This window comes from Phyllostomus hastatus, unplaced genomic scaffold (genome assembly GCF_019186645.2).
Source record: "Phyllostomus hastatus isolate PE091 unplaced genomic scaffold, TTU_PhHast_1.1 phas_contig_283, whole genome shotgun sequence".
In the NCBI taxonomy this organism is placed as follows: Eukaryota; Metazoa; Chordata; class Mammalia; order Chiroptera; family Phyllostomidae; genus Phyllostomus; species Phyllostomus hastatus.
This window is the reverse complement of record NW_025333833.1, coordinates 3,132,568-3,255,290: the sequence shown is the minus strand read 5'-3', so window position 1 is coordinate 3,255,290 and position 122,723 is coordinate 3,132,568. Positions and strand designations below refer to the sequence as shown.

Below are 122,723 nucleotides of genomic sequence, written 5' to 3'. Positions count from 1 at the left end.
CTCGTCCAGCTGGCACGTCAGGGTCCGAGAGCCCACGGGGAGGCTCCTTCTCGGGGGCAAGGTGTGCATACGCTGAAAAGCACAGTCTCACGCTGGAGTCCTAAGGAATTACGGTCTTAGAAATTACATGACACTACATCTTTTTTAAATACAGGTTCATCAGACTCATAAAGAAAGAAAGAAAGATTCATAAGATAAAGTTCTCCAAAGGCTTTGGGTTTAACCTCCCCGAGGCTGAGCTTCCTGTTTCCTTGCCTATGACACGAGGAGGAAATATGCCTCGTTCGTCTCGCAGGGCATTTGTGACAGTCGAGTCAGGCATGAAACTGCTTTGTGAACTGAACCTCGATGCAGATTTCCCCCCGTTGCTGTCTCACCTTCCACGCTTTCTTGGTGTGGGGCTTGACTGGAAGCAGATCCGAGGCCTCTCCGAGGTTAGAACCCGAGGGCCCTTCTCGTATGTTCAAATGGGAGCCCAGTGCTCGGACCCTCACCAGAGGTCAGCCCCTCACCAGAGGTCAGCCCCGCTCCCGCTCCTGCTCCGCGCACTGGCTGTGGGGAGTGGGGGAGGCAGGAGCCCTGCCCGTGCCTCTGTGGCAGGACACTGCCGTCGCCATCCTCTCTGACTGTCAGATTCATTTATGAAATGGGGTGCCATTATGGGATGCCATTTGATCTGGAGGCCTCCAGATTAAATGACCCTGAACACCAGGCTTCGTGAAACTGACCGACGGGATCTAAGGGACACAGAACCACCTGTTTCTCTAGAAATGGTCACCAGATCTGTCCGGTGGATCTGGCTACATTATTTTAGTTCCCTGAATGTGGGTTTTATTCCATTAAGGTTCAGGATTCAGTTTTACGGCCCTGGCTCTGATAAGAAAAATCTGTCCCCCGAGGTGACATACTCCCCGTGAGTGACCCTAGTGTTCACCCTCGGCCTCCCTGAGACCATGCTCTGCGCTCTGACACACACTGCCGGAAACAGTCCCAGCTCCACAGTGATTTAATGAGAAATAGGTGAGTACTGCGGAAAATTAACGAAGTTATCTTCCAGGCATCTATGACTTCCCTCTCGGAGGTCCCACTCTCTGCCAGCTGACTCCTCCCCTCCTCTCAAGTCTCCTCCCACGTTCTCCTAAACCCCGCCCCCTCTGCACCGCAGGGGCGTGGCTCCTCCTCCTGCTCACGTGTCCCATCCCGGAAGGAAAAGCTGCCGCCACCAAAACAGCACACGGCCACGGCAAAGGACAAGGAAATCATCAGGAGAAGTAATGAGACTTGCACTTCCCCTCGGCCTTGGCAGTCCTGTCGAACCTGGTGGGCTCTCGGCCTCACCTGAGGAAGGAGCCTTCCCCGAGGGACCGCGAACAGCTCCACGGAGCGGAGCGCTCCTCGGCACCTGGGGGTGAAGCTTAGTCCAAGGAACAGATCTGGTGTTAGCGTCTGCGACTCTAAAGGCTCTGATGGCCGTAGCAGCCATCGGGACCGTAATAGCAGGGTAACAGACTTTTTTTAAGTTAATTACCTTAAACTCCTTTTTGTTGGCATCCAATGACCTTATTTGACACCCTAATCCAGATTGGGCGAAAACTGGCTTTTCTTGATAAGCCTCTCAGGCAGACGGCCAGACCCTCCAGACCAGTGTTGGCAGAGGCTTAAGGCCCAGTGACATGCACAATGTAACGAGGGTGATCTGTGCAAGAGAGTGCAGAGGATTTCGTTTTCTTCGCTCCCGTGAAGGCACGAGAAGGAAATGAGGAAGGTGACGGGGACAGAAGAGACGGGAAAAGTCGTGGGAACCAAGGACTCTGAGGGGCGGGCCCCGGCCTTTGAGGACTCATCCGGAGAGTGAATGTCGGGGGAATCGGTCCTGCTCGAACCCTCTGGGAGCTCTGCCACAGACGGACCGTGCTCAGGGGGCCTTGACGGGGAGGAGTTTAAGGTTAGAGGGGGTGCTTTCTCGGCCTGGGAAAACAGCGGAGATGGAAGATAACCACACAAAACAAGGTTGGAGCAGATATTTGGGAGAAACGAAATGGTTAGAAAAAAATCAATACCCATATAAACACGAAAATTAAGCTCTCTGTGAATTTTGAGAACTCGGAGAGAGAGGGTTTAGGGCTTCCGCTATTACCAACGTTTTTTAACCCATTGTGTCTGGATTTTAAGGGGCAGAGGGACCCTAATTGACCTCTGGCTTACATTCCTCGTAGCATTTAATCCTTGGCCACAGGCCTTATGCCCGTTTCAAATGTTATGCACGGGCTGGGAAACTGAGGCTCAGAGATACTAAAGATCTTGTTTAAGTCCACGTGACTAGCAAGAGTCCATTTAGTGGGTAAGGAAAGTACTATTAGAAAGAGCTGCGTGTCTTACGCTGAAGAGAGGAGGGAATAAACATTCATTCAAAGTGGATTTGATTTCTATCACTGATGCCGGACTGCTGGGCAGGCCGAAAGAAAGTGGCTGTTCCCCGTTACGTGAACGTCACCCTTGACAGTGACCCTGAGGGCACAGGCTGGGTCTCTTGACCTCAGCGTCCTTAGAACTCACCCCTAAACCTGGAGGACAGTAGCTGCTCGCCGTGGGTGTGGCGTGATGAAGGACCTAGAAGTGTTTAACCTGAGGAGAGGCGTAAGGCATGGGATGGTAGTTTTCAAGGGGCCAATGAACCGTCTGCCAAACCTTTGCCATGGCAAGAAAGGTTACCAGGGGCTGTGGACACATGGGGCAGAGTTCTGCCCCGCAGGACCCAGCAGTGGGGGTAGAAGGAGAAGGAGGCCCCTCCCACTGTGCGTCCAGGCAGTGTGCACTAGGGCATGCTGAGTGTGACGCCCGGAGGTGCCCCGGCCCAGCGGAGGGGAGGGAGCGCCGCTCGGCCGAGGGCTGCAGGATTGGTAGGAAAAACAGCGTGAGGGCTAACTTGCAACCAGAAGGTGAACTAAGTGTCTTAGACCGAGGTACTGAAGTCAGAGATGTCACATGGGTTTTACTGGCTTGGCAGGGGACCAGCAACAACAAGGGCAAAGGCACACAATAGCCCTCAAGCCCCGACGACAGCCTGAGAAGTTTATTCTGCAGTTTCTGGGAAAGCCAGAGGGAGGCAGGGACGTGATGACAGTGATATTCTGGGAAGATGAAAGGCCCAAGGGGTGAGGAGTAGGGAGAAACGGAAGCAGGGCACCTAGTCAGTAAACGTAATTAATCAGACATGATCATTAGGGTGGGGCCAGGAAGACTCCTCTGTGAAACACTGCCAACGCTTTGGTCTCCCACGGCTTGGGGTCAGGGGTCAGGGAGGGGAGCGGCAAAGGAGTGTAACAAAGCATTCAGAAAGGAAAAACACAAAACAAAGGTCTGGTTAAATATGGTTTATGCAAATGCTCTTTTTTTTTTTCAGAGATCTTATAGGAAAGTCCCTCTTTTGTTATATTTCCTCTGCATGCACCTATCTCCTTGATTCTTAATATAGGGTTGAGTCAAGGATATGGTAAACACGGCTTGGGATTCTCGAAGGCAAGTGGTGGAGACCGAGGATGGGAAGAGTCCCCAAACGAAGGACCCTCAAAAATGTGGGTTTGAATCAGTTCTGACCCTTTAAATGAAGGCGATCTGAGTTTAGTTTCAGAAATGCTATTTTGATGGACGCCCTGCTGCCGGCTGGTCATCCCTGCCTCAGCAGGCTGGGAAGCCTGGGGCAACGCCTGTCCGTGGGGCTCACCTTGGACAGTTTCACGTGGCCTTAGAATTCACCTGCAGAAGGCCCGTGTGATGGGTCACATGGCTGGCACCATTGTGCTAGTTCCTTCTGGAGCACCGCGTGAATGTCCCAGGTGAATCTCTAGCTCTTTAGAAAACGTACACCCACAGCAATGGTTTCCAAACTCTTCTGTTATGAGGAACGCTCATGAAAGTAAAAAAATACGCCTTGCCTGGAGTGAAGGTAAGGCCCAGAGATTAGAAAACACTGCTTTTCCTACACTCTGCAATATCTTGAAAGATCCCTACTTAACAGATGTTAGGATTTTCATCCTCGTCAGACAGTATAGCCACCAGTAATCCCCACGCAAACACACCCACGCTTGATGTCATGGACGTAAACATACAGAACACTTAGCAATCAGCCAGTTCTACTGCATGTGAAACACGTACAGTAGATAGGCTATGAAGCAGGTCAATGAATTTCAAAGAACTGGAATGATGGAGATCAAATTCTCTTCTACATGAGTTAATGATAAAAAATGAGCTTGAAAAATCCCAGTATGTCTAATCATTTTTAAAAATTTAAATAACTTGTAAGTAAAAAAACAAAGAATTTTGAATTTTTATAATTAAATGATATTTAAAATGCTATATATTAGCAATGGGGGAATGCAGCAAAGGAAATGTCTTGGAAGATTTTTCATTTTAGTGCTTACATTAGGGAAGCAAAAAAACCTAAAAATTACACACCCAACCTAAGAAGTTACAGAAGAAATGATAGAGTAAACCGAAACAGAGTAAAAAGAGAGAAATAAATTTAGGAGCAGAAATTAATATATAGAAACAAAGAGCAATAAAATATCAAACAGGATCAAAAACAGACAATGATTAAACAAAAAGAAAAGTGGTATAAAAATACAAAATTAGGAGTACAAAAAGCTTTATCTAAAAATATCACAGATGAGTTTTTTAAAATAAGAAAACATTAAGGACAGTTTAATGAAAATATATGTGGTAATAGTCAAAATCAACAAATTTGCTAAAATAAATTTACCTGTCAAATTTACTCCTGAAGAAATAGAAAGTGTGAATGGCTTCCTATAATCATTATAGAATTTGAATCTGCAGATAAAACTCTTTGCACAAGGAAAACACCAGGCTTAGATAGTTTTACAAATAAATTCTAACAATTTTCAAGAAAAAATAAATAAAAGCCCAGGTTTTGCCAAACATATTCAACATGTCACAGAACTATAACATGAAGCCCTATTCCCCAATGACTCTGTGAGGCCAAAATATTCTTCATTCAAAAACCAGATAAAGACTTTGAAAGAAAGAAAAATTATAGTTTGATCTCACTTATACGTGAAAAATCTTAAACATAGTATTAGTAAGCCAAATGTAGCAGAAAATACAAAATAAAACCTCATGCTCAGTTTAGGTTTATTTCTGGAATATAAGGGTAGAATTTATATTAGAAAAATCTGTAATTATAAATCACCATACCAACAGATTAGAGGAGAAAAACCATATAATCATCTCAATATTGCAAAAAAAAAAAAAAGACCACCTAATTTTTAAAAAGGAAAAAGCTTTAGCCAACCAGAAGAGTGCACTTCCTTAACCAAAAATGCCTAGTAAACAGTAACAAACCTCGTTTTGAATGTTGGGTTATCAGAAGTTGTGTCTCCGCAACCAGAAGTGGTTCGTGATGGTGACCCACGGGGGCAGCTAGGAACGTCACCACTCGGATCTCCCGCTCAGGGGGCAGCACTGACGGACCACCCTACCTGCCACCCCTCCAGACCCACCGCCACTTTCACACCGAGGCCACACGTCCCACAGGCTGCTCCAAGCCAATGACGGCATCGTGCGTGACGTAGCGTGAGTCCATCCTGTGTGCGGTGGGACTCCTCTAGTGGCTGACCTGGCCTCAGGGACTCTCCGCTGGCCTGAGGAAGACTCTCAGGGCTGTGCTACAGTCTGAAGTGCTTTTGCTCCTTCCTTCCTTTCTTCCTTCCTCCTTCCCCTCCCTCCTTCCTTCTTTCCTTCCTTCCTTCCCTCCCTGTTTTCCTTTTATGGGGGTAACCTTGCGCCCCCATTGGAAGGCTCTCCTTACCTACCTCTGTTTTGTTGCCCTTCGCGGAGTTTCTCCCACACAGCTCTTAGACGTCCGCCCACCCCGCACAGCACCTGTTTCTCGGGACCCCTGCTGCCACCCCGTCGCTGCCCCTGCTCACCACTGCCCTACGTTCCGGGGGTCTGGCCAGGGCAGCCTCTCACCCTTGACTTAGGTTTGAGAAACACGAGAGTCACTGATTTTCCTTGAAGTCACTCTGTGCTTTGCTGTTTCCAGATTTCTTCTCAAGCTGGTTCCCCCACCTGCTCCCATCTCCGATGACTGAAGCCAAGCCCGTCCTATGAGACCCAGCTCCCGGAAAGGGATTTCTCCCAAACCCCCCAAACTGGAGCAGTCTCTTCCTCTACTAAAGTTCAGCGGCACCCTGAGGGGTACCAGTACTGGTCACAGTGTCCCACGCAACTTACTTATGTGTATGATTCTCCTATCAGATTATTGGCTCCTGAAACGTTGGTCCTGGCCAGATAATTCACTCCTGAAAACTGCTCAGTAAATGTTAGAAAGAAAGCCGGAGCCAAACCTAGTCCATTTGTTTATGCCTTGTAAGTAAGAATACAAACATGCTAACACAAAGCATCCTCACTACTCCACCACACTTCCCTGCAGGGCCAACAGAGTAAGAGTCCGTGTGAATCCACCCTGGGGAGCGTGGTTCGCTGCGAGATCAGGTTAGCTGCCCTTCTTTGGGAAGGACCCTGCACAGTTCTCTGGGGAAAAAAAAAAAAAAAGGTCCCAACACAGACTAAACTAGTATTCACAAAGCTCTGCTTCACATCTAACTCAAATTCCTCTTGCTGCACCCTCAGTATATTTTCTCTTCTTGCGGGAATGGGTCGCAAAGTGAAAGCCAGTCCCTGGGATTGGTTAACCCAAGGTCACCGCTGTTGACCGACACCTGAGTGCTTTTAAAAACTAACAGAATCGGGGATGGTCCTGCACCCTCCCCCCTGGGCCAGGGTCTGCTTCTCCTGGTTAGGGCCCACACTTCTCCCCCAGGTCAGGCTGAGCCACCTCCCCTGAGCAGGAGAGACAATGGGGACAGGCATCTGGAGACATGCCCGGAGGTCACAGGTCACCACTTCCCTTTCCTGCAGTGTGGATATGCAAGGCCCTGGTTTCCCTGGCGCCTCCCTGGCCACGACCCCTCAGGCCCCAGCTTGGCCCTCTGTGTGCCAGCCTGTGAACATTCACCGTGCATGCTCAGGGGAGGCCCCCTAAGGAAATTCTGGGGAAAGCCAGGGGCTGAGGCCCTGATGAGAGCACCAGCAGTAGCAAAAACAGCAACGGCAAACAAACTAGACATTGGAGCAAGAGGGCACGCTGGCATCAGTGAAGGTAAATTTAGCTTTCAGCTGCGTAAGGCTGACGAGGAGCATGCCAAGAAACACACTTTTCCTCAGAAGCAACTTGTTTCTGCCAAAGAGCCTGTCCATCCGGTAAGAGCCCGCGGCTCACCTGGCGGCTGTGGAGACCAGCGGAACTGAGTCTGTGCTCGGACGCTGGGGAGGGGTGGGTGCAGAGCGGGCCAGAGGCGTGGGTGCACTGCTCCCACGCCTCTGGCCGATGCTGAATGAATGATGCATAAGCACACGCACAAACACCGACGCCACCGTGTTTATTCAGGAGCTGGCCTTGCCCTTTCTCCCTTGGTCGCCGTATTCATGGGGCTTCAGAGAACCATGAACTTAGGATTTTAAAGGTTTGAACTTAAACCCAGGCCCCGAGTTTACAGCCATGTCTCACTCTCCGTGGCTTTGGAGTGAGACTGTCACAGGCAGAAGGTCTCTGCAGCTCGCCGGAGACCTGGATTGCTCTGATGGACCCCAAACCACCCAGCACTGAGGGCCTCCGATAAAGGGTGACTCTGTGGTCTCTCTGGACTGCAAAGCATGCCGTGGGGACCACAGGGCTGCTACACTGCGCCGTCTCAGGGGACAGCGCTGGCACTGGACTTTGCAAAGCAGTGGCTCTGGGTACTATCAAATAATCCTTGTACAAAAAACACCTACTACTTATTGATAAACTAACACGATTCTCTCAAATCCATATTAGTACTTTGCAAGAAGGAATTATCTCTATCTTACAGATGGAAAAATAGAAGGCTCAGAAAAATTCAATAAACTGCCCCTCCAAAAAATAATGGCCAATAGCTTGAAGACAAGGAAATCAGGTTTTGAAATCTGTTTGCCTGATTCTAAAAGTTGGGCTATCCCCACTCCTCTGTCAATACCAAATATCTTAGTAGTAAATGGGTATTCCTTCACCCCTTCAACAGATACTTATTGAATACTGTTAATACTAGTAGCCGACAACTACTGGGCACACACCGTGTATCAGGCTGAGGGTACGCTGCGGAAGAAGACCAGCATCACCCCCGCATAGACGAAGGCTAGCGGAGAGCCAGACATTAAGACACGTAAGACCATAGCTAATGTATTTAGTCTTGATACGGGACAGACGTTGTTCTGTGTGCCCTGTATACATCCCTTTAACCCTCTCCCCTCCCCGGTGAGGCAGGTACCCTCGTGTCTCTGCATTACAGGCGAAGAAGCTGAGGAACCAGAGCCCCTTGCTCAGGATTACGCAGCTGGTCAGCGACGCGGTTCACCGGCGTAACTGCTGGTGACGCTGACAATGGCCAAGCCAGACATTCCGTCATGGCTGCCGCGTGGTGAACGCTGCAGGGTAAAGGCGTAGTCTTAGAGCCTGCAAAGTTGCGTTTATTTTTACCCAAAGGGCATTCAAGCCTACACAGCATTTCCACAGAGAACAGTCTGGGAATCCAGGGCGGGGCAAAAACAGCTTTCCGTCGCTCATGCAGAAAATAGTACACTAATGAATAAATAGTAAGCAAAGAGTGAACTGTGTTTCGTGTACTCACAGCTGCAAAGCTGCTTGTGCCCCACACTGTATGTGTCTGTGTTTGTATGTGCACGCATGTACTTATTTTATATCAAGTTCTCATCGCTGGGTGGTAGGATTTCAAGCAATTTTAAAGATTTTATTAGTTATGATGTTTTTCATATCTATGTTTTAAAAGCAAAAACAACATATTAATGTTACCATTCTAAAAATGATAAAGCCATTTTCATTATGGGGAAAATGCCTCGTATGCTATAAAAACTAGGTTTTGATTTAAAAATTATCTTTCAGTGGGGGTGAGGGGAGGAAAAAAGCTAGCGTCCAAAAGGAAAAAGGTTCATAATGAATCTTTCCATGACTTCCCTCTGTGGTAAAAATACATCAAAACTCAGGACTACAATCACTAAATTTCTCAATGAAACATTGAATGAGAGTTCTTTGGCTTTAGAAGCTCACACTCTGCTCAAAGTTTTGACCATGTAAAAGCAAGTCTCCAAAAAACATTTAATAAATACTTGTCTTAGGAAGAGCCCACTCTTCACGGGAAGCCTGCTGCAATGCGGAGAGAGCGAAGCCTTCCAAGTCCGTGAGGGCTGGGTCCAAATCCTGACCCTTCACGTCCTAGTGCAATGACTTTTCCCCACGTTTTAAGTTAGAGAAGCCTAAGGTGTGTGTGTGCGTGTGTGTGTGTACTGTGTGTGCATGTATGTACTCACCTATATATCCGATTCTTAAGTTCCATTACCTCTAGGTGGTAGGCTTTCAAGTGACTGAAGTGCATTCTTACTGAAATAAGTGGCTTTCGTTTGCCCTTGACTTGTCAGTGTTAAGGTGACCTCCACCTGCGCGGCTCGGAGGAGCCCTCCCCGGCCCTGGTCTGCCTCCTCCGGGCGGGCTCAGGGGGCGAGGGATGACTAAGCAGTGGCAGGTGGGACAGCCCAGGGGTGCAGGGGATGGCTCTTGAGAACTGAAAAGGGGAAGTGTGGGACTTCCATCGTAGACTATTTATTTACTGATTTTTCAGACTACCTTCCCCGGGCAAGTTTTAACTTCTTCCCCTGTACCTGGTAGGAAACAGAGGTCCTTCTGGGGCAGACACTTTGCCCCTGTCCCCCAGGGGTGGTTAAAGGCTCGGAGCAGGTGTTGGAGACAGCAGTTGTCTTCTTAGACGGAAACCACAAGTGCTCTGGCCCCTTAAGGGCTGGAATCGGGAAATTAGCCCACATTGCTGTAATACATGGAGAATAAACCCATAAACTTAATAAACCTCATGACCCAATAAACCTAAATTCTGAACTTTCGTTACCCCAATTTTCCTCCCAGATTTGCCCATCTTTAAAATGACGGATGGCTCCTTTTCTGGAAAGGTGAAATGATGATCAAGCCAGAACACTAATTACTGCTGGAGCCTCTCTGCAGCCGAACACGCCGTTTGAAAAAGGGTGCCTGTGCAGAGCACACGGCTCGGTGAGTCTTCAACAAGGAGGCGCGTCCACGTGATCGGCACCCCGGGGACCGCCCAGGCCAGTGCCCCCCGCCGCTCCAGAAGCTTCTTTCATCACCTCTCCCAGCCAGCAGCTGACCCTCCCTCAAGAGCAGCCCCTCTCCTGATTTCTAACAGCACAGATCGATCCCACTGTCTTTGGACTTTATCTACAGAACCTTCCAGCATGTTCTCTCTTGGGGGCTGGTTTCTCTCAGCACCGTATCTGTGAGACTCGTCCATCCTGCTGTACACAGACTGTTCTCCACCGCGGCCCCATCACAACTGATTGTGCATATAAACTTCTTTATCAGATATTAGTTTTCAACACATGAAGTTAAAAATATTTATGCACTGACGTTAAGGCATTCTTTTTCCAGTCTTGGAACTCCTCCAGATGGGTCTCTCTAAAAGTTCAGCAAGGAAAATTTTACAATAGAAAGAAAGGCGTTGAGAATTCCTGAGAATTCTGGTTTGTTTAGATTTTTCCACAGTGGGAGGTATGAATAGGGGAAGTGTAACGCTGCCCAGGAAAGGCCACCACTATTAATCTTCCAAGTTTGCTGGTCCACGAAACCGACTTCCTGTGTGGTTCCCTAGGTCCCAGAGGACAGGAAGAGATAAGAGTCACTGCTGTTTCATTGCCCCTGTCATGGTGCCCAGACCAAAGCCGGGGCCAGCCCCAGCTGTGACATAGTTTAAGTTGGTCTCTGGTGCCACCCTGTTCTCCTTACACCATCTGCCTCTCCAACGGTTCGTTAAAGAACGTGTGGTCACAGCAGCCCTCTTCGCCAGCAGGCACGCACCACTGGACAGCCATGTAACTCGGGGGTTTGCAGTGGTCTCTCCATCGCTTATCAACACAGTTGGGATCTCGGCGACGGTACGAAGAAGGCAATTTGCCTTGTAGGCCGTGACATGACCCTTCGATGTAATTCTGTCTTTATGTCGGAGATACGGGGAGATGAAGTATGCCCCCAGGAGAGCAGTGTGAGTTGCCTGACCTAGGAAGACACAGGGGACCCCGATGAGAATAGGAATTTTCTACAGGCAGCGGAAAGCAACGGGTACTTCCACGCCAAAGCCTGGGGCTGCTGGCACCGCCGGCATTCTTGGACAGAGCCGCGTGGCTGCCGTGGTGAGGCGGGTCGCGTGCGTGGGGATGGGAGGAGCCACGACCCTGCAGCTTCCCTCTGCGTCTCCCTGGACGAGGCGTTTTCGTGGTCACGTGGGGAAGCTCGGCTTTTCTCACTCTTCGGAGTAGTGGTCCGACCCCGTGTCTGAGGGATGGCTGTGCATCTGGGGGCCGAGGTGGGGCACCTTAGGGGAGGAAGCCAGGCTGCGGCCAAGCCTCACTCAGTGTGGTGGGGCAGGGCAGAGCTTCCGTGTCATTGTCATTGTGGTTAATTTAAAAAAAAAAAAAAAGAAGAAGAAGAAGTAAAAGTAATGGCACTGGAGATGAGGCGGTGGCTGATATTTTCACTTATTTGCCAACCTTCCTAGAAACCCCTCCGTCCGAGTCTCCAGCGATGGAATTTCGGGGACGGCCCAGAGGAGCAGCGTGCCCGGGAGCTCATCACAGCGGCCACCGGCTTTGCCCACACGCAGAACCCAGCGGCGCCGGCGACGCGACCACGCCGTTCGCGTCCCTGGGCGCCCAGGTTTCATACCCTCTGTGCGTGCTTCAGAAGCAGGCGTGGCCCCCCGGGGGTGCACAGAGGACCTCCCTCGGGGTGTGCCGTGGCTGAGCTGTTGGCCGAATGGGGTCTCGGAAACCTGTGCGGTGATGTGGGAAGAAGGTGGGCTTTGAACTCAGACTCGGTGGCCTTGGATTTAAGGAGCGGCTCTAGCACCAGCTTTGCAGTCCTGGCCGGGGCAACTACCTCGTTTCAGCTTTAATTTTAGCGCCTGTAAAATGTCACCCACACAGCCTTAATCAATGTTTTATATACTAGTAATTACTGATTTTAAGTCAGTTTCTTCCACCATGCTCGGGTGCGTAAGAATTGGGACCTCCTGTCCCGCTGGTTGCTGTGGCCTGCCATTCTTAGTATGGTGTTTGGCAAGCGCCCAATAAACATTCACTAAGTTAATAAGAAGCTCTTTAATTTAAAAAAAAAATCTACTGGGCCCTGCCTGGTTGGTGTGGCTCAGTGGATTGAGCACTGACCTTCGAACCAAAGACTTGCCGTCTCTGTTCCCAGTCGGGGCTCATGCCTGGGTTGTGGGCCAGGTCGGGTCTCCAGTAGGGGACGTGCAAGAGGCAATCACACATTGGTATTTCTCTCCCTCTTTCTCCCTCCCTTCCCCTTTGTGTAAAATAAATAAATAAAATCTGAAAATATAAAGATTTTTAAAAAATCTACTGGGATTTTTATTAAAATTGCATTAAATCTGCCAAATCAATTTTAGGAGTATTTGTATTTTAATAATTCATAAACATGTCCTTATGTTTCCTGTATTTTTGTCAATAAAATTTTATAATGTTTAGCTATAAAGGCATTGTACATTTTTTGTAAGATTCATCCCTAGGTGTCTGAAATTTTTGTAAAAACATCACATTTTCTAATCCTTTGTGTTGATGCTTACAACTGTGATATTCTGTAATATTTATTGAGTCACATTTTAAAGTTTTTAAAATTAGTCCTAATAATTTAGTCATAGATTCACTGAGGTTTCTATACCATCATATCACTTGCAAATAAATACCATTTTATTTATAACTCTCCAGTCCTTTTATCATTTATTTTTTTTCTTTTATTCCTTACTGCCTCGTCTAAGATGATGAGTACACAGAAGTAGAAACAGTGGGATTGTTTTGTTCCCAAACTGAACGAGAAAGCTTCTGGTGTTTCACCGTTAAGGAGGATGCTTATTACAAGTTTTCTTTGTAGATACCGTTTTTCACATTATAGAAGCTCCTCGTCATTCTAGCCTTTTATGAATGGATGTTGAATTTTATTGAGTGTGTGTGTGTGTGTGTGTGTGTGTGTGTGTGTGCATTGAGAACATTACGTTTTTCTTCTTTAATCCCCTTTCATTGCACAGCTGATATTCTAGTGTTAAGCCTGTTTTGCATTCCTAAGGTGAATTGGTCAGGGTACATTATGCAACCTCTTTATTGTTTATCTGGGTCACGGAGGGGAAAGTAAGCTCAGAGAAGTTGAGTCACTTGCCCAAGGCCACACAGCCCAAATATTTATAAAGGGCCAATTACTGAAACCTTGCAGTTCTGAATGACACAGTCTACAAGAAGGAGATTCAGCCTAGAAGGAGTGTAGATTTTGCCAGCAGACCACTGCACTCAGAGAGGGCCGCTCTGCCCCCTGGGCAACGGCACCCAGAACTGACCTTGCCTGGCGGCCCTGCTCTCTGGGACCCCAGGCCCCATTTAGGGCCATGCAGGGCCCCCATCACCTCTTAAGTAAGAGGAGGCTATTGAACTTCTGGATAAGACTGCTCCCTCTTATCAGAATCATAGAATTATTTGAGGGTTAACAAATTAAACTTCATTTGATGTCTTCCAGCTAAGTGACTTTATGTTGTTGTTGTTTTTCTGTTCTTTGCTGTTATAATCTGTTGTTTGGTTTCACAGTTGGCATATGCATGTTTTTCAGTCAATGACTCATTCTGATAACCAACATACGTGGATGCCAAATGTTGTTCCAAAGCACAGCTGGAGTTGTTTTATTATTCAGACCCCCCCATGTTTACTAGACTTCCCCTCCGTGAGTTTAGAGGGTTCTGTGCAGTGTGGTCTCCAGCACACGGAGTAATGAAACAAGCTGCTTTTCTAGAAATGAACCAACCGACCCTCCCCCCACTCCATGGGGAGCTGGCAGGCAGAGGCCTAACCGCTGCACAGCGGCCGCCCCAGGCCCCAGGGCCCGTCCCTGTCCAAGTCCTGAATTTCTCCCTTTGCGCTGGTTTTCCACCTTTGCTGGGCCTGCTGCCTCTAGTGCCTTGCTGCTAGTGACTGCACCCAAGTCCCCGAGCTTGCAGAGTGGCCAGAAGTGGCACCCACGGCGTCTTGAGGCTGGGTCCTCATTTTCTGTGTTACTTCTCAAGACATTGCATACTCGGTAAGCTCCACAGCAATCTAAGTCATAAAATTTAGAAAAATGAGATTTTTTGTTGGTGGTGTCTACCAACACGGCCAAGTCTCTTCAAATTGACAAAGCTGAGGGCTGGCGGAGGAATGGGGGATGGGCACTCTCAGGCACTGCCGAGGGGGAGTTCAAGTTTACAGGTCCGTCTGGAGGGCAGTGAAAGAGTGTCTGTGGACATTTTAAGTGCCCACACGCTTTGGTCCAGTAAATCCACTTCTGGCAATTTTCCAGAGAAACAATAGTGTGACAGGGTGCAGCCAAGATGGGGCCCCAAATAGGGGTTTGTAACAGGGTCCAGAAGGGCTTGGAGATGATTGATTGGCTGCACACCACAGGGCACACCTGCCCAGAACGCGGGCAGCTGCGGCCAATTGTGGGAGGAGCCGGAAATGGGGCTGCAGAGGGAGATCGGCGCTGGGATTTAAACCGAGACATGGAGCCATTAGGGGTCTTTCTGGGGACCACGAGGCTTGGGCATCTTGTTGGGACCATGCGGCTATGGCAGGAGTGGGGACCACGCGGCTTGGGCGAGGGTCAGGACCACGTGGCTTTGGAAGTGCTCCCCTTTTGCTGCGTGGAGGGTGCCGGGAGCCCGAATCACAGACTTCTACCCCAGACTGGGCAGAGGGAGAAGGAAGGGTTGGCTGTGTGCGTTTGTGGATATTCTAAAGAACTTTAGTCTGTATAACTTCTAAATAAATGATAATTCCTTCCTTCTCACCAGACTCTGGCATTGAGAGACATCTTTCCTCTGGCGGCAGGCAAAGCAAACCTAATACAGGGGAAGAACCCCCGGAAAAAAAGGGGGGTCCTTTTGGTCCTTTTGGTAATGGTATATCGTTCAGCACCCCCCGCCCCTGAGGTCTGTTCTGTAACAATAGGACAAATATAGGCAAAATTAAATGTCATAGGATGTTTCACAGTGTTATGACAGCAAAAAATTATGAGTGACGACAATTTTTATCACTATAGGGCATTTTAAATAAGCTGTGGTACATCACATAATGGAATATTATGTAGCATTTATAAAGGCTGATGTAGCCCTATATTGACAAACATCAAGATATCCTTAACATATGGTTTAGTTTTAAAAACTAAAATACAAAAATAAAACTTGAATCGATTTTGTTGAAAATTTAGTCATGGATATGTGAATTAAAACATTTCTGAAAGCCTACCAAGTTAACAGTGGGAGGGGCGATATAATGGATAATTTTTGCTTTTATCTGCCTTTTAGTATAGTATAAATCTTTCATAAGAGAATACATTACTTTCATCTTTCACTTTAGCAAAAAGCTATTTTCTTATGGAAATTTATCTTTATTAATTACATTGACAGGTAAACCACAGACTTTGAGTTTTATTGTAATAACTCTAGCTATAGAAGAAGATTACTCAGGAAGCACAGTTTAAGTACAAACCAGCCACCCGAGTTAAAATCTCAATGATTTTTTTTCTGTCCTTTATTGTCAGAAGGAAAGCAAACCCTCAGAGACCATTGTACCTCTGGGTAAGACAATGATGTCCTTTTATCAGGACCCAGGATCACAGAATTATTCATGGATTTTTTTTTAAAAGGGCTTGGTTTGATTACTTCCAGCTAAGTGATTTGTACAGCTGCTATTTTTTCCTATTTATTACATTACAGTCTATTGCTTAATGTCATTGCTGGAGTTGGTATGCATTTTAATAAATTACCCATTTTGATAACCAAAATATTTACAAGAAAGGGAAGGAACTTTTAAGTGTGCATGTCCATTTTTTAAACATAGTGTGAAACTACCTACCAGGGGAAGGTGCCAGGGAAGTCGCAAGCCCCCCTCTCCTTCCTTCTGGCTTTGGCATTGCCTGTGGCCTCAGGGGTCTGACTCTCAGGTCCTCCAACCTTCCCCTCCGACTCTTTCCTCCGTGGGCCTCCCTCCTTCGGTTCCCAGGGCCACACCCCTGAACTTAAACCTGACCCAGATCAGCCCCTTAACAGGGTTCACACCCTTCCTGCCAGTACAAAGCAAGGGGCAGGCTCCAAGGAGGTGACACCGTTTTTAGTCTGATTTTAGGAACCCATAACAGGGGCACATTTTTTTTAAAAAAGGAAACATTCCCATAGTCACCTGACTCATAAGAAGTTCATTATAATGAAAAATAATACTCTCCTTTTTTTTTTTAGTAAAAATGCATGTGCAAGGTGTGGGCGTGAATGAGGGGCTGAGAGAGAGTGCAGAAAGAGTGCACTTCTCCCCGGGACCCCTCTGCTGAGTCCGCTCGGACACAGAAGAGTTTGCCCCGAGGAGAGAGACCCGTGTCCAACGTGAACATGAGACGGAGTTGGGTTTTGTGGGACTCCGGATTCATCTTCAATGACCGGAGCTTTTGAGCGTAGAATAACCCCCCGGAAAACCGAGAGAAGGGTGTCAGGAGCCCATCTTCTTCCCTTTCCAGAAAGCACTTGGTAATGAATTTAACAGTAAAAACCCAACTTTTCGTGTCGTGCCATTTCAACTGGACTCGAATTTGAATTTTCCGTTGATCAGCTCTGTTATCTTGAGCAAGGCATGTAACCCTTCAAGCCTCAATTTCCTCTTCAACAAAATGCATGGAATAATACTCTCTAAGTAGATGGGTCCGCTGGGCCAAATGGAATCTGCCTCCTAAAGTCTGGGGAGGATTCGGTGAGATACAGCTTCTGAAATGCTTAGCATGGGCGCTGGCCCGAGAGTGAGTGCTCAGTACGGTTAGCTCGTAAACACAGTATCTCTGCTTCGCTTCCTCTGAGACCTTTAAATAGTCTCGGCACGGTTTTTATGTGTAAGCAGGTCGCCCATTCAGCAGTGTTTCTGGCACTCTGGTGTGGGTGATAACCCTTCTGTGGTTGTCACAGCTTGCTGGGAACCTAAAGGCCCCAGACACAATATGCGCTTGAAATAGTAAAGATACTTTTAATGAGAAAAACCACTTCCTAATTCATTGGTTGAGGGTAGAGTAGGTGCTGTGTGCTCTGTCCAGCCAATGAGCTTGCACGAAGAGTCTGGTTTGTTCCCCTCAGCTGAAGGCCCGGGTCCTCTGAGCACCCGCTCTGGCCGCCTCCCCGCCGTCCCTGCCAGCCTGAGTCTGCTGCCTGCCGCCGGCCTTGCACGGGGACAGGTGTGCCCCCCGGCCCTCTCCACGCCGCTCATCAGCTTCCTGTGCTCTCTCCACTGGTCTTCGAGCTCCTGCAGGACAGGGGCTGTGCCTTATTCGTCTCTGCATCTTCTGAGTGTCACTTAGATGACAGTGCAGTGCGGTCCTCACAAAAATGTGTAGGACGAGTAAATGCACCCCTGGGTGGGGTGAGGAGGGTGCAAACGCAGCAACGAGGAGTGTGTCCCAAGACTCTGATTCCTATTCAAGGTTCTGTGGGCAGGCAGCTGTGAAAGTGTGCATTTGCCATCTGAGACCTTTGCCAAGATGACTAAGTCCTTGGCCTTCCCTCCCCTTTCCAAACGTGGAGGGCAAAGATAGAGAGGAGAAACATGTGGTCCGAACACCACAGACCAGTTTAAACAGAGTTTCAGCACGGAGAGGTAGAAGTTCACGAACCTTATGTCAGCGGTCTTCCCCGAGCTGCGTGGGGAGAGCTGACGTCTTTGTCGGCGACAGGCTCGTCCATCTGGGGAGGGACAGACCCTTCAGGCCAGCAGGCCTAAAGGGCCCCCTCTGTCTGGGAAGTCATGACGAGCCCAGGTAAGCTGTGGCAAGGTTGAGTTCATCATTCATTCCTCACCTTCACGTTGTATCTACACCTACACTTATATCTGCTTACATGTCGGGGTTTATTTCAGTGGTAACTTGAGCATAAACACAGTTTAAAACATCAGAAAGGTTTATGACATATTATCAGCTGAAAAAAAAGCACTGTACTGCATACACAATTCCATCCCAATTCCATTGGTGACAGCATTATGGGTGATTTTTTCCACTTCCTCTGTATTTTTCTAAAATTTTCTAAAAACAAACATGCATTATATCAACAATAACGGGGGGAACTGTATATCTATTTCAAGTTCTAACTGGTCACCCCATAGCTTCGTGGGTAGAAAGTTTCCCGCCTCCTCCGAGAGGAGGCACCGGCCGTGTGGGTGAACCTCCCTGAGGAATTACCGGCCCTCTGTCTGACCCGACGACGGAGGGTGCCCGCGAGGACACCCCAGCACCGTCTGGGTGGCCCTACCTCTCCAGCCACTACGGCTGTCAGGAGGCCCCCAGGCTGCTCCCTTCAGTAGCTTAGAGTGTCCTCCCTGCCCAGGATGGGGACCCTTATTCAAATGAAGACCCCTGTTCTGACGTCACTGCTAGGGGGACCTTCTTAAGTCAAATTCCCATCATGCCCTTTCCTTGAGCACATTTTTTTCTTCCTGCATTTATTGGTGTCGTTTTTATTTAATATCTTGATGTCCCTCCACTTCCCCCGCCCCCCAAATCAAACAACTGTGAGCCCCACGACGGTTTTACCCATTTCTGAATCCTTAGGGGTCGCCCCCCGCCCAGAGCTTTGAAGGGACAGACTTCAGTATTTCTCATGTCTGTGCGTGCGCCAGTGTCCTGTGATGAACGGGATGCAAAGAGGAGGGCAGAGGGGGCACTGCCACGTGCCTCCCCAGGGCCGTCCCGCTCCTCAAGGGACCGCAAGAATTCGGCAGTGTCTGTTCTCTGTAGGCGCTGCAGGGGCAGCGAGACCCCCAGGGAGGGGTGTGCCCTCGGGGGATTTATGGTGCAGGATGAAGAGAGGGGGAAACGTGCGTGAAGCAGCTATCACCGCTGCTTGAGTTGCCCTGGAATCGCATTGTGTGTTTGATGGCCACGCGGTTGGAAGCAGCCCGACTTCTCGGCATAGACCATGACCGTGTGAGCACATGGGGCTCGGCCTGAACAGCTTCGACACAAAGTGAAACTGTCTTTTCCTCCCTTTTCTGTTCCTGGGGATCCTTTCCCACTGCCCCTAAGACCCCTAAAACTTAACATTATCCAACTGAAAACACATGATCAGGGAGAACACACAGTCTGCCCGGCACCTCTAGGAGAAGCGAGGAGGGAACCATGGCTGAAAAGAGGGGCAGGGGCCGAGAGCACGGGCAGAGGAAGCGGAGGCCCGTCCGTGCAAAGAACGGCTCACACCGTCCCGCTGCACTGCACTCAGGGTGCCAGCTATTGTTCGGGGCGCTTTCCGTGTAAATCCATGACTTTGCCCTAACACTTGTATTCGATGACTGTTGGTGACAGTCACCGTGTTTGTTAAGGTAGCTCGGGGAACTGAGTCACGGGAGGGTAGTGCCTCACCCAGGCCACCTGGCGTGGGGGTGGCGGAGCCGGGCAGTCTGGTTCCAGGGGCCGGGCTCCGACCTGCGTCACGCTGCCCCCAAGTCCCCCCACTCTCGCCTCTCTCTCGGCGTCCCCTGTCCCCCTTCCCTCCTTCCTTCACCAGCGCCTCCTCCACCAGGCTCTCTGTGTCTGCTATGCAACAACTCTTCCCTTCCTCCCGGACCCACATCCCCGGGTGCAAACGCAGCCCCGCGCTCCTCAAGTCACCGTCCTGTTCGGGCTTCCCTCCAGGTCTTGCCGTCCACCCTGTCTTTAATCCACCCGCGAGGTGCCCACTCAGAAGCTGTGACCGGCACGCAGTGAGCAGGGAATAACTCCCACGTCTGCACGGCCGGCCATCCCAGAGGACAAGCCTCGGTCCCGCGTTCTGACCCCACGCGAAATCTTTGACTCTTGCTTTTGGTGTCTGAGAGCAAACTGGAAAACTAATAATGGCAGCTTGCCTGGACTGGGTGCCAACTTGGGCAGCCGGGGCCGTGTTTAAGCACCCTCCACGGACTAGCTCGTGTCATCACGCAATGGCGGCAGCCTCGTAAGGAACGTTCTGTCATGTTCATTCTGTGTCTCGACTGAACAGACAGAGGCACAGGGAGTTTCAGTGGCCCGCCTCAGGGACAGCCACACTCAAGCTGGGGCGGGTCGCGGGCACCGGGGGCACAGCGCCCCCATCTTCACACTGCGCTGCCCGGCCCTTTACTCCCCCCGGGCGCCTAGACTCCCATTCTGCCGTCTTCGATGTAAGCAGCTGAAATCCCTTCCTAAAAATGACGTCTGTCTGTTTCATATTCCATTTCAAAACGGTTTCTGACATTTTCCCCGGGCACCCGTTGCCAGAAAACCCTCAAGGGTTTTTTCCTTTCCTACGAAATTATGCACGTTACTATTTCTGCACCCTCCCCTCAGAAGGCCGCCGGAACAGAAAACATGCCCTTGGAATTCACAGCGACCGGGAAATGTACGCGAAGACCTTATGGTGGAGACAAAGCACGCTTTCCAAATATGTGACCTTTTGTCGGGGCTCGTATAATCAAAAGGAACCTGACCCCTGGGGTGTGGGTACGTCCAGGCGTGAGTCACACTGGCCCTATCTCTAGTGCATCTCCGGGGGAAGCAGCCCCCACCCCCACCCCTTGCTAACAGCTCTTCCCCGCTGCCACATTGCTCTGGCCTTATCATCACTCTCACTTCGTGGGAAGGGCTGTGGCGAATGAATTTCTGGCAAGTGGGTAGGAAATTGCTCCTCTACACAGCCTGACACTGTGGGCAGGCAGCGAGACCGAGAGCATAAGAAGTCCGGGCTGGGCCGACGGCAGAACCCCGGTGCGCCGCGGAAGACATGGTAAGTCAGAGTCTCCCTCCTCTGGGACGCGGTTGGGGCTGCGTGGGGAAGGCACGGGTGCAGGAAACGAGGAAGCGCCGTGGTAGCTACAGGCTGTCGGCGGGACTAGCCCTGCAGAGCTGGCCGGCGTTTCTGCTGCCGTCCTGACCCTGCCACCGCCCTTGCAGCTGAGGTTATTTGCGTGTCGTAACGCAGCCAAGATGCTGTACGAGACTGCTGTGGCACCCGTGTTGGCACTGTCCGTCTTCGCGCTGTGTTTTGCTGGATTTCTGTCCCCTGGCTCCCACCAGGGCTCATGGGGACTCTCCTGGAGCAGATGTGGACACTTTGACCCCCTTCTCCAGGGATGCTCTTCTCTCTGGGTCGAATGCCAGGCTGAGCAAGCGCCTGGGGCAAGCCTACGGTGGATGGGTTTCTTCTCCCCGGCTCTCCTATTTCTTTCCCGAGCCCCAGGAGTCCGCTGGGACTGGTGTGGAGTGCCCACGTGGTTTGCACTTCTGCCCTAAGGCTCAGCCCTGTTTGTGACTCAGTCTCCTCGCCTGTACAGTTATGAAATGGCCTTCTTCTTCGCAGTGTCCTTGTGAGTGTGAGATGAGGCGGGCACTCCGTTACTGATTGGTAGATGTTGGCTATCATCCTTATGAGGAGGAGAAAATTCTTGGGTTTAGTGAGGTGTAGGGTCCAGAGAAGACCCACGGAAAAAGACATTCTTGAACTCGTTAACAAAATCCTAGGTAAGGGGCACTTTGGTTTTACCCCCAACTCACCAGGAGCACCTCCCACTCAGTCCCAGGCGTAAACCCTGTCGTCTGTGGCTGGGGAGGCCCCAGGCTGCCTCTGTCTCTGAGTCCCTTCCTATTGGATGCCACTTATACCTGATTTGCTCCCTCCCTCCCCCTCCATACTGTAGTATACTTTTCAAATCCTCATAGTGGGGATTTGTGGGTCAGGAGAAGCGGGTAAGAGGGTGATGAAGAGAGGAGGAAGGAGTTTCGGCTGGTCCTCAGTTGGCCCCTGAATGACATAAGCATGTGGATTACTTTTGTCTTATCCTTTGCATACTATACTTCTCTTGACCTGGTCAGCTTAAGTGAATGAGCAGTCATTCCTCTCTTCCTTCCCTCGCCTTTGGGATTCTCCTTTACCTCTGGGATGTTAACATATTGAATCTTGGAGTTCTCTGAGATTCCTTTTTTAAAATATTTGATTTCTTTATTTTTAGAGAAAGGGGAAGGGAAGGAGAAAGAGAGGGGAGAATCATTCATGTGTGGCTGCCTCTTGCATGGCCCCTACTGGGAACCTGGCCTGCAACCCAGGCATGTGCCTTGACTGGGAATCGAACCAGTGACTCTTTGGTTCGCAAGCCCACTGTCAATGTACTGAGCTACACCAGCCAGGGCAGAGTTCCTTGAGATTCTGATGAAAGAAATACTCTTTCCAGATAAAAAATGAAAATATCCACATAAACACCAAGCTTCATGGAAAATTGCAAGGGGTCCCCACCCTCCATGGGGGACTCAGGATTGGAGCCCCACCCTATCACCCTCTATGTTTTATACTCAGAAGCTCCTTGTGGCTTCCTCAGCAGAGACTGGAACTGCAGTGAAGTGCTAACCTCCCAGGTCCTGGAATTGGCATAAATATTCCAAAGACAAGACCTCTCCCTTTGCCCTTGAACACATTTAACTTTCAGGAAGCTCGAACCCTGTGTATAGTTTGGCTTCAAGTTCAGAGTGGTTTCCGTTGACCTCTAGGACCTGAGGAAAGAGGTCAAGGTTTATCAGTGGAGTGTTTGCACAGTCAGGTGAGCTCAGCGGGGCAGCTCTTGACTGAAAACTTACAGTAAAATGATGCCAAAATTAGTCAAGGTTTCAGGGGGCTGAGGAGCAGGTCTGAACTGTCTTCCATTCATACCTTCCACCAGCATAGGTCTGTGGCTTCTAGATCTTACTCTTCCTTCCGTTACTTGTGTTTCGCAAAGTGCAACTAGATGGTTCACCCTCTCCTGGGCTGGCCACTGGCTCTTAGAATGTCCAGCATCAGACTTCTATAAGTGGAAGCTTCTCAGTCAAACCCTCAGAGATCAGAGCGACTTACTATGTGAGCGGCGGCGCTGAGTAAAGACCCAGGACCTCACCCTAGAGAGTGGGCACGTGACAGTTTCATCCACGACACTTGCTCCATCGTCTTCTGGGTGTGTCTAACTTCTCTGACTGGAAAGCAAAATGGAATTTTATAACATCAAATACCAAACAAATCCTTCCTTCATATTTGTAGGGAGATAGCTCGGCCATTATGCAATGGACTTTTACAAAAATTTTTTAGGTAGGTTACTGTATAATTAATGCTAGTATTTCACCCTAAGCAATGGTGACCAGTTGTCTAATTTAAATATAGGCTTTGATTCTTAGTGTTGAGATCCTGGGTTTCCTCCTGTTCCTACTTCTGATTTACTGTTCAGCTTAGAGAACTCTTTTTTTTTTTCACCGTGTTTCATGTTCTGTTTTGAAGCTGGGGCCCCTAATATCTGTGCTACCCAGAAACTTAAGAGAAATAATGTATCAGCTGGGAAGCCTTGTAAAGTCAGGACGCTGCCACCAAGGTGTCCAGTTCTGCCTCCTCAATGACTAGCACATCTACCCCCCCCTTTGCACCCCCACGGGCCCCAGCCCAAACCACCGGGACTGTCACTGTAGCCGCCCCATTCTACAGCTCAGCCCCCTGCTTCTGATTCCTCGGAAACGCCATAGCTACATGCGTCCACTCAGGGTCTTCTCTGCCCAAAACCCCGGCATTTGGATTCCTTCTGCCACGGTCATTTCAGACTCACAAGATCTGGCCCCAGCCTACCTTTTCAGTTACCCTCTGGGACCTTCCAATGTCAACAGCCATCAGACCACGCCATTGCCTCTCTTAGCCCAGCTCCCCCACCTTCTTCCACCTCCTTCCACCTCCAGCTTCTCATTGCACCCAAAACAAGATCTCGTCCCCCTGTTTTGGTGCCCAGGGGGACATGCCACCAGCCTCATGTCACACCCTCCTTCCCCTTGTCCACTCCGTTCCAGACACCCTGTCTTTCTGTCCTCTCAACACTTCCCGTTTAGCTTCCATCTTGACGCCTTCGGACTTGCTTTTCCTTTTTTCTTCCTCCTGCTCCTCACTGGCTGGTTTCTGCGGGCCGGTCTGCTCTCAGCGTCAGGGCCCTGACCGCCTGTCTCATGTGACCGCCAGCCATTCTCCCACACTGTCCCGCCTTCACTCCCGACCTGGCATGCATAACCGTCTTCTCTTTTTCATGTTTACACGTTCACCGCCGTTGTATGCTTACGGGGTTTGTTTCATAGTCTGTCTTCCCCAGGAGACTGTGCACCCCACGGGGACGGGATGGGATCGAGAGAGTGAGTCCTGCTCCCCTGTCCTCTCACGGGGGACACGGGCCATCGTGTCCCATGTTCCTCTCACACTCAGATAGGATGAGGCAAAGCGCCGAGAACATAGTTTTTGGCACAGCCTTAAGCGCATCTACCTGATCATGATACACTTCTAAATTTGATACAATCCCTGCTTTAAACCAGAATGACCTTCGTTATGATTATCACACATTTTCCTAGTCGGTGTATACTACTATCTTGCTCTCAGTCATTCCTCTACCATTATCCTTCCTTCCTTCCTTCCTTCCTTCCTTCCTTCCTTCCTTCCTTCCTTCGTCCATCCCTAACATGTTCATTAAGCGTCAGGCACCTGCTCTCTGCTCTGGCTGGGGTTCAGACCCAAGTAAGTCCAAGTCCCGGCCCGTGAGGACCCTCTGCCAGCAGCCCTCTCCAGCCACCTTCTCAGATGTTTGCTTTGCCTTTGGAATGTGGGACTCATGCTTAGGAGGGGAGTCAGGGATGAAGATGCTGACAGGGGGCCGCTGGCAAACGACGACCCTAAGGAGGCCCCGGGAAAAGAGCCGAGTGATACGAGAACTGGGCCGTGGAGACAGGAGCCCAGAGGAATCCCTGTCTCTGCAAGTGAAGGTGGGGAGTTGAGGTAAATTCAGAAGAAGCTCAGAAACATCGCTTAAGCGGTCAGAGGAGAAGTAAAAGAAGAACCAAGGGAGGGTTGTAAGCAAAAGGAAGTCGTCAGTCGTATTTGCTGCTGCAGAACACTCAACGGAGATAAGGGTGGGCGTCTTCACTGGGCGTGGGCGTTTGGATGCCAGGGGTGAAGTTAGCAAGAGCAGTTCTGCTGGCTGCTGGGGCAGAGGCCAGGGAGCAGCTCGGAGGCAAGGAAGTTAAGAAAGCTGAGCTGTAGACAAGATAAGACATTGGGCAACAGCTGGACAGAAGACGAAGGGTCTTGGGAGGCACATCGCTCGATTCCGCTTCTAGAAGTGCAAAGCCGTGGTCTCTAGCGTAGATGGAATGGAGTCTCCTTGCGTGGCGGCATTTCCGTAAGGCGCCCAGACGCTGGCGACGGGGTTCCTGCTGGCCCCCGGCCCCTCTTTGTCCGCCAAGCGAGGCCCAGGGAAAATCACATGCTCCTCACACTTTCCCCCTGCACCCCCGCCCCCGCCCCGCCGTCGCTGTCAGTTCTTTGGAGAAGTAAGACTAAAGGTGACCCCAGAGCAAAGCAGCCTCAATGATGGTCACACGGGCACAGGATGTCATTCCAGGACCCGGTCTCAGACTCCTTCCCGATAATGTCCAGTTGGAAGTGGGTGGCCAGAGATCGTTGAAGTAGAAATTAGCAGAACCCACGGCCACTTTGCCTCGCGAGGATTTTCTCTTGTTGGACACTTGACTTGCTTCGTAGACCAAGGACAGAGTCTTGAGGTCTTCAGTAGCTGAGAGCCAGCAGCGTCCTGGGGATGATGCTGTGGACAGAGCAGGCGTGACGATGCCCGTCCACCCCAGGAAAGTTTCACAGGAAGTTATCACTCACAGGGAGACTTTTAAGCATCCTCCACCCTCTGCTCCCACACGCAAAACCCTTGCCGGTTGCCAATGAGCCAAGGTGCTGCCTTACGTTTAACACAGAGATTTGAACTTGGGGTCCATTAAACATGGATGGACTTAGTGGGCCCATGAACCCTCTGAAATCATCTTTAAAAATGTGAGTATTTTTTTAAAAGAATCCTAATGATGGCTTTTATCAGACTTCCAGAGAATTTCATGAACCCTCTGAGAATGAGAGTCACTGCGTTAGCCCAACATACAATACGTTCAGGTGAGCAAGCACGGACAAGGCGTCCGAAGCCACCGAGTCTCAGGGACGGGCAGAGGTGGCGGCTCCGCCCTGAGCATCCCTGGTCCAAAGACCTGCTGTGGAATTCAGGAGAAAGACCAAGTTGATTTCAAAGCGATCTCTGTGGTCTCTGGCAGCTCCCCTCTCAAATTGTCCCTGAGAGGTGACTCTCGGCATCGGGTGACTTTGAAAAATGGAGAAGTGTGGTCAGACCAAAACAGGGAGGCACAGTGACTTGCGCTTTCCTTTCCTGGAAGGCATGCCTTGGTCAGAAGCGCCTCCCAGTCCTCTGAAACCGTGAAACACTTAAAACCAGCTCTCTCCCTGCCGCTCCCCAACGGAAAAGGTTCAGTTTTCTGAAATCATATCTCCATGTGTGTGCAATTTTTCTTTTTGATTGTATCCGTGTGATGATTACTTTTAGTAAATAATTAAATAAAATAGCATAAACAGACTATACATTATGATGCATAACTTAAACTTTTATATTTAAAATGTGATGGAAGATGAATCTAAATGAGAAGAGGGGCTTTCCCTCTCTTTGTTCATGTGATGGCGCATGAATATTACTTGTCAATACAAGCAGACAAGTTCAACATCAACCCTACTCCAACATTTCATTTTTTTTTTTAGTTTTTTTTTAAGATTTTATTTATTTATTTTTAGAGAGGGAAAGGAAGGAGAAAGAGAGAGAGAGAGAAACATCAATGTGTGGTTGCTGGGGGCCGTGGCCTGCAACCCAGGCATGTGCCCTGACTGGGAATCGAACCTGCGACACTTTGGTTCTCAGCCTGCCCTCAATCCACTGAGCTATGCCAGCCAGGCCAACATTTCATTTTAGGGATTTAAACACTGAGAAACCTCATTCACATGAAGAAGTAAAGGGAAAGGGAGGTTTTATTATAGCAATGTCAGTTCTTTGAACTCCTTCCCAGCTACATGCCCAAAGTCACATAATGCTTCATCATCAACACCGAGTCTGTGCTTTGGCATCTGACAACTTGATTGGTCCTCCGTCCGAGTTGATGAAGGGAGAGAAATGGAAGCCCCTGGACTTGAAGAGGATTTGTCACAAGGTCATCTGAAGCACTCAAGGTCTCAGTACCTGTACCAATATTGTGGATGGTCTCTGTCTGGCACACCAATGTTTTTGTTTTATAGATGGGGGCTTGGTGGCAAGACCCCATAATAAGTAAGAGTCAGATGAGTAAAAGGTGAGATTTGTCTTGTTAAAGGGAAGCATGGCATGATCTTAGGCACACTGGTTTTAGGAAAGTACTTTTGGAAATTGGAAATCTGAACATGTATTTCTTAAATTCTTGCTTGTTTGCCCTTTGGGAAGTCAGCCTCATCCTGGCTTGAAGATGCATCCAGGTGCAGCACCTGGCGTGTACTTGGTGGGCACTGAATGGAAATGCGGTCCTAACACCAGCCGGTGATTCAACACAACCCAGAGAGCACCCGGTGGGATCAAGTCCCCAGCCAGGGGCTACCAGCACACTTCCTGTGCTGACAGCCAGCCAATGTTATGACCTTCCTCCCAGTGTTCGAGCATGGGTCCTCCTGAGGCCAGCCGACCAGTGCCCTTGCTCACAAGGACACAATATGCCTACTTGGCAACGCCAGTATTCGGGAACTCCTAGATGGAAAAGTACCAGGTTTCTCATACAGTGGTAACCCCACTATCTGGGAGGCTTGCGGTGATTTATGTCTGCCCACTCTCTCGTCAGGCTGTGGTCCACAGTGCGTGTACACCCTACCCCCCCACCCCACGCACCTTACATTACCCATCGCTGCAGCGTGGTCTCTGCAATTCAGGATTTCTCTGTCGGAGGGGGTTTAGGTAGCCGTCTGGATGGAGGAGCAAGAAAACTTCAGTTGCTAAGCCACACACTGCTTTTACGTTGGTGGCTTTACGTTGGGGGGTGGGGATTTGGAGGGGCACCCATGCAGCAGCCAGGCTTGGTCACAGCACAGGCTCTGTCATCCCCAACAGTGCAATATGGATTTGGGGGCCTGGAGGTTCATGAAGGTAAAGGAGTGAAGAGCCTTCTTGTTTCACAGTCAGGCTCTGCTGGGGCTGTTTTGAATGTGTTATCTTAGACTCTGCAGCCTTCGGTCTTTTCATGCTCGACACGAGGGAGCTGAGCGAGATAAACATTTCTAGAACTTATTTGTCTAAAAACAATTTTCAAAATGTTAATGGATTTGATGAGGTCCCAACAGAAGGGAGGTCATGAGAAACAACACGTGCCCTTGGTCCAAGGAGAACACCACGTGTATGAGTGAGTGGCACCTGGGGACACACGCACGTCTGCTCAACATCGGACAGCCCTGCAGACGCGTGATGACACGGTAGAGCCGGAAGACAAAACACGGGTCAAACGGGACCCAGCACAGCACAGCGAGCGAGGCTCGAGTCTCCACGTGACTGCCTACCATTCCTGGGGATGGCACACCCGTTCTCAAAGGGAGATTATTACACAGTAATAATGACAGTGTTTTTCCGACATGCACATTACAACACGTGTCACAAAAGAAGCGTATTAGAGGCATGAAGTACAGTCATTCCCCGGTACCTATTTGTAGGGTGAATGAAGCAACGGCGGCACTGGTCGGGTGTGCAGCGAGGGCAGAACTTAGAAGCAGAGCAGTGAGAAACAAGAAGCAGGCGGGACTGTACCTCCACGTGGCGCTTGTGGACTGGGAAGTTTGTGGTCCCGCTGACCGCACGTGGGCACTAGAAGGGAGTTTGCTTTTCTCGTTTCAGGCCAGCTGCCTAGGAGCCCATGGGAACTGGAGGCCTCGGGGAGTCTTCAGAGCCGCCCAGCTTCTCTGCCTCAGTGCCCTGATCTCCGGTAACCTTTATGCTCACCCTTCCTCCGGCCACGGGCGATGAGGGTCCCTTCTCCGGGGGCGGCGGGGGGGGGAACGAAGGCACGGGAAAGCTGCCCGAGCCTAGGCCCCTGGGAGGACAACGGGCACCCGACCCCAACCTGTTGCTAGAAAGGGCTTCGGGGAGACCCTGTGCGGATCCCTCCGGGGCTGCTTTAACCAAGGGGCCCAGGCCCACAGTACGGTGAGGGAGCCACAGTGATGTCTCGGTTTCTTGAACCCTGACTTCTGTCCAGGTCAAAGGAAACGTTTGTAGGATACAATGGTAATGTCGTCATCTTTATGCCGATGCAGGTGTAAGATATTGTTTTTAATAACCATTATGAAAGAAGGGGCCCATGAAGGCAAAATTACCCCGAGTCCATGAACATCATGACGCATCCCCGGCGACATCGGAGTAATAAAGTCTTAGACCAGAACAATAGCATAACAAGGGTGTCAGGGAGAGAGGGACGAGCAAGACCGACGCTCAGGCAGGCGGTGGGGGAGAGAGCCAGGTAGGAAAAGACTTTATAAACAGGAAAGGGAGCCACTTCCAGGTCTGATTGCCTGCGTCGTGCCCCGCTCCACGTGGGGGCCGGCCTCTTCTGCTCGGGCGGGCGCCCGCTGGCCGCGGAGACGGGGCCTGCATTCCCGTGCTCGCCCTGCACACATTTGGGGGGCTCATTCTTTACGTCACTGGGTAGCACCAGCGCTTCTTTAACAGGCCTGTGTAGGAGGACTTCGGCGCGTGAGTGCGCAGAGACAGGGGAAGTGGTTTATCAAAGAGGAACGGCCTAGAGCTGTGGACTGAGTGTCCCACGGCAAGTCAGCAGGTCTGATTTCTAACCCGCCTCTGCCACAGACCTGCCGTGTCCCACCCAACCGGCGCTCACCGAGTGCCCGTTAAGCACCACCAGGCTGTCTGCTCGGTGTCAGGAACCCAGAGCTGGGAAGGGACCAGGCCCGGCAGGTGTGGACCGCGCCGTGCGAACACGGAAACACGCTGCCACGCGGGAGGGCAGGAGGGAGGCGGAGGCAGAGCTGAGGTGCAGGGGAGCCCGGAGGGAGGAGCGCCAAGTGCGCCTGGGGTGCCAGGGAAAGCAGGAGGGAGAGCTTACCGGGCCCGGGTGGGGAGAGCAGCCAGGACGGCAGGAAGAACATGCGCAGAGGCGTGGGCATCGGCGTTCTGTCTTGCTAAGAATGTAAATGTGAGGGCGAAGAGGCGGGGCCAGCATGTGGGCTCCGGGTCACAGTGCACCTTAGTCTCCCCGGGAAGGGCTAGCACAGGTAGACAGGAGGCAGTCCTCGGGACGTCGTAGGTGTCATTTAGCTTGGACTTGGCCAATTACTTACCATGCCCTCCCCCCCCCATTTATAAAAGGAGAAGATGAGATGACTTCTAAAGTCCCTTCCCATTCTGGTACCTTAGGATTCCAAACCTTCAGTTCCAAGCATCCTCAGAACAGGTCATTTTCCCTATTACGATTTCATGTTCCCTTTTAAATGAAAGTTGGAAACCAGTCTTTTTCCTTAAAACAACTCGACTGGACACCAAAGAGTCACGTGTGGGGTACTCGCCTTCTGGCTGAAAACTCGCCGACTCCACGGAAGTGCACTTCCACTCGCAGCTGCCCCTGGCTGGACACGCTGACTCCCCTGTTCCCCGCCCCTTCCGCAGAGCTGACGGGCCAGTGCGGCGTGGCGGCGTGGACCTACAACTACAGCAGCAGCCCCTACTCGTGGAACTCCTCCCGCCTGTTCTGCCAGCGGTTCTTCACGGATCTGGTGGCCATCCAGAACAAAGACGAGATCGCCTACCTTAACGACGTCCTACCTTACTACAAGGACTACTACTGGATCGGGATCCGGAAGATCAACAATAACTGGACCTGGGTGGGGACCAAAAAGACCCTCACCAAGGAGGCCGAGAACTGGGCCGACGACGAGCCCAACAACAAGAAGAACAACCAGGACTGCGTGGAGATCTACATCAAGAGCGTGTCGGCCCCCGGCAAGTGGAACGACGAGCCGTGCGGGAAGAGGAAGCGGGCGCTCTGCTACACAGGTGGGGTCTCCTCTGCCCTGCAGTTTTCTGTTTGACACGGGAAGTGCCGCCCCTGGTTCACGAGCACAGTCCCTGAGTCAGTGACACGGAGGCACAAAGTCAGGGACGTGGACACAGGGTGAACTGTCCACCCAGCGGCGTTACTGAGCACCTTGAAGAATAGGGGGTCAGGCGTAGAGCCAACTGGGCTTCCGAAACCAGAAGGCCACTTTAATACCATCTACCGTGTCCTTCTCATTTTGTAGCTGATGGCACAGGGGGCTCAGGAAGTTTCAGTCTCCTAACAGGTATGTCCAGAGCCTTCTGGCACCACCGTGCCCTAGAATGAGAGAGAGTGTAAGCTGGGCGGGGACTCAGCCCGACCCCTAGGACACACAGCTGTAAGGGACACCCACAGGACATCAGTATGCCCCAGGCGTCGTCATCGGCTCAGGGGTCGTGAGACCGTTTTGCATCAGTGGCAGCTGGTCCTGTGGTAGGAGACCCTCCTCCATCACTCCTCCTACTACTCTCATTTTGCTGAAGGAGGAAAGTCTCAGAGCCTTGAAGGAATCTGCCCAAGGCTCTAAGCTCAGGATGATGGAGCCACTTTGACACTCGTGTTGATTGCAAAGCTGGTCTTGTTGAGCCAGGTAGACCACCACACTCCTCGCTCTACATTCTTACCAGACAATTTGAGAACATGATCGAGGATCACAAATGCTTCATGGGTTCCCTTCCATGACGACATATCTTCAGGTCCGTGGGACTTTGGCGGGGGTTGAGAGATGAGGGAGGGGATGAGAGAACTGAAGATGAGACCCTGTGAGTGTATTCGATTCTCAGCTCTCCCAGCCCCAGACTAAGCAGACATGCACGACAGCTCGGTCTCCCCAGGTCCATGCGCCCAGGGCCAGAACTGACTCCTTTTTCCCCATGTGGCTGCCCGGCCAGAGGAGCCCTTCTTGCCCTGCGTGGCACATGAGCGCTGGGGCTGGTGTCGCCAGTCCTGAGCTTCCCCCTTCATAAGTCCTCTTACAGATGTCACATTCTCCTGCGTATGTTCTAACTGCTTTAGACTATAAACTAACCCCCACACGGGTCCTCAGCAATAGGAACAGAATACACAGTCTAGAGTATTCCTTCCGCTTCCTCTTGCTCCTCACCCGAGCCTCCTAGCTGCGGGGAATCACATCCATAAATGCCTCGTCATGTAGTCAGGCTTCATTTTATAAATAACTTGTTATTAAAGCCATGAATGGCTGCTCTTCAAAGGCCAAGATGGACACCAGCAGGATATCGGTTCGTGCGCCAGCTACCCCAGGCACCCCCTGCTGGGTGCAGAGCTGACCCGGTCTGACGGGCTCGGCTGCCATGGCTCCCACTCCCCGGCCAGCCCCCGCGGTCCATACTGGCAAGATAGTCTTTTCCAATAAAAGGCGCAAAAGTTACAGGACTGAAAGGAGACTGAAAATGACTGGCGTGAGCGATGCCACCCATCTGAGCTGCAACATCAGCAGACACCACTGACTGGCACAGTTTTATACTCAGTACCGCTGGCTCCCCCCTCCACCAGCATGGGCTGGCGTTTGGCCATCCGAGTGGAGAAAGTGTAGAGACCCGTCAGCTCTTTGTAGGAGACAGAGGAGAATATATACACTGCAACAAGAAATGAAGTTGGGATAATTCCGTAAGTGTCGGGATTTGTAGTTAGGTCTCAGAATAGGCTTTCAAAAAAAAAAAAAAAAATATTTACTCATTGAATCATCATTAGTTTCTTTCCTGGAGATCCCAAAGAACAGACAAGTTACTAAGGGGACCGAAACCCTGTGAAGGAGTGGAGTACCGAACACGGGCTGTTCTGTTATTCCTAGGGCTCTGAGGTCCTGGGGAAGCCACAGTCCGAGCAAAGCCCGTGCGCCCTGAGAGCACAGGGCGGGCAGCGCTCCTGCAAGGCGCCGGGGGTCGGAGCGCGCAGGGTGCACCATGAGGCCCCAGCCTCTGTCTACCAGCGACCGCTGCCTCCTGCGTCGTCTCTGCTTGGGGCCTCTCCCAGCGCTTCAGTGCAGCTTCACCAAGCTCTCTGACGGCCATGGGAGCTTCTGCAGAGCCTTGCGGGGGTTGTAGAGGTTTACAGCACCTCAGAGTTGAGAGGAAACAGAGAGAGCATCGAGTAGAGTCCTCCTTGTGACCTAGGGACTTCCTCTTGTAATAGGAGCCAGAAGTGGGCCCAGTGCACGGCCAGGGCTCAGTGAACAGGAAACCCCCAGAAGACAGTCCAGCCACAGACCTGGCGCCCGCTATCAAAAATATCAATGAAAACGTTCTCAGCGCTCGGACAGCGTCAGTTCGAACACCCCCTCCCCCTACTGCACAGTGCACTCACCCGCGAAGAGTCTCCTGCTGGCCCATCTCCCTCTGCCTGTCGCCCAGTGGCACGGACTCAGTGAGGAGGGCCCGGCAGCTCGCTCAGGCTCTGCCCCACCCAAACCTGGCCTGTTTAGACCTTTGCAACATCTTCTCACAAAACCATGTGTCCTTTACCAAGAGCAGGTCTTCAAACTCTCGTTTGGTCCTCTGGTCCTCTGCCCTGTGGCACTGGGCACGGATTTGAAACAGACTAAAGGTATCTGGGCCCTGACAGTGCGCAGGTCGGGCTCCGTGCCGGACCTTGCTTGAGGTCATGGCAAGGTCACGAGTAGGCAGCAGAGCCAGGGTCGTGGTCGTGTGCGTGTGACCCCCAGCCTCCGCACCGTGACACCTGCCATAGGGTGGCTGGAATAATAACCGCTGTGCACAATCTCGGGTGAAAAGGCACAGCCTATTTGGTACCATGCAGAGGAGTTCCTGTCTACGCTTCTGCCGGTGGCTCTGCTTGTCCCTCTGTGTCCACACACAGGAGTCCCTCCTTAGGCAAGAGAAAAGCAGCTCGAATGGAGACCCGGCGATGCCCTTCACAGGGGCCAGGCCAGCTCTCCAAACGGCCCTGAGGTTTGGTGTCATTTCACCGGCTCAGCCTCAGCTGAGAGGGGCTGAGCCCGTGGCTCGGAGCAAGAACCCAGCTTCCCTCTGCACATGCTGGGCTGTCCAGCACTGACCCCTCCGCCCCCACGCAGCCTCCTGCCGGGATGCGGCCTGCAGCCGACAAGGGGACTGCATCGAGACCATCGGGAACTACACCTGCTCCTGCTACCCCGGCTTCTACGGACCGGACTGCGAATACGGTGAGGCCGCCGCTCCGCGGATCCCGCCGTGGCGCTGGGGCTGTGCTTTCTCCACCACCCGGCCTCTGCCCCACTCAGGTGCCCCTAGACACGCACTCTAAAACCACTCTATTCCTGGGGAGAACACTTGCCATCCCATCTCAGGAGGTAAAGGGGAGATGTAAGGCAGCAAAGCTAGGCGAATATTGTACCAGTGAAAGAACGGGTGTTTCCCCAGATGCAGCCCGTACAAAGGAACTAAAAGGACCCATGGGGTGAGGAGCGTGGAGGGACAGGGTTAGGAGGGTTAATCAAATTGTCGCAGCGTCCAGCAAAGCTGACCTTGCCTTTAAGCCTCCAGTGAAAAGATCCTTATCTCGCCCCCCCACAGTCAGGGAGTGCGGGGCCCTGGAGCTCCCCCAGCGCGTGCTCATGAACTGCAGCCACCCCCTGGGAGACTTCTCCTTCCACTCACAGTGCAGCTTCCACTGCGCCGACGGGTACACCCTGGACGGAGCCCGCGAGCTGGAATGCTTGGCTTCGGGAACCTGGTCCAACAAGCCCCCGAGCTGTGTGGGTACGTAGATCCTATGCCTTCCGCCCTCACCGACACCTTGAACTTCAGGGGGGAGAAGGGGCTTTCCGCACTGAGCACAATGGTAAACAATGAGGACCTACAGTCGGTGAGGAGTTCTGGTTACTGCTATTGCCCATCAGCCAGAGGAACCCTGGTCTTGATTTCCGTGGTGTTTTGTCCCTGTAGAGTGGGACAATCTGCTTGAGTCTTGGTTCTCAGGCAAAAACACTGCAAAGGGCCCTCTCTCCTTTGTTGACTGCAAATTGCACAGAGTGAGATAAGGAGGACTTGGGGGTGAATATCACTAACTTGATCATTTGGCCTTGCTGCTCTGAAAAAGTAAATGAAAAATCAGGGTGCTTGGATCTTTCCAAACAGCTAACACAAACACCACCTAAGCCGCCACCAAACCCATCGCCCTGCCTGTCCCTTTGGGAAGGCACCCCGCTGCTGCGGTGTCCTCCTCGGCTCCCCAGGTGCTCACAGCACGGCCTGTGCTTGTTTTCAGCCACCCCGTGCCCACCGCTGCGGCCCCCCGAGCGAGGCAGCATGCGCTGCCTGCACGCTGCGGGTGCGCCCCCCGGCCAGTCCAGCTGCAGCTTCAGCTGCGAAGAGGGATCCGTCCTGGTTGGGCCGGAGCTGGTGCAGTGCACAGCCTCGGGGGTGTGGACGGCCTCGCCCCCCGTGTGCAGAGGTGAGTCGCAGCAGGCGGGGCATGCACGACGTCCACCACACCCAGTGCTGGCCGGGAGTACGGGGGACCCTGGCCGGCTACGGAGAAGCGGGCCCGCTTGGCCACAGCCTGACTGTCCTTCCACCTCCCCCGCAGCACGTGGCTGCAGCTTGGCACAGGAACAGAGCGCTGGGCTCTAGAAAAGTAAGAGGCCGAGTTTACTAGAAGTATAACTTAAAAAAATCTTCCCTCCTCGCAAACTCACAGCCCTCAGGTAGGGTCAGAATGATCTCATTCACAGATTTCACGTGAGCAGGAACAGGTGGCATCCACACCTGTAGGTAGACACCAGAAGGCCTCCTGGGACAGGGGTGCAAAGGGAGAGAGAAGAGAGGACATTGGAGTCTGATTTTTAAGAGGTTGAGGTCGCCCTGCAGCTTGGTACTGTGTGTCTGGACCAACAGCGTTAGGCTCCCCTAAGCCTCACAGCTTCCTACCCCACCAGCCCTCCTTCGAGGTGCTTCTGTGCGGCTCTCCGGCTGTGGCATGGCCCTTCCCCCTCCTCAGGCCTCTCTCTGTCCTTGGGCATTCTCTCCAGCTGGGCCATGTCAGCTCTGGGAGGCCCCGACAAAGGAACCGAGCACTGTGCCCATGTCTGGGCTGCCTCTGCACGTGGTTCCAGCTGCAAATTCAAGTGGGACCTGGCTATCCAGAGAGGGGGGATGGCACACACTTTGCGGCCCCGGCCCCGCCCAGCGGACCGCACCCTTGCCAGCCTGCGAGGCTGCGATGTTCCTCCAGCAGCCCCCATGAACCCAGGAGGGAGGCACGGAGCAGTGGGAAGATCGCCTCCTCCAGGCTCTGACGCTGGGCAAGCTGCCCAAGCTCCGGGAGGCATGGCTTTCTCTTCTGCGAAAGGAGCTGAGAATTGCAAGGGGCTCTGGTGAGGGTGAAGCATACAAAACGCACGCAGTTAAATGGCATGTATAAAGTGCCATGCACAGAGCTGAGCCCCTTAGTCTCTGCCTCCTGTTCCCCCTCCCGCCCTGCTGGCATACACACGGGGCAATGTCCTACGTTTGACAGGGAGTCAGAGCAGTGGCTATTAGGACAAAATAAAGGAGATTACTCTTGGTAGCCTTTGAAGGTGGCCTGTGACAGAGGAAGAAGGGACACTGCACTGAAAGAGAGGCTGTGATGCAATGCCAGGCAGTGAACTAGCACCGCAGAGGCGAATTCTGTGCAAGCGCCCCACCCCCACCCGCCCCGTTGACAAGGCAGGAAGGAAGAACAGGGCTGCAGGAAATTAAAACCTGGCTGAGTGAATTCCTATGAGACCTCGGGTGCAAGCCACCTCTGCTAGTGTCTAGACAGGAGGCTCCAGGAAAGTTGCTGAAACTTGCTGAACCTCACTTTCCTTGTCTGTAACGTGAGAGAGAAACCCTACAGCGTCTCTGGTTCTTACACGTGAAAACCAGACGTCTAAGCCCAGGGTGTAAGGGTGGTTCTTTCTAGAAAAAAAAAAAAAAGACCAAACCAAAAACCAAGAACAGCCAGCCTAGAGATGAAATGCTTTATCAGGGAAGAGTGCGAGGAAACCAAACTTATCAGAACTAAGGTCCTTCGGGGCCTCGCTGTGCTCAGGAACTCACGTCGGGCCGCGCTCCCTTGGCAACCGAAGGCTGATGAGGATGACATCCTGTATTCCAGAGACAAAGCGCCTGGGGCGAGATAACACAGTGTGGGCAATAAGCTATGCTATTCCAGCTTTTCCCTAAAAGTCCAGCCTGTTCTATACCTACCCTTCCATAAATAACGCCAGCACATGCTTCAAGAGCACCTTGGCCGCACCGGGCGCTGCAAGGCTCTGAGTTACGATGGAGAATGACAGACTCCAGGCTTCAGGAGGCTGTGCTCCAAGGGCAGAATCACACTAGTGCGTGAACAGAATTACACTAGTGCATGAACAGAATTACACTAGTGCACAAACAGAATCACACTAGTGCATGAACGGGAACAGGGGCCGTGGGAGCACAGGGGTGGGGGTGTGGTTCCTACCCCTGAGTTGGGGTAGGCAGAGGAGGTTCTTAAAGAAAGTGAAGTCTAAGCTGAGACTAGATGTGGGGGGGGGGCTCTACCCGCAGGCCCCCCGCCCCCACCCCCAGCCACCAGGGAGGAGAATAAGTCTACCAGCACATGATCTGCTTGGGGAGGAAAGGTGGCTGATCTCCCAAAGGAGAAGGGCCAAGAGCCTTTTCCTCAGTGGGCTTTGATTGGGTTCAGTTTGCACAGGAATACGGATAAAGCTCATCAATCATTGTCAGGCAGTAAGGATCAAGCAATAGATAACATACAAAGAACTAGGAGGGCTTATTCTGAGTCAGGGTCTGTTAGCTGAAGGGCTACAAAACTTTGGGAAACAAACTCATTTCCTGCTCAGATCCTTATCAGAAAACTGAGAGCATTCTTAGTAAAGCAGGTTTCACAGGAGTTTATGCATTCTTTCTTAGGCCTGACCACCCAGGGGAACCTGCCCTTTCCAGCACAGGGCTGCACCCCCCTCTGTCATTGTTTCAGGCTTAAGTCAGGCGGGGGAAGTAAGGCAGCCAGGAGATTAGGAGACTTCTCGCAGACACAATGAGGACTCAGGCTATGTCAACGCTGAGGGGTGAAAATTCATTACCCCTTTTTGCTATAGCCCCCCAAGTCCTTCCCTGGGATCCCCATGATTGTGCCTGTTTAGGTCATCCCTCCCTTGAGGAATCTTACCCATCATTGGCTAACTGATCATGCATTGGGGGTCAGGCAGGGTGAAGTAAAAGGGACCGAGGCGGTGCCCCTGCCAGGGAGATAAGCTTTGTCTCCTTAGTGGCTTATGGTCCCAAGGTCACTCACTCAGCCTTAGCCACGGGGGGTTACAGTTCCTGAAACCAGGCAGGGCCGTTCCCAACACCTAAAAGAGCAGGTGAGTGACCTAGGCAAAGGGTGGCATGGGGCAGTGTTCTGGCAGTTTCCCTTTGGGAAAGTGGGTCTGGACATCCGGACCACGTGGATAGAAAGAGGCAGCCTCTCCCGGGGGCTCTCTGAGAAGGAACCGAGCCATCCGTTACCCCGTCTCAGCCCGTGACCTTCTCCTTTCAGCCGTTGCCTGCGAGCCCCTGGCGAGTCCCGCCCATGGGAGCGTGGCCTGCGCCCCGTCCTCGGGACCATTTCAGCACAACGCCAGCTGCAGCTTCCGCTGTGCGGGCGGCTTCGTGCTGAGCGGAGCCGACACGGTCCGGTGTGCCGGCACGGGGCAGTGGACGGCGCCAGCCCCAGTCTGCCAAGGTACGATGGCATCAGAACATTCCTCTGCGCCACTCAGCCTGGCAAAGGCATCCGCGTCTGCATTTGCTACAGTCGTTCATTTATTCATCACACACTCGCAAAGAGCCTACTGTGTGCCAGGCCCTTTGTGCTGAGCACCAGGGAGGACACGGGGAGCAAAGCCTGTCGTAGGCACAACGTGTTCATGACGCATGTTGATGGACACTTAGGGGGTGGGTTGGCGCCAAGGAGACAGGTAGGGAGGAAGGAGCGGGGCGAGAACAACAGCATGGGACGGCGGAGGAGTAACGGACAAGGCCTTTAGTCTAGTCCTGTCACGTCCTGGCAACACGCTTTGGTCTCCCGGAGGCTCCGGGTCTTCTGTGACCCGGGAGAGCCGTCACCTCCCTTCCTTGCCTGCCCACTAGTGCTTGTCCGTTACCGTGCGCAAACCCAGCTTAAAACCGCGATGAGCTTCACGGATGCCGGCACTGGGACCTCTGGGAAATCCACGTGAGTCCCTGAGTCCGATCGAAAAGTAAGGCAGCGGTCTGAAGCCAGTGTCCTGAAACGGGGTTAGCGCGCCTGTGTGCTCAGCACACCATCACGGTTGGACTGCGGACGCCGCCCAGGGCCCAGCAGCAGATGCGTGGGTCAACAACATGAGGCACAAACATGTGATGCAACAGTGTCCTGCCTTAACATGGAAAAGATTCGGACACACGCCACAACATGAATAAACTTCAAGAACGTTAGGCTAAGGGAAACACGCAAGTCACAGAAGGACAGATACTGTACGATTCCACTTATAGGAGGTACTTGGAGTCGTCGGGGTCATCGACAGAAGGCGGAAGGGTCTTTGCCAGGGGCTGGGGAAACAGTAGATGGGTAGTTACTGTGTGGCTGGTATGGCGTGCAGGTTAAGAGGATGGAAATGGTTCTGGAGCCGAATGGCAGCTATGGTCAGTAGGAATGCACTGCACACCACTGAACGGGTAGGTGGTGAAGGGTAAATTGCACCTTATGTGTATTTTACCACAAAGAAAGTTGGGGGAACAGAGGGGCGGCGGGGAAGCAGATGACCGTGCGCCACGGAGGTGGGGCCGGTGAGAGCAGGGAGACGTGCAGCAGACGCACCTCTGAAAGACTCAGACGCTTCGGAGGGCGGGCTCTTGAGGGCTCACGGGCGCCGCTCTTGTCCCCAGGCAGGCAGACCACCCAGGAGAGATGGCTGGATGTTCTTGCAGGCATCCACAGAGGTGGGCCCAAGAGCCCCCTTGACCAGCCTCCCCAGTGTTTCTATTCTGACAGCTGCCGTCTGCACCGGGTGCCCAGCTGCAGTGATATCCCTGCTGCCTGTCACCGCTGCTGCCGCCGCTGCTGTTGCTGCGACCCCTGATCACGGTCCCAGCAGATAGGACGTGCTGAGCATTTGAGTCTAACTCCCTGAGGGGGCTACGGTCCTCATTCCCAATGCAAACATAAGGCTTAACGCACCTAGAATCCAAGTGCTCTCTCCACGGCTGACCATCTGTTTTACATGACGGAGGAGGTGGTGGTGTATGAGGCCATACAATTTATGTTCTGCCCCCTCACTTAACACCACACCATAAGACGCTTTCCATAGCTTTTCAAGGTGAACAATGTCATTTTTAGGGGCCCTCAGTGTCCCTCTCATGGACCTACCATCATTTATTTTCAGCCTCTGCTCAGTGGCACTGACATTTGTTCTCAATATTTTGCTCTTATAAATCATGTCATAATTTTAAAAAATCAATGAATTGATTTTTCCCGTATGCATGTTGATTAATTATACTTAGCATAGATTCTTGGGTCCAACAGTATGATATTTTGAAATCATTCATACATATCGCCAAAATGTTGAACAATGGCATTTTCCTCATAAAATCCTTCACGCGCCATTGTGATTAAATGCCACTCTTCTCATCCTCCAGGTTAAACGCAACAGATTCGGAATCTCTGTTCTTGGCACCCGCTTGGGGGAAGGGGTGGGATCGGTGAGTGCTTGCATACCCCTGTGTCCTGCTCCCTCACTCCCTCCTATCCTCTCCCTCAGCTCTGCAGTGCCAGGGTCTGCGGGCTCCCGACAGGGCCCGGATGAACTGCACCCACCGCTTCGGTGCCTTTCAGTACCAGTCCACCTGCAGCTTCGCCTGTGACGAAGGCTCGGTCCTGGCGGGCGCCAGCGAGCTGCAGTGCCTGGCGACGGGGGCCTGGAGCGCGCACCTTCCAGAGTGCCGAGGTGAGCTACATTCTCCCCAGCTTCCGGGAAATGAACTGTAGGCTGTATCGAAAAGGCTCTGTTTTAGAAGTAGGGACTGTGTAGCACCCAGAGAGCTGAGATGGAGTGAAAACTGGATGCGCCCTTTTATCCCTAACCCAGTGATTCAGACCTTAGATGCCCCCAGGGGCTGGGCAGGCAGTGCAAGGGGTAGGACGCTGGGCAATGGGTGAAGGGAGTGGCCCCCGCCAACCAGCCATGCACCAGGGCCTGCAGCAGCCCATGAAACTGCCGTCATGAACCAGGTGAGCTGTGCTTGCTTGGCTAAAGCTAGTGCCTGGAAGGAAGGCCAGGGAACAAAAGTAGCCCAAGGAGGGCCGTCCCAAGGCTGACCTTCACCCCTAGGAAGTCTCGTGGTGGAACGGGGAGGGGCAAAACTTACAGGTGTCTGGCTGCAAACACCCTCCAAATCTGGCGTAAGTTTGCAGAAATATACTTAGGGTAAAGTGAAGAGACAAAGAAGAGGAAGAAATTAATCTATAAATGCAAGGTTATAAAATGTTAAGAATTTTAAAAGTGCGTATCCAGCATAAGCACATCCGTCTGTATTGCACTTGATATAAAACAAAGCCGACGTGTTCTGTCCATGTCGTACGCAATGCAGCTGGTTGTGATCATCTGTGTTGGGGAACGCAAGGACAGGTGTATGCGTTTATCGTCCCCCTTCCTTCTGCCACCTAACGTGCCCAATTTTTAGTTGTATTTAGGGCACACACTGCTTTTTAAAAAATCAATATTTACATTTACAAAAGCTACAGATAAGAAAATAGAGAAAATAAAAATCCCCTAAAACTATGCCCGCCTGAAAATAGACACTCTGGGCATTCTCATGAATCCCTCCAGTACTTTCCCTGTCCACTGTCCCCTCCAAGCAGTCAGTGTTGTCCTGATGCTCGCACAACTTTAAAACTGAAGTTGAACAAGAAGAACACCAGCCGGTCTGCACCAACACTGTTGGCCGCAGTTCCCCAGTGTTGGCCAACACTGTTCCCCTTCACTTTGCACGAGCTCTCAACAGCTGAGCGAGCGCAGGCAGACACATGTTTTTAATGGAGAGGAAACCACTTGCGCTTCAGGTCACACACCAGCATGCACACACACACACACACACACACACACTCTCTCTCTCTCTCTCTATCGTTAAGCTGGGGCAACGGCAAACAAGTGGGAGAACGAATGAGTGAATGAATGAATGAACGGACCCAGCAGCACCCGATGGCCTTCCCCACCCCACCCCCAGGCACAGGGAGCCCGCCAGCCGCTGGAGCTGGGGTGGGTGCACAGCCCCAGCTGGGTCTGGGGGGGCCAGGGTGAGGCGTGTGATCTTGCCCCCCACCTCTCCTGGCCACCGTGCAGCCTGGCCATGTGGTCACCAGGTCCCCACAGCTTTGGGGAGGAACTGGGAAGAACCCTGGAGAGGGTTCCGCAGTGATCAGAAGTCCTCCAGGCCGCCCTGGGCCGTGCGGGGCCGATTACCATTCATTGCCCCACACTGTCCTGCGTGGGGGCGTTTCACTGCCAGGAGGCTGACACGCACCGCGGCTTCCTGTGACCTGCCAGTTCCCTTCTGCTTTTGGTTCTTTGTTTACTCTGAACTTTCTCCTCTCGTTGCTGGGTGAGCATCCAGCGCAATACCCACATGTGGGCTGGGCAGGAAGGTACCAGGAGGCTTGCAATCTACTAGCTGTTGTAACACTTCTGAGACAGTGTTATCAATTTCCCTTTTCAGTGCCCCTCCCACCCCTGTGTGCCCGCCCCAGCTGTCGGGAGGCAAGGCCACAGCAGAGCTGGAGACCGGCTCCCTCTTTGTCCTTATGGATTATAGGCCGCTGACCTTTCTCCTGTCCTCCTCACCCTCCCCCCACACCTCCCCACCCAACACACACACGTGCCCTGAATGCACAGACTTTTCAAGAGTCAGGGAAAAGTGAGGTCTTTGGGCAAGCTGATCAGACTGGGGGGAGGGATGTAGTTAAACAGGGGAAGTGATGAAGGGAAGAGAAAGGTACAGAAAATGTTCTCAAAACCTCAAGTAGTTCGAGCCAGTGGTTGAAGGACGGTCTCAGATTCAGCCACACTGCCGCTGTCTCTGGTCTAACGCCACACACGGCTCACTCGGGTCAGACAGGGAAGAAGAAACACCCTAAACCGTGTGTTTCTTGGTCTTCATTTTTTGCCATCGACACGTCGTCGGCTATGAGCATTGGCATGTGGTGTCTTCACTTTGGGTCCCTGGGAAAACCCTGGGCCTATGGAATGCTATTCTCTGCATTTCAAAGGTAAAGGTATCAAGGCTCAGAGAGGTTAAGTCACTTGCCAAAACTCACAGAGCTTGGTCTCCAATCCCAGCCAGTCCCCTGGTACCTCAATCTCTATATGCATAAACTGTGACAAAGAAAAAAGTGAGATCTAATGTAACCTTTTTCCACAAGTAAACAGGTAGGGTCATTTGAGACTGGTCACTGCAGGATGAGGCCACTGGGGAGACACTGGCAGATGGTCATTTACATTAATGTCCGCTTTATGTCCACGATTTTTACATTCCATTTTAATATGTGATTTAAATTATTTCTTATTTTTATATAACTGAAGGTCCCTGCAAGGTGAGGACGACTACTTTTCCCATTTCGTAGGTGGGGAAACTGAGGCTCGGAGTGTGTGCCGTCCAGACACGGTGCTGGCGAGTGACGGGGGCGGGGTCTTTCTGCCCCTGGGGCGGGGCAAGGACAGTTGGAAGGAGAGGAAAGCACTTTACTCCACTTTCCAATCTCCAGGCGCTTGCCAGTGTTTTCTGGCAAGGTCAGAGTTCCGTTTCTGCAAAAAGTGCTAAGGAAGCAGCCACTTCCAGCCCTAACACGAGCCACTGGAGCAAGCTGCACCGCTGTCTTCACAGACAAAGCCCTGGGGTGTGGGTCAGCCGGCAGCCGCTGCTGCATTCCAGGACCTGTGACGGGAGATGCAGCCCTTTCTGGCCGAACGCTGCCCGCGTGTGTTGAGGCACGCACACGCACACACACACACACACACACACACACACAACTGTCGGGCTCCTGGGTTCTAAAACAGCCTCTTCTCTCCTCCTCTGCCACACCCCTTTAGCCGTTACCTGCACACCGCTGCCAAGCCCAAAGAATGGAACGGTGACCTGTGACCAGCCTCTGGGACATTCCACTTACAAGTCCACTTGTCACTTCACCTGTGATGAGGGATTCTCTCTCACGGGACTACAAAGTCTGGACTGCACTGCATCTGGACACTGGACAGGCCTCCCACCGACGTGTGAAGGTAGGATCACAGGTCTGTGTGTTCTTAGGGCTTCTCAGGCAACGCTATAGGACGGGGTTCGTGGAAAACTGTCTTAAGCTAAAGGACACGCACTCTCCCCGAGGCATGGCGGTCCAGGCCCAAAGGAGCTCCCCTCCCCCGCCTCTCTTTCTGTCCTTACACTAATAAGTTCAGCTGACAACTGCACAGCTTTTTAAAGTGTTCTCAGGTCTCAGTGGCATTGATGGTTACCACGGTTCGGAAACAACGGGGGCGGGCAGTGTCATCTCCGTTTTAGAGACGAGGAGACGGGGTCAGAGAGGGCAAGCAGCTGGTCAGCACTCACCCGTGGGAGAAGGCTGAGCGCAGCCACCACACGGGGCCTCTCCTTCCCTGCAAAGGCTTTGTCTACCGCGGGCTCCGCTCGCTCGCTCCTGCACGCGCCTCTCCCGGGCACAGCCCGGCGCCCGAGCCCTGGAGGGTCTCAGCCTGACTCCTGTGTGCTTCTCCCCTCCCTCCATGCCCATGAGGGGTGCAAACTCCGTGAGGGCAGGAGCTGCACCCTCTGCATCCTCGTGTCCACCGCAGCAACCAGACAGAGAAGGTGGCCGAGCGACAAATATCTGTCGAATCGGAGCTTATCCGATTTGCGGGTAAAAGGGACTCCAGCACAAGCCCTACGGACGGTGACATTAGTGAAATCATCAAAAGTGGGGGCTGGATCTCCTCAGTCTTTGGTTTCCCCCAAACATCTGGCGGTCGCAGTACCTAGTATATAGTGTACTCTAAAATGGGAATTTACTGAATTGATTAACCACAGGTCATGTTTACCTTCGGAAGGTACCATTGTACCAATTTATGGTTCAGTGTACTCACTGATAATGAGACCAGCAGTGACCTTCATTGCCTGTGTAGTAAGCACCGGCTATTTCACATGCATGACCACATGCAACCCATGCAAGAACCTTTACCACGGTTCTTCTTATCCCCATCTTAAAGATGAAGAAACTGAGGCCTTGAGAGAATAAATAGCAGGCGGAGGACACGCAGCTAGGAGGCATGGCGCCAGCCTCCCGAGCCAGGTCTAGTCCGCCGATAGAGCTGGTGTCCTCACCACTACCCTACACTGCCACCCAGTGGTGGGGTTTCTGCATCCTGGGGCAGTTGCTTATACGTGCATCCTTTTTCATCCTTATACTGTGCCCCAGGCTGCAGTTGTGGCTGCTGAAATGAACTTTGGAAACAGCGGTGCCTGGTGACCAGATGAGGGAATATGTTGATAGGAATGTGTCATTAGCATTCTATGAAATACAGCTAAGATATTGTTTATTCTTCCTTGTGGAACGAGCACAGATTGCTCTCCAAAGACCACTGTCATTCTCCCCCGAAGTCCTGTGCCATTTTAGAAAGTCTCGTCACACCCTCAGGGGGCAGTGTTCCTGATTCAGAAAGGAGAGGAGGGGACCACCTGATCCTTCTCTGGGGTCTCCCCCTGGCCAAGGGTGCTGCAGGTTAAAGGACATAAAATGCTGCCACCTGCTGTCAGAAGGACACACTACAAGCTGCCAGGGGCCCTGGAACGCTCTCGGGTGACAGTTAGGCCATCGCCATTCACTTACTTCTCACTCATTTATTTATTCCATCAACATTGATCTTGAACTCCGTTTTCCCATGTTCTGTTTTAAGGTCAAACAATACAAAAAACCAACCTGTGAGAACTATCTCACTGAAGTTTTAAATCATATACACAGCCAACGTGGTCGTTATATCTGGAACCTCTGAAGCCCCCGCACCCCCCCACACCCCCCTTCCCGCCCCCCTTTCTCCACAGGAAGAGGCTGCAGCCTCCCACCCTGCGGGCTGAGCCCCGCCCCTAGTCTGGCATCAGCCCTGGCCCTGGGCAGCCGCCCCAGCCAACCGGGGCACTCAGCATTGTCACCTGTGTCTGAGCCTGGCCTTGAGCTCTCTCTGGCCTTTATACCTGTGTTTCTATCTCGTTCTCCAAAGTCGTTCCAGAGATCTTCACAAACAGTTCTTCCTCTCCCGTTTGCCGGAGTCCAGGAGCACATAGCCCTCCGGCACCGGCCCAGAGCCCCGGCTTTCGCGTGGTGTTCCCCGCATCCTAGGGTGCACCAGAGGGACTCGGGGGCCACCGAGTGGGCAGAGGCAGAGTGACCAGGGGAGAAATGAGTCCCCTCAGACAGGGCAGCCTGCTTCCTTACACAATTCAAAGCTAAAGTCTTAAAGCTATTGAGAGGCCTTGGGTGGAACAAAGATAATTTTTCCATGAGAGGGTCCAGAGTCCTTCACAGATACGGGAGGGTGTATCTGAAACCTCGGCAGGAAGAGACTGACAAAGTCAAGACCAAAGCCACATCCCCAGGTAGACTGAAAACTGCAGTCATCCCCCCGTACGCCATGGGCCTCTTGTAAGACGGTAACTCCTCTTGCTCTGTTCAAACCGAGTAAGAAGCACTCATTAGAAGGCTCAGTACCGTGCGCTCAGAAACTTACTAGCTCACTTGGCAAGTAATTCTGGAGCCCCTGCTCTGTGCCAGCCCCGGTCCCTGGGGTACAGTAAGGAGACAAGCTGGTGGGGACCCTGCTCTCGGCACCTGGCACGCCATGCATTTTCTTGGGCTTAAATACGAAATCCTGGCGGATTCTGAAAGAGTTATCTGAAGGTGTTCACAGGTGATTTAACCTCTGTGACCAACACCAATAAATATACTAAGTAAATGCCTGGTAAGAGGGACTGATCGGCCAGACACGGATTTACCAGCTACCGGAAAACCCGAGGGCACTAAACTGAAATTCGGTGTGTGGCTGTGGCTAGTGCAGCGGATCCACACAGTGAGGACACACAGTTCTCCAGTGAAGGGCCTGTCACCGCAAAACAAGTGAGCAGGGACATAAAAGTCAAATGTATCATTTTTCCATGGAGTAGCACGTAGGACTTCAAGAGGTGTTTTGTTTGTTTGTTTGTTTGTTTGTTTAAGCAAGAAAGCTAAGCAAGCTGGGCCTTACATGAGCAAGCCATTTTTTTTTTCAGAATAGCCTTGAATGTAGAGAAAGAACAGTCACTCAGTTTGCCAATAACCCAGTATTTGTTGCTAAATAATAACCTTCTGTGAGAGAATTTAATGAGGAGAAAGACATAATGCTGAGAGAAATACGTAACTGCAATAATTCACAAAAGCAATTTTTGAGCCCTGGCCAGTGTGACGAAGTTGGGTGGGTGTCGTCCCACACCCGAAGGTCATGGGTTCAATTCCCGGTCAGGGCACGTGCCTAGGCTGTGGGTTCATTTCCCATTCCAGACGGCCACCAATCAATGTTTCTCTCTCACATGAATGTTTCTCTCTCTCTCTCTAAAAAAAAATCAGTAAAAAATGTCCTCAGGTGAGGCTTAAAAACAAAACCAATTTTTGTGGTAAATGATTAGTGAGCTTAAATTTCAGGTCTTCATACACTTGGCAAATCAAATGGCTGCCCACTTGAAACCCCGCCGTGTGAATTGCGGGGCATGCGAGGACTCGTGGCTCCTGGGTTTCGGGAGCTCTGTGTCTCGTGGAAGTGGGAAGACAGGACACGTGACGTGCATTCAAACCAAAAGCCATGTGCTCGGAGGGGACCTCAGGCCTCGGTGGTCAGCAGAGGCTCCGACCGCGCTGTGGTCAGCCGGACCCTGGAGGACCGGTGGGGTGCCAGCCAGCGGAGGCAGAAAGGCATGGGGGGCGGGGTCAGCCGGGAACCAGAGCCCGCAGCGCACGGGGCGTTCCGGGAACCCCCAGGGGCTGATGGAGCTTCAGCAGGAGGGTCCGAGCTCTCCTGGGCCGTGGAGCTGCGGTGGAAAGAAACCACCTGGGGAGGAAACCGCTTAGGACAGATGGTCCCGGAGTTTCAGATGTGTGGGACTTGCGGGACAGCAGGCTAAGAGGAAGCCCCCTCGGCAGGAGGGAAATCCTGGACTGCACCCACGCAGACGGGATCGGGGGAGCCGAGGGAGGCTCTCCGGCCTCTGGAGGAGAGGTCGTGCAGGGAGGAGAAGAAACTGAGTCCTTGAGCTCACTGCCCCGATCCTGGACTTCGTCATCATTGTGCCTTCTGCCCACACCCCTCTCTGCGAGCCCCCACCCCCTCCGCCTGCCCCGTGTGGTAGATGCCCTGTCCTCTCCGTCCTGGGATGCCTGCCGCTTAGCAAAACACCTGGCGTAGCAGGTGCTCGATAACTATGTGTCCAGTACCTGAATGAGCGACCTGGTGCACAGCAAAGCTTCCGAATGCACTGGGAGATTCTGATGTTCTCACTTTGCTTCTCCAGCCATCAGGTGCCCAGAACTACTCGCCCCAGAGCGGGGCAGGCTGAATTGTTCCGACACGCGCGGAGAATTCAACGTGGGCTCCACCTGCCGTTTCTCCTGCCAAGAGGGTTTTCGGCTGGAGGGGTCCGACAGCGTCACATGCGCAGCATCTGGGAGGTGGACGGCACCCCTGCCGACCTGCAAAGGTAACGTCGTAAGACACGTTCGCTGGGGCGGCCCTCCTGGCAGTTGCTTCCGCGGAGGTCGCAAACCCTGACAGAGCTCTCGCCCTGCGACGGGGACACCTCGTATTATGATTTTTATGAAAGCACCACTTCTTGTTCTGAAACAGGGTCTAGGGAACCCAGATTTCAGATCTAGAAACGCATAAGGGGTGGTGGGACCTTTTTATATTTGCGAATAAGAGACGCATTGATTCTGAAGCAGAGATTTTCTCTCGTGATTTCGGCCTCTCTCTCAAAGAGCTGTGTTGGGTGGATGGACTGGTCTCCATTGTCTCATTGTGGAGAGAGAGCACAGGGGCGGAGTCACTGACCCGGCTCCTCCGATCAAGAAATGGCGGTGCCGAGGCCTTCTTTCTCCCGCGTGTCGTGTCGATGGCGGAGCCAGTAGTGTCACTCACGCATCACATTTCATGCTGACCTTTGGCCAGAGGACACCACCCCCTCCCAACAAGGCAGGGGTGGGCGGGCCACTGGCCCACACCCATTTGGCTCCCTACTAAATTTCCTGTATCTCCACACCAACTCTCCTGCTTTCTTTGTTTTTTTTTAAACATCGGTGACATCACTCTTCCAGTTTCTTGTTCCAGCCTGGAGAACTCTCTCCAAGGACACTTGCAAATAGTCTTCCGTACCTCGTTTCCCATACCTGTGATGAGCAGTTTTCCTTAACTGCCTTAAGGAGCTATGGCTAGAGCTTCCTTCTGTATGAAGGAGGGGATGACGCTATTCCAGGACAGTCTAAGGCTATCGTAGGCTCTGCACATGGAGACGTTTTCTCACGGCAGGGGCAACGGCGGCTCCCATGCCAGCAGTGCGATGCCCGGCCCTCGTCACTCCGGAGCAGGGCACCGTGTCCTGCAGACACCGCCTGGCAGCCTTCGGGCCGGACACCACCTGTTCCTTCGGATGCCAAGCCGGGTTCACGCTCAGGGGAGAGAGGGAGCTCCGATGCAGGCCGTCGGGACAGTGGACAGCAGCGACGCCAGCCTGCGCAGGTACCGGGAGCTGGGCAGGCGGTTCCGATGCCGACTTCCAGCTGGCACTCGGCTAGGCACGGCGCCTGCCGGCTGAAATCCCATCCAGCCCCAGCGACCACTTCCAGTGTCAGCTCCTCCACGAAGCCCACCCCGGGCCCAGTTAGAAGTCACCTGTGGCAAGCACATCACTTCCCGCCTTCCTGTCGTCACAGGCTAACACCCTGGTACTCACGGACCTAAGGGAGGGAACATTTATAAATGTTCAAAGTGTGTCAGGACAATAAGCATGCTACACATAAACCGGGTACATGAATGACAACATACAAGCTGCAATTCTCGTGATTATGCGACCGGGTGAACATGCCATGTTTGCATGATGTGAACCTAAACAAAAAGACACACCATGCCTGGCACCTCCCAGAGGGCTGTCACCCCACACACGGAGAAGCACTACGTCATTCTGTATTTCTGCTCCCCACACAGCGCACGCAGGGCACGCAGCGCCGTGTCTTCTAAATGTCCCTAGTCTCACTGTTCATTTGAATTGCATTTAATTGCTTGAGCTTTAGCTTCCTACCCACAAATTAGGGTGCATACCTGGAGGTTCCCAGAAAAAAATAGTTTCAAGAGGGTGGTGGTGTCTACGTCTTTCAAACTTCCAGAGTCCAGCGGTTCTTGAACGCTTACTAAATATTTTAACAATATTTAATAACAGGTGCATACATGCCAGCTAATTGCCAACTGTACTAATAACAACATTTAGGACAATAGCATTTTTGAGAAGCAACACTTTATCGTGTTTTTGTAGGCAAGGTTGATCAGTCTGTTAGCAGGCGTGTGTTGGGTGCTGCTCTGTGCCCCCCCGGTTCTCTGGCTCTCGTCGTCCGGGTGGCAACCCTGGTGCCTGTGCGATGTCGGGGGCGCCAGCCTGCGTGTCAGGGGGGCCTCCTCCCCTCTCCGACCTTGCGCAGTCTGCCTCATGTGCCGCAGGGCCCGCCAGGTTGCAGATGAAACCAGAGTCTCTCCCGCCTTCATTGTGTGCACGTTTGTTTTTCCTGCATTCTTCTGTTATTCCCCCCTTTCCTGCAGCTGTCAAATGCCCTGAGCTGCCCGTTGCGGACCCGCTGCTGATGAACTGCTCGGACCCTTGGGGGCAGTTCAGCTATGGGTCAGCCTGCACCTTCCACTGTCCAGAGGGGCAACCGCTCACTGGCTCGGCGAGGACAGCGTGCCAACACACAGGCCAGTGGTCCGCGGCTGTGCCCACCTGCCAAGGTACGGCGGTGCTGCGGTGCAGGGAGCCACGCCTCCGTGGAAAAGAGCCAAATCAGTGTTTCTTCTCTGGGTCTCTGTGGGTCTCACTTTCTGTCACTGGGTTTTCCCTGCACTTAATGAATGTTTCGCAATGAATCAATGAGGCAAGAAATTGCCTTATACAGAGCAGAAGGGACTAAAATCAATGACCCTGTGCAGACAATTGCCACCCCTTCTTCACAGCTGAGATTTATGAAATGAGTCCTCTCATTTCTTCATCATCTGCGGGGAATACACCTTGAAGTTTCACGTTGGTCTACACTGTCTACGGCCTTGTCTTCCTGAAGCACCCGATCTCGTCTCAAATTGTTTCAAACTGAAGGTTATTTTATGCAGGTTCCTAGTTCATCTCGGGAGAACCTTATCACATACCTCTAAAACCTGAAAATACCACAGACCTTCCTTAATTAAGCTCCATCTGTTTGCAAGGTTTATGTCAAGATTCCACCCTTTTGTTTTTAATTTTTTTCTCTACAGCTTATCATGACTAATTTTTGTTCTATAGCTGTATTTTTTATTACAACAAAAGCTACCCACGGTTTATTTTATTTGCCCAAAACTCTATTCCTTGTGTCTACCATTTAATCATTTAATTCCTTTTATCACATCCTTACCCTGACTCCTTCGAAAATTGCATTTGAGCCCTGGCTGGCGTAGCTCAGTGGATTGAGCGCAGGCTTCGAACCAAAGCATCACAGGTTCGATTCCCAGTCAGAGCACATGCCTGGGTTGCAGGCCACGGCCCCCAGCAACTGCACATTGATGTTTCTCTCTGTCTCTTTTTCTCTCCCTTCCCTCTATAAAAATAAGTAAATAAAATCTTTAAAAAAAAAAAAAAAAAGAAAATTGCATTTGATATTTAAGTGTTAGGGATAAAAGGTGGTTTATGACTTCCAAAGTGACCCTTCTGGATCACACCTTTTAGCATTCGTGGGAACCCTTCTGGGAGGGTGGCCTTTTGCTCAGTGCACATCTAAGTCTTGCACACGCGTGTGTTTGCTTTGCAGCGGGGCCTCTGACTGTCCAGGAAGCTCTGACTTACTTTGGGGGCGCAGTGGCCTGTGCCACAGGCTTGGCAATCGGTGGGACCCTCCTGGCTCTGCTAAGAAGGCGCTGCAGGCAGAAAGGTAAATAGGAAAGAGTCTTCTTTCCTTCTTCTTTCACGTGACTGGGGGGTGGGGGTGGGGGTGGGGCCGAGAAAGCACACCCTCAGCAGTTCACAGTCGAAGACATTTGCATTAGAAGAAAACAAGGCCTAGAGAAGTGACCTTGAGAGCTGGCTGCCTGGGGGAATCCCCTTTTTAGAAATGAAGAACTTGACACAAATACAGATGCTCACACAGGGGACCTGAGAAGGAGCTCGGAAATCTGAATTTTCCGGCATTCCGCCCCCTCCAAAGGCACACCGGCATTCGGGGCCTCTGGTCCAGGGGAGGTCAGTCACAGCAAAGCGAGTTAAAACAGCTTCTCTCCTCCACTCCCCTCCCTGTTCCTTCACGCCCCAGTCATCCCTGATCTACTGTGTTCGGTGGCGGGACCCAGAACGATGGTCCCTGGTGACCCACCGGGGAGACACCCCAGGGGAATCTGTGCCGCTCCTGAAGGTAGCACTGTGCCGGGACAGGCCTGCAACCTGAGTGTTACTGGAACACGGAACAGAGGGGTCCCAACTGTAACCGGAAAAGACACCGGCGTCCGGGCTGTCTGTCACCACCAAATCCAATAAGCAATGACAGTGATTGAATCTTTTATAGGCGCTTGATTCAGATGGCCGGCGATCGAAGAAGATGGCGGGTTCATACCCTAACAAACCATCTTACTCTTTCTTCCCCAGCCAGATCTTTTATAAGGGGGTTGGGAGAGGGCAAACAAGGTGTCAGCGAAAGCCTTTGAAATTCAACAGTTGCCTCCAAGGGGGGAAGGGTAGTCACTTGCTTCTTCCTGGTACAGATGTCTCCGGGAGGTCAGCTGCTTATTCTCAGGCACCAGGATGGGCCTGATCTGTAGTTACTGAAACAAAAACTTAACATACACATGACTTGCTAGATTTATGACTATTTACCTTAAGCTAAATTTTCCCAAGTCTTAAGCCCCTATCACAACCAGACTGATAGTTCAGAAAGGCTCTTTTAAAGCTCAGCTTGGAAAAGTAAAGAAGGGTTTTGCCACGGGGGAGAGGAGGGCAGTAAAAACGGAGTCCCAGCGGAGGGGACGAGGCGTGAGAAGACTGAACAGGGTAAACCCGTCATGGTCACTGGGGAAGCGCCGTGTTCGGCAGTTTGCTGCCCCTGAGTCGTGGGGGAGGCGAGAGGGGGAGCTAGAGGTCGGAAGGGCCGCCGCCCCACTCACGCCTGGGGCCGAGAAGCCGAGAGGGAGTGTGTGCGCGTGGAAACCCGTGGAGTTGGTGCAGGGCCTGAGCAGGGAAGGGACCGACAGGGAGGAAGACCCTCCAAGGGAAACCGTGTTCATCAGACTCCTCTACAGAAACCAGCTCTGGCCTGGGCATGCACGAAGGGAACCATTTCTTCAGGGTCAGAACGGCCTTTGTCCGTCTGCCTCCGAGGCTCCGCCCGTCCCTGAGTTCAGAAATTTCCTTTGACCAGCCAGTGAGGCTCCTCACCCTTCCTCCTGGAAGGGAAGCGACCAGGGGCGTCGGAGGAGTCTGAACGCTCCACTCCGGGGTGGGGGCCGGCAGTGGCTCTGTCCAAAGCACATGCCGCGGTTCTCCGGAGCCGAGGAGTTCCCACTCCTAGTCTCAACTACTCTCACGCTCCCTCGGGCCACATGGCTGTCACCGTGTGGGGGATCATTGTCCGAAGGTCCCCCATGGACTCCCCGGTGCGTGGGTGGGTGGGACCGTAGACACAGAGCGACGCCGTGTGAAAACCAGAGACCCTCACCCGGTCCCTCTGTGCCGCATCCGGGCTTGCGCGGGCAAACCCAGCAGGCGGCCGGCCAGAGCTGTTCTCCATACCCACATGGAGACCAAACTCTCCCTGCCTTTCCCCCAAGTTCTTCCTCAAGTTTGGAGACATTCTAGGGAACCCTCTGAACTAAGGAGAGGGACCCACAGCCACCCATTCCCCAGTAATCTGTAATAAAAAATAGATTTATTTGTGAGAATTTTCCCTTGCCCTCTCCCAATTTGATTTTAAATTTTCTAGGATTCTGTGGTCAAAGAATAGGACGATGAGTCCTACTTTATCCTCTTGCAAGTTCAGAATGCACGTTCGTGATCACATTCAAGGCTCAAAAATGCTGTGGACTAAATATACTAATTCATCTTCACTTGGCCTAACATTTTAAAACTAACTAATGAGATGCTTCAACCGACAGGCCTGCTATGGAGACTTAAGCTTCCACAGTCAGAGTTCACGGTCAGGGTTAAGACAGGAGGCCCCTGACCACGTGTGTCACCAGGGAGGGGGAGACTGTCACTGCTGCAGTGACAAAGTGGGCTCGTTCATGTAATTAACTTGCCAACCGACGGCTGAGGGAGTGCGACACAGGATGAGCGAGAGGGGACCCACCGCGAGTGCCAAGGAGTCGGGTTTTGAGAGCCAGTGATCTCAGCAACCACCCACAAACAGTCAAGGGGCTGAAGGCAGGCAGGCCGCAGACGCGGGAGGGGAGGTCGTCACTGATGGGGACGAGGGGGAGGATGAGAGGGCCCTGGAGCTACTCAGGCAAATGTTTGGCTTGGCCTGTAATGGGCAGGTTCCCCCTCTGGGGAGAGACAGTTCCCACCCCGCCCCTTCTAACGAGTCCGTCTGAAAACCAGTGTGCCGCCGGCTCTCCCCAACAATTCCCACCACGGACGACCTTTCACCCTCACCTTGTTTTCGCCTTTGAAACCAATCATTGGTGTCCTCTTGCTTTTTTCAGATGATGGGAAAAGCCCCTTGAGCCCTCACAGGTAAGAAGGAAATGTTTTATGCCCGAGTTACATGTTCTAGTCTGACTTTCTGATTCACCGTAACACGTCAGAAAGATTATACACAATGCTCCCTCCTCGCGGCAAAGCTTTTGAATTCTGAATCAAAGCACACAGACAATATACCCTAAGTAGGCAAGCCTTTCAAAACCCATCGGCGCCAGAGCTATGGTATGAGGGAGAAACAGTAGGCGTAACTGCCAGGGCCGGGGTGCTGGCTCCCCCGAGGGTGCCGCGAGGTCACCGAGGCGCGCGCCTTCGGGTGGGATTACGGGGAGGCTCGGCCGCCGAGGACAGCAGACAGGCAGACCATAGGAGCGGCTCCAAAGTCTTCAGCGGGGTTGCCAGCCTGATTTTTTTTAAAGATTTTATTTATTTATTTTTTTAGAGAGGAAGGGAGGGGGAGATAGAGAGAGAGAAACATCCATGTGCGGTCGCTGGGGGTCATGGCCTGCAACCCAGGCATGTACCCTGACTGGGAATCGAACCTGCGACACTTTGGTGTCGCAGCCTGCGCTCAATCCACTGAGCTACACCAGCCAGGGTCCCAGCCTGATTTTTAAAATGACAAACAACCAGTAAAAAGTTGGAAAACTGGTTAAAATCTTCCCTCAAGTCACATGGCAGATGCATGTTAGAAGATAGCAAAAAAAAAAAAAAAACCAGCCAAAATGGTACTATTTCTACATAAAGCAGTGACGTTCTGGGCTCAGAGGTTTTCGCCCACATGAATACCGAGTACATAGTCTGAAGGTGGATGGGGTGTAGGGCAATCCTTTTGCCTCCTGTTGTGTGTCAGGACATCCAGGGTCCTGGTCCCTGCCCCAAAGTGTCAACAGGTCTCTAGATCATCGTGAAAAGTAAAAAACGCCTTGAGGAGGCACTACCCCCGCCCTTTGAACACCACTGCCAGGCGGTCTGGAATCAAGGCCGGACGTCTGGGAAGGGTTTCCTCTCACCCTAGGAACACGCAGCCCCGCGGGGGCATAGCTGGCACTCCGTACCCACGGCGTCAACGACACATTCACCCGGGGACGGGGTGCAATGCCCACTCCCCAGAGAGATTAAGTGGGGTCTAGAACATTCCCTTGGCATTTCTCCTTCCCCCTCGAGAGCAGAATCCCCGGGGGTGGGCGGTAATAACCCGCGGCCTGGAGAGACCAGGGGCCGGACCGCGGTCGGGGGCTAAGCACCAAATGGCCGGTCACTGATGTGTTTCCATTCTGCAGCCAGCTGGGCACCTACGGAGTTTTTTCAAATGCTGCGTTCGACCCGACCCCTTAAGGTAAGTCCCCGGTGGCGACATTTTTAAAGGGAACAGAACAGTAGGGGGGAGGGGAAGCCTTGAAGCTTGACTTTTCTTTATGTAATCGTGAGTTAAATTTCACGCATGCATTGCAATGTCAGGCCGTGAAGGAGACTGTGTTGGCACAGAGGGCAGGTAAGCCCCGGTCTAGCCTCACTCATGTCAGGATGCACGGTGCGCCCTTTCACGGCTCCTGGGTGGTGTGGGCACGGGGGCTTCATAGCCAGGCGTCTTGACCGCTGGGAGCGTTTTACAAACTTTCGGGGAGCCAGTGCCCTGAGTCGGCCCGCCGGGCGAGCGGAAACGGCCCGGCCCCTTCTCGCTCCCAAATGGCTGGGCAGGTAGCTGGGTTTCCCACGGAACGTGGCCTGGGCGGCAGAAAATCCGGAATCCAGAAAGATTACATGGGGCCTCGGGGGACAGAGATGATGAGAGCGTTCTTTCTTTCTTTCGTTTATTTTTTTTTTAAGGAAACGGAATGATTTTCATTTATCTTGGTTCGTTTTCAAGTACGTGTCCTTCTGCGGGTCCCTCGGCCTCAGAAGACTCCTGCCGTCGAACGCCGCCAGGCTTCCTGCAAGACTTGACAAACTGGAGCGTGTTTGCTGCGGTTTTCTGCAAATGTTTGTGCACGAAGGACATGGCATTTCCCTGAGATTAGCTCTGGACCAGGGCAGAGGGCCTGCGCCACGAGCCCGCGCACCCCACCCATCACCCTTCCGGCTCCGCCTCCCCGCCTCCTCCAGCACAAGCCTCCACGCGGGCGGGTGGGCGGGCCGCAGGGCCGCAGTCTGTGACGGGCTTCGCCCTGGCTGTCACCCGGAATACGAATTAGCCAAAGACTAGGGCATCTGAGTCACCAGAAGACTGCCCTGGGGAGACGTGAAAGGGCGTCTGTATTTTTGGGGTTGGAGGGAGGCATCCTGTACTTTTTCGGAGGGCGGGAAGGGTGTGTCTGGCCAGGGAACTGTCCGTAGGCCCTCGGGGTCTCTGGTGCGGCTGCTGGGGACGCCCCTTAGCCCTCTGCTGCTGAGGCATCCAGGGACACTGCAGAAGGCGGAGGATGAAGACAGGAAGGCGCAGGCCACTGTAGCTGGTCCCCCCACTTGTCACTCTCTCCCCCAAAGACCAATACTCAAATGTGTCATGAACAGGCCTCCCCCCAAATGCCATGTTCTATCATTTGGTGTTTTGTCCAATAAGGTCTGTGTCCATCGCTTTGTTTACATCCATGTGACTCAGAATTACCACCGTCCCCTTTACTGTCTGACCCGTCGGTGGGTCAGAGAGTATGTACCGTACCGCCTCCCCGCAAGGAGCAGGCCAGAGGCGCACCACGGGTCTTCATCACCTGAACGTCCTACAGGGAAGCACGGGCGTGTTGCACACACCCTGCAGATCACATTCCAATAAATAGGTTGTTGAAAGTCGCACGGCGGTCATCGGGAGCCAATCAGGTATCGAGAGGCCCACAAGGCAGCCCTCTGGTCTCTGTGACACGTGAGGCCGGGGACCTGTCACGCAGGCGGGATGACACGCAAGCAAATGTGCAAATAAAAATGGCAGAACAGTCTAAGTCAAGAGCACAGACTTTTACAAGAACTCTGGTAGTAAGCGTGGGATGGAGGGACGCCGTGCTCTCGTGTACTGTCGCCGGCATCTCCGACTGCCGGTCGCTAGGGTGGGGCTCACCGTAGGACTGTGGTTCTCGGCCCTGTCTCCAGGGTCTGAGTCACATTTTGCCAAAGCTCCCCGGGAACCTGATATCACAGGCACAGAAGGGTGCTCTGCTCCTGAATAGTGCACAGTCTCGCTGGGGAGATGACAGACACCCGCCCAAAGTATGAAAGGGTAATCAGCACGACCTGTGATTTGGATAGTGTTGTAGGAGCCACGAGAGGGAAAAGTCCACCTGGGCCCAGAATCAAGGAGACGGTAGGACTCTGAGTGGGCGTCAAGGAGTGGGCAGAACGGGCGCTCTGAGTGGGTAGAGTCACGTCAGCGAAGGGGCAAAGGCCGAAGGTGGCGTGTCGGGGGCGGGGCTGCTGAGGAGCCCAGCACCCTCGGGACCTCACACAAGGCGCCGGGTGACAATGTAACCCATCCACGGGGACAAACCTTAAGACAGAGGCTTCGGCGGCACAGATTCAGGAACCTGGGACAAGTCATCCTGACGCTTCAGACAGTACAGTTCTCTGCCCCTCTATCAGCAGCAAAACAAGGGCTTAAGGCAGTGGAAACAGATCGTCCGAGAAACAGAAGGGACCTGGCAGAGGCAGGAAACATATGATCCATGCCCTGGCTGGCGTAGCTCAGTGGATTGAGCTCGGGCTGCGAACCAAAGCATCGCAGGTTCGATTCCCAGCCAGGGCACATACTTGGGTTGCAGGCCACAGCCCCCAGCAACTGCACATGGATGTTTCTCTCTCTCTCTCTCTCCCCCTCCCTCCCTCCCCTCTCTAAAAAATAAATAAAATCTTTAAAAAAAAATACTATCCTAGTAACCAGCACGTGCTCAGTGCTTTCCAGCCGCCAGGAATTATGCGTTCTGCCGTATTTTCTTACCCACCCCCTACAACGCTATCCGGGGAAGCTGCTGTTGTCATCCCTGCAGTGTAGACGGTGAACCTGAGCTCCGAAGAGGCTGAGGGGCGTGTCCAAGAGGACATGCACAGCTAGCCAGGGGGCCTGGGGCCTGGGGCCTGGGGCCTGGTCTGCTGCCTCTCTCCGCCACACTTACACTCAGAGCCCCTGGCCCTGGGGCTCACACTCGGAGCCCCCACCCCCGGCCCTGGGGCCGCCTTGCTGGCCTGGCGGCAGGACCTTGTCAGGGCAGAGCTGTGTGCAGGCGGAAGTCAGTGGTGTGGCCCTGGCCACGGGTTCGACCCCTGGCTTCCCCACCACCTGGGGACACACGTCTGTGCGGGGCAACAGTGTGCAAGGCCCTTTCCTCAGAGCAGCGGAGTGCTGCGGTCCCAAGGCATGCATGCGGAGTTCCGGAGGGTGAGGCGAGTGTGAACTTTGCCCCTGGCGGTTTTTAGGGGGGGCGGGGTGAGGGGCTGCCGCTCTGCATCTGCATCTGCAAGCGCAGGGATACAGCTTTGCCCCTGGCCTGCGAATCCCTGGGCGCCGCCCCACCTGCCGGAGCCTCTGAGCCCCGCCCTTTCTTCACCTGTAGTAAAACAGTCACCAAACTGGGTGCCCTCCCTGTTACCTCTGGTCACCGGGGGCAGTGACCTAGCCGCATCCCCCCTCCCCCACCCCTTGCCTGGAAAGGCCCCGGGAGGCGGGGACAGACGGAGGCTGCCGCTGCGGAGCCTGCGGGGGAAGCTGCAGGGGAGGACACTGCCACCCACAGCCTCCGGGAGCTCACTGCAGCGCACACGCGGCGACTCGGTGGCGGCGGAGGAGAGCTCCGTCCGGGCCCTGGGGGTAGCCGAGGGCAGGAGCAGAAAAGGAACCATGTCCCCAGGCTGCCCACGCCTCTGGGTCCTGGTGGTCCTGGGCTCCAGCTGGGCGGGCGCGGGGCGCACGGGGGCTGAGGCCGCGCGGCTAAGGGAGTTCTATGTGGCGGCTCAGGGCATCCGCTGGAGCTACCACCCTGAGCCGGCAGAGCACAGGTAAGGCGGGCGCGGTGTCCCGGGGGCTCCTCCGGGGAGAGTGAGCTGTTTCCTTAGACGGCATTCCCTTCGCTCGTCCTGCCTCCAGGGACACAGTCTGTCCCTCTGAGGGTATGGAAAACACGCAGTTCGATTGGCTGGATGCTGCTTCCAAGAGTTTGCTGATCAGCAGTCTTGTTAGTACGATTGATTGCTGGTTCAGGATATTGATTGACTCAAAACCACCAGGCACCCACCCCCTCAGCAGCCTTCTGCAGCCTCCTGTGGTGGCATTTGAGAAGTCTGGTATCTGTATGGAACCTCTAGTCATATATTGTCTGTTCCATTCTCTGCATAGCTTCGTCTTCTAAACGTGAGGACGGGCATTCATTCACCCTGTACTTTGCTGTGAGCAGATTACTGTTATCATCCCATAACCATTGCCCTCATTTTGTTGTTTCTTGTTGTCCACTTTCAAAGCATTGCCGGTCCGTGAAAACGCAACATTTTTATTCTTGCACCCTGTTCTACTTCATCTGACCCTTCATTGTTCTCCCTCAAACACTCCCTGGTGTGCGGTCTGCCCTGAGGCTTGGGGTGGCCCCACTAAGAGTAGAGGTTTGAATAATAAAAGTCTATCTTTGAGTCGCAGACATTTTTTCCTAATTGAAAGGCTAAAAATAAGGCTTCCCAGAAATGAGACAAATTACAGGGCCCACTCAATATTTCCAGCTGGTTATATTTTTATTTGTTTTAATGGTAAGCCTCTTGGTGTGACTCAAATTTTTTTTAAACTAAACATCACACTCTGAATGATTGTGAAAGACGTGTTCCTCTTTTACAATTACAAAGCGGTCTACCGAGAGATATCGTAACATTTTTAGTCTTTTAGGTATAACCTTAACCCTTTAAAAATTTTCCGTGTAAGGGTGATTTTGGAGGGCCGTGCATATATATCTCTTGGTCTTGTAATAATAAGAAATCCCTCTTTTTAAAAAAAATCACCCTTCAGTATTGCGGTTCAAGGTGACACTCCAGGCCACCCCCGCAGGTAGGGAACTGCCATGAACCGCAGCCCCAAGGGACAGAGAGCCCGCCCAGCACCCACCTCCCCTGCTCCCGGGCAGGACGCTGCCTGGGTGGCTGGCCTGCCAGTGGCGGTGGAGCTCAGGCTGGGAGGTTTGGTCTTCCGCCCCCGGTCGGTGCCGACAATGGCAGGCACAGACCCGGAGGCAGAGCCAACTGGGCGACAGCCTGAGTCACATGGTGAACCAGAGGGAGCCGTCGCCTGGCACCCTGCCCTCTCACGCCCCGGCCGTGTCTCCAGAATTCTGGGACGAGTCACTCCTCTGGTGTCAATTATCAAGACCGCAGAATGCTAACCCAGACCAAGTCTCCGTGTGTTTGAGCCTCGAATCATGTTGTTCCTTCTCTAGCGCTTTCGTGTGAAAAAGTCTAACCTGTATGTCTGGCTGCTTGAACTACGAACGTGTTCTGAACGGTCCTCCCCCAGGAGCCCTGAATCCCCGGAGACACAAAGGACAGGGAGGGGAGGTTATCCCGGCACCGGCCCTGCCACCACCCTCCCCCTCCCCCTCCCCCACCCCCGCACTGACTTCGCCATGAATCCAATCGTTTCTCTTCTGCGCATCTTGGCTCTACCATTCACCGGCGGCTTCTCCTTGGTCAAGTTACTTAAGCTTTTCAAGAGTTCGTTTTTTTTCCACTCGTCTGTATGTCCCCAGAGTGAGTCCGAGGGATGTCACTCCGTGAGCCACATCCGGCTTCTCCAGCGGAAACAGGGCCCACCAGAGCGACAGGAGCTCCCCAGCGGCGTTCCACGGCGCTCCCCAGCGGCTTACCACTGTATCTGACCGACCGGCTGCAAACAGCCCACGTGTTTATTCATGAAAGATCTGGCCATACTTTTGATCATTTAACATTGCAGCTTAAAATTGGGGTTCACACTGGGATCTTGGAATCGTCTTTAGAAAATGGAGTCTGAGGGACAGGATTGGTCAGGGCAAACTTCATTCGTGGTAGAATGATCACCACAACAGAATATTCTTGAAGAGAGTGATAATTGTGTCTATCCACTTCGCTTATTCTTCATATTTAAAACTCTGTGGGTCTCCAAAACACGGTGGGAAACGCTGTTATTTCTGGTACGAGTCTGAGGACACGAGAGACCCCTTTCTTGCAGTGTGAGGAGGAGATCTCACATATACCTTCCAAAGTAATTCTTGTATTTTATTTCCAGTTTGAACCCTTCTGCAACCTCCTTCAAGAAGATTGTCTACAGAGAGTATGAAGCATATTTTGAGAAAGAAAAACCACGATCGAGAACTTCGGGTGAGCCGAGCAGGGGGCCCCGCGTAACCGCGCAGCTCACAGACCCCATGCCCATGGAAACAGCCGTTGTTAACCTTGATCAAAAAGCTGAGAAACCCCAGTTGTTTGAATTCTTCTCCACTTGTCTAACAAACTCTTACTGAGCTCGTGCCAAGGGCGGGGCGTTGGACTAGACGCCGTGGAGGCCGCAGAGACGAGACTCGCGTGCCCTGCCTCCGCGGGGCTCCGGGTCCAGTCTGACGCGTGCAGGCCAAGGGCAGCCCTCCGGCCCCCGGGCTCATTCGGAGGGACTGTGCGTGGCCAGTTCTCGTGCTCCTGTCTTCCCCTTCTCTTCTCCCGTGTCATTTAGTGTCATGTACACAGTAGCTCGTGTTTTCAAAGAAAAGCCCCTTCTTTCCTCCTCTCTTCTTCAGTCAAGGGTAGTAAGTCACTGGGTTTGGGCAGCTGACATAGGGCACCACGTTTTCACAGGCGCACAGGGCCGTCAAGAGAGGACGTCCTCCGGTGGGGTCCCCAGGTCAATAATTCACTCAGCCCCTCCCCCGCCCCCACCCCCCACCCCCGCCAGGGGGAGACCTGTGACCTGCCCCAGACTCACTCTTCCGCGCCCCCGATCCTTCCCATTCTTCCCCGACTCCTCTGATGCCCCTTTATCTTCACTCCTTCCTGGACGGGTGCCTTCCCTGCGGCCAAAGACCATTGGCAGCAACAGAAGGCACAACTCTGCTCAGGTTAAACTCCACCTAGAAAAGAACAGCCCCCTGGACTCTGCCTGCTTTTCCTTCCCCTCCCCTCTCTTCACCACCCATTTCCATGTGAGTTCTCCAGGGTATCATCTCCCCCCACCCCCGTGTCCCCTGCTCCACGGGGAGCAGCTCACTGAAACCTCTCTCAAAGGAGGGCGTCTGTGACTGCGTAGATGCCAGGGCCAGTGTTTTTTTTGCCAGGCCTTTTCTGACTGGACGTTTCTAGGACATTCGATGCTCCCCTTCCAGACATGCTCCCGGTGCCCCGTGTCCCCGGCGCTGCCTCCACCGGCGGGCGAGCAGCAGCAGAGCCGTAGGGGAGGGGCGATAAGGCAGCGGAAGCAGGAGGCTGTTGTAGATAACCCACTCCCGGGACGTGGCTCCCAGTGGGAGGAGAGATAGCAGAGCTCTGGAAGGGAATAAGAGGTTTAAGGATATTCTGGAGTTTTATAAAAGGAATGCAGTGACTTAAAATAGCTAAGGGTGCCCTGGCTGGTGCCAGCCTGCGAACGGAAGGGTCAACCAACTGATGTGTCTCTCACACATCCGTGTTTCTCTCCCTCTCTTGCTGCCTCCCTTCCCTTCTCTCTAAAAATAAAGATCTTTTAAAAATATTACCTAAGTTCTCTAGGGAAGAATCCAATAGGAAAGGAGAGGGTAAAGACACCTCCTGGAGGGAGCCAGGCTCAGAAGAAGCGGGGATAATGGGGTTGAGAATGGAGCCGCGCGAGTCCAAGGTAGACCAGATACCGCCTCCGCTAGGGGCTATGAGGTCGCTAATACAACTGGGTTTGTAACTGTGGGCAAGAAGTTTTCAAAAGGATCTCCTGTCCTCTGTCACAGTCTCCTCCTTTTCGTAGCTCTGGCTCCAACCTCAGCACACACAATCGATACTTAAGAGCCACTTAATTAACTTAAACTGTGGGCCGGTGAAGGGAAAACGGGCTGGGAAACAAACCCCGAAGGCCTGCGGCACGAGGCACCGGGCGGGCACCGAGAGCCCCACCTTCTGCGGCTCCTGCCGAGCTGGCCGAATTCGACCATCGGCGCTGGGTCAGCCATCGTGCTGACAGCCCTGTGAGTGGCAGGAAGGGCCGGTGCCAGGCTGGAGACCATGCTTTAAGCAGTACGAAGGCACTGGTAGTTTCTGAGGAGAGCGGTGTGATCAAACTCCTTTGAGATGATGCACTTTTGCAGCGACGTCCTGATGCACCCTCATTCTTTAGAAGCAGACCTTGACAGATGGCCCCTGCGGAAGCCCTGTGCGCTGAAAACGTCATCTTCCTGTCCACTCCATGTGTCTCCTGGACAGACTTGTTCTATACGAGCCCCGAGGCCTTGTAACATCCATTTCGTGCAGCCTCTTCCTAAACCCCAAAGGCGCTTACCTACCCGTGAACCCCTGGCGGCCAGGGGTGACCTCTCGCTCACTTTTGTGTGCCAGTAGGAGTTGACGCAAGGAGGCAAATCTGGTGCATAGACCAAGCCCCAGATGGTGCGTGAGAAGCGCTGGCTTTGCACACTGTCCTGACTCAGTGACTTCCCCGTGGCCAGCCCAGTTCTGTGTCCCTGGTGCTTTCCTTCCCCCGCTTCCCGCCCCACTCGGCTGGTGGGTGCGATTCCAGCCCAGCCCGAACAGGAGCAGTCGTGGGCACCCCCGTCTGCAGCAAGAGCCCAGACCTTACTGTAAGTTGCGGGGCGGAGGTGCTGGGCTGCAGCCCTGGAGGTCTGAAGACAGATGCCTGCCCTGGACAGGTGGCCGGGCGGGGCTCATTGTCAGGAATCCTGTCTTGGGCTTTAAAATGGCTGGCTTGAGTCTTTGCGTTTTTTCAAGGAAAATTGTGACACGTTTGTCCCCGACGGCTCCGAAAGCGCTGCAGCCATGGGCTGCCCTGTTTTCCGCAGTCCCTGCTTCACCTGAGTAGCGGGGGTCAGATTCGATGCCCGTTGTGCTGCCGTCCTGCGAGGCCAGGACGGGCCGCCCCTGCCCTCAGCCTGTCTATGGGCAGAGGAGAGGGTGGGAGCACTTCTCGGATGCCTGGCTGACGGAGGAGCTGAGCAGCGGCTCCGGAACATTCCGTGCTGTTTGCCTTCACGCATGAAGGTGTTGGGAACGCCTTTATGAAAACATTCTCTTCACGTCACCCCGGACAATGGAAAAGGCACATCTTTATCTGCGTGGCCAGAGGTCGTCTCTGAGGAATGACAGGGGCTCAGAAGGGGGTGGGCCTGGCCAGAGCGATCGCTCCTCGTCTCTCGGCTGACTCTGAGCCAGGCCGGGCGTCGCTACCTCCCTGTCCTTACCTGACTGCATGCAGTGCTGAGCTCGTGAGCAGGCAGAGCCGACCAGGTGGAAGGCAAGCGGGTCACCCTCAGAGCCTGGAGACGTGGCAGCCATCACTCACGGGGCTTTCTGCGTGGTGTCCGTGTGCGTGTGTGCACGCGTGTGTATGTGCTTAGCAGCTCTGTCTTTGGCGATCCTGATGTATGTGTCCTTGCTTCCGTAGGACTCCTTGGGCCTACTTTATATGCTGAAGTTGGAGACATCATGAGAGTGCACTTTAAAAACAAGGCAGACAAGCCCTTAAGCATCCACCCTCAAGGAATCAAGTACAGTAAATTCTCAGAAGGTAAGCGGAACTCCCTGTCCCCCCGACGAGAGAAAAGCGCACGGCTCTTTAACACCAGTGTCAAACATTTGAAACCGCCTCATCAGCCACGTGTCAGAGAACGCCCCTGCCGCTGGTGAGAGCGAAATGGTTGTCTCCTTAAGCTTCAGAGAGGGACATGAGGAAGTTCTGGCACCAACTAGACCCCAGCCGTGTTTTGCTAGGTGCTTGTTCTTCAGTCCTTCTATAATTCACAAATCTTTTTCTGCCGCGTGTCCCAACCATCACACCTTGGAAGAGAGTGACTGAGTGGGGGAGTGGTTTCCGGTGCGGGTTCGGCACTTAGACTGCCCGGCACAAATCCTGGTTCTGACACTAACTGTGTGTCCTTGGGGAAGTGACTCACCCTCTCTGTGCCTCACCTTTCTCGTCTGTGAAATGAAAATAACAATCATGCCTTCTTTACACAGGCTTGTCGTCAGGGAAGCTTAGAACAATGCCTAGCATATGAAAAGCACTTGATAGAATACTAGCTAGGATGGAAAAGGTGATTCTTGAGTCAAAATTTGTCCAAATGATGTCACATGTCAATTACATCACAATTACATTTTTTCTGATACTCAAACAGTTTGACATGTAGCTGATGATGCATGGACATACCTGCACTATTGTCTGTGCAAACTCGTCTCTGCTAAGGGATGCGTGGCTGGCAGGAGGGCGATGGCCTGCCCTCCCCGGGAACCTCCACGCCAGTGCTCGCTCTTTGGCTGGAGGGGAACCAATGAAGCGTCAGCCATGAAATTTCAGGCACCTTAAAGGGCCAGTTTGTCCAGACGCTGGGCGAGGCAGCGTGCGTGGGAGTCTGTCCCTTCTGTGTCCCTACGGTCATATGGTGACACGGAACACCCACGCAGCCCCCTTACGAGGCTCCCAGCTGACTGCCTCAGGAAGTCAGCGCTGTGTGGCCAGAGGAGAGGACCCCACCGTGCCCCATGCAGGTCTCATTCCCAACGTGGGGGAGGCAGTGCAGTGGACTTTGCGTTCCGAGCGGGGCTGTTTGCGCAGGAAGTGAACCTTGCAACCCTGTCCCTCTTCCCTCTCTGTTTATCTGCCCGTGCACGCACTCGCTCCCCCACCGCCAGCAATCACTGGTGAGCGGCGGCTTCAGATGCTCCCACCACCCCCCCCACCGGTCACCTGCAGACTGCCCCCGGCTGCGCGACTCTGGGGACAGTAAACACAGATGGGTGGGAAAGTCAAATTTTGTCTCAGGAATGAGATGCAAATCTAGTGAGTGGAGAAAGGGTACCCTTCACGGGAAAAGACCAGTCTCTACATCCTGTCGTGCCCTCTGTGTTAAGATAAAACATCTTCTTCATGCCTGACACTCGCCCTCCCCCCTAGCCTCCTGCTACGGTCTGCATTATTTTTCCAGGAGTGGAGAGAAGCTCCATGCTGGGCCAGCTACCTGAGAGCCCAGATTTCTTTATCTCAGAGGTAGATACTGAGCAGTGGGTGGTGGGAGGTCCAGACGAGTGACAGGTCGAGCGGACTGAGTCCTCGGCCCTGTGGCTGCCGGAGCTAACCAGAGGACTGAACAAGCTAGCCAGCAGCCCTCCTTGTACGGGAGTTAACCTCTGGGCCCCGCCAGGAGTCGGGACCCTACTCTCGTCAGCTGCAAGGAGAGAGAGCCACGGGAGAACGCTGGCTTCAGGGCCAGAGTGCCTGGACGTGAGCCCTCAGCAAACTTCAGCAATCTCCTTTACCACTGACCCTCGGTGTTGGATCTATAAAAGGGGATTAGCGACTCCTGTCCAGCTGAGGTTATTGGTCGCGATATCGGGAAACTGCTAGGCACGCAGTCGATGCACAGTGATGCTGGGTATTGCTGCGGTGGTCATGTCATGGCTGTGCATCGTGCAGGCATTCAATTTTGCTTCCAGAAGCTGAGCTCGAAGGAAGGCCTTGGCCTTGGATAGCGTCATCACACTCAAATGAGATAAAACTCTCCCACAGGATTCAGACACCAAAATGAACTCAATGGCACAAAAAAAAAAAATGTCAGTTATCCTGAGTGCACGAGGAGTAAGTCATTTTGAATAATTACATTGTCCAGATTAAGCGCCTAAGATATTTCCTCTTAATTACTCCGGGCATAAATCTTTCTAAATGGTATACTTCCTCAGTATAGCTTTTGAAACAGAGGATGAGAAGCAAAATTCTAATCCCTCCCTGAACCGCGACTTCCGGTCTACCGGGAGACTTCACAGGCACCCATAAACGTTGGGACTCTGTGCAGTCTAAGAGTGGACAGGTTCTAAATGAAATCCGGTGTTATTTTTCTCTGGTAGTACTCACACGTAAAGACCCTGAGCTTTCATTCACGGATTTTGTACATCGTTTTGCCTGGGGGCCTTGGTTCCCAGGCATTCTTTCCGTGGCTCCCTTTTGAGTGCGTGGCTATGCTTAAATTAGGCAATGGCTGGAAATCTGGGTTCTGGGCAGGAAAGGTGTCACTGCACTTGGTGTGGAAGTCTCACGCTGGCCCGTCGTCCGTGCACCGGCAGCATCTGACGTAAAGGCTGAGCTGTAGCTCGGTGTCCCTCGGCTTCGCCCAGGTGCACCCTCCCCAGGTGTGCCTGAGGGCGACCTCGGCAGTGTGCGGGGCAGGGATGACAGGATGCACAGATCCTGATTTATAAAAATGCTTACCAGGTCCTTTCCTTTAGAAATGTCTTTAACAGGAATGTGTTTCAAACTGCACTCACAACTGCACCTAATTGCTTTTCAACTTTCTGTCACTAAAAGAGTTTTGATTTGAAGCTAAAATTTCAGAAACTCGGTAACTAGCCTTTGGTGGCTGTTGGATTGTAATGCTGCTCCTTCCAGCAAATTTTGTTGTTCATTAAGATCTTTGAAGTTCTTTGCGTGATTACCTTTAAAAGTTTGTTTCAAAATGAATGTTATACTATTCTTTTATTTGATTTATTTTCTCATATTTTAAATATGAGTTACATTATAAGTACTATAGTGTAACATTCTATAATGTTCAGCTTTCTGCTGGTAAGCCAACTCTCTGAATAAAATATAAAAAAATAAAACTTCCACTGGAGATTGTTCTTTGCACCTCGGTGCTGCCACATTCTCTATGTGAAAACTTAGTCTTCTAGGTTTTCCCAAAGCATTCCAATGTTTGATTTAATATAGACAATTACATTTTTCACTTTTCATCTGAGTATTTTGGCCTAACACAGACACTTCTTTGAGTCGATGATAATAAGTACCTGAAACAAACTGTGAGAGCTGACATAATACTTCTCATGAATCTGTTCATGGGAATTAGTGTGAACTCCCCTCCAAAAGAGAGCTGCCTGCCTTGTGCAGTGGAGACAGGCCCCTTACAAAACCCCGGCATCCCAATTTTCCCATCGCCTCAATTAAAGCTTCTAACAGAATCCTCAGCATCGTTAAAGGCACACTGAAGCATTCACTAAGATTATTAAATGGAGAGGAAAAGAGCTGTTTAAAAAAAAAAAAGGACAAGTAACAAGGGAGGATTTCATGAAGGAACACCCAGATGGACGACCGAAGGGGCCCTTTATGTAACCTCACTTCCCCAAACTGGTCACACCGTTTTACGTTTGAAAAAAAAAAAGTACTGAGAGCCTTTCGGCAAATAATTAGTTCATCATGACGCAGGCAAACACATCACAAAGCCGACTGAGGACTAATCAGGAAGCGAACAGAACTGGGTAAATGTGAGATGAAGGTCCGCCCTCGTGCTGAGAATTTCGTCCGGCAAGAAGCTGAACAAGGACGTTTTGTGTTCTAGAACAATGGTCTTTCCTGCGCATTTCTCTCCTTCTCCACTGAGAGTTTTGCCTTATTCTGATTGCAGAGTCACAATTAGATTTGCCCCCCAAAAATGCTTTTCATAAAACTGCTGTTTCTGAATAGCTGTTTATATTCCACAGCTCCCATTACGTAGGTTGCAAATTCACAGATACAGGGTGCCTGTTTTATTGTAGATTAAAGGTTAAATAAAATGCTTTGAAGGGAAAAGAAAAAAAGCACTGATAAAACTATCCCCAAACTATCTCGTTAGTAATCCTTACTCAGTATAATTATAAGATCCACCTCCATGTCTAAATCTATATTGTTCACTATTTGTATCAAGATGCCCAAAATTCACCTTTTTAGTAATATAGCAAACTTAAAATCATTCATTCAGTTATTTGAAATTTATATATTTAACTAATATATGAATGTGAAATTCTCCATAATTTACTGTGGTCAACTAGATGAACATTTATAAACTACTGTGTGTTCAGTGAAACCTGGATATGAAACACTGACCATTTAAACATGAGTTCACTGTCAATGGAAAATCACTCCAGCTCCTAAGATGATAGCACAAGTTACAGCCTCTTTGGTGATTGATTCTTAGATACTTCTATCGATCAGTTCTCATTGCGGAAGAATAATGGATTCTAACTGTGGCATCTCCACGGAAGGGGCACTAGAAGGATTCTAGGGGTGACATTTATAGCAACTAGGGCGCCAGCAGGTACCCCACTGTTAACTGGGCTGTGAGCCCTTCAGGGTCTCAGGCTGTTTTCCTTACATTTGTGCCCTGGTGCCCGGAACAGAGCTGAGAACATAGATGATGATGATGGTGATGATGATGATGATGATGGTATGATGATAATGGTGGTGGTGGTGATGGTGGTGATGGTGATGATGGTGATGATGATGATGATATGACAATAGTGGTGGCGATGATGGTGATGATGATGAAGATGTTGACAATGATGATGATGGTCACAATGATGACTGAACTAGACTGAGGGACTGAAGACTGGCTTAGAAAGGAGAGGCTACGTTTATTTCCCCTTGCTCTGAAATGTATTAATTGTGCTGCTGACTGTGAGTAGTTACCTAATCTTATTACCAGCCTTTCCCAGCTTTAGAATAGATACGTCGCCACCGTCAGACTTTCTCGCATGTGTTAAGAGAACTCAAGAGTGCTGCAGACACATCTTCTTAGAAGTGAAATGCGAGGAAAGAGGCTGGGAAGCGGCCCCCACACTTCAGCGACGCCACGGCAGTGGTTGGGGTCAGGCGTGTCGCGTGTGCTTCCTGGTCTCCTGACCCAGCTAAGATAGAAATGTGCTTGCCCACATTTCCACAGTTAGCAAGTGGTACAGCCACCACAAGAAAACATCTCACCGTCTAGGAGAAGGGTCATGATCAGGTGACCTCACAAATATTTAACTGGATATCGATGAGTGCTGTTACAGAGATGTAGCATGTAATGCTGTTACATGTGCATATATTCATAGCATAAATGCAGATGCAAATACATCTGCATAAATGCAGATGCACAGCCATATATATCTTTATTATGAGATACGCGATCAGAGACCAGGGAATGAGTAAGCTGACATTTAAGCTGATATCTGGAGGACAAGCATGCATTTATCCAAAGAAAGAGAAAGTCCTCTCTCCCCCTACAAACATCGTGCCTCGTCCTTCCAAGAGTTTGCAAAGGCAACAGAGAACTCTGTCCTCCACTACGGGCTACCCTGGGCTGTTGTCACGGCTGGGACAGTGCAAGCGCCGTGTCCGGAACGTTCTGTTTCCCCTTCCCGAGGCCACAGAGCAGGAGGCACTGGCTAGGGGCTGGCAACTCGCTTCAAGACAGACCCGGTCACCCCGCCCCCCCTCCGCCCACGCGTGTCCCTGTCAAACAGACGAGGCCGGACCGAGAGCGCCGCAGTCCTTATCAGCCCTGTTTGTGCTTCGCTACAGAAGCTGTTTTGCAACTTTCCAGAGAAACCTTTCCTGTTTGTTATCAGAGAGTCTTCCTCATAAACGCTTTTTTCTTCTCGGATCGGACTTGAACAATACTACAGGAAGTTATTTAAGCTTTTGACGTTTGTCGGTTCCTGGTCTTTCAAACACTCAAATCCTCCTTATCAGCAGAGTGAAAGTGTGGTCTATAGTAAACACGGTTATCGATGGCAAACTACCTTTTAGGAAAAGGAAAACAACACAGCCCCGTGTTAGGCTTTCCACTAGCGCGAGGGTCACGAACTCAGACACTCATGGAGGCCGAGAGGGCGATTCAATGAAAAATAGTCCAGTAGGAACTGGCGATCAGAGAGCTGTGTCCTGTCTGAGGGGACAGTCAGGACCCATGTCCAGGCAAATTCTGTGCAGGAGTTCGGTCCCGGGACACCGGATCTTCAGGCTCTATTTTGTTTTTAAGAGAAACCAGCAAGCCAGACTCTTATACAATATTCCCATCCTGTTCATGTTGGCATTTCATTTGTTTGAACACGTGCAGCTCTAATAGAACACACGCACGAGCTATGACTTGAGGACCTTGGTTCTGGCCCGCAGGACCTGAAATCTTGAGAGTTCAGTGAACATTCACGGAGCCTCCTGCCCGTGCCGGGCACAGGGACGGGCCCGGGACTCGGAGACGAACACAGCCCAGCACCCGCCTTTGCGGAGCTCGCTCGGGTCCCACTGTGTGCGGCATGCAAACGACTCTTATCCAGGAGGATAAAATGAGGTTGATCATATAATGCCACACATCTGATCCTGCACTGGGATGAGGGCTGTGAAAGTGAAAGACGACAGCACAGCACGAGCCGGGGCAGCAATACGCTTCCACTTCGGCTGGCGTGTGAAGGGTGAGCACTCGTGTGTCCAAAAGAAGAAAGGGAGGAAGAGCACGCTGGGCCGAGGGGACAGCGTCTGCAAAGGCCCTGAGGCAGGAGGGAGTCGGCGCGTCCGGGGAACTCAGAGGGGCCTGCGTGACTGCTACACAGGTCCCTGGGGCAGGAGTCACACAGGAGCACAGTGGAGAGAGGAGTAGGGGCGGAGCACTCCTGGGCGGGTGGCCCGTGCGAAGGACGTTGGTTGGGAAACAAGGAACCATCGTCAGGGTTTAGAGCAGGAACGTGACTAAGATCTGGGGCTTTAAGGAACATTCTGTCTACGTGGTGCGCAACGAAGCAAGGCTAACGAGCCGATAGTGGAGATGAAAAGGAACAATAAAAAATAGTCCATCCAGAGAGAAAAAAAAGCCGGAAAGAAGAGGAGAAGTAACAAAGACCAGGTGGACAGATAGAAAATAACAGGAAGGCACATTTAAACCCAACCATCTCAGTAATTATATTAAAAGAGACAGATTGTACGGCTGGATAAAAACCCACACCCACTGTACGCTGAACTCAAGCAATCCACTTTAAATTAAAGACAAGTGAAAAACAAAGGATAAAAAACGATACACTGTACTCCCACTAACCGAGCACAGGGGGTGTCTAATGTGTTATTCCACTTTTACGCCATGATCAGAAAACACAATACAGTGACAGAAAGCAGAGCCCCAGCCGCCTGGGCCTGGGGGGCGGGGAAGGCATTGACGACGAACGGCAAGGGCGACGGAAGTTTTGGGGTGAGGGGGGCGTTCTGCGCCTTTGTTGTGACAGCAGCCATGGGACAGTGCCCATCTGTCAAAGCTCAGCAAATGTACTTAGAAGTGGTGGATTTCATTATGTGTGATTTATAACTCAATAAAGACAGCAAAACAGAGAAAGAGAAAGGAATAAGAAAACGAAACATGAAGCATTTTTGTTTTCAGAAAGTACAGTCCCTTCAGCAAGAATGGTTGCCACTGGCGCTTCGCCCTGCCGTGTAGAACATTTTAGCTATTTTTATAAAAACTCCTCCTTGTCTGCCCACATCCACACTCGGATGGCCTCACCCTCCACCTCGAGGAGTTTGTCAGGACCTTGTACCAAGCAGAGAGGCCTGCTTCCCCAAGAGAGACTCTGGCACCAGCCCAGGCCAGGGACACTGTCACCCAGTGGAAGGGGGATGTCACAGGCTGGGGGAGCTGCCCGTCCCCCGAGGCTGTGGACGGCAGGACCTCTCCCCTTCCTGACCGCACTTGCTCCATCTCCAGCCACATCTTCCTTGGGCTGTGGAAAGCATCCCCCGGCCTTCTGCAATCCTTTTATCTGCAGAATCTCAGTGGCGTCTCTGCAATAAGGGAGACCGATTTCTACCGTGCGTCCCGCCCTCTGTCACCGGCAGAGAAAGAGGAGTAGACGAAAGGGTTAATGGCGTGTCTGTGGGTGTATGAAGCAAGATGTCTAAGTTTCGGGGGGTGGACGCTTTTCCCACCCCGAGGACAACTCAGCTGAGTGTAGGAGCCAGACTCTGGGGAAGAGGCTGGGACGATCAGGCAGGCGCTGGAGCTGCGACGCAGCAGCGAAACGGGGCTGAAGGTGGCAGCGGCTGGAAAGGAGAAATGAAAACCGTGCACTGCGACACAGAACAATACGTAAATGGGCCTGAGGGCAGTTACACCCTGTGCCAACAGGCTGTTACCGATCAGATGTTGTATCAAGCACCACAGAGAAAATACAACCCATTTCCATATTCTGAGATGGTTCGCTGATGAGGGTGATTCAATTCTCTGATTACGTTTAAATAATAACTGCTTAGGGACCCTGGGAAGTGAATTTACTCAGCCTCCAACAATGTACTAGCAACACTTCTTAATCACTCCAGGTCCCCGTGGACTCAAGCCTTTGTAATCACGTAGGCATGGAAGTGGGTGTAATGGGGATCTTTCCGCGTGATGAAGGCTCCCCACAGAGAGGGTCAGGTATCTCTGCAGGGCGCTGCCGTTCCTTTGAATCTGAGAGTGACGACAAAGCGATCCTCACCGACTGTCCAGGTGTGTTCACGCCCTTTATTCCCCAGGTGCTTCCTACGAGGACCACACGTTTCCTGTGGAGAAGATGGACGACGCTGTAGCTCCGGGCCATGAGTACACCTATGAGTGGACCATCCGTGAGGACAGTGGGCCCACCCGCGATGACCCGCCGTGCCTCACGTACATCTACTACTCCTACGACAACCTGATACAGGACTTCAACTCCGGGCTGATCGGCCCTCTGCTTATCTGCAAGAAAGGTAACCAAGCAAAAGTCAAAGACACTGGGATGGTGAGGAGCACTGCGGTGGAATGAGGCTTGGGAGAGCCTTGGAACCTTTCAGTGAGCCGAGCAGAGGGCGCGGGTGTGGGGGCCAGAGCGCTGCGCACGCACGTAGGGGCCTGAGGGCTCGGAAGCCTCCTCTGTTCCTCCCAGTGCCTCCCGGGCAAAGCCCTGTCTGAGAATTCGCTCCGAGGCCATGCCCGCGTGGTCTGTAATGTTTACCTCAAAACCAAGTTCCCTTTTTCTTTTTTAAAGATTTATTTATTTTTAGAGAGGGGGGAGGGAGTGAGAAAGGGAGAGACGTCAGAAAGAAACATCGATCGGCTGCCTCTCGCATGCCCCCAACCAGGGACCTGGCCCAAACCCAGGCATGTGCCCTGACCGGGAATTGAACCAACAACCTTGCGGTCCGAGGGACAATGCCCAACCCACTGAGCCACACTGGTCATGGCAAAGCCAAGTCTTTTTGAAAGAGCACAGCAGCCTGTATTCTGCTGATCACACTTGGAAAGAACGTGAACATACGTGAGGTTTGGGTTGGTAATTTGGTCTACACACACACACAATTCCAGCTTTCTTTTTCCTCAAAGAGCCCAACACTCCGGTGGCAGGCCGCAAACACACTCGGTCCGCTTTACACGAGATGTCATTGGCTGGGCTTTTGAGCAGAAGCCTGCGTTTTCCTTGTACCCGAAAAGAATTCGGCTCATCTTTCAACAGAACGTGCAACCACCACACAAAACTGCACGGTGGGAAACAATGAGATGAGCTCACCCTCTGTCTGCACGCACACAGAGTCCCAACGCGTGTGCTCGCTGCACCAATGCATGTGTTCATTGCCTGGGATCTAGGGGACACTGGGGTGGCCCTACAAAAATCAACACTGAGAAACAGCCCTTCTTTCCTCCTACTTTCAGCTGCATCTTTCCCATGTGAGAGTGGATTCATGCTGAACTCTCAACCAACACCTGGTGCGCCGTCCCTTGCACTAGCAGGGTGGCTGGATTAAACTTGGAGGGCAATGACTTTACCCTCCGAGCTGTGGTGCCTTTGTGTTGGCCTGGCACGGGGAAGGGGCGGGGGGCATGGACACTTTCACTAAATCCTTGACAGTCACCAAACGTCCTCTCTGTGCCAGACCACATTTACCTTTAAAGCCCCATTCCTCAAGGCTATGAGGTGCCAGAGAAAACACAGGATTTTCACAAGCCCCCCATCGTCATGATTTGCTAAAGGTGCTGTTCTGGAGATAAGGTTTTCCTCGCGGTGACCTCACTGTGATGGGTTGCCTGCCTTAAACCCTTTGCTGTCTGGGAAGAAGACGTGGGGATCTCTTTCCGGGATGCGACCAACACGCCGTCTTTCCTTCCCAGGCACCCTAGGTGAGGGCGGCATTCAGAAGATGTTTGACAAGCAGCACGTGCTGATGTTCGCCGTGTTTGACGAAAGCAAGAGCTGGAGCCGGTCGCCGTCCGTCATGTACACGGTCAACGGCTATGTGAACGGGACCATGCCAGGTAACGAACGGGTGGGCTGTGCGCTGCCCAGCGGCGCCGGCACAGCCAGGGCCTTCAACTCTGCACGGTCTTCCTCGGGGCCCTAGGAAGCTGACCATCCTCACTCTGTTTCAGCTCTTACTCAGAAAGGCAATGTAGTCTAGCTCAGTGGGTCTCAGGACTGTGCCTTCTTTTTTCTTGACCATCAAGGACAACAGACAAAGTGGGAGCTGCCCAAGTGAAGGAGGGTGCAGCCTATTAGCTGCGGCGCTCCGAGCAGGCTCCCCCTGGGCCTGCGTCTGCTCCAGGATGCCAGCTCGCTGGTATCCAGGGTGTCCGTCTCCTTCAGAGGGTCCCGTGGCCCCCACCGCGTGGTGACCATGCGTTCGTTTGTCCACAGAGGAAGCCTTTCAGGACAGAAGGTCAAGGTCAGCCCCTGGCAGAAAGGGTCAGCAGGAAGAGTTCGGTGGAGATACTTGCACTAAAGATGAACAGGAGGTTAGGGCAAACGCCCACCACACTAAAGCACTCCTAGCATGTCCAAAGATGCTGGCTGAGGAACAGTGAAGGCACACAGAATGTCTTCTCTTCCATCTGCACGTGAGTCAGGGCAACTCTTAGAGAAAGACACTGACTCCCACCGGAACCACTTGTAGCTTCTGTCTGATAGAGGCGCCTCAGAGCCAAAGGTCCTGAAGAAGAAAGTGGAAAAGTGAAAATATTACTTTATTAATTAAAGCACCCAAAACCTAGGTTTCTCAGGGGTCATTCTCCGTACCTGAAAAATCACAAATGGCCTCACTACACACAAAACTTGGCAAGACTGGGGATCTGGACATTGGTTTTAAATTGTCTTCAATTCCATCTGACTGCGTCAGCCCTCCTGGGTTATACTGCAGACACACTCCGACGGCTCTGGGCTTTGATCCGGAGTTCCAGAACTCCACCGAAGTAGTCTAACGCAGCAGATCTGAGTTCAAGTTTAGCCCATTTCTCCACCGTAGTGTGGGCCCCGGCAGGTAGCTGTCTCCACGTGCTAACGTACAAAAATGGAGTAACCATCTATCTTAGGAGAGAGGGTGTTTAAGAATTTCTTCACACGTAAAAATAGCATCTCCAGGACTCTGGGCTGTACAGGGGCGTGGTCAAAAGGGAAATTGTGTCTGTGTCCCGGCAGAGCGAGTCATCTGGGTAGCTATGCAGAAGCCCCCAAAACAAACCACACGCTCAGAAACAAAAATGAATAACTTGGCCAGGGAATACAGTATGTGAAGTTGTAGTTGAAAAAGACAAGCTGGTTGGGGCTAAGAGGGGCAGGGGGCGGAAATGGCATCCGTAGAAACTGAAATAAGTAAGGGCTTGTAAAGCAGCGTTACAGAGCAGTATAAATGGAGTAAATACGGTAAGTGCTGGTGCAGATGTATTAAATGTTCAGGTCAATGCGAAGGTTTCCCTGGGGTGGCAAAGCGCTCCCACCAAAGCCTCCTGCCTTTCAGCTTCCCCTTCTCGGGCTTTAGCTTCTTGTTCTCCCCGTGATACCAGAACCCCTGCCTTGTCATCATGGCCCCCTAAAAAAGACAAGTCCCTCAGCTCCTCTACGGAGAAGGGACTGGTCCCCAGCCCCACGGCCTGGTATCTAATGATTACGGATCTGAAACGCAGAGCCCAGGCCAACCCTAGAAGCCGGAGTTGGACTCTCCCCCCCAGCAAATGGGCGTTTCCCCAGGTACCGTGGGAGCGAAACAATGAGCCAAGTCTGTGCTCTCATTCCTCCATCCCCGCGACGCCCCCAGTGGCCAGCGTAGTGCGGACCCATCCGCGGCCATTCGATGCCTTGTCATTGAAACAACCGACAAGCGGGCACAGACTGCAACACAGCGTCCCCAGGTCACCTTCGCGTCTCCTTCTTGAGTTCGGCCCTATCGGAGACCTTGGAGCCTCCCCCACGCTGAGCCCAGACTGGCTCTGGGGTGACCCGATGCCCAGGCTGGCCCAGGACTGTCCCCGAGCTGACACTGAAAACACTGCATCACTGGAACCTACTGGGCTCCCTTCGTGGCCTAACCCCTTAGCCATCCCTGTTTCTGAACGAACGCCCCCCGCCCCTCGGCTCTCTTCTCACCGCTGCAGTGCCCGCCGCCTACTGCAGCGAGCTGGGACTGCTCGTGGGCCTCACTCGGGCGCCTGCTTCCTAGGGCAGGAGCTGCCCCTGCAGGGTCTCTCCCGCGGGACCTGGCAGAGCCTGGCGCGTGGCAGGCACTCCGTACCTACCCGGTGCGTGGGTCTCGGATCACAGAGTGCTGACCGCCTGTCGTGCCCCTCTCCTCTCTCCCCCTCCCTCAGATATAACTGTCTGTGCCAGCGACCAAGTCAGCTGGCATCTGATTGGAATGAGCTCCGGACCGGAGCTGTTCTCCATTCACTTCAACGGCCAGGTGCTGGAGCACAACCGGCATAAGATCTCGGCCTTGACACTCGTCAGTGCGACGTCCACCACTGCCAACATGACCATGGGCCCCGGGGGGAAGTGGATCGTCTCCTCTCTCACCCCTACTCACATGCAAGGTAAGAGACCCTCCCGACAGTCTCGCTTATGAAAGCAGAGCCCTTCCTTCCCAGGCACTGATTCCCTCCGCGTCCTCTGCTTTTGCAAGTCGCGCGTGCTCCAGACACACGTGCGTCGGGCCCCGAGAACAGAACACGCGTTCTCCGCTGTGAGACGCACAGCCCTGGCGGGGGGTGGGGGGAGTGGAGATATTGACAAAGAGTTTTTCAAAGTGAAGCAAAAGCTGAAGAGGTCTCAACTTCCTTGAAAGGAGAAAGGAGGAAGGAAACAAATGTTTACGTAGAGATACTCTTTCTCGGGGCATTTAATATGCAGCCAAAAGAAAAGACCCGGAGGCTAGAATGAGACAAATGTGCAAATTCATAGAAGCGCCAAGTTACAGGAAGTGTGTAAACAGGTGTGCCGTGAGAAGATCCTCTTTCCTAACGAGGTGAGCGCAGGGACTGGCAGGAAGAGGAACCCAGTGGGCACATGCTGAATGGACCAAACATAAAACCTAAACAGCTGAGAAATGGGCTTTAAAGAGTATCAGTGAATTCTCCTGATCAGCCCAGGTTTCTATGTGGTCCCCCATAAACAGAAATAACTAGTTGTTCTATTACACGTTGTTGCTTTAAACCTGTTGGGAGGAGGGTTCCCGTGAGCAGAAATTAAAGTGTAAGTCAATCACATTACTATAGGAAACCATACATTACCAAGAGTACGTATATAAGCAAAGCACATGAGAGAGACTTCATGGGACCAATTTGCTTTCCTTTGCACCAAGCAGTCCAAACTGTATTTGCAGTAACACAAGTGCCACAGGCTCCCTGGCAGATAGAATGCCAAGTCACAATGAAACAACAAAACTAACATTGTTAAGGTGAAGTGCTTTTGGTATTAATTTATTTAATTTTTTAACAACAATTTCATACAGCATATATTTTTTTAAAAAAATATATTTTATTGATTATGCTATTACAGTTGTCCCATTTCCCCCCCCTTCATTCCCCTCCACCCTGCACACCCCCTCCCACCCACATTCCCCCCCTGTAGTTCATGTCCATGGGTCGTACATATAAGTTCTTTGGCTTCTACATTTCCCACACTATTCTTACCCTCCCCCTGTCTATTTCCCCCTACCATCCATGCAACTTATTCTCTGTACCTTTTCCCCCTCTCTCCCCCTCCCACTCCCCGGCTGATAACCCTCCATGTGCTCTCCATTTCTGTGGTTCTGTTCCTGTTCTAGTTGTTTGCTTAGTTTGCTTTTGCTTTTCTTTTAGGTGTGGTTGTTAATAATTGTGAGTTTGCTGTCATTTTACTGTATATATTTTCATCTTCTTTTTCTTAGGTAAATCCCTTTAACATTTCATATAATAAGGGCTTGGTGATGATGAACTCCTTTAACTTGACCTGGTCTGAGAAGTACGTTATCTGCCCTTCCATTCTAAATGATAGCTTTGCTGGGTAGAGCAATCTTGGATGTAGGTCCTTGTCTTTCATGACTTGGAATACTTCTTCCCAGCCCCTTCTTGCCTGGAAGGTCTCTTCTGAGAAATCAGCTGACAGTCTGATGGGAACTCCTTTGTAGGTAACTGTCTCCTTTTGTCTTGCTGCTTGTAAAATTCTCTTCTTATCTTTAATCTTGGATAATATAATTATGATGTGCCTTGGTGTGTTCCTCCTTGGGTCCAACTTCTTTGGGACTCTCTGAGCTTCCTGGACTTCCTGGAAGTCTCTTTCCTTTGCCAGAATGGGGAAGTTCTCCTTTATTATGTTTTCAAATAAGTGTTCAATTTCTTGTTCTTCCTCTTCTCCTCCGGCACCCGTATGATTTGGATGTTGGAACGTTTAAAGTTGTCCAGGAGGTTCCTAAGCCTCTCCTCATTGAATTCTTATTTCTTCATTCTTTTCTGATTGGATGTTTCTTTCTTCCTTCTGGTCCACACCGTTGATTTGAGTCCCAGTTTCCTTCCCATCACTATTGGTTCCCTGTACATTTTCCTTTATTTCACTTAGCATGGCCTTCATTTTTTCATCTACTTTGTGATGGAATTCAACCAATTCTGTGAGCATCCTGATCACCAGTGTTTTGAACTGTGCATCTGATAGGTTGGCTATCTCTTCATCACTTAGTTGTATTTTTTCTGGAACTTTGACCTGTTCTTTTGTTTGGGCTTTTTTTTTTGTCTTGACGTGCCTCTTACGCAGTGAGGGGCAGAGCCTTAGGTGTTCCCCAGGGCGGGGCAACCCAGTCACTGGGTTGTGATGCTGTATGTGGGGGAGGGTCTGAGAGGGAACAACGGCACCTGCTCCACTCTCTGCCGGATTTCAGTCACTTCCCCCAATTCCCACAATCAAATTGGGCCCTTCTGGTGCTGATTTCCGTGCAGGTGGGCTTGTGTGCATTCTAGGACCCTGTGGGATTCTCCAACAGACTCTCCTGGGAGGCTGGGAGTCTCTCCCGACACCTCAACCCCCACAGGTGTCTTTAGTCAGTGGTTTGAGGCTTTATTTCCCTGAGCTGGGACCCTGGGTTGCGTGGTCTGTCTTGCTCCCCAGTTGTTCCTCCCAGTTTATCTGCGCGCAAATGTGGGACCGCCCTGTCTGCAATCCGCCTCCTCGCTGGTGCCTGACTCCGCCCCTCCTACCGGTCTGGATGAACGTTTCTGCTTTAACTCTTTGGTTGTCAGACTTCCATACAGTTCAATTTTCTGTCAGTTCTGGTTGTTTTTTGTTTTTAAATTAGTTGTCCTTTTGGTTGTGCGAGGAGGCACAGTGTGTCTACCTACACCTCCATCTTGGCCAGAAGTCTCATACAGCACGTACTTTTGATTTTACAAATAAAGAGACAGATGACAGGAAAAATGAGAAATCAGCAAAACCTAAGTCAGAAGGTTTTAAGGGTCTGGAAATGACCAAGGTTCCTGCTCTGGAAGAAGCAAAGGAAAGCTTTCCAAGCCTTTCCCCTAACCCATGCTCCTATTCCCTCGCATTTTAGTCTTGCCTCTTTCTCCACTGCCCGAACAGAGCTCCAGACCCAGATGTTGAAAGCTGCCAGAGCATTACTTTCACTCTTATTACTTACACTTCCACAGTTTCCAAAGATGCACATTGTGATCAGCCTTGATTTCTTCTCTCATACTCTTTCCCCGTCTTCCCGCACCGACCCAGCGGGCATGCAGGCTTCTGTGGACATCCGAGACTGCCCCAAGAAGACCAGGAGCTCTAAGATGCTGACGCGGGAGCAGCGGCGGCACATGAAGAGGTGGGAGTACTTCATCGCTGCGGAGGAAGTCATCTGGGACTACGCGCCTGTCATACCAGTGAACATGGACAAGTGAGTGTGGGGGCCTCGACCGCCGGGCGAGGTTCAGGGTGTGTTCCTTGGGGTCCCCGCTGCGTGGGTGAAGTGTGAGGAGTTGGCCGCTGTGCAGGGAACCCATGTGTTGGATTCCATTCAGGTCTTGTTCCAAGTCAGTCTGGAATTACCCCAACTCACCAAGGGAAAAATAATAATAATAATAATGGCAGCTACCACTAGTTGAATGTTTACTGTTTCCAGGCACTACGTTAAATCCTCTTGAAGAGCTTCCCTTGAACTCCAGAAGCGAGAAACAGCTCTCATTTATTATGTAGATTAGGAAATAGGTCAGAGTTAATTAAGAAATTTGGAAAACATTCAAGCCCACTCACCCTAAGAGAAATGCAAATTCAGCTTCTCTGAAATGCCCGTCTTCACTGATCAGACTCACGGTCCCGCGGCACATCCCCTGGCAGGGCCGTGAGACGCAGGCACGGCCGTGTACTGCTGGCGGACGAGCACATTGGGAGGGCCATTCTAGAGGACATGGCCTTACGTATTAAAGTGATAAATGCCTATGCCCTTTGACCCTGCAATCTCACCCTGGGAATTGACTGTGAGATGTTCCTGTTCACAGGGGAAATGGCGTACCGTAGGGCAGTCACCGAGACCAGAGACACCTCGGGTCTACTCAGGCAACCAGAGTGACGGGAATTCTAAGTAGCTGCTTCTAAGCTTGACCGTGACTTTATCAGACAGAGGAGAGGTTTCCGGTGTTCCAGTCAGAGGGGAGATATCGGGACTTTGCAAATCACATTAAGAGTTTTTGTTCTTTTGTTTTTGTTTTTGTTTATTTTTTTTAGAAAACCAGCTTTTTAGCTAATCCAAGAATAGAACTTCTAAGCACCAGGGTTTCCCCGCCCTACCAGAGTCTCTACTTGAGGAAGCGGTTAATTTTTAAATACTTTTATTTCACTTTAAGAAAATACAGGTCTCTGCATTTGGATAATTTCTCGAACCAAATTGGAAAACATTACAAGAAGGTTGTCTACAAACAGTACCAAGATGAGTCCTTCACCAAACGCCTGGAGGACTCTAACAACAAAAACGACGGCATCCTGGGCCCTGTCATCAGAGCCCAGGTCAGGGACACGCTCAAAGTAAGTGGCAGACACGCCGCACCGTGTGGGGGAAATTAAATAGTACAGGACATTGTAAGTGGTGGTGGTTTTTTTTTTCCAAAAAGATATCCATATAATTTTAACTGAAATGTAACTTTCAGTTTTTATTTAGTATTTGCACTTAGTTATAGCCTCCCTGGTAATACAAAGAACCTGAGACAGTTGATCAAATTGTAAAGGAATACACAAGGAGTGACTATAACTGGGGTGAGTAATAAGGGGTCCAAGAAAAGAAAACCGAGGATCAGGTAAGTTTAATGGAACACACACCGTATGATCTCAGCAGGTTGTTTGTCAGTTTTGTCCTGAGCTTTCCTAGCTGCCAGAGTAGACGGGAAGCGTGTCAGGGCCAGCTTCACGGCAGTCACCAAGGCAGCACAGAAACCGGAGAGGAATCCCCCCCAGGGGTCCTCGAAAAGAGGTTGCTGTGTGAGGCGGTGGATGGACTCCTCAGCGCAATCCCTACAACTGGTACGATAAACCAAAACGCTGCAGAGCCTTTTAAGAATGTTGCTCATTAGCGCTGAGGATACCACAGTCAACACAAGTGAGAGAAAACCTCCTGTTCGCTGGGGTCCAGCTGGTCATCCTCCGAACCCTGGTCTCAGACGGAGGTAACCCGAGATGCGGATCCCTGACCACATTCTCCGGACAGTGTTCCTTTAATGTGGCGTCACGCCACCAAGCTTTTGTAAGAGCTGGGGAGCAGGGAACGGAAGGCTGCAATCTCCGGTGAGATTCTAGAATGCGGATCATCTTGCATTCTAGATTATGCGGGGTGATCCAAACGCTTTGGCAATCAACCACGTAGAAGAAGGTTAACGTGGTTTCTTTGGAAGGTCTCTTTGGAAGAGGAAGGGGCCTAACCAGGACTCCCGGGTGAATAAAGCCCCCCCGCCCCCCGCACATCTGCAGACCAGGCTGGTCCTGCTCATCTGAAAATAACAAGAGGACCAGAGGGCAGCCCCCCCTGGTCCTCTTGCCCTCCCTTCACCCCTGATTCCTTACAGGTGCTGGCAGGGAGTGTAAACATGCCTCCCTGGAAATTTAGGGTCCGGCTGTTTGCCGTGTCCCCCTAGAAGCTGGCTCCTGGGGGGTCTGGCCGGCTGGAGAAGGGGGTCGTGGCGTAGAGAGAAGAAGGAGCAGATTCCAAGGCAGATGCGGTCCAAGCTGAAAGAAGAGGGGAAGGGGGGTGGGCACCAGCTAGCAGAGGGCGGCATACTGCGAAGGGAATGTCACTTCCAAGGTCAGACTACGATGTGAGGTGAAACCCTCAAACACTTCTGTCGGGTGAGGGCACAGATTGCTGCTCAGATAAGCAGCTAGTTTGCACACACACACACACACACACACACACACATGCACACACACACACCATCCAACAAGTGAATGTGCAGAGTGAACATCTTACACCCCGAATCACCAATCTGTGTTACCTTTGTAGATCGTGTTCAAAAACATGGCCAGCCGCCCCTACAGCATTTACCCTCACGGAGTGACCTTCTCCCCTGTTGAAGAGGAAACCAACTCTTCTTCCACTGAAGGTTTGAATCTTTCACGTCTACTGGCCTCTATGGTCTCTGAGAGGCTCCCTCCTTTTTCTACTCTCTCCCTTGCTTAGAAGTAGCACTTGTGCAGCCGGGGAAGGTATACGCCAGGGCAGACACGTGACCGGACCCCCTAGAAGTCACAAGGAAACCCTGCTCGCTGCAGGGACTTTGTCTACCGCACTAGTGACAAAACAGTGTCTTTTGTCAGGGACACAGCGACCCCTAGTGGAGCCAGATCTGCCAATTGCACACTACCCCGGGGTTCTCTTAAGTGGATCTTAATATAAAAAGAATATTCCTTCCCCGAAACTAATTGGTTGCAGTGAGAGCTCAATTATATTATTTATGCATCCTTCTGTTCATTTATTTATGTGTTCATCTTCATGAAATACCTCTGAAAGTGAGCACGACTGTGACTGGATTTTCTTGCAGGCGGCAACCCCATGGTCAAAGCGGTTCAGCCAGGGGAGACCTACACTTACAAGTGGAATATCCTGGAGTCCGACGAGCCCACAGAAAACGACGCCCAGTGCCTGACGAGGCCGTACTACAGTGCCGTGGACGTCACCAGGGACCTCGCCTCGGGGCTGATAGGGCTGCTTCTGATCTGTAAGAGCAGGTCCCTGGACAAGCGAGGCATACAGGTATTTTGCCCTTGACGTGACCTTTCAGGAATCCCAGGAATTTCTCCTGGCTGGGACAGATTAGGTCTCCTTGCTAAACAGCAATGGGGCTCTTCCAGAGAGCAGAAAACATTGAGCAGTCCTCTTGAGCGGGATAACATTTATTCCTTGGGTAACTTTTTCGTCTTGTCTGTTTTCCCGTGGACTCTCTGCGGAGCAAAACCGTGTCTTGCTATCATTTCCAATTCCAGGTCTGCTGGTGTGTTCTGTGTGCTGAGCAAGCCACGTAGCCTCCCTTTGTTTCTGCCTTTTACGAAATGGGTAACACCCACGCTAAAGCTTTTACAGGCTTGTTTCAGGGCGCGGTGAGACACCACGCAGTCAAAGTGCAGGGCTCCGTACCGACCCTTGTCATTTTCGAGATCTTCACTAGAAAGAGATAAGAGAGATACACTGGAGACAGAGCTCCCGGTGAGACCGGACCTCAGTGATGGTCCATCTCTAGTGAGGCCGAATGATACAAAGATGTGGGTCTTTTGGCTTGGTCTTTACCGTGGAATAGCGTCCTATTATTAACGTAAAATTCACAGACAATCGGGCTAAGCTCTAACTCCAAAAGTTTCACCCCGAGGCATACAAGATAAATAAATATACACTTAGGGAAAGCAGAAACGAACATTTGGTAGAGCCTGATTTGGGGAGCTCGGGAAGGAAGCAGGTGGGGAGAGGTGGGGCGCCTTCCTGCCGCAGCCCCCTCCTCTCGAGTCCTCGGCCCAGCCTGGGGTCAGGGATCAGGCGGAAAGGTGTTCGGTCACAGAGGTAAACAGAGTTGCAGCTGCCCCGACAAACGGAATTTTCCTCTCAGGCCGCTTCGGTCTCAGGGTGTTCTGACCTTCCCCGCTTGCTTTCGGGGAATGCCTTTTCTAACGAGGGCTCTGTGCCCGCTGGTCTCTAGCAAACGCCCGCATGCATGGCTCCGGCGGGGCCCCGAGGACGTGCCTGCCCCTTCGGTGCCCGGCGCCGCGGGGAGTCGGCGGCTGGCACGGCAGCCACTGAGCCCGGCGCCTCCCCCGCAGCGGGCGGCGGACATCGAGCAGCAGGCCGTGTTCGCCGTGTTCGACGAGAACCGGAGCTGGTACATCGAGGACAACATCAACAAGTTCTGCGCGAGCCCCGAGAAGGTGGACCGGGCCAACCCCAAGTTTTACGAGTCCAACATCATGAGCAGTAAGTGGCGGCGCCCCCCTGCGGGGGGAGCACGGCGGTGTCCGGAGGCAACCACAGTTAGAACCACCGGCTGGCCTCTCGGCCTCACCGCAGCCGGGGCCCGGTGATGAGCTGACCTAAATGGTGACATTGGGGGCAGCCGTTTCACTGCAGGACGCCCAAAGCTTCTTATTTGCACACGTCTTCTGGGTCTCCTGCTGCGAGTGTGTGTGTGTGTGTGTGTGTGTGTGTGTGTGTGCGTGTGCCGGTGGGCACGCCCCAGGCAGGGAAGAGCAGGCGAGGGGCCGGAGCAGCGAAGCAAAGGGCGTCGGGTCCCGGTCAGTGGGGCCTGGGGTGCAGAGTGGGTGCAAGGGGGGTACCCTACAGCCAGGGCAAAAACAAGGTAAGTAATTCCAGACTGGACTTTCACATCACGCTGAGGACGTGCGTGTGGGGGGAGGAGCCAGGAGTTTTGCAAGGGCACTCCATGACGTGGCCCGGGGCACTCCATGACGTGGTCCGCAGCGCGCAGCGAGAAGTGCCGGGCAGCAGGGGTTCCCTGAGCCCTGGCTCGGGCCTGCGCTGCCGTTCGAGGTTCAGGGTCCAGAGCCTCTGCGGTGGGGAGTCCGCGTGTGATCTTCCCATCACGTGTCAGAGCTGGTGAAGCTCACCCCAGGTACCCTCGGCCTCGGTGCAACCGATCAGCACGGGGGCGTTCGTTTTGGGGGCGGCACACGCGCCTCCTGGGGGGCGCAGGCCTGGCGTTCTCACGGGTCTGACTCTTGCAGCCATCAACGGCTACGTGCCCGAGAGCATATCCACGCTGGGCTTCTGCTTTGACGACACCGTCCAGTGGCACTTCTGCAGCGTGGGGACCCAGGATGACGTTCTGACCGTCCACTTCACCGGGCACTCCTTCGTCTACGGCAAGAGGCATGAGGACACTCTGGCCCTCTTTCCCATGAGCGGGGAGTCTGTGACCGTCACGATGGATAACGTAGGTAAGGGCCTGGCTGCAGAGAGAGGACCCCCCCCCGAGGTCTCTGAAGGTCCGCTGTGGCCCTCTGGACCCCGCAGCTCCTGGGTTCACCCCCCTCTGCTGCCCTGCAGACTGTCCTTTCAGTACTCGTCCTGATTTCTGTCTGGGGAGTTCACGACCTCCGTGGGGCCAGCCCTTTCGTGTGAGTCCCACCTGCCCTGCTCTGGGCTGAGAGCTCAGCAAAAAACACATATCCACAGAAAGATACAGCACCACTTTGAGGAGGAAGCATCAGTATTCGGTCGCAAAAGAAAATTTCTTTGATCAGCATGCCCTTCTTGGTTTTTTAAAGACAGCCGGCCCCACTGGGCTCAGTGGTCACCGGAGACAGGGCCTTAGAGGCTGGCCTCGGGGCCGCACAGTGTCCTGGAAGGCACGAGGGCTTTGGAGGTCACCAGACCTGGGTTCCCATCCGGCCCTGCCACTCGGTATCTCTGCGACCCTGGGCAGGTGCCTTGCCCTCCCTGAGCCTCCGCTCATTCATCTGAAAGAAGCAGACTAGCAGCACCTTGCAGAGGTGCTTTGATCATTGATTCTACTGTGCGCTAAGTCTCCAGCACTCAGGGGATGCTCGACGAGCGGTAACTATGGGGGACTTCCCAGGAAATCCCCTGTGTGCCAGCAGATCACAGCATTTCAAAGAGGTTCAAAACTGCCCTGGGCCCACGAGAATTATTGGTCACTTGGAATGCCGAGATGTCCCTGATTTCTGGGGGCAGATGTCGCCACCCTCCCCCTGAGCCCCAGTTCCAAATGAGATGTACAGCTCGCAAGAGGTACATGATTTTCAGAGTTCACTTTATTCTCAATTCATCCCTTTTAAAATATGCTCTAACATAGCAGCTCGACAACTATCTCTACTAAGAAGTTTTTCCTCCCTACTCTCCACTGACCGATATGTTTGGTCTGCATTCTGTTAAACCAGGTGAGTGTCCTGATCACCCGCTTGGACATCACAGCAATGTCAGAGGGCCTGAAAGTGTCCTAAGCACTTGACGTTCCTCAGTTTGTCTCCTCGGGGCCCTGTGCACTGGGAATCCACAGTCTGCAGGGCAGTGGGGTCCACAGACGACCCGGCTGTTACCTGCCACCACGCCTGTGAGGGGTTTTGTGTCTTTTCCCGGACTTAGGGCTCCCCATCCTGTCTCCCTTCCGTAGGAACCTGGATGTTAACCACCATGAATTCTAATCCAAGAAGCAGAAACCTGAGGCTGAGATTCAGGGACGTGAAGTGTATCTGGGATGACAGCGAAGATGACTATGTCATATACGAACCTCCGTCTGCATCCATGACGACACGGAAAATGCGCGACTTTCCAGAAGACCGTGGGGCGGACGAGGACGCTGACTATGATGAACAGGACAGACTGGCTTTAGAACTGGGACTGAGGTCATTCAGGAACGCACCCCTGAATCCACAGGGGGACGAGTTCAATCTCACTGCCCTGGCCCTGGACAACAGCTCTGAACTCGCGCCTCCAAGTACTGCTATGGCTGTTGGTCCAAATTCTTCTTCCCCGAGTAACAAGAGCGGGCTCGTGGCCAGTCCCTTTGCAGAAGCTCACGAAACCCTTCCTCACCCCGAAACCACCACAGCCGGCCCCCCCATGGGACGCAGCTCAGAAAAGACCGCAGATCGCAACCCTCCCGCAGCAGAGCGCTCCAGCCCCTACTCTGAAGACCCTCGGGAGGACCCTGTACAGTCGATTGTCACGGAGATAAGCCTCCTTCCGCCTGGGGCAGAAGGACTGACAGGTCAAGGACACGCTACAAGCAACGGATTCCAGGCAGGAAGAGACGGACAGGCCGGGCACAAGTTCTCCCAGATGGAATTTCTAGAACATATAACCGGGAGACAGGCAAGCCAAGACAGCCCTTCTTCCGAGACAGAGCCCTGGGAGGACCTCCCCAGTGACCTGCTACTCTTGCAACAGGAGACGCCATCTAAGACTTTGAACGGGAAATGGCATTTGGTTTCTGAAAAGGGGAGCTACGAGGTCATCCCAGAGGCGGATAAAGATGCGGCTGTTAGTAACCCCCAGAATGCCTCAGGGCCCTGGGCGGGGAGCGTCCCTCCTCCAAACAAGCATGATGGACATCAGAGTGGCCGCCCAAAGTTTTATGGCGTTAGACATAAATATCCACGACTCAGGCAGGGAGGGAGGAGCAGCCGACCGAAGAACAGCACCGCTTTAATCTGGACACGAAGGAAGAAGTTCGCACGCCGCACCCCGTTCTCTCCAAGGAGCTTCCGCCCCCTCGGAGGGGCGGCCGACGGCACGCGCTCCGACTCACGTCCCACGTCCAACGAGTCGTCGCTCCCCGAGCTCCTGCACCAGCCGCTCACCCCTGCGGACCTCAGCCCGGTGGCCTCACGGCCCGACCCCAGTGGGAGCCCCCCGAACGGCACCGGTCAGACAGGCCTCTCGCCGGACGTTCCGTGGACAGCAGCCCCAGAAGAGCGCGACCACCGGCTCCCCCTCCCAGGCCCTGATCCAACGTACTTCCCTGCAGAGCCCAGGCACGGGCCTTCTCCAGAGCCCGGCCAGGCGTTCAGCTCTGACCTAAGACACCAGCCCTCCCCCGAGGACTCTGGACAAACGTCTCCGTCCTTGGAACTTGAAGTCTGGCAGACGGCCATCTCCCCGGACCTCACCCACCTGCCCCCGTCTCCAGAGCCCAGTCAGACAAACCTCTCCCCGGGACTCAGCCTGAAGACTCTCTCTCCTGACCTCGGCCAGACAACCCTTGCCCCTGACCTTGGTCAGACAACCGTTTCCCCTGACCTTGGTCAGGTGGCCCTCTCCCCAGACCTCAGCCAAGATGCTCTCTCCCCAGACGTCAACCAGACGACCCTCTCCCCAGACCTCAGCCAGGAAACTGACTCCCCAGACCTCAGCCAGGAGACCCTCTCCCCAGACCTCGGCCAGGAGACCCTCTCCCCAGACCTCAGCCAGGAGACCGACTCCCCAGACCTCAGCCAGACGACCCTCTCCCCAGACCTCGGCCAGGAGACCCTCTCCCCAGACCTCAGCCAGGAGACTGACTCCCCAGACCTCGGCCAGGAGACCCTCTCCCCAGACCTCAGCCAGGAGACTGACTCCCCAGACCTCGGCCAGGAGACCCTCTCCCCAGACCTCAGCCAGACGACCCTCTCCCCAGACCTCGGCCAGGAGACCCTCTCCCCAGACCTCAGCCAGGAGACTGACTCCCCAGACCTCGGCCAGGAGACCCTCTCCCCAGACCTCACCCAGACGACCCTCTCCCCAGACCTCGGCCAGGAGACTGACTCCCCAGACCTCGGCCAGGAGACCCTCTCCCCAGACCTCAGCCAGACAACCCTCTCCCCAGACCTCGGCCAGGAGACCCTCTCCCCAGACCTTGGCCAGACCACCCTCTCCCCAGACCTCACACAGACGACCCTTCCTCCTGCTGTCTGGCAGACATCAGCCCCTCCAGACCTTGATCAGACACCCGACACTTCTGAACCTGCTCAGACTGTTCCTTATTCAGACTTCGGTCACTTGCCATCTCCTCAACCGTCTCCTCCACGAAATGACACTTTTCTAACAAAGGAGTTTAACCTACCGTTTGTGCTTGGCTTCAGCGGAGACGACGGAGATTACATTGAGATGATACCAAGCGAGAGGGAAGAGAGCGATGAAAACGACTCTTACGAATTTGGCCACGTGGCCTATGACGACCCCTACCAAACCGACACGAGGACGGACGTGAACTCCTCCAGAAACCCGGACAGCATCGCAGAATGGTACCTCCGGAGCAACAACGGGAACAGGAAATACTATTATATTGCTGCTGAAGAAATATCCTGGGACTACTCAAAATCTGCACAAAGGTTTGGCCAGTTTTCTCCTCGAGTTTTTTTTTTTTTCCCCCACTTACTGATTAAAAAAAAAGTCCTAGGAGATAATTCTGGGCAAACTAGCTAAGTATAATTGAGTTCTCCTGTTGCAACTTGGCTCACACTGTTTCCTTTGCCAGTTCCAAGATTAGCCGCTCCGGGCAGCATCTGGACAGCATACAGACAGCCACTGTAAGGCGTCTGTGACGCTCTGTGGCTCAATAGGCCCACACTCTCTCTTCTCCTCCATCACGCGTGTCCCTGCTGTCTCCTCGGGCTCCAGGGCAGAGCCCAGCCCTCCACAGCCATCCGCTCATCAGTGTGACTTCATTGACGTTAGCTTACGTCCCAGTTTGTGATATAGAAATTTCCTTTTGCCTTTGCTTGTTTACCAGGTTTAAACATTGTCTCCAGATCCATGTAAAGTGGATGGCATCTTTGTGAAGTTTAATCCAAACTGCAGGAAATTCTAATAGCGGGGGCCAAGCATGTAAACTAGCTTAGAAACAAAGAAAACAGTGCCACCCACTGTTCGGGCGTGCAGGCGGTTTTCGTCCCCGCGCGTTCTGTGAGACTGGGTGTTATGCTTCGAGTCTGGAGGGACGAGGTTGGTGGGGCAGAAAGGCTGAGAGCAGGGCAGAGTGGGGTCACCTGCTGATGGCTCATGCTGTGGAACAAAGGGTGTGAGACGGACGGACCAGCCTGTGTTTGCACGGGCTGCGGAAATTCAAGGTCGGTGGGAAAATCTGACGTGCTCTGGCCCCAGACAGAGCCGTGGGTGGGCTGCGTGAGGAGTCATGTGACTGAACAAAAGAAATGTGAGAAGTGTGGCTACTTTCAGATTATAGAACACGCATCCATCCAGCGGCCTTCACAGAGGTGGCCTTCTAAGGCAGCTGACCCTCGTCACCTAGCCCTAAGCCCTGGGCGTTGTCCCATTCCGTGGCTTTGTCTGCTTCTGATATTAAAATCTGCTAGGTTAATATGGGGCTATATTTGTCCATTGATACATTGAACAAAAATTAAGTGCTAATTAATCTGCTAGGCCCTGGGAATAAAATGATGAGCTAATGAGGCACAACCCCAGACTCCATGGAGCCTTTACTCTAGTGGCAGAGTCAGATGTTAGCAGATAATCACACAACTCAATGACACACCATTTACCATGCATAAAAATGCTGTAAGAATGTCACGGGATTTTACTGTGTATACCACGTAGTAACACTGTAGGCACGGAGGAATGCTATAAAGAGATTCAACCTGGTCTAAAGGCTCATAGGAGGGTTTTCCTGAGAAATAATAAGGGAGCTGGCAGCTGGCTATCTGCTGGCTTGTGTTTTCAGGGCCTTATATTTTCATTCATTCGTTTGCCAAACACGTATCCAGACAGAGATTCCAGGCGGCGTTCCAGACGCAGAGAATAGCATGAGCGAGGCCCTGTGCTGGGTGCCACATTCAGAGACGGAGATCATCCCCTCAGTTCTTGAAATGGCCTTTAGTTCGTTCTTGTAGAGAAATCCTGTTATTACCGTTTCAGTGAAACGGACGGTGAAGACGATGATGTCGTTCCGGAAGGCACCGTGTACAAGAAAGTCGTTTTCCGCAAGTACCTCGACAGCACCTTTACCCAGCGGGACCCTCGGGGAGAGTACGAAGAGCATCTGGGCATCCTTGGTCCTGTTATTAGAGCTGAGGTGGACGACGTTATCCAGGTGAGTCGCCTTCAGGGCAGTGCTGAGGTCATCCGAGGAGTGCCCGCAAGCACCACAGGGTCGTCAAGGGGAAGGCGGCAAGAAAGAGCTATAGGTGACTTACTTATTTTCCGAAATCAACAAATAATGACACTTCTTCTCCACGACAGCTTGCCAAGTAAGCTGCTGATCCTCAAGAACAGAAAATAACCTTATGACTTTGTTTCTCCCCCTGCTGAGCTCCTGCTCCTTCAATAAGGGCCAGTGCCGTTTTCCCCATGAGTAACTTTCTTTAACCCCCCAGCCCTCCCTACACAGTCGGCCCAACGGCCCCTCCCAAGCACTGCCCTCTAACCCCATTCACACTTGGTTTACCACACCTTTTGTCCCCAGATTTTAACGTGTCCCCAGATTTTAACTTGAATCCACAGGTGCGTGTCTCTCTTCACCAGCAGGCAGAGGGCTTATCGTGAGCAAGAGTCAAGCCCCTTGACCTTCAGACCCGCGGCACCTGTCATTAGCGTTGCATTGGTAGATAATGTCAATACTTCTGCTGTGAGCCTGGGAACGGACATGTTTTGGTCTTTCCGGGGAAAACTACCCGGGCCCTATCTCAGGGGATGGTTGCAAAAACTAGATGAAATAATGTACGTAAGTTACACGGCAACTGCGTTCTTGTGACGTCCAAGGACGTTGTGGGTCATTGTTTCTTACAGGTGCGCTTCAAAAATTTAGCATCCAGACCGTATTCTCTGCACGCCCACGGGCTGTCCTACGAGAAATCATCGGAGGGGAAGACTTACGAAGACGACTCCCCCGAGTGGTTCAAGGAGGACAACGCGATCCAGCCCAACCGCAGTTACACCTACGTGTGGCACGCCACGGGGAGGTCGGGGCCCGAGAGCCCCGGCTCCGCCTGCCGGGCCTGGGCCTACTACTCAGCCGTGAACACGGTAGGCTCCCCGGGGTTAGTCGGGTCCCTAGCCTGGGCCCGCTACGCGGAGGGGTCAAGACGACTTCTTGTTGAATGTCCGCCTTGCGTGCGACCTGTGAGGAGGGTGTAAGGATGGCGGTCCCCCCTCTAGAGCTACCGCAGCCAGGGACGGTCCCTGCGCACCTGCAGGTGACAATGAGAGAGAAGCGCTGGCTCAGCGGAGAGGAGCGGGGGCTGCTGAAACGGCTGGCCCCTCTCGGAGGGGCTGCCTTTCTAGAGGAAGACGTCCCCTTGCAACCTCCGTGAACAAGGGCGGGCTTTCTCCTCCGCCGTGTCTGGGGAGGAGCGGCAAAGTCCAGCAGCCTCCTCCGTCTCGGGCGTGGGAGAGAGAGCCCAGGCCTGGACTGCCGTTCCTGCCCTGCCCCTTACCGTGGGGCCCCAGGACAGTTTGCTGGCCTCTCTCGGCCTCGGTGTCCTCAGTTAAAAATGAGGTGACGACGGTACATAGCACATAGTAGGCCCCTGGTAAGTTTGTTTAATAAGTGAATTCTTTTTTACCGTATAGGGTTGTTAGCAGAATTACATAAGAAGCTATCAGCAAAATATGTACTATGGTAGTAAATGCTCGATAAATAGTATGTGTGATAGTATCCGTATTATCATAATCATTATCACTACCACCACATCAAGATAAACAATTAGTCAAAGGAAGGGCGTAGGAATGCGATAGCATTAGAGGAATAGTATCTAGCCTTATGAAGCAACTTATTTGTAACCTTCAAGGCCAGAGCCTCTGAAGTTTCCTTTCATCCATGATCAGCGGCTGCTGGAAGAGCCAAGGCAATGCTGAGAGAGACCACGTCCCGTTTGTCCCCACTGTCTTCCAGGAGAAGGACATCCACTCGGGCCTGATAGGTCCCCTTCTGATCTGCCGGAAAGGGACGCTTCACAAGGAGAGCAAGATGCCCGTGGACACGCGAGAATTCGTCCTACTCTTCATGGTCTTTGACGAGAAGAAGAGCTGGTATTACGACAAGAAACCCCAAAGGTCCTGGAGACGCACGTCCTCCGAAGTAAAACACTCCCATGAGTTTCATGGTATTTCCCTCTGACCTTGCCCTTGATCTCTGAGCTAAATCACTCTGGGGGGCAGTGGCGCCCGCCCCTAGGTCTCCACAAGAGAAGGCAGGAGGTGCTTCTGCAGGGAACTAGGAGCTGCCACTAAAATTAGGTCCTCGCGTGCCTCGGGGGGCTGACGGGACCTGGCGGGGGACGCGGCAGGGGACGGAGAGGCGAGGAAGTCTGAAAGACAGACGCGAGGCTGCCGCAGCGCACGCCCAAACAAACCGGGAAAAAAGCCAGCGTGCGTCCGTGAAACACACATTGAACGGGAATTGTCAGCATTATCCTGCAACCTAAGTACATCACGAACCTGTTTCTTAACCTCTAGAGGAAGCTGTTTCTATAGTAGAAGTGGTCGCCCACGTGTCCCTTGTAAAATAGGAGTGGCTGCAGCCGTTTTAGCCTCTGGCGGTGCCCCAAAACCACTCGGCTAAAACGGGCAGCCCACACGGCCTCAGCTCCTCCCCCGCCGGCAATTCGCTGGCTTGGCTCCTGAAATTCCACCGCCGTTCCTTCGGCTGTAGAAGAATAAACAACAACAGAAATTTCCCTCACTTTAGTCCCTGTGAAGTGCAGGGTAGCACTAAGCTCTATCATTGAAACGTCGTATTATTGTTTAAGGTGATCAGATTCGCCAGGTGCTGCGCCAGGTCGCACACACACAACACACACACACACACACACACACACACACACACACACACACACACACACCTCGCTGAGGGGAGAGTGGGCAGGTCTCAGAAGCCCAGGCATCCAAGCCAGGAAGGGGCAGAGCAGTCACCCTACAAATGAGAGAATGAGCACGCACCACTCCAGCTGAGGGCGCAGCAAAGACGAAGTCCAGCTTCGGGGCTGCCTGCAGGTGTCTCTGACTGTAGGAGGCCGCAGGGTGGTGTGCTGCGTACCCCCTTCCTTGCGCCCCTCCCTGTAACCGCTGGAGTTCCCTCAGCCGGCTTGCTGACTAGTAGCCCAGGAGAACTGGAACTACGAATGGGAAGGATACATGGGCAAAGCACAGGGCAGGAGCGGTGGGAGGTCGGGGACCAGAGTGAGGAAGTGTGGAAAAGGGGGCTCGCCCACACTCTGCTGCAGGCTGTGGGAGAAGGAGTCGGCGGTCCTCGCTGACATCATGCCGCACAGGGGACCCAGCGTGGACCTGGCACGCGCGGAAGCTCGCTGATGGGCGGGGCCTCCTGGGTCCTCACCGGCCTCCCTCCTGGTGCGCACGGATCTGTAAGTGATTGCAGCTCTCCGTCCTTTCAGCCATCAACGGGATGGTCTACAACTTGCCCGGCCTGAGAATGTATGAGCAGGAGTGGGTGAGGCTGCACCTGTTGAACTTGGGCGGCTCCCGAGACATCCACGTGGTCCACTTCCATGGCCAGACCTTGCTGGAAAACGGCACGCGGCAGCACCAGTTAGGGGTCTGGCCGCTCCTTCCCGGTAAGGAGCTGGGCCCCGACAGGAGGTGCTGGCTACCAAGCGGCGAGAAGGCAGTCTTAGCATCTCTCGCTCTCCCTCACGCCCTCCCTGGGCATTTCCTTCTAGGGAGTCATGCACGGGCTCCGGGCGAGCCCACGCCCCGGAGCTGCGTACGGAGTGTGACAAAAGGCAGCTGGGGTGTGCACCGTTCGCAGCCCTGCGCTGGCTCAACGTGTGGTCCCAACTGGCTCTGCAGAAGGCGAGGAGGTCTCGTGCAGGCCGTTCCGAGCCACCGAGCCAGCAGGCGTCACGCAGGCCAGGTCGTAAGCAGATTACAGCGCGACTCCCACGGGGCTCAGGCAGCGTGTCACGGGGATTTTTGATTTCTTGCATTCTCCTCCTCACTCTGTCAGTCTGGTATCTCCCGGCGAGTGACTACAAGATTCTTAACCTTCAACCGACTTACAAGGCTGTTTAAAAAAATAAAATTCTTTTTAAAAAAAGATCGTAAAAACTAAAGAATAACAAGGGTATTTGGAGCCTTTCATGTGCAAAACTATGATAAGGTTTAAACAAACAAGCCATCTGAAAGGATCCTATTGTGCCAGTGAGTGATTTGTAGATATACGTGGGGAGGGCTGGGGGGAGGGCTGGATGCCACTGACTCTCGAAGCACAGTGGCATCATGGAAACCTGGGCAGCCAGCTGAAATGCCGGCGCTGACACAGACATTTTACTCCCAGAGACTTTAATCCTGAAGGTCCAGGGCCCCTTTATTCAAATCAGGGACAGAGCGGATTAGGGCAGACCCACTCCTTACTGTCCCCCGAGTGGGTGACCAGACCCGCCCGCCTCACCGGGGGCCTGCGCAGCAGCACTGAGAAGCTGGGTGGGCTGGCCCTTCAGCCCTGCAAACCCACACATGTGTGCTCGGGAGGGGGGCTGGAGGTCTTTATTAGGGTCTGAGGGGCATGACCACCGGCTGTTACCTTTTACCTGCAGCCTGGGAAAAGGCCACAGACTGCAGTGAGCAGATTTGAGTGTGCACTGGCAGGGGCAGTGGTCAGCAGCTGACCAGACAATCAGAGGTCTCAGGAATCGCATTCTTTCAGGGATGTGCTGAGCCCGTTTATGTATACTCCGTCCAACTATGTAAACTTGACCGGAAATTGGAAACATGGGAGAAGGGGTGTTTTATTTTAATTTTCTTCTATGAGAAAAGAAAAGCTAGTGAAACGAAGAGAGAGAAGGGAAATACGGACACTAGCTTCTCGGCCCAAGGCCGGGTCGTTCCAGGCTGCTTTGATCTCCAGGACTGCAGAGCCCCGCCCTGTGGGGGTGAACATGTGACGTTCAGATAAATGAAAGCTTCCTCCCACTAAGTAAGGGGTGCTCGAGATTTTTTCAAGGTCTGGGGCATTTACTGGTAGTTGTGCGTGTGGTGGTGGTGGTGGCGGCGGCGGTGGTGACAGTGACACTGTTGCTGTGATCTGTCAGTCACGCCTGGAGTCCTGTCTGGAAAGAAATGGAAAACTCTCTCAGTCCTAGTCTAAAGCTCCCAGTGATGCAGCGATGTTAGGACTCTCTGATGGCCGTCAGCCTGTGGGAACCCGTTAGTCTTTGAGGGTGTCATGTCGTCTTTCACGCTCTGTTTCAGGTTCATTTAAGACGCTTGAAATGAAGGCATCCAAACCAGGCTGGTGGCTCCTGGACACACAGGTCGGAGAAAACCAGAGGGCAGGGATGCGAACGCCCTTTCTCATCGTGGACAGAGGTATCGGCAAGGGCCGCGTGACCCTTTTAGCAGGAGAGCCCCGTTACTAGAATGTTACCTACTTTTAGATAGGAAATACTCAGCTGGGAACTCTGGTATCACAGAGACACACTCTGTAGCAGCGATTACTTGCATTCTGGCCGCGGTCTGATTAGGCCACAAATATCAGTCATCGAGGGAACGTGAGCCAAAGGGTTCAGCCCGAAGGCACGCCTCCCCCTCAGGGAGCCAGTATAAGGCACCCTCCTTCGTGACCTGTGACCCATGGGAAAGTACGTGGAAGAAACTGTCCAGACCCCTGGCAGAGAGCAGGAAAAAGATAAGAGGAGTCCAGCAATAACCAATGGAGTCACTGAACTTGGCCTCCCAGTATTTGAGAAAAAATGTCCCTCTGTCTGTCCAGCCAGCCAGCATTGGTTAAGCAGCCGCTGAGCACCAAGCACTGTGCTGACATCCAGATGGCTCAGAGGCTGGTATTCCCTTAGCTGGTATTACCGTTCAGGTGAACTTTTTTGCAACGTAGTCTTTTGAGGGCTAGTGCTTAATGTTGTAACGTGGCTTATTTTAAGGTTTAAGCAAATGGAAACCAGTTTAAAAACTAATCGTATTTCGAGCCCTGGCTGGCGTAGCTCAGTGGATTGAGCGCAGGCTGCGAACCAAAGTGTCGCAGGTTCGATTCCCAGCCAGGGTACATGCCTGGGTTGCAGGCCATAACCCCCAGCAACCGCACATTGAAGTTTCTCTGTCTCTCTCTCTCTATCTCTCTCCCCTCTCTAAAAATAAATAAATAAAATCTTAAAAAAAAAAACTAATCGTATTTCAGCATATCGGTTTTCCTCAAGGGTGCCCTTATTTCTATTCAAGTACCAGCCTTGGGAGTGCCTTAACCATTTTGTGATCAGATACATTTAAGTCAGTGCCATACAAAGCAGGAAGCAATATCTCGTTACTGACCCACCAGGAGTGCCATCTCTGGCCGTGGAGTTACGCCCCGTTAAATGTATTTTCCAAGCAAGAATTATCCGTCATCCTGTTTCCCGCAGAATGCAGGATGCCGATGGGGCTGAGCACGGGCGTCGTGGCGGACGGACAGATCAAGGCGTCTGAGTTTGTGGGTGAGTGGCGGCATCACAGCCCGCGGGAGGCGCGGGACACAGCCTGCGAAAGCCGTGCCCGACCGCCACGCCCGACCGCCGCGCCTGCTGAGTCTGCGGGTCGTGGCCCCTCTTCAGGCTCTCTCTATCACAACATGATAAACAATAGCTCGAGTCGGGCTGCTCGTCTGGTCGAGGAAGGAGCGCTGTGGCAGGAGCTGAAGCCTGGTGGCACCCCTTTATCTCTGCCCTCCCGCCCCCAGTAAATAAGGGGAGCTTGGCCCCTGACACAGGCAGTCCGACCTATCTATATCAGCAGACTGGGCCGGAGGGAGCCTGCTCCGACGACCACGTGCCCTTTCCCCGGACTCTCCCCCTTCGTCCGCTTCTGGGTTCGATCACACGTGGGATGTCCCGGCCGCACTCCCAGGGTCCTCTCCACCGAGTGTCGGAGTCCCCACCAGTAGGGCCCTTTGCTGTGCCAACCGTTCACCTGTTCGAGAAACTCTCTTAACCATCCCCGGACTGTGTGTCAGAAAGTCCTGATTGTCTTCACGGCTCAAAGCCCTTCCCCAAATCCAGAGGTTGATTGCAAGAGACCTCAGGGCTCCCATAAATCGCTCCCCTGCCTTCCTGCTGGGCAGGCACACTCCGACGGAGCAGCCACATCGACATGACTAAGGGAAGATAAACACGACCTGTAGGCGAGAAAGGGGGCGGGTGGTGGCTGACAGCTGACCCTCCAGCTGAGATTTCATCCCGTGGACCAGGTCGGGCAGAAACCCGCGCCGACTGCCTGGTCTTCTAACTGCAGACGGAGGTCCTCAGGGGTCTGGTTTGCCACCTGCCGTACACCCGAACTCGCTGAAGAGATTGTGAACTGTATGTTTTCTTAAAAAATTCACAATACCCTCTTTTCTTCCTTTGGATTTAGGTTCTTGGGAGCCCAAATTAGCAAGATTAAACAATGGTGGATCGTATAATGCTTGGATGACAGAAAAAATGTCAGAATTTGACACTAAACCTTGGATCCAGGTATGACTTATCAATCTGGTCATATTTACTGCTACTGCAATGATGAAAGTGACACGAATAATTTCTTCTTGTTGCCCTTGCCATGTCGTTAGGGGAGATAGCAATCATTAGGTGTTCGGCAGTGTTCTAAGTACCTAGCATACTTGAAACGAACCCTGTGAGGTTAGTTCTAGTAATGTCCCATTTTACAGATGAAAAAACCAAGACAGAGAGATTGACAGATGCTCCAGAGTCGCACGCAGCTAGTTGCTGGTTGAGCTGGGGTTCAGGTCCAGGTCCTCTGCGCTCGAACACAAATTGCATTTGGCCATTTTATTAGTTTGCTAAGGCCTGGGGGGGCCGGCTCCTTGGTTCTAAAGGAAGCTGGTTGCACAGTGAGTGACGGCAGCACGTGACTCGCTGACGGGGACGGGACCGTTCAGGGGCTTTGCTGTGTTGCAGGTGGACATGGAAAGGGAGGTCCTGTTCACGGGGATCCAGTCCCAAGGCGCCAAGCACTACCTGAAGTCCTACTACACCACCGAGTTCCGCGTGGCCTACAGCTCCGACCGGACCAACTGGCAGGTTTTCAAAGGGAACAGCACGAGGAACGTGATGGTGTGTGAGCCATGTCTTTCTGAGTGTCCAGACTCACCCCCGCGGTCACTGCCGTTGTGTCCGCGACTCACTCTTTGTGTGCAAAGACTGCTTCTCTGGGCGTTAGAAACATAAAGGGCTTCTTACGGAGGAAGGGGTAAAGTGATGGGTCTATCACAAATTAAAGGGATAAGTTTGACTTCTGAAATTTCAAAACTCCACACAGCTTTTTTAAAAACCACTTTATCGTCAAACTAAATACCCAGACTTTTAGGATTAGCAGATGGTGTATACCACAGAGTAGAATATCTGTTCTTGTGCCTTAAGAGGCTCATGTTAAAAATATGCCACCAAGAGTTTTGATTTTATTAACTTTCTTTATTCTAATTTTCTATATCACCTATAACTAATTTTCTATATTATCCCTTAGCTATTCCTACTAATAATCACTTGTATTATACCTTAAGATAGATCAGAAAAACCTTAAATGATGGTTCTTACTAACCAGCAGCGGGGAGAGGACACAGACCCCAGGCAGATTCCCTAAGTTAAAGAGTTTTACATCTGTACTCACGAGGGATATTGGTGCGCAATTTTATTTTATTTTTGTGCTGTCTTTTCTGGCTTTGATATCAGAGTAATAGTAGCTTCAAAAATAAATTGGGAAGCATGCTCTTTTATTCTGTCTTCTGGAAGAGGTTGTCCGGAATCAGTGTTAACTCTTTAAGCATTGGTAGGATTTGCCGGTGAAACCATGGGGGCCCGCGATGGCTCTTCTGGGAGTCTTAAAATTGCAGACTCAATTTCTTTAGCAGTGCGGCCTCTTCAAAGTATCTATTACGTCGGGCGAGTTGGGGTGGTTAGTGCTTTTTTGATAAACGATCCATTTCCTCTGAGCTGTTCAGTTTGTGTCCAGAGTTGTCTGCAGTTTCTCCTTATCTTCCTTTGAGGTCTGCAAGGTCTGTAATGAGCCTGCCCGTTTCTTGTCTGATGTCCTTCTCTTTTTACTTTGTTAGTCCTGTTAGAGATTTGCCAGGGTTTTTTTTTTTTTTTCGTTTGTTTTGTTTTTATCTTGTCAAAGAACTGGGTCTTTGTTTCATGGCTTTTATCTGCCGTGTTTCTGCTTTCTGTCTTACTTACTCAGCTGCTTACACAGTCTGCTCCTGCCTTCTGTCCCAGCCGGACCTTTCTGACACCGCTCCGGGGTGGGGGGGATGGGACACAGTCCCCTTACTGCCAGATGGTCAAAGCCCAGGTCCCCCGCCTGAGAGGGACTTCCTCCTCCTTACTACTGAGTGGCAGTGACGTGCAGTCCCCCGGGAGCCCCGGGGGGAGCTGCGAGGACGAAGGTCCTGGGTCCCGAGCTGGCCTCCGCTGACACAGCCCCAGGGAGGGCGCGGAGGGGCCTGCCTCCCTACAGTCTCACAACCGTGGAAGTCCAGGCTCCGCACTTGGCCTTGGCTACGGCTGGCTGGGGTGGGGCCATGGTTGTTCCTGTGGAGTTTAGCTTCAAGCAGAGCAATTATTGTCTAAAAGTTTTCTGTGTTGCTGGGCCGTCCTCCTTTCTTTTCTGAGGCTAGAGAAAGCAGGCTTTCGCTGGGGCTGTTTTGTCTGGACCCACTGGTGTTTCCTGGTGGTGGGCTTCTCCTCTCCCGAGTCTGGGCTCTGTGGGGCGAGAAGGAAACCTGTGTTGTTCCCTGGGTCCTGGAACTCTAGCCGACCTGCCTCCCTCCCTCCACCTGCCCAGCACTCTCAGGTTTTCAGCTGTACTTAGCAGGAAGAGGACGTCTACACCACATGCCTAAACGGAAGTATCCTCAGATATTTCTAAGACCAAATGGATTTGGTTCTGGTCACATGGAAACTTAACATTACAGGAGAAAATCAGACCAAAGTTTTACTATAAAATCATTTAGAGAGAATTTTTACGTAACTAAGCTTTTCCCTTTTCCTCTAGTATTTTGATGGCAATTCGGATGCCTCTTCGGTAAAAGAAAACCGGTTTGACCCACCAATCGTGGCCAGGTACATCAGGGTCTACCCAACCCGGTTCTTCAACAGACCCGCCCTTCGGCTGGAGCTGCAAGGCTGTGAGATCAACGGTAAGGAACCGAGATGCGCTGCCGTCTTACTGCCACTCAGAGAGTCAGGACTGGGGGGTATGGGAGAAGGGGAACACGTTTCATTCCTCTTCAGTCGCTTTGGCTCCTAAAAATATCTCTTGGGAAGCAGAGCTTCCACTCAGGTAAACACGCACATGACTCAGAAGGACACAGGTGCCAGCGGCCCCTGGAGGACATGGGCCCGGCCCTGACACTCCAGGGAAGGCCCGGGGCCCAGAAGGACGCCGTCAGCCCATTTTCAGTAGAACTGAGACGCGCACCAGGCCCGACTCTCCCCCGTCCTCCACTCATTTCGGTGCGATAAGAGTACCCAGCAGCGTTCCAGCACCGATTAGAGTTCAGTGAATGGTCCTGAAATCTCAGTCTGCTTCCTGACTTCCTGGAACCTTGACCTTACTCTGTATTCCAGTTTGTACCCTGTGTAGGTCCCCGACCCTTTGCCACGTAAGCTGCTATTTTTCAGGGGATGTGATGGGACCGATGGTATAAGTAAATCCAGGGGACCGTCAATGGCCATGATACAATTCTACTATATATATATAACAAAGATGTTTACGAGTCTTAACAACTACTCTCCTTCTCTGACTCTTCAAGTGGTGCTTCCCAGAAAGTTCCGCTGCAAAGCATGCATAGAAAATAATACTTCTCACTGGAGTAAGAGAATAAAGGAGCTGACCCAGGGCTTGGCCGATGCAGACACTGCCGGGCCGCTCAGGACCGCGGGGAGAGGCAGCCCAACACACGGGCCCCGGAACCCCGCCGCGGTGCGCCTGCTGGGAGGCTCCTGCGCCCTCTCTGGGGGTGCGGGGAGGGCCACCGCTCACGGTGCGGACTGGAGCGAACCTGGGAGCCAGTTTCTTATCAAAGCAGACAGTGTTACCTCATGCTGTTGACATTCTGAGGGGTACGGGTGTGGGCACTTTGCCAGTGCCCAGGTAGCAGTGGGCTGTAACACCCCCCCGAGAAATGTAGCTCCGGAGCGGGCGGGCACTCCTCAGACGCCCCCGTGCATCATCCTTTTCTCCGTTCCTCGTGGTCTGTGATGTACGGGGCAGTTTGTCCAGCTCACAGAGTCAGGCTACCTAAAACTGGGCATTCGACTCTATTTTCCATACAAGAAGTATTACATTTTTTTAAAAATCTCATTTTCATATTATTTATATTAGTATTCTTCTAATGTTAATTAGTATTCTTTTTTTTAAAGTCCATTGAAGGATGAATTTTTTTAAAGATTTTATTTATTTATTTTTTAGAGAGGGGAGGGAGGGAGAAAGAGAGAGAGAGAGAGAAACATCAATGTGCGGTTGCTGGGGGCCGTGGCCTGCAACCCAGGCATGTGCCCTGACTGGGAATCGAACCTGCGATGCTTTGGTTCGCAGCCCGCGCTCAATCCACTGAGCTTATGCCAGCCAGGGCTTAATTAGTATTCTTGTTAAGCCTTTTTAAATTGGTTTTTTGAGTGAGAGAGAGACATCAATTTGTTGTTTCACTTATTTATACATTTGTTGGTTAATTCTAGTATGTGCCCTGAGCAGGGATCGAATTTACAACCTTGTCATATCAGAAGGACGCTCTAACCAACTGAGCTACCTGGCCAGGGCCAGCCTCTCCCCCACACCCCCACCCCCACCCCGTGGAGAGAGTAGGGTAGCACTTCGAGGCAACACCTGCATGACTTACTAGCAAGACCCATGTGTCCCCCAGATGGCGGTGATGGTCAGTGGGCTGGGCTCACTCACGCGCTATGGTTCTCACACTCTCAGATCAGCCTCGCTGCCTGTGACACCTAAATTCACACCCTGGCAGAATTCTAAAGGGTGCATAACACGCATCACCCTCCAAGGGCTGAAAATAAATCATGGAACATGAGTACCAAGGGTCCACTTGACCTTCTTCTCTTTAGCCGTTGTGAGAAGAAGAAACGGAGTTCGCTTTCATAGACACAGACAGGGGTACTGTCCACCTCGAAGCCAAACCGCGAGGCTCATGACTCTCTGAAGGAGGGAAGTGAGTTTAGACGTTCTGGGGTCAGACTGCCCGGGCCCAAGTTTAGTTTCTGATTCTTCCAGCAGTGGCGCTGCGGGCAAGTTACTTTTCCTTGCCGTGCCTTTCTCCTTGCTAACACAGAGGTACTTAGGAGCGTTGCATCCTAGTACAAGGGAAGCCTGGAAACGGGTTTGCGCTTGTAGAGCAACAGCGGATTGTTGCAACGGCCATTTTGCAGGTACTCGGCGGTCACCGTGTTCCTTGCCTCCTCCGCACACGAAATGCCCTGCAGGGAATGCCGCTGGCGCGTCATCAGCCCCGCTACTTCTCTCTCCGCAGGCTGCTCCACACCGCTGGGCGTGGAGAGTGGGAAGATCGAAGACGAGCAGATCACAGCTTCCTCGTTTAAAACGTCCTGGTGGGGCGGCTCCTGGGAGCCCTTCCGCGCCCGTCTCAACGCCCAGGGCCGCGTGAACGCCTGGCAGGCCAAGGTGACTCCTCCCTCGTGAGCACAGCCCTCCCCGCCCCAGGAGAAAACAAAGACCCCCACCTTAAGGAACTCGGGGGCCCCGGGAAGCCAGACAGTCACCCCCCCTCCACCCCGTCCCTGCAGGTTGTGTCCCAGGGCTGAGGATCTAGGATGCCTGCTGACCTGAGAGCCGTGGCGTTGGCTCTGGCTCACAGAGAGGTCGTTGACCATCTTTGCAGGTCTTTGATCTTAATTTAGACCGGGGCGGGCACGAGGCCAGGCAATGAATATTTTAGGCTTGTGAGCCATACATTTCCTGTCAAAACTACTCATCTCTGTCATTGTAACAGGAAGGCAGCCAGAAACATTATCAAAATGAATGCTCATGGCTGTGTTCCAATAAAACTTTATTTATAAAACCAGGCAGTGGGCCAGATTTGGCCTAGAGCTGCACTTTGCAAATTCCCTTTGAGACAACTGACGTTAGTGATACATGATTTAGATTTGTAACATCTTCTCTTTTTTCCCCATCCCACAGTCCAGTAATATGTTTTATTTTCTTAAGAGTGCCATTTAAATTGTTTTTGTTTCCTTCTTTTTGGAGAACTTGTGACATTCCCTTACACAACTGGCAGTGCAGTAAAATGCTCCAAAACCAGGGTTATAAATCAGTGATCTAGGCTGAAGAAACATCTCCTGGAGACTCAGGGTGCCCCTGACACTGGCCCACTGAGTGATTCAGATGACAGGTTTAGGGGAACTCTTAATCACTGACTCACTTTTCCTGCACTCTTCACTGACCCGAGGAATCAGAACAAAATCAGAAATAAGAACAGTCCCGTCAACTAATTTACGCGAGTTCCCTACTTCCCGTCCCCCTAACTCCCTCCCGTGAGGAGCCGGCACTCCAGTTCCCTGCTCTCTCAGCAGGTCCCCACAGCCTGGCCCCACGCCGGGCTACCAGGGGTTCTAGTGGGGAACACAGGAGACTGTGGGCCCCACACAGGTAGTTCTGGGCACCAATGTCTATGCCCACACGCTCATCTCTGGACTTTCAGAGAACCACAGAATGCCAGAGCAGCCAGGGTTCTACAAGCGTCTGGTGCAGATTTTCCTCTTACGTCTCAACACAAGGGAGATTGAATCACTTTCACCTGGGCCAGTGGCGGGATCAGAAATCCGTTCTCCCCACACAGAGGCCAGAGCTCCTCCCACCGCCTGAAGCCAGCCAAACACCTCACTTTGCAGTTTTGCAGAGGGGGGAAGCTGAGACCCCAGAAGTTAAAATAATAGAAGTAACAATGTTATGTTACATTGATGTAATTTTAAAAATGCAATCATTAGAAGAAAGAAAAAAGGTACAAAGAGAAAGGAAGTCAGCTGTTTCCCAGACCAGTTCGTGGTGAGGCCGTGCCACCCCACCCTCCCCTTTACAGCCTTAAAAAAAGGCTCCGCGTATAATTTGCTCCTGCCCTTTGTGAAGTAACAAAGGCTCCAGAGACGAAATGCTGGTTTTTAATGCTGCCCTTTCGAATCTGGGATTTTAGGTCAGAGTTTTGTTTCCCTTAACCTATCAGCATGAAGTGTCTTTCTAGGGTCTCTATAGAGAGACTGAAATTCTAAGCAAGGCATGCAGTACGCAGGCATGCAAGCAGATGGAAGGGTCTCTACCCCTTTCGTGCCTGTAGAAAAATTGTACGCACAGACAACGCCTCCAGCGGCCTGTGTTCGGTGTCGCGAGCACAGCCTTGATCTGAAGGCACACTGCGATACCACCGAGTGCCACTAGAGGGTGTTGGGAGGTTAACAAAAAACTACCTACTGCAAATCATTTTAATTCAAATAACTTTCTTCAAAAATAAGGCATATGATTATATACCTACCTATATATATATGTACACGCACAGACACAGGCACATGTGAGTGATGCTGAGGAAAATATATCAGTATTCGTTGTTGCGCAGAGAACTGAGTCTGTGGAGCATGACAAAGCTCCCACAGTTGAAATTCATCTCAGGTTACTGTAAACCCAGTCGGTCCTTCTGATCCTCTTTCTGCAAGTGCATCCCTCAAACACGTGATTAGGCATTTTGTTCGGCCGGAGACGGGACACCTACCAGGCCAGTCAAGCCCTGGGAATAGCTTTATCGGGTCTCTCAAACATTATCTGTATCTGGAACCTCTGCAGAGAAGAAATTGGACTATTTCTCCTCTTTGACTTTAGCAGTGGAAAGAAAAGGGGGACTTTTTAAGAATAAATAGAGAGAGGATACGATCCAATTCTTCTACAGAAAACCCTTCAGTAATATCAGAAATACCACATGTTTAAGGAAACTTGCTTTCCAGAATAACAATTACAGATAAGGTATCGATTTAATATTTTTCCCCAGTAAATTTCATTTACTTGTTTATTTAACAAATATCTGATGGATGCCGACTGTGTGCCATGCATTGTGGCGAGTGCACAGACAGAAACTAAGCTAGCCCTTTTCCTTAAAGAAGAAGGATACAAAGAAGTAACCAAATAACGATCGTACCATGTGTGACATGCTCTGGAAGAAGTTAATACACGTCCTGTAACAACACACAAGGAACTGGGCAGGCTTGGAGGAGACAGGGAACCCTAATGTCTCGGAAAAGAAACCCTTTGAGCTCTGTCCATTTCAGGGTAACTTGGTCTGGAACGGCAAAGGTGCTAGCATCTGTCTTGTCACTGTGTTCTTGCCGTTTTCACAGGCAAACAACAACAGACAGTGGCTGCAAATTGATCTGCTCCAAGTGAAGAAGATAACGGCGATCGTCACGCAGGGCTGCAGGTCCCTGTCCTCTGAAATGTACGTGAAGAGCTACACCGTCCACTACAGTGACGGCGGCGTGGACTGGACACCTTACAGGCAGGGGTCCTCCATGGTGGACAAGGTACGGGGTGGTGTCCCGGCACGAAGAAGGGAGTCAGGAGACGGTGCTGTGCTGAGAGCAGCACCTGGTGTTTGCAAGCAGCTCTCTGCATCTGACAGACACGCACTGGCGCGGACCAGCTCTCTCGGTCCTCGGAACCCTAGCTCTGCGGGTACCTGGCCTGGGGGCAGGGCCGTGCTCGTTACCTTTGTGCTTCGACTGAGCCACCTGTGCACTTCCACTGTGCACCTGTGCCGTCAGTTATTCGTGCACTTCGGGAGGCTGGGGTCCCGACCGGGGTGCCAGCAAGGTTGGGTGCTGGCGAGAGCCCTCCTCCTGTTGCACCCGCATCTCGCCTTCCTTGCTGAGTGCACGCCAAGAGAGAGGTCCATGACTCCTCCCCTTTTTATTAGTGTATTAATTCCATTCAGTCTAACCCTAATTACCTCCCAAAGGCCCCCTCTCCTCATACCCTCCCGCTTATTGGATACAAAATGTCAAATTTTATTAGATGGATTTTGGGAGGACACGGGCATGCAGTCCGTCACAGGGGTCTGGAATTCCTTCCGGTGTAAAATAGCATCCTCTCGGCATTGCCTCGGGGTAGTTGTTATCCGTGACTGATCAAACATCCATGACTGTAAGCCAACCAACCCCTGGGCTGGCTGTTTCTTTGGCTTGGTTTGGTTTGTTTCTCACTGAACCAGTTCAGCCTTATAGCGAGATAAGCCTCGTGGTCATAAATAAATAGTGATTTAGCTTCTGCTCTGTGTAAATCTTGGGAAACTTGCTGGGGATGCCAAAAAAGAAAGAAAGAAAAGAAAAGAAAGGGAGGGACACAGTTTAGCTGAAGATACAGGGTATATCAAAAAGGAGAAACGTAAGCGCATGGTTGCATCTTATTTGAAATGTTGGTAGTAGCTAACCATTTATTGGTGCCCCTACCTGGCACTGACTAGGTACTTGCTACATGTTTACATACTTTTTTTAATCTTCACAACTTCTGTAATGTTGTGCTCCCCATTTGGCTAACGGGGGACTGAGAAGCAGAAAGTAGACGTGACTTGTTCAGCGTCACACAGCTCCGAGGGGCCTGAGGACACGGACAGCTGGCAGCTGCGCCGTGACCCCACATCCCATGTTCCACTTTCCCCTCCCTGGGCTCAGATCACCGGCCAGGCGGAACCCCTGGAGAGGCCCGCCTGGGGTGGGACTTCGTCACTGACCGAGGGTCACCTCTGAGTTCACGTCTTCTGTGTTCTTCGATGTCCTGGGTGTGAACCAAAAGAACTTAAAAATTATCTGTCAGATTTTTTTACACTCATTATACCATCGTTAAGGATTGTCTCACATTTTTGCTTTCAGGTTTTCGAAGGAAATAGTAATTTCAAGGGACAGGTGAAGAACTTTTTCAACCCCCCGATCATTTCCAGATACATCCGCATCATCCCGAAGACGTGGAACCAGAGCATCGCGCTTCGCCTGGAGCTCTTCGGCTGCGACCTTGACTAGACTGAGTGTTCGAAGGCACAGGGAGGAGGACTCCTAAGGCTACCACGCCCGTTAGAGGAGGCATTGCCTTTCATGGCGGTGTTAAATTCTCTGCTAGAGAATACAATTTTATATGTGAAACTTTTATAATGTAACTCCTTGCTACCTTTAAGGGAGATGATGGCTATTATTTTTGCATTATTTTAAATACAAGTGGGAAAAGTTCAAGAACCAATAGGGAAAGGGCTTCTCTTTCGCAATGATTAAGATGCTATATCAAGTAATATTCCTGTGGTTAACATGCTTTGTGATAGTTCCTTTAAACCCTAAGCACATTAATAAGAGAGATTTAAAAAAAAAAACATTTCTAGCCTGGGTAGCTGTCCCTCCTACATTTTTCTTTAAAAAATAAACAAACGAACACACTGTGATTTAAAAAATAAAGGAAACAAATGAGACTCTTAAATGGTTAACTTCCCTTGCCAGTGGAGAGAAAAACAACCTCATCATATGAAATGCTAAGTGCTTAAACTACCCTTCTGAGCTCCATGGCAATGACCTTCGGCCCCTCCATGAGAAAAAACACAAGCACGCCTATTTTCCGTAGTCCCACTGGCCTCGTGAGTCAGACCGGTCCTGCCTGGGACTGAAGACACGGCACTGCGGTTCAGCACTAGGGGTCATTAGACACAGAGCGGAATGCAAATGGCCAGGGGAGAACTGGACATGGAATCTTGGCTTCGTCCTAGCTGGCACTAGCTGGCACGCTGTTTCAAAACACGGGTCGCCTGAGGTGAAGCTGATCGCTGTAAAGCCAGCACTGGGGCTGTTGTCCCGAGCGCAGCTCTGCTTGCCAGGAGGGGCCCCTGGCCAACTGACTGCGCTGTGCTCCCTCTCTTGAAACTCCCCTTAATCGTTTTTAACAGTGAGTCCAACCTTTGCAATTTGCAGTAGGTCCCACAAGTTACGTAGCTAGGCCCAGGTCCCTCGACTGCAGAAATGGGCAGGGTCTCTTCTGATCTACCGAGGTATAATGGAAGCACCTCAGGCATGGTCGAGGTATAAAATCATGCCACGTACGAGGTAGGGGAATTGATGAGGACGGAGCATGAGATCCAACTTCATTATTCAATACACACAAAAATGAGGCCACAAAGTTTCAAGAACCTGCCTGGGGCTGTTGCCTGTTCCCATCCGAGCTGAAACCAGAAGCAAGGTGATTAGACTCCCAGCCCCTCCTTCCCGTCTGGTTTCTCTTTCATAAAAATGGAAATTACAGTGATTATGATTCATCCTCCCCAAACGGGTAGACATGAATGTTAATTAATAAGAACTAGTAATTGATCTGAAAAGTACTCATTCGGGGATCAATGAAATGTTTGGGTTATAGCTGATCTGTGTCGACATATTAAAACCTCTCTTACTTTGAAATAAAAATATGTGTTTGTATTCCTCTGTTTGAAGTCATTTAGGTGAAATTATAACTTTTGCCGTGCGGTGTATACCGTCCGCTGACCTACCGTACACCACTGTTGTTGTGTCATAACCGGTTGCTGCAGAAAAGAAAGAAAATGACTCACAGTAGAATCATGATTTGGAAAAAGAGCCAAACAGATACAACCTGTGCGTTAATCATCCTCAATGAGAGCTGGAGAAGAAGAGCTGTGGGTGTGTCCCAAACACAGAACGGTCAGAGGGAACCCTGAATTCGTTCTCCGGGATTTTTTCAAGCTGCTGAAAGAAACGACACACTTCAAGACACCTTTCAGAATAGCTTTGAGTAATCACCGTGTTCTGAGTTCAGGACCGTCGGGGCAAACGCGGGGGGGGGCCCCAAGCAGGCAGCTTGGGTCCCCCACAGGAGCAGGAAATGTCTCACTGTGTGCTGCTCTGGACGGGCCAGGAAGCAGCGAGTCACAGGCAGTGGGATTTGGCTCAGTGAGTGGCACATGCCCAAGGCAGTGGGCCTGACACCTACCTAAAGATGTCAGAGTTCCCCGCTACCGTTTTTCTTGTGTGTGTGTGTTTTCTTACAGAGAGTTATTTCATGAAGCATTGTGAATGCCTGATTCTCCCAAGTCGTCACGTGCTGGCGGTCGGAAAGCAGAGGCAAGGAAAGCAGAGGGACTCGGGCACACCAAGGGACTGTGTGTGGGGAGACATTCACATGGTCGATGTCCAGGCGACAGAGTTTTTCATATTTAGGTGCTGACTGGGGCAGGTTCCACCGATTCAAGATCCGATCTCTCTCGGTTCTGTGAAAGGTCCTCACCAAAAGATACACGAGTATTTGGCATTCAGTATATGGACATAAAGCTCAGTAATATTAACTTCCGTAGATGGACCACCATCTCGATTGTTTAAAAATAGGTGTTAAGCCTATTCTGTCTACACAACACAGCGCCGTGATGGGCGTCGTAGCGGAGAACTGTAAGGATGGGAAAAGACGCCGCTCTGGCCCTTCCAACACTTGCTGTCTGGCTGCCGGGAGAAGCCGAGCCTGAGAAGCCAACGCCGGCTGCGGGCAGACTTCACCCTGAGCGGTACGTAGTGTGAAGTCGGTCGGAGGACCGACCCACGCGGGATGGAGTCAGACTGTGAAAGCTCTTGGGGAAGGGGATTTGCCCCTGGCCTTGAAGACCCTGGGCAAATATTAAGGCGATCCCGTGCAGAACCCCGGAGAAGTGGATTGGGGTAAGGGTCAGTGAAGACTGGAGAAGCATAAGAGCCTTGTACTTAAATTCAAGCGCCTGTAAGCTTTCCCTGACGTACCCACCCACTCTTCCTGCTCCTTCAGGGCTCGGGCTGGTACTGGCCTCCCCCTCCCCGCACCCCAACCTCCCTCCACCTCCTGCCCTCCGCACCATGCCCACCAACTCAGTGTTTTACAAGGTCAAAAGAAATACAAACAGCAGCTCCCTGGGAGGACCTGACAATCTGGGGGGGAGGTAAGAGAAATAGACATAAACAAAACATATCCCTGTTCTGCACACTGTGGGTGATGGATGGTGGTGGCCAGATACGTGGGTCACTGTTGGCGCCGTCACGGCTGCCTCTTTGGACAGGGCTCTGACTCCCTGTGGGCGACAGGACAGGTGTGCTGACCAGAGGGCATGGCCATGGAGCAGGGACGGCGTGGATAAAAGTGTGTCACGTGTGGGAAGTTGACTGAGAGATGAGGGGACTATCTGGGTAACGGCCAGATTGGAAAGGGCTGATGGGGTCCAGGCCGCTTTGCCCTCCCGCGAGCCCACGGCCGAGCCCCTGGCACTCATGCAGCTGCGTGTCCGTGCTTTACGCTCAGGGCAGCTCTCAGCGTCGCAGGAACGATGTGCAGATAGAGGACTTCATACGCTCCCCTGCTTTTATTTTTTGGGGGGCAAGGAATTTGGTAATGGGTTCAACTGTTCTATTCCTCCTTGTTGACTAAGAGGGCTTTCTGCAAGTCTGGAATCTGGCAGCCAAGTTTAAAGTGTGACAGATAATATAAACCTTTCATTTTCTGAGCAGTGGTGAGGAAATAGTGACAAAAGCTGTATTTCTATGTAACGTGCTTACCATATAGGTATTGATTATTCTCCATAGGAACATCATTAATAGCAATGATAGTATAACTATGACATACTGTAATATCAATAGAATGGTGTTAATTATTATAAACAATTGCTATTCATCCCTGCCATGTTGCATACCTTGTTCTATGCCACTCATTACTTTTTTAAAATTGTGGTGAAATACACATAACAAAAGTGGATGAAATGGCAAGTCGTCTAGGTTCGCAGTTCCGGGGTGTTCGGTGTGCTCACGCTCTGGTGCAACTCTCCTTATTGTTTGCAGCTGCTGTTTCCAGCCTGTGACTCCATCCTTCCCCGGCAGGTGGAGAGCGCGATCCCGCAGCACGCCCAGCGACGGTTCTGAGGACTTGCCCGTGGCCGTCAGGCGTTCACTGCGTGGGCCGAGCAAAGGGTTCAACAGCTCGCACGGACTTCCTTCGGTGGATTTAACTGACCTCATTATGCTCTTCTCTGGGGTAGAGACTGTAAGTTTTTTTTTAATAGCAGATGCAAACACTGACATTCCAGCCCGAATCCACAGTCCGAGAATGTGATTCAGAAATCACTGTCAATTATCCACAGACACACTGGGTAATGGAAAGCAGAAGTAAGGAGAAACGTACTCGGTGAGAAGGATTAACGGGCTGCCAACTGCTTTCAGGGGGCTTCCAACAGGGAGAGGCACGTGAGCTGTGCCAAAGGCTAAGCTGGAAACAGTGGTCCGCATTCGAGACTGTGGTGTGGTGTAGATTCACAAGCAGACTGTGAAGACAGTACTTTTCTGCAGTGCACCAAACAGGTCTTTAAACATCAGTGGCTGGTGGTGAGAGCGTGGTTTGATGTTTGCTGGGTTATCATACAGAACCTTCTCTGCCCTGCCCCCTCGCAGCTAACGCTCTAAATCCATGGTTCTCATACTTGTTCAGGCGGCAAAGTAGCTGGAAAGCACCATGCTCTTGGTAAAAATCAACACAACACAATTGCATGTCTATTTGAATGAATTGATATTTTTACTTACCTCATCTTATTCCCTGGAAAGTCTTATGGTTGCTTAAAAGAAAACATAACATTCTACTTGGTGACATATGTGGGAAGTCGGAGGGAAAGCAAAGACAGAGGTAGGGACATAAACGAAAGGCAAGAAAGAGGATGACATGAACACGCGTACCAGTAACCGGGTCACTTTGCTATGGGCGGGCTTGGGTTTAGCAGGACGACTTTTTAATAACAGGTGCAAAAAGAAAAACCTTAGTAGTTATACAAGAGCGTGTACCCAAAAAATGTTCCAAAGAAGAACTTTTCTTGATACTGACATTAAAAATGAAATCTTTTCGAAGGCCTACGAAAAGAGGCCACCAGGTAGCGTGCAGAGCATCCCTGAGAAGAGCAGACTTGAAGATGCCGTCTCCTGGGCATCCCTCAGGAGAGGCTGGTGGACTCTCACGTGAGCACAGTTCCGTGTAAATAAGACTTCAAAGGCCAGTGCTACGTGGTCCAAGTTCACGGCTCTCTGTTGGTCTGGCGTAAGCCAGAGGGAGAGTTTATGGTCTCTAGAGCAATGGAGTTTTCCTTTGCACAACAGCTCATCTCATAAATAGTTTCTCTTTGGCATAATTTTAATAACTTTTCAGTGCCAATGAGCTCAAGATGGTACACTTAGCAAAGTACGACAACCACATTTGTGCAATGGGGTTCTGCTCTTACACAAGAGTCTATTAGGAACAGATTGTAGGAGAAGCCAAATGTTTCAGAACAATTAATGGGAGAAAAATGCAAATTCAGAAATTTATTTCCATTCACCTAATTTTTTCCTATAATTGTGGACAAGAGCACCTTTCTAGTCTGGCAGCAGAAGACCTTAATCCAGCTCTCAGAAGAAGAATACTGGTGCTGAACACATGGACATTCACTCAGATGTCACATGTGCAGACATAATTCCATTCTCATCGATAATTTATTCCATTTAGTGAAGATTCATCATTTCAAATAATCATCTTTTCTGAAAATGAATATTACATGTCTCAGTTAAGTTAAATATTTATTGTTTATCATTTATTTTTTTAAAAAAAGAAGAAGTTCTAGGCACTGCAGAGAAGTGCCCGGCAGATGACTAGCCCTCAAGGAACTAAAAGACTTACTTACAAACTTCTACTTAACTATGGCCTGGTTCGCACAATTACGTATTAATTTCTCCTTAATAGTTCCTTAATATGTTATGGTTCGCTGTCATGTTAACACTCAGCACAGTGGACTCTAAAGAAATAGTTTGTCCCAGAATTTGAAATCCTTTGGACTGTAGCCTGGATTTTGAAACATAAATAATGCTGTGAGCTCCGGGACAAGGTGTTTGCTTTAAGAGCGTGGCCTTTGCAAAGACTAAAGCTTTGCAAATAAAACCAGGTTTATATTTAACCACATCTTCCCATTCTCCTCTCCGCCGCACACCCTTCTCCCTAACACTTCACCTATGGCATGATCTCAGTACTCACAAGACGCAAGTTTTTTTCCCCCTCTTTATCATATCAAGAGAACTTCTTTTGAAGTATTGTTTTTTATCGCCTATAAGACACATCTTAGCTCTCTTTTAAAGTGCTGGCCTATTTAAACCTAAAACCACACTTTCAGAAAATACCCTTTCTAACGATGTTCCTCAATTCCTTCCAGGCTTAATTTGTCAGGATGTGGGAGGATGTTAAATCCAGTTGCAGGCTTTTCCTCCAAAATGCGCTTGGAGTACGAGCTCTCTGGCTGATCCCCGAAATCCACATCCTACCCTTTCATTTTCCTCTCTCTGACCTTTGGTCTGCCCCAGCCTTTGAACTACTGAAGATCTGTCAGTGAACATTAACAGCATTTTAGTGTCTCCTCTCTTTGGCCCTCTTCTGCCTTTTTCATTTTCCCTCTTTTCTGTTTTCCGGATAACATAACCTTCTTATCATGTGTCTTTCTCCTTTGTCCCTTCTGTGCGAGCTTGGATTCAATCACATCTCACCTCACAGTCACGAGCAAACATGTCTTCAGCCAGTGCATGAAGAACCAGGCACTGTTCTAGGTACTGAAGAGAACAGAAGAGACAAAATTCCCACTCCACTCAGACGGTGTTCACCTGCATGTTCAAAAACACACACAATAGACAATAAGGAAAACACACTGCATGTCTGACAATGCCCTACGGCAAAAATAAATCAGAGGAGGGGATATGGTGTTTGTGGAAGGAGGAAGGTCAATGCTACCAGTGGGGTGGCCAGGAAAGGCTAGAGAAGGTGACATTTAAGCAAAGAGCGGGAGGAGGAGAGGAAGTAAATGACATGGGTGTATGGGTGTATGTTCATTTGTGGGCAGAATGAACAGTGAGTGCTTATGTCTGCAATAAAAGTGCATGGGGCAGGGGTGGGGACCCAGGAGCAGCAGGTAGACCAGCAGGCTGAAGCCCACTGAGCAGGAGAGTAGGAAAGGAGACCCAAGAGCAAAGTGGATGGGAAGAGGCAAGGGCTGGGGGAGGGGACAGGGCAGGTCTGGAAAGCCCTGGGACTTTTTTGCTGAACGAGGCAAAAAGTTGTTCTGCAGTTTCGAACAGAAAAGTGTGAAGTGAATTACGCTGTAAATGAACCTTTCTGGCTGCTGGGTTTAGACTAGACTGTCGGGGAACAAGGACAGTCGCAGGAAGACCAGGTTAAATGCACCTGCAGACAGCCAGAGACAGGGTGGCAATGATAAAGGTGGTGGGGTTTGGGGCGTATTTTAAGCCAACCAGATTTGCTGCTGGATTGGACAGTATTCAACGTAGCAGCCGCACTCCCAGACGATGGGTAAAACCCTCCCCAGAGAAACAGGGGCGGTGTTTTTGAAAGCCCAGCACTGCCTACGTGCTCCTGTCTTTGTGTTCTGATCGATTGTTATCTGACCGCTTTGCATTCCATGGGATTTTGGCAGCCAATTCCTGCGAGCGAGCGTGACCTGAACCTTGGCATCTCTCCGAGCCGGTCCTCCTGTGGAATGTTAAACCCGACCAGCCAGAAAGTCCCGGTGGATGCCCTAAACTTCCACCCGCCCGCCCGCAGAGGCCTCCTGCTCTCTCGGCCCATTATCTCCCGCCCAGGGCTCCCTCTGGCTGGCTTCCCTGCCCCAGTTCATCTGCTTTCAAACCCTCAGCAGGCCCTTGTCTCTGACCATCTGTCCTCACCCGCGGCCCCAAGGAACTCCCAACGGCGGCTTCTCCATGGCACATCCAGGCTGCCGCCGGGAGGCAGGCAGGCTGAGCTGGGCCGTCCCCTCGCCCACGCCAGGGACTCCCTGCAGAAGCTCGTTTTAACTTTCATCCGCTGTAGTGGAATCTGTCCCTTTTCCTCGGCACACACCCCGCCTCCTAGCACACAGGAAGAACAGATAACATCAAGGAAGACTTTCCATGTCACACCCACCCCTCCCCAGCGCCTGTGTGTCTCCGTTTCTCTCCGCCTGCCCCCCTTCCCCGAGGGGAAAGGGAAGCCCCCGGGGCAGGACTTTCAGTCCCAGGCCCCAGGAGCTCCCTCCCCAGCCTCAGAGGCCTGTTTCAAGCACAAGGGCACACGGCTTGAGTCCTCCCGTCCCCTAGGACCCGAATCTCGTCACCGAGAACTGGAAATGTCCTCTTTGCTGTAAGCGTTCCATCTAAGACCCCTCACCCTAGCATTCGGAGGAGATGAAAGGCGAACATCGTGGTGGGAATTTGGGGTCGGGAGCACCTGGACTGGAGGTCCCGAATTAGTGTCCGTGTTAGGAGAGGGGAAGAGCATTTCCTTGTGAATCTCTTCCACCTGGGTTAGGCTCTTCATAAAATGCGTGAGGCCTGAATTTTCCATTGGAAGGTATTTTTCAGATACCTCACCAACCACATGGAGAATACGAAACTGAAGGAGGAGAGACAACAAGCAAGGGGTCGTGTTCGTGTGTGTTCGTGCACCGTTGAGAGGGAGTGAGGGGGCGAGGGGCGCATCAGGAGCATTTGAACAGGCACGGCCTGACGGTGGCTGCCGGAACCTCAGAAAGCACTGGGCCCGTTCCCCGGTCGGTCGGTCAGCCGCGCGGCCGCAGGTGAGCAGGGACGGGAGCCACGCGCACACGCCCTCCACCCCACTCCGAACTTCCCGACTGGTGACTCACTGCCCGCCCACCGAGACTGCTGCTTTTGCAGGGTGCCGGGAGAGGCCACGCGCTTTTAGAAGACAGGACTTAAAACATTTTTTTTCTGAAAAGTTCTATGCATTCTTTAAAAAAGATATAAAAGTCTATCAGAAAATACATTATTCCAGCACCTGGCTCTGCACAATAGTCCGGGCGGAACCCGTTCTGCGAGGCCCATCCGAGAGGACCAGGCTCTGCGGCCGAGTCCAGGCGCGTCCACCGGGGACGCTGCCTCACCAGTGACCGTCTGCTCCTGGCGTGCCTCTGACAAGCTCTGGGAGCCCGCTGGGGACTTCCGAGGACGCACCCTGACCCCGGGGCCACACGCACGCCAGTTCTCAGGGCAGCACCCACCAGCAGAGTGAAGACAGCCGGCGCGGTGCTGGCAGGCGTGCTGTCTCCTGAGTAAGCCCCTCTGGGGTTCGCGTATTGCTGAAACCCCGCTCGAGGGGCAGCCCCACACCCCGCCCTCTTCTCTTCCATCTGGGCGGGAGCCGGCCGCTGGAAGGCTGAGCGGGGCAGCTGTACCGACAGGACTGGGGAAGCAAATGGGCCTGAAGCCCGGGTGCAGTGGGCTCTGCCGGGCGCCAGACGCTGTTGCCCCATCCTCAGCACGCAAGGTCACGGGTGTCGAGAGACAATGCATCCCTTTCCCAGGCTCAGTTTCTCTTTGTCACTTGGGCACAATCTCCCCGCCGAGTCTCCTGACGGAACTTCAGAGCCGGAAGGGCTTTTGGGGATCTCTTGTCCCCATTCCTACGGCAGAGGGGCCTGATTCGCAAAGCACGGCCACGCATCCCAAGTCCTGCTTGTAGAAGAACCTGACCGGGACGTCGGGCTCTGTATCCAGGGCTCCTTCCCGCCTCGGTGGGCTTTATCCCGGGCTGGCCCCAGGAGGGCGGGTGGCACCCACCGACCCCTGTTGCCGGGCACCGCTGGAGCACAGCAAACAGGAACAAAGCCACCGCTTTTGGGGAGTCTCGTTTCGGTGCTCATTCTAGGAGAAAGGATAGTACGACGAGGACATACGTAACACCGCGCATGGGGATGCATACTCAGATGTCTAAAGCAGCGCAGAGGGACAGAGTGGCGCCAGGATGGGGGGTGTGCTCTCTGAAGGGGGCTAAGGCGAGAATTAGGCAGAAGCCTGAGAGCAGTGGGGGAGGGCCGCACGCCGGCTTCTCGGGAGAACCTCTTCCAGGGAGAGGGAACTGCAGGTGCAAGGGTGCTGAGGTGGGTGCTCGGTGCCTCCAAGGAACCCTGGGAAGCCGCCGTGGCTGGCCCAGACAGGGACGCTGCGGAGTCCAGGAGACCAGGGCAGGGACACCCTGCGGTGGGGTGGGCAGGCCAGGCAGGGCGGCCTGACAGGCCGCGCTAACACCTTAGGATCTAGTTCCAGATACAGTGGGGAGCCACTGGGGGGGGTGGGGGTGGCTGGAGCGGAAGAATGGCGTTATTTTGTCTAGGGTTTGGGATGACCACTCTGGCCGATACGCTCATAGACTATAGTGAGGAAAGGCCGGGGTCAGAAAAACAGGTTTGGGGAAGCTGGGGTATCTCAGTGAAGAAATGGTGACAGCTCGGACTAGGGTTGTAGTGAGGGCAGAGATAGCATAGCTGAGCAGCATTTTGGGATGTTGGGGGGCACCTCGGAGCTGATTGCAGGGAGTGTGCAGGCCGGCAGTAGAGACTGAGGCTGAAGCGGTTAGTCAGCAAAGTTCAGAAGTGCGTTTTTTACTTTATTCAGTAAGCACCCAAAATTCTTAAACCATCCGAGGTAAGGATGAGGGTCATGTTCAACCTTAGGAAAATTATTCTGATTGTTCTGTGGAGGCCGCCGGTCTGAGCTGAGAAGACCAGAGGCAAGAAAGCTACAGTCACACAAACGCAAGTCAGAGAATGATAGCAGTGGCGTCAGTACATCTGAATTATCACCAACAATAGGTTTGTTCTCTCAGGGTGCGCCGTTCACACAGGGTGCAACTGTTTGAGGCCAGTGAGCAATCGCAGCATCCCACTGCGGATGTCAGAGGAGGTCAGGAGGCAGGGAGAGGCAGGTCAGAGGATGGCTTCCACGCCACGCAGTGTGTGCTGAGCAACCCCAGCGCTCTTCCAAAGGGCCTTGCCGGCGTGGCGAGGCCTGGCCCGTGTGGCCTCACATTCCCAGCCCACACAGGCTGAGTGGGCTGATGGGTAGGCCACCCTTTCGACAGGCGGCAGCATGACCCAGCTCCTGTGGGGCGAAGTCTTGATGACTACATACGGAAACTCTGGGTCAAGCATTCAAGAAATGGGGAGGAGGGCCACATGTGATCTGACTTGGCCTTTTACCGACTAGCCCAGCACGGTCACTGAGTTATTGTCAAGATACAGCTGGCTTCTGTTTGTGACAAAGGTCATCAATGTCGTGGCATTTCAGGGGCAAAGCCCGAAGTAGGATTCACAACTGATTCATCATATGAGTACCCAGGGGTTGGGGACTGTCTTATTGTCTTCCTGTGGCACCAAGAACCGGACCTTGGACAATAGGCTCTCTGCAAACTCACGGTGAGGGAAGGAGTGTGACTTCGAAGGACAGAGACCCCCGTCCCTCAGCGTCCCCATCGAGAATCTAAGAAAAAGCTCTGTCTATACCCACCATTCTGGTAGGAATGAAGAATCGAGGTTCTAATAAATACACTTGAAAGGCAGTTTGGTATTCTGCTTTCTAGGAGAACACCTTTGTGGTATATTATATTGAAAAACAAAGAAATAACAACAACAAAAAAGCAAACAATCTGATTAAAAAGTGAGCAAAGGACCTAAATAGGCATTTCTCCAAAGAGGACAAACTGATGGCCCACAGACAGGTGGAAAGATGCTCAACATCACCAACCATCGGCAAGATGCAAATCAGAACAATAAGATACCACCTCACACCTGTCAGCATGGCCATCAACAATAAACCAGCAAATAACAGACATTGACTGGCCAGGGTGTGGAGAAAGGGGAACCCTTGGACGCTGTCGGTGGGATTACAAATTAGTGCAGCCACTGTGGAAAACAGTATGGAGGTTCCTGAAAAAAATTAAAGATTGAGCCCTGGCCAGTGGGACTCATTGGGCTGGAGCATCATCCTGTGCGCCAGAAGGTTGCAGGTTTGCTTCCCAGGTGTGTATGGGAGGCAACCAATTGATGTTTCTCTCTCTCCCTCTCTCTCTCTCTCTCTCTCTACCCCTCTTCCTCTGTCTCTACAATCAAAAAGCATTTTTTTAATCAAAGGTAGAATTGCCTTTAATAATTCCATTAAATGGTCAGCCGAGGACTTAAATGGCATTTCTGCCAAGAAGATATGAAAATGGATAAAAAATGCGTGAAAAGATGCTCGACATCATTAGTCATTAGGTAAATACAGATCCAAACCACAATGAGCGACCACTTTACACTCCTTGGAATGGATTTTTTTTTAAGGAAAATGACAAGCATTGGCAAGGACGTGGAGAAGCCGGAGCCCTCACACACTGCTGGTGGGAAGGGTAAAGGTGCAGGGTCTGTGGCAGACAGTTTGGCAGCCCCTCAAATATTGAAACCCAGAATTGGGAAGTGATCCGGCGATTCCACGCCTGCACACCACAAAGAATTGACAACAGGTGTCCCAAGAAATACGTGCACACAAAGGTTCACAGCGGCACTCTTCCCAACAGTCAAAAAGCAGAAACAACCGAA

At 52.1% G+C, this 122,723-nt stretch overlaps 2 protein-coding genes across 3 annotated transcripts; both read left to right on the top strand.

Moving 5' to 3' along the window:
• Positions 1-20,864: 20,864 nt before the first annotated feature.
• On the top strand, positions 20,865-58,939 carry LOC123818399 (selectin P). 2 transcript variants are annotated; one of them, XM_045838556.1, is made up of 16 exons: positions 20,865-20,993; positions 28,993-29,080; positions 30,778-31,164; positions 34,260-34,367; positions 34,738-34,923; positions 35,432-35,617; positions 38,738-38,923; positions 40,980-41,165; positions 44,304-44,489; positions 48,793-48,978; positions 49,803-50,012; positions 51,084-51,269; positions 52,316-52,435; positions 55,194-55,224; positions 56,472-56,527; positions 57,059-58,939. In XM_045838556.1, exons 1-15 carry the CDS (start codon positions 20,991-20,993, stop codon positions 56,524-56,526), a joined length of 2,304 nt encoding a protein of 767 aa, XP_045694512.1. In that variant the 5' UTR covers positions 20,865-20,990; the 3' UTR covers position 56,527; positions 57,059-58,939. The 2 variants fall into 2 exon arrangements, with proteins under 2 accessions (XP_045694512.1, XP_045694513.1); XM_045838557.1 differs by having other exon boundaries at positions 57,019-58,939.
• Positions 58,940-59,889: 950 nt separating this feature from the next.
• On the top strand, positions 59,890-111,750 carry F5 (coagulation factor V). The gene is made up of 25 exons (XM_045838599.1): positions 59,890-60,168; positions 62,408-62,499; positions 65,753-65,875; positions 74,639-74,851; positions 76,248-76,391; positions 78,714-78,935; positions 82,093-82,258; positions 83,205-83,382; positions 84,848-84,947; positions 85,386-85,597; positions 86,653-86,803; positions 87,571-87,783; positions 88,980-91,677; positions 93,221-93,395; positions 94,091-94,327; positions 95,196-95,406; positions 96,697-96,876; positions 98,513-98,629; positions 99,673-99,744; positions 100,658-100,758; positions 101,200-101,355; positions 103,292-103,436; positions 105,783-105,934; positions 108,649-108,831; positions 110,176-111,750. The coding sequence occupies exons 1-25, from the start codon at positions 60,011-60,013 to the stop codon at positions 110,320-110,322; spliced, it is 6,546 nt and encodes a 2,181-aa protein (XP_045694555.1). The 5' UTR covers positions 59,890-60,010; the 3' UTR covers positions 110,323-111,750.
• The last annotated feature ends 10,973 nt before the right edge of the window (positions 111,751-122,723 follow it).

What these genes read in the sequence shown, in the direction of transcription:
- LOC123818399 (XM_045838556.1), top strand. An exon ending in GCGGGCGCTCTGCTACACAG is followed by an intron (nt 31,165 to 34,259) that starts GTGGGGTCTCCT and finishes GCCCCCACGCAG; the next exon opens with CCTCCTGCCGGGATGCGGCC. An exon ending in GGCTGTGCCCACCTGCCAAG is followed by an intron (nt 51,270 to 52,315) that starts GTACGGCGGTGC and finishes TTTGCTTTGCAG; the next exon opens with CGGGGCCTCTGACTGTCCAG.
- F5 (XM_045838599.1), top strand. Translation starts at nt 60,011, where the DNA reads ATGTCCCCAGGCTGCCCACGCCTCTGGGTCCTGGTGGTCCTGGGCTCC. An exon ending in CGTCACGATGGATAACGTAG is followed by an intron (nt 87,784 to 88,979) that starts GTAAGGGCCTGG and finishes TCCCTTCCGTAG; the next exon opens with GAACCTGGATGTTAACCACC. An exon ending in TGAACGCCTGGCAGGCCAAG is followed by an intron (nt 105,935 to 108,648) that starts GTGACTCCTCCC and finishes CCGTTTTCACAG; the next exon opens with GCAAACAACAACAGACAGTG.